Here is a 138610-nt window from a genome sequence, read left to right on the forward strand (position 1 = left end):
AGAACCGGGATGTTCTGCGAAGCAGTCACCCAGTTTATGCTTCATGCTACATTGGGGAAACGACACTGTGAGCAGCGAATGCAGTGGACTAGGTTGTGACAAAAGTGCTGCTTCACCTGGCAGGTATGTTTGAGCCCTTGGATATTCAGGAGGGAGCAGGTAAATGGGCAGGTGTTACACATTCGGCGGTTGCAGGGGAAAGTGCCTTGTCACGATGGGAGGTGGGTGTGGGGTGTTGCGAGTGAAGGAAGAGTGGAACCGAGGTGGAACCCCTGGCACAACGGGTGCGTGTTGGGACCATAACCCAGCGGAGAAAGCATTCTCTCCTATTCACTCAATGTCGTCTTTAGCAGCTTTCCGGTATAACAGCGCTCTGTTCTGCACCTCGCCTTCTAATATGCTTCCGAAAAAAGCTTGGACATAAATATTTCCTAGCGATATACTGGCCCAATGTTGAATTATCTGCCAGTGGAGAGAGCCCGGTTCCTGGGGACGGGACAAACAGCAGCAGGGAGACTGAATGAGAAGCAGTTGTTCAGGAAACTCTTTGCCGCTTGCAATTCTCAGAGCAATCTCAAATGTATTTCATACTGAGCAAGTCTAAGGTCGCGCAAGCGGTGTGGGGCGATAGCAGCGTGCCGGCTCTTTGGCTCGTTGGTCTAGGCATATGTTTCTCGCTTAGGGTCCTTTACTATGCCGAATTGCGAGAGGTCCCGGGTTCAAATCGCGGGCGAGTCCGCGTTTTTTAACTTGACTTGTGCAAAACTGCCTGATTAATTTTCTCAAAAAACGCCTTCGTGAAACGAGGTTGGGCTGTCTGGAGTACGAATGAGGCGGAAAACAGGGAAGTGAAATGGTTGGAGATAGTGTTCAACAGGTTGACGTGAGTGGTGCAGTGTTTGAGGAATGTCAGCAATCAAGGTAGATTGGAAAATTGGGACAGGTCTCCTCGGAGAACCGAACTTTTCCAAGTCATGAGGGACCCAGAAACAGGAAATAATGTTGTGAAAATGCTCCCACACCTGAAAGGATCCTCAACGATTCGGCAAGTGGAAAATGAGGTGTTGTTCTTTCATCTGGAGCTAGAACACTGCTCCAAGCCTGAAACAGAGATGTTGGCCAGGGAACAGGGTGATGTATAAAAGTGTCAGGCAACCGCATGGTCAGGGCCTTTTTAGTGAAACTGACACCTCTTACCCAAGTGATTCAGAGAGAGGGAGACAGCAGAAGAGCAGGTGATTGGAGACAGCGCTGAACAGGTTGTCGTGAATTGTGCCGTGTATGAGGAATGTCAATAATGAAGGCAGATTGGAAAGTTGGGACAGCTCTCCTTGGAGACAGAAGTTTGAAATCTGGCCCAGTTGACGTTTTACAAGACATGAGGGGTTTAGACAGAGAAAATAATATAGTGAAAATGGTACCACGCCTGAAAGGATCGCTAACAGTTAGGCAGAGTCTCGAGGAGAGGAAGTAAAAATAACATTTTGAAGAACGTTTTCGTGCAGAGAGTAGTTAGGGTCAGATTTACACAGTTGCGCTGGCACCATGTGGAGCTCTGAGTTGTCTTGTCCTGTTCTGTCGGTGTGATCTGATCTCAAGTGTGAAACCTCTTCCCTCAGATGGTGAAGTCGAAACACATGACTTGCTTTTCTTTGTCCATTTCCTGCGGTAAAGAAACAGACGCCCGTGTAACAAAATACTTTCTGCAGGATTGCTGTGTCAAGGCAAATTCTGAACACCAAACAGGCTGCACAAGCAGGCACTCATATCAATTTACCTGAGGGAAGAGTCTCCGGTGTCCGTTTCTGTCTGTCCCGATAGCACATCACCTTGCCATTTCTTCGATAACAGACCTTTGGAACAAGTTCAAAGTTGCCATTTGATGCATTCGTGTCAATGACGTCTCCTACCCCAAGTGATAGTGAGAGAGAGCAGAAGAGCGAATGGGCTCTGCCTTCCACCAGCACAGCTTGCAAATAGAAACAAAATGGTTCAATTATCCGCGAGTGGAGCGAGCCCGGTCCCTGGGGAAGGGACAAACAGCAGTGTTCAGGGAGCAGGAGACAGACTGAGAAGCAGATGTTCTTGAAACTCGTTGCGGCTTGAAATTCTGGGAGCAATGTACAATGTATTTCGTACTGAGCAAGTCTCAGCGGCTTCTGGAGCTGGTTGCGCCCATGGCATGTGGCTCGTTGGTCTCAGGTTATGAACAGGTTGACGTGAATGGTGCCGTGCCTGAGGAGTGTCAGTTCTGAAGGTAGATTGGAAAGTTTGGACAGATCTCCTTGGACCTGTAGTTGCTGTGGAGGAGGATCATAAGACACAGAATATAGAATAAAAGATTATAGTGTCATGTAACATAAATGATATATTGAAGAAACCTAGATTGTTGTTGAGTCTTTCATCTTTTAAAACGGGTTGTAGATTTCAGTTCATTAATCTGTAAATCCCAGAACTTTTTAAAAATCACATTCTCCAGGTAATTTAAGGTTCTATAAAAGGAGGTGACACCTCAGGTCAGACAATGCATGAAAGCTGTGAGGGTAGGGTCTATCTGTATCCTAATCTTGAGTGAGACTGGTTCTATTTCCAAATATATAATCCTGCAAACGCAGATTCACCCCAAAGACTTCTGTATGTGAGTGCATGCATGAGAGAGAGCGTGTGTGTGCGTGTGCATGCTGGGTACAGTGTGTGTGTGTGTGTGTGTGTGTGTGAGAGAGAGAGAGAGAGAGAGAGAGAGAGAGATGGAATATAAGCATGTGAGATGGTGTGTGCGTAGGTTTGAGTGTGGGGATGTATTACTGTGTGTCTGAGAGAGAGCATGTCTATCAGAGAGGATCTGCACGAGCGTGTGAGTATGTAAGAGAGTGTGCTTGTGTGTGTGAGAGTGTATTGTGTTGCTGGGTCTCCTGTAGTGTGATGTGAACCCAGGGTCTCGGCTGAGGCCATCCTCATGTGTTCTAAACTCGGCTATCAGCCTCTGCTCGGCCACTAGATCAAAGAGGGCTGAGGCACAAGAAAGGACGGGCGGGGGCACTGGTGGTGGTGAAGAAGGGAGAGATATGGAGAGGAGACAGAGGTTGGGGAGTAGAGAATGACTGGGGTTCAGAGGGTTGGGGAGAGAATCGGGGTGCAGTGTGAAGAAGGGAGAAAGGGCGGGGCAGTGGGTGGGGAGAAAATGGACAAGGGGCAGAATGGGAAGCGAGAGACAGCACAAATCCCACCTTCCCCAGGACTGGTGTCAGTGTCCCACGAACTGGAACCCACTCATCCCACAGCAGATTTGGGGTAACCATTTCTCAATATAAGCATGGCTAAGGCATATCATCCCGCAGGCCATTCACACCGACCTTCCCAGCAGCATCCCACCCAGTCCCACCCAGACGCTGCAGCCATGCAGTTCCCCATGGCTATTTTCTGATGAAGGGTTTTGCCCAAAACTTCGATTCTCCTGCTCCTCAGATGCTGCCTGACCTGCTGTGCTTTTCCAGCACACACTCTCGACCCTAATATCCAGCATCTGCAGTCCTCACTTTCGCCCTGTAAGGGGTGAATATTATATTCCGAGTCTTTTAAATCTTTTAAAATCTTTTCCCCCCTCACCCTAAACCTATACCCTGTAGTTTTGCAATACCTCTACCCTGGGGAAACGACAGGGTAGAGCCAGACAAAATGCAAAAGGAATAACATGTCTGGGCACAGGGGAAAAAGATTTCGACAAAATTTGCTTTGGTATTTTTCTCTCGTATTCGCATTTGGACACTTAAAATTTGTCATGATGTGGAGGTGCCCGTGTTGGACTGGGGTGTACAAAGTTAAAAATCACACAACACCAGGTTACAGTCCAATCGGCTTGTTTGGAAGCACTAGCTTTCGGAGCGCCGCTCCTTCATCAGGCGGTTGTGGAGTATACGATCATAAATTCTGTGTCTTACGATCTTATACTCCACAACCACCCGATGAAGGAGCAGCGCTGTGAAAGCTAGTGCTTCCAAACAAGCAGATTGGACTGTAACCTGGTGTTGTGTGATTTTTAACTTTAAAATTTGTAACAAATTCCTGCACACTGAGCATGCTCCGCGGTGTCAGCAAGTACTGCGCATGACGGCCAGTGTCAGCAAAGCACTGCGCATATTCCTTGGTGTCCGCAGAAACTGCGTGTCAGCTCCTTTCCATGGACCAATGGAGAACCTTGGAGGACCGGAAGGAGACTGGTCCTCCAGCCAACCAGAGCCGGCCATTGTCGAAATGTGGAGGTTGGACCGTGAGCTCTGAAGCTGCTGCTGCTCCTTTCTCTGTGAACTTCACCCCAGACTGTAACTTCCTTCCTCTGTCTAACTTTCGTGAGTACAACAGTCTGTTTCTCACCACTTTTTCCATTTTTTGTTTCATTCTGGGGTTCAATTGTTAACTTGCAGCAACTGAAAGGAAAGAGTGAATCGGGGGGCGGCGGGGGGACAGACTCTGGAAAAGTTGATCCAGGTCTGTGTCTCCGTTTGCAAACACATGGCAAATGCAGTGACACAATCTATAGCCTTTGATGTTTAAAAAAAAAACGCAGAGAGGAGGCGCATTGTTTAAATGGTGATATGTTGAGATGTGATGAAAGTGAGATGATGGAGATCAGAGTTGAATATTGTGGAGCTGAAAAAGCACAGCAGGTTAGGCAGCAACTGAGGAGGAGGAGAGTCAATGTTTTGGGCACGAGCCCTTCATCAGGAATGATGTGTGGATAGACAAAGGGGCCTCAGCGTCCTTCTACACCAGTCACTGCCAGTTGTCAGACAGGAGCAGCAAGCAATCAGCAAGGCAAGTGGTATATTAGCAAGAGAAGCTTCGAAATCCTCATTTCCCTTTCCCCCACCTCATCCTAGTTTCTAACCTCCAGCAACACTGTCCCCTTGACTTGTCCAGACTTGTCCGACCTGCCTAGCTCCTTTTCCACCTATCCACTCCACCCTCTCCTCCCTGACCTATCACTTTCATCTCCTCCCCCATTGACCTATTGTACTCTATGCTACTCTATCCCCACCCCCACCCTCCTCTCGCTTATCTCTCCACGCTTCAGGCTCTCTGCCTTTATTCCTGATGAAGGGCCTTTGCCCGAAATGTCGATTTCGAAGCTCCTCGGATGCTGCCTGAATTGCTGTGCTCTTCCAGCACCACTGATCCAGAATCTGGTTTCCAGCATCTGCAGTCATTGTTTTTATCCTATTAGCAAGAGAAGTTGAGTTCAGAAGTGGGGATGTCTTCCTGCAGTTAGGTCAATCATTGAATGTATTCAAGGCTGAGTTCATTTGACTTTGAAGAACAAAGAAGTGGGGGAAGGTAAGAAAATGGTTTTAAGACCAGTATAGAACAGTTACAGTCATACAGCACAGAAACAGACCGTTAAGTCCAAGTAGTCCATGCTGACTGTGTTCTGAAACTAAACTAGTCCCACCTGCCAGTGTTTGGCCCAGACTCTCTGAACCTTTCCTATTACAATTGGAACATTTAAGAGGCATTTGGATGGGTATATGAATAGGAAGGGTTTGGAGGGATATGGGCCGGGTGCTGGCAGGTGGGACTAGATTGGTTTGGGATATCTGGTCAGCATGGACGGGTTGGACCGAAGGGTCTATTTCCATGCTCTACATTTCTATTACTTATCCAAATGTCTTTTAAACACTGTAACTGTACCTGCATCCATCACCTCCTCTTGACATTAATACCACATGAGAACTATTCTCTGTCTTAAAATAAAAAGGTGCCCCTCATGTCTTTTTAAAATATTTCTCCTCTCATCTTCAAAGTTTGCTCCCTAACCTTGAAACACCCATCCCAGGGAAAGAATGCCTGCTATTCACCTCATCGATACCCCTGAAGATTTTATAATCCTCTCTAAGGTCATCTCTCAACCTCCGATGCTGCAGTGAAAAAAATCCCACCCTGTCCACCTAGATGCCGGTATATTTATATCCAGTTATGAACTGTTCAATGCTGGTGCTGACTGGAAAGACTAAATGACCTATTCCTGCTCCCAATTCTCTCACCCTGTGTCCAGGACAGCAAGAGACCATATGACATAGGTGCAGAAATTAGGCCATTCAGCCCATCAGATCTACTCCACCATTCAATCACAACTGATACGTTTCTCAACCCCATTTTGAAATTTTGATTTTGGAAAGGCAGATCAGGAAAGGGTCTGCGAAGTTAATGGGGAGTGTTGTTGACCAAAGATACCTTGGAGTGCCGGTTCATAGTTTCTTGAAAGTGGAGTCACAGGTAGACAGGATAGTGAAGGAGGTGTTTGGTATGCTTGCCTTTATAGGTCAGTGCATTTCAGTACAGATTTTGGGAGGTCATGTTGCCCCTGTACTGGACATTGATTCAGCCACTTTTGGAATACTGCATTCAGTTCTTGTTACCCTGCTACAGGAAAAGTGTTGTGAACCTTTAAAAGGGTTTGGCAAAGATTAACAAGGTTGGAGGTTTGATCTATAGGGAGAGGCTGAATAGGCCGGGGCTGTTTTCCCTGGAGCATTGAAGGCTGAGGGGTGACTTTATAGAAGTTCATATGGAACATGGATAGGGTGAATAGCCAAAAACATTTCCACATAGTAGGGAAGTCCAAAACTAGAGGGCATAGATTTGAGGTGAGAGGGGAAAGATTTAAATGGAACCATATGGACAACTTTCTCACACAGAGAGTGATGCGAGCATGGAATGAGCTGCCAGAGGACGTGGTGGAGGCTGGTATAATTACAGCATTTTAAATGGCATCTGGTAACAGGGTGAATTGAGAGGGATATAGGCTAAGTGCTGACAAATGTGACTATGTTAATTTGGGATATCTGGTCAGCACAGACAATTTGGACTGAAGGAAAGCAGAAGTATTGTTGTGAAGACTGGACTTTCAAAGCAGCTTCCAAAGATATTTTGTCCTGACGCTGGGAGTAGAACTACAATGAAATCTTTCATTTGAGAGACGGCAACTGAGTAAGTGAGGATATCCAGGATTTTGACGGAATGTGGGAATTTGTTGCAATGTGGGGTTGAAGTGTTTTAAGTAAAGTGTCCTGAGTGGGAAGCCTAGTGAAGTGTTTCGGTGGATTTTTGTTTTAAACTGCTCATTTCTTTCAGCCCCCAACAATGTACTTCCAATGCTGTGCATCAGAAGGAGCGGTGAATCAGTAACTGGTATCATCAGAAGCCTTACGGTTTTCAGTACTGCAGGTATTGCATTGTTGCATCAGCATTGTAAAGGTTATCGGCAGCAGTGGGAGGTGTGGGCTGTATTCACTGAAAGCGATGAAGCAGTTAGATAACACACATATGAGAGGGCAGGGTGGGACTTGTCTTTCAATTTGCAGAAGTTGGGAGATTCTGGGAGTTGTGGTTCTGGGCAAACACACCTGCAGTAAATCATAGAAGCCCTACAGTGTGGAAGGAGGCCATTTTACCCATCAATCCACACTGACCCATCAAACAGCTTCCCACCCAGACTCACCCTATCTCGTCGTTTCTGCTGGTGGGTTAGACTAGGTAACAAGATTAGGGGTAGGTTTAAGGCAGAGGAGGAGGGACTACATTTCCTGGAGAGTGGTGAATCTATGGAATTCTTTGCCCAAGGAAGCAATAGAAGCAGGCATATTCAAGACACAGTTCGATGGGATTTTGGATTGTAGGTGAATTTATGGTAGTCAGGATAATGCAGGTAAGAGAAGCTGAGATGATGGATGGATCAGCCATAATCTTAAAGAATGGTGGAGTAGGCTCGATGGGCCAAATGGCCTCTTTCTGCACTGCAGGGATTTTATGAGTACTTCATATGGTGTATATCTGATATTCGCTGTTGTACAAGCTGCATGGCTATGATTTTTCACCTTCTAATATAGTAATGGAATTACATCCTGTATTTCTTGTATTCATTTTTATTTTAACAGGTCAGCAGGAAGTCTTTCAGCAACTTTACTGGCTTTCTTTCCTAAAGCAGCCTTGACATTTCATTTTCATATCCTTCATTCAGCTCCATTCCCAGCACCTTTGTAGGAAGGTTGTTCCAGGTCATTGTCACCTAAATGAAGTTTTCCTCTTTATATACTTAATGCTATCTGGCTGAATGAGGGTTTTCAGGTTTCTGTGTCATGAATAATATATGATCAGCAAGTATCTGGCAATCTAAGGAATTGTCACCGATGTTATGTTCATTTGACTGTACTGACCGTGACTTATTTCATGGTTTTCTTTGCAGGAAGACATGGGGAAAGAAATCTGAAACCAAAAGATACATCAGCTTTTGACAGTCATTTGATTCATTGGGACTTGAATATCAGCAGCTATTCCAGTCGAGAAGAAATGTTTGCTTCTGTCTGCTTGGACACTGGTGTGGCAGGAAGAATACTGATACACCCGAATGAGGGAGATTCAGTGCGGTGACCTTGAAAAGTACAGGACTTCACACCATTTACTCAGCTTGGAGGATCAAAGAGACCGTTCACTTGCTCTCTGTGCGGGAAGGGCTTCACCCGATCCTCCCACCTGCAGAGACATCAGTGAGTTCACCTACCATCGCAGGGGCATTGAAGGAGCTTCGGCCGAGTGCCATTATCGACTGCATTAATAACCCAGTTCTGGGGACTCCCGGGTTTGAATCTCACCATAGCAGATGGCGGATTTGGAGTTCAGTCAGAAATCTGGAGTTCAGAATCTCATTATGTAACCATTTTCGGGGAACAAACACCCCAATCTGATTCACTTATGCTTTAGGGGAGGAACCTGCCGTTGTGGGAAAGGATTCACTCAGTGGTCCCAGCTGCATCCTTTCCCTGGTTTGGCCTATATGTGACTCCAGACCACAGCAGTGTGGTTGATTCTTGACAGCCCATCTGCAAATGTGCAGGGGGAATCTTACTTGCATACAGGCTATGGGTTGCAATTGCTGAGTGAAGCAATACTTCCTCCAGGCTAAGGCTGCACCAAGGATCGAATTACAAAGGGACAACTCAGCTGACCAATAGTGAAGAAAGTGGGATGCAGGGGTGTGTGTGTGTGCGTGCGTGCGTGCATGCGTATGTGTGTGTGTGTGTGTGTGTGTGTTAGTTATCTGAAGCAGCAACACAATTGGGTCCCAACAAAAGTTACCTGAACGTACCGTCGGACTCGGACATTGAAGGCTATGAGATCCAACAGGTGTTTCTTCTAAAGCTCCTACCTTCTTTCAATCTCCGGCGCAAGGTTTCCAATGTCTTATATCAGAAGGAGCAGTCAATGTGTAGCTCGTATTATTAGAATTGTACGTTTTTCAGGACTGATGGTTCATTGTTTCCTCAGCATTGTAAAGTTTACTGGCAGCAGTGGGAGAGGTGGGCTGTTTTCACTGGAAACATAGTTAAAAATCCAGTTATAGTCCAACAGGTTTATTTGGAAGAACTAGCTTTCGGAGTGTTGCTCCTTCGTCAGGTAGCTGTACAGCAGGATCATAAGACATAGAATTTGTAGCAAATTGATACATTGAACAAATCTCGACTGCTTTTAAGTGTTTCATCTTTAGAATGGGTTGCAGGTTTCAGTTCATTAGTATGTAAATCCCAAAACTTCTTTTAAGTCACAGTCTCGAGATAACTTCAGGTTTTACAAAGAGGTGCCATCTCAGCTCAGACAATGCATGAAAGATGTGAGGTTCGAGTCTGTCTTGAGCCAAAGTAGGAATTTATAAAATATTACATGGATTGACTGTCTGCAGATTGTGCACTTTTTGAGCAAAATAGAATGTATCTACAAACATAATTCTGCAAATGAAAATTCACCCCATAGTCTTATCTATGTGTGCATGCATGAGAGTGAGTGAGTGTGTGCATACACGTGAGTCTGGTGAGAGAGTGTGTGTTTGAGTGTGTGCATGCTTGGTAAAGTGAGAGTGTGCAGGGTATAAGTCTGTGAGAGGATGTGTGTGTGGGTGAGAGTGTGGGTGGGTACATGTGTGTGCATCTGAGAGAGCGCGTATATCTGAGAGAGTGGCTGCGTGAGTATTTGAGAATGTATGGCTGTGTGTGAGAGACAGAGAGACAGAATGTGTACAGTGTAGTGAGATCACCTGTAATATAACATGAACCCAAGATCCTGGTGAAGGCCATCCTCATGGGTTCCAAACTTGGCTATCAGTCTCTGTCCGGCCACTAGAAATGATTAAGCAGTTACACAATAGACACTGGAGAGGGCAGGGTGAGACTTGTCTTTCAATTTGCAAAAGGTGGAAGGCTCTGGATGATGTGATCCATGGGAAACACAACTTGGAGGACCTTCGGCTCAGAGGTGGAGCTGGAAGCCAGGCTGCTGACACGCTGGGAGGGCAAGGCGGAAAGTTAATCAGATGTTTTTTATTCCGGAAGATGGTCTTTCCCTCCATAGAGAGCCTTCCGATGGGGTCAGTGGACAGGGTCAGGAGGGTGTGAGCCCGGGTCAGGCAGGTAAAGGGGATCTGAGAGAGGGCTGGGTGGGGGGGAACTAACTGTGGGGTGGTGGGAGTAAGAACAACGTGAGGGAGGGGGAGATAAGGGACAGAATAGTGATGCGGATTGCCTCCGTTGTCTGCAGTTGGCAGCAGAAGCACAGATGGCATCAGAATCTGGTGCCAGGATTCAGGAACCGCTGTGCTCTGGGCTGGAGAAGTGGGAAAGGGAGGTGCAATGGGTGTGGTCCAACGATGTCAGCAGGAGACAGCCTCTGCTGAGGGCGCATGAGAAGGTAAAAGCTGCAAAGACAAAGCAGAACCTCAAAGCACTGGGTGGGATGGTGGCTCAGTGGTTAGCAATGCTGCTTAATAACGCCAGGAGCCTGGGTTTGATTCCACCCTTGGGTGACTGTGTGAAGTTGGCATGTTCTCTCCCCCTTGTGTCTGTGTTGGTTACCTCTGGGTGTTCTGGCTTCCTCCCACAGTCCAAAGATCTGCAACCAGTTCTTCATCCAGACACCCCCTCTGGACAAGCCCTTCGCATACATAGGATCTGTTCAGGTGAGGAGGAACACTACGCAATGTTCTTCACAGCCTGCAGCACATTATTGATGAGGATGAGCACCTCACCAAGACCTTCCCCACGCCTCCACTTACCCCCTTCAAACAACCGCCAAACTTTAAACAGATAATTGTTCGCAGTAAACTGCCTGGCCTTCAGGACAACATGATACAACTCTGTCACGGCAGATAATGAAAGACGTATCAGAATGTTGACACGATTACCACTATTACACGTGGGGACACCACCCACCATGAGTGCAGCAGGTACTCATGTGACTCAGCCAACATTGTTCATCTCATATGCTGCAGGCAATGATGCCCTGAGTCTTGGTATATTGGTGAGACCGAGCAGAGGCTACAGCAACAGATGAATGGACACTGCACAACAATCACCAGCCAGGAGTGTTTCCTCCCAGTCAGGGAACAGTACAGTGGTCTGGAACATTCAGCCTTGGACCTTCGGGTGACTATCCTTCAAAGTAGACTTCAGGATGGGCAACAACGGAAAGTGGCTGGGCAGAGGCTGATAGCCAAGTTCAATACCCTTTGAGACGGCCTCAAACGGGAACTGGGGTTCATGTCACACTACACTATACATTCTCTCTCTCTCATACACACGCGCGTGCGCATGCATTCACACACACACTCTCTCTCTCACACACACACACCCACACCCTCTCAGGCGTATTCCCCATTACACTCTCTCACACACACATGATCACTTGGTTTCTCCTGCACACACACACACACACACACACATACATAAAAGTTTGTGGGTTGAATTTGTACTTGCAGAATCGCATTTTATTTTGCTCAAAAACTCATACACGTAAGATTCTGTAATACAACGATAGAAATAGAATCCGTCTGACCTAACATTGGGACACAGACAGACTTTAACTTAACACCTTCAATGCATCATCTGATTGAGATGACACCTATTGTTAAAAGTTAGCTTGACAACGTAACCTTTGAAAAGTTTTAGGATTTACATGTGAAGGAATCGAAACTAACATGGTCATTCTAAAAAATGGTCGAGGTAAGCTAAAGTTGTTTAATATTCCATCCCATGTCACTGCAATCCTGGTGCTATAAAGTCTGTGTGTTATGATTCTGCTCCACAACCAACGATGAAGGAGCAGCGCTTCGAAAACTAGTGATTCCAAATAAACCTGTCGGGCTATAACCTGGCATTGTGTGATTTTTAACTTTGAAAATCTGCAGTAATACCAACATCTCCATACTGCGCATGCTACTCGGTGTCAGCAACGCACTGCGCATGTTCCACAGTGTCAGCAAACTATTACGCATGCTCACGCAAGAAGCGGAAACACTCCGTGACCTTGTTTTGATGGACCAATGAGAAGCTCTGGAGGACCGGATGTAGACTGGTTCTCCTGCCAATCACAGCAAACCCATCGTCTGGATGCGGAAGTAGCACCATGTGCTTCTGAGCTGGTTGTTGCTGCTCCTCTCTGAATGAAGATTGAGCTTCACCCCAGACTGCAACGTCCTTCCTCTCTCCAACATCTGTGAGTTCAACACACTCTTTTCTCACCCCCTTTTCCATTCCGGGGTTGAGCTGTTGACTTGCAGGAACTGAAGGGAAACGGAGTGAATCCAGGGAGGGGACAGAATCTGGGAAAGTTAGTCCAGGTCTTTTTTTCAATGGCAAATACAGGAGAATTGACATTTCAGGCTCGAACCTTTCATCAGCAATGATGTGTGGATGAACAAAGGGGCCTCTGCGTCCTTCTAATCCAGTCAATGCAAGTTGTCAGACAGGTGCAGCAAGTAGTGAGCAAGGCAAGTGGTATATTAGCAAGAGGAATTGAGATCAGAAGTGGGGACGCCTTCCTGCAGTTTGGGCGTCATTGAATATATCCAAGGCTGAGTTCATCTGATTTTTGAACAACAAAGAAGTGATGATGATGGGGGAGGCAAGACCAGTGCAGATCACTTACTATGCTGACTATGTTCTCAAACTAAACTGGACCCACCTGCCTGTGTTTAACCTATATCCCTCTGAACCTTTTATATTGGAGTCATAGAGATGTACAGCACAGAAACAGACCCTTTGGTCCAATTTGTCCATGCCTATCAGTTATCCTAATCTAGTCTATTTGCCGGCCCTGGGCCATATCCCTCGAACCCCTTCTATTATAGACCAATCCAAATGCCTCTTAAATTCTGTAATTATACCAGTCTCCACCACTTCCTCTGGCTGGTCATTACATATATGCACTACTGTGTGAAAAGGCTCCCCTTTGAGCTCTTTTATGTCTTTCCCCGTTCGCCCAAAACCTTTAGTTCTGCACTACCCCACCCCAGGGAGAAGACTTTGTCTATTTACCCTATCCATGCCTCTCATGACTTTATAAACCTCTAAGGTCATCCCTCAGCCTCCGACGCTCCAGGGAAATAGCCGCAGCCTATTCAGCCTCTCCCGAGAGCTATTTTTTTTCAAATCTGGCAACATGCTGGTAAATCTTTTCTGAACCCTTTCAAGTTTCACACCGTCCTTCTGATGGGCAGGAGACCAGAGTTGCATGCAATATTCCAAGCACGCAATATTCCAAATGTGGTCTCACCAATGTCCTGTAGAGCTTCAACATCACTACCTCCCAACTCCTTTACTCAGTGCTGTACCCGATAAAGGAAAGCATGCCAAATGCTGCCTTCACTATCCTCTCTACCTGGGACTCGACCTTCAAGGAACTATGAACCTGCACTCCTAGGTCTCTTTATTCAGCAACACTCCCCAGGACCTTATACACTTTATGCTAAGTCCTACTTTGATTTGCTTTCCCAAAATCCAGCACTTCACATTTATTTAAATTAAACTTCATCATTCATATACTAATCCAAATGTCTTTTAAATGTTCTAACTATCTGCATCCACCCCTTTGTCTGGAAATTCATACCACACACAAACCACTCTCTGGGGGGACGAAAATGGCGACCCTCATGTCCTTTTAAAATCTTTATCCTCTCTCTCTTTCAAAATTTGCTCCGTAATCTTGACCCCCATTTAGAGAGAGGATTTTGGCCGTTCACCTGATCTATACCCCTCACGATGTTATAATCCTCCTCTGCTCCAGTGGAAAAATTTCCAGCTTATTAACCTGAATGTAGGTATATTCATGGCAGGTCAGGCAGCATCCGAGGAGCTACCTGATCTGCTGTGCTTTTCCAGCACCACTCTAATCTAGACTCTGGTTTCCAGCATCTGCAGTCCTTGTTTTAGCCTTTTACGTCGGTATACTCAGATCTACTTATGATCTGTTCAATGCTGGTGCAAGCTCGACAGGCTAAATGCCCTATTCCTGCTCCCAATTTGCACGCTCCTAGTCCAGAACAGCAAGAGACCATAAAACACAGGAGCAGAAATTAGGCTTCTGAGCCCATCAGGGGTGCTGCACTATTAAGTTTAGCTGATAAGTTTCTCAATCCCATTCTCCCACTTTCTCCCTGTAACCCTCGATCCCCTTGATACTCAAGAACCTATCTATTTCCATCTTAAATCTACTCAGTGACCTGGCCTCCACAGCCTTCTGTAGCAATGAATTCCACATATTCACCACTCACCGGCTGAAAATGTTTCGCCTTATCTTTGTTCTAAAAGATATTCCTTTTACTCTGATGCTGTGCCCTCGGGTCCTAGACTCTCCTACCAATAGGAACATCTTCCCCATGTGCACTTTGTCCAGGCCATTCAGAATTCTGTCTCTTTCAATTAGATCTCCACTTCCCCCGAGTGTGGGTCTGTTAATCAGCATGAACCACACCCTTCAGGATGAGTTACAGCAGGAATTAGGTTCAGCAAAGTCAGAACGGGGGGAGTGTGTGTGGGATGGAGATTCTCAGCTTTTAGGGGATGAGAGAGGAAATAAAGTTCAATATAAATTAGAATTGATCGGATGGGCTGATGGGCCGAGGAATGGCAACATGAATTTAATTTAGATAAATGTGAGGTGTTACATTTTGAAAGGCAAATCAGGGCACGACTTACATAGTTAATGGGGAGTGTTGCTAAACAGTGTCCTTGCAGGTTCATAATTCCTTGAAAGTTGAATTGCAGGGAGACAGGATTGTGAAGAAGGCATTTGGTACGCTTTCCTTTATTGGTCAGAGCATTGAGTACAGGGGTTGGGAGGTCATGTTAGGCCACTTTTGGAAAACTGTGTGCAATTCCAGTTGCCCTCCTCTAGAAGAACGTTGTGAAACTTAAAATGGTTCAGAAAAGATTTACAAAGATGTAGGCAGAGTTGGAGGGTTTGAGCGATAGGAAGATGCTGAATACGCCAGGGATAATTTCCCTGTAGCATTAGAGGCTGATGGGTGACCTTGCAGAAGTTTATAAGGGATATGGATAGGTTGGATAGACAAAATCCTTTCCCCATGGTAGGCAACTTCAAACCTAGAGGGCATAGGATTCGCGTGAAAAGGGAAAGATTTAAAACGGACCTGAGGGGCAACTTTTTCACACAGAGGGTAGTGCATGTTTGGAATGAGCTGCCAGAGGAAATGGTGGAGGCTGCTACAATTACAACATTTAAAAGGCATCTGGATGGGTATGTGAATAAGAAGGATTTAGAGGGATACAGGCCAAATGCTGGCAAATGGAATTAGATGAGTTTAGGATATCTGGTCGGCATGGATGTGTTGGATCGAAGGCTCTGTTTCTGTGCTGTATGACTTTAATCATCTTGTGTGAAAGCAGAAGTGTTGTGAAGATTGGACTTTCAGAGCAGCTTTCAAAGGTGTTTTGCCTTTACTGGAAGCAGAAGAAGTGACAATGAAATATTTCATTGGTGAGATAGCAACTGAGTACATCTAGGATTTTGATGGAAATTGGGAATCATTGCACTGTGGGGGTGAAGTGCTTTAAGGCTTACCAGCAGTAAGGACGGTGTGCTGATTGGCGTGCCCAGTGAAGGGTTAGGTGGAATTTTGAGTTAAACTGCTCATTTCTGCCAGCCTCCAACATTGTATTTCCAATGTTGTCCATCAGGAGGAGCGGTGAATCAGTAACTGGTATTGTTAGAAGCCTTATGATTTTCAGTACTGCAGGAATGGCATTGTTTCATCAGCATTGTAAACGTTACTGGCAGCAGAGGGAGGTGTGGGCTGTATTTACTAGAAACAATTAAGCATTTAGATAACGTACATACGAGAGGGCAGGGTGGGATTTGTCTTTCGATTTGCAGAAGGTGGGAGATTCTGGGAGCTGTGATCTGAGGCAAACACAACTGCGGTAAATCATAGAAGCCCTGCAGTGTGGAAGCTGGCTATTCAGCCCATCAAGTCCATTCTGACCCCTCCGAAGACCATCCTGCTCATACACCCCTCGCGCCCCCACCCCTTAGGGAATCAAGAGTTTGAGATAACACAAGTAAGAAGAGCTGAGATGATGGATAGATCAGCCACGATCTTAATAAATGGTGAAGCAGGCTCAACAGGCCAAACGGCCTACTCCTACTTCTATTACTATGAAACAATAACCCTGCATTTCCCATTGGCTAACCCACCTAACCTGTACATCCCTGGGCACTATGGGCAATTTAGCATGGCTAATCCAAATCAAGGTTGGTAAGCAATGTAGTGATGTGGAAAATGGACGTAAGAGAAAAATAGAAAGGAACAAGGAGAATAAAAGTACCAGCAATTAATACTGGATTCAAAAGATTACAAACAATAAAACTAAAAGCTCAGTATCTGAATTTGTGCTTGTTATGAAAGGGTAGAGGTACTGTACCTTGAAGGGGTAGAGGTACTGTACCTTTAAGGGAGTTAGATAGCTGAGCAGAACAAAGTGTTCTAAACAAGATGAGAATGTAATATTTGGTCAACACAAATAGAGCAACTGGGTTGCCATGAGGCACAAACAAATTCAAATTTGGCCAATCAGTTTAAATTTTGCCCCAAAGTCCAATCAAGTTTGAATTAAGTATTTTGATAATATTGATACCAATAAAATGATCCGATGTTTTGGACTATAAAACCCGGCATTTTTGTGAGTTTTAATACTCTGTGTTGGACATAAAGAGTAAAGTTGTTAATTCTTACTTTAAATATTTACCTCTGGGATAGTACTTTGCCTCTCAAACTTTTACATATTACTGCGTGGGGTGAATCATTTCTGTGTTTCTGGTTTAATTTAGCAGAGGGGGTTACTCTGTGTCGTAATAGCGCTGCAACGTAACAAAAGTGAATGAATTGACTGCACACATTGAAGAGAATAATTATGATCTGGGACTCCTTACAGAGACATAGCTTCAGGATGACAAGGATTGGATCATAAATATTGAGGGGAGATGTGGCATGCAAGTCGAATGAGAAGCTAGGTAAAGGTAGCGGGTTGACGCTGCTAATCAAAGCACTGATCACAGGGCAGTCTGGTGTCAGCTCGGATTTCAGGTCCTGGTTTCTTTGTCCTCTATTGATCTCCCTGTTCCCACACAGTTGTTGTCCGTTCTCAGCTCTGCTTCATTTCTGCTGAAGCTTTAACCTCCTTTGACACCTTCCGGAACAATAAAAGTCAATCAAAGTCCAACCCACAATCTCCCAGCCTGTCAACCATCCAGACACAGAGTATCATACCAGAAAATATAACAAAAAAGGCGAAAAGTTAGAATTAAACAGGTGCTTGTGTCTGTTCATTGGCAAGTAAACTAGAAATAAGGGTCTACCAGGATTCTTATAGTGCCCTGATTGAAGAATTCTCTCTCCCTTACATCTAAGTATTAGTACCCAGCTATGATTTATAACAATATTTACATCAACAGAAATAAAGCATCAGTTATGCAATAGACATAGAGATATACAGTATGGAACTAGACTTTTACTCTCTCTCGTGTGTGCGCGCGCGTGCACACACACACCGAGGTCTATGGGGTGAATTTGTATTTGCAGATACCATCTATTTTGCTCAAAAAATGCACAATCTGCAGGCAGATAATACATGGAATATTTTATAAATTCCACTTTGGAAATAGAACCAGTCTGACTCAAAAACTGGGATACAGACAGACTCTGGCCTCACACCTTTAATGCATTGTCTGAGCTAAGTTGTCATCTTTTCTTATAAAACCTTAAGTTATCTCGAGTAGGTGTCTTATAAGAAGTTCTGGGGTTTACATATTAATGACACCAGCAATTCATTCTAAAGATGAAAGACTTTACAATCCAGGTTTCTTCAATGTATCATTTCAGTGGCATGACTCTGTAATGTTTTGCTGTAAACTCAGTGTCTTATGATCTTATACTCCACAACTACCTGATGAAGGAGCAGTGCTCCCAAAGCTAGTGCTTCCAAATAAACCTGTTGGACGGGCGTCATGTGATTTTTAGCTTTGCCAAGGTTCGGGTGGATTGGCCCTGCTAAATTACCCATGGTGCTCAGGGTTTTGCAGGTGTGGGAGAATTGTTAGAAGCGATTTGATTCCACCTTCTCATGACTGTCTGTGTGAACTTTGGTATGTTCTCCCCCTTCTGTCTGCGCGGGTTACCTCTGGGTGCTCTGGTTTCCTTCCACAGTCCAAGGATCTGCAGTTTCGGATGGATCAGCTGTGCTAAAGTGTCCAGGGATGTGCAGGTTAGAGTGGGTTAGCCATGGGGAACTGCAGGGCTGTAGAGTAAGTTGATGAGTCTGGGTGGGATGCTGTGTGGAAGGTCGGTGTGAATTTGATAGGTGAAATGGCCTGCAGGGATTATATAATTCTTCTCCTTTAGCCATATGTGGATTGAGAAATGACCTGCTGTGGGAGGAGTAGGCTCCAGTTCATGGGACACTGCCCCAGTCCTGGGGAAGGTGGGAATTGTGCTGTCTCCACCCTTTGACCCCCGAGTCTTTCCTTTCAGCCCCCACCACCCTCTGTTCCCCCCAGTCTCTCAATGGCCCCCACACTCTGTCACCCTGTCCTTTCTGTCTCTCTTCCAACTCCCACTGAACTTTCTCATGCCTCGAGCTCTCTTTGATCGCTTAGAAGAGAGAGAGAATGGTTGGTGATGAAACTGCCTGGGAGATGGGGGTGCACGAGAAATGGCTGATCTTTCAAATTGAGAATAGCTAAAATAATATATTCAGAAACAGCATTAAAGTTTGAATGCATGTTCAATTTTATATTAAGACAAAGCTGCAGCCATCTTTCTCAAACTTGCTTTGAACTATATGCAGTTGAGGACAGGCTGTTCGGGGTGAATGAGGCTTTTGCTCGAAATGTCAATTTTCCTGCTCCTCGGATGTTGCCTGACCTGCTGTGCTTTTCCAGCACCACATTCTTGACTCTAATCTCCAGCATCTGCAGTACTCACTTTCTCCTGTTAGGGGTGAATGGCCGAACCCTAGTCTTGAAAAATTGGTTCTGTTAGAAGGTGTAGAGGTGTATTCTACCTTCAAGAGAGTTGAAAAGCGAGCAGAACCACCTGACATAGCACCAAACGTTCTGAACAAGGTAACAATTTAACATTTGGTCAAACAGCTCAGTAGCTGGGTTGCCTGGAGACAAAAACATACTCAATTTTGGCCAATCGATTTAAAATCTTGCCCCAAAATACTGAATTCCAATCAAGTTTGAATTTAGTATTTTGAGAATATTGGTTAGCACTGCTGCCTCACACCACCAGGGTCGATTCCAGCCTTGGGTGACTGACTGTGTGGAGTTTGCACATTCTCCCCGTGTCTGCGTGGGTTTGCTCTGGGTGCTCCAGTTTCCTCCCACAGTCCAAAGATGTGCAGGTCAAGTGAAGTGACTATGCTATATTGCCAGTAGTGTTAGGTGCATTCGTCAGAGGGAAATGGGTCTGGGTGGGTTACTCTTTGGAGTGTCAGTGTGGACTGGTTGGGCCGAAGGGCCTGGTTCCGCACTGTAGGGAATTTAATCTAATCTAATATTAACACCAATGAAACGATTTGATGCTTTGGAGTACAAAATCAAAACAAAAAGTTGAACAGTTACAGGAGAACTGCCAAAAGACCAATAAATGTAGGCTGCTAGTGAGAACTCTGAGAGGTACCTGTCCAGAGAAGGAGTCTGCACAGAGAAAAAAACATCGACACCGACCTGGAGAGCAAATCTACAGAGGAAGGTACAAAGAGAAGATTTAACAGCTGGCTGGGTTTAAAGTTTGAATCTTTCGGTAAATCTTAATCAGGGTTTTTATTGGACTGGTATCATACAGGGGAAGGTAGAAGATAGGTTAGAGACAGGAGTTGTAAATAGTTGTTAATTAATTATTCTCCGTTAGACTTTAATAAATAAAGTTGTTGATTTTTACTTTAAATACTGACCTTTGGGAATAGTTTCTTGGTTCTTGAATTTTCACAGATTACCACATGGGTTAAACCTTCTCTATGTTGCTGGTTTAAATTAGGTAGGGGAGGTTGCACCCAGTGTTGTAAAATTTGGGGGCTTTCGTCCGAGATTTGAACTGGTTTAGACAGATTTGAATAGTTTTGGCGGTACGAAAAATCCCAGTAGATTTAAACACTTGCAAGTTAGTGTCCTAGATCATTAAATAAAACTTTAAATAGTGACTTTTAGAAACAGTTCCTTACCTCTTGAATTTTCACATTACCACATGGGGTAAATCTTTTTTGGGTTAAAATTAGTTGGGGGGGGGAGGTGCAGTCCGTGTCATAACAATTCTGACTATGTAGAAACAGTAGTGGAGCGTGGAAACAAACTTTGTTCTGTGCCAGTCGGATATCCTAAATTAATCTAGGCCCATTTGCCAGCTCCTGGCCCATATCCCTCCAAACCTTCCTGTTCATAAACCCATCCAGATGCCTTTTGAATATTGTAATTGTACCAGCCTCCACCACTTCCTCTGGGAGCTCATTCAATCCACGCACCACCTGCTGCGTAAAATAGTTGCCCTTTAGGTCCCTTTTCGTCCTTTCCCCTCTCACCCTAATATAAATCAATTGCTGCTTTTTCTGAACAGGCTCAGTGGCTGGCACTGCTGCCTTATAGCGCTAGGGACCCGGGTTTGATCCCAGTCTCGGGCAACTGTCTGAGTGGAGTTTGCACCTTCTCCCCATGTCTGCGTGGGATTCCTTTGGTGCTCCGGTTTCTTCCCACAATCCAAAGATGTGCAGGTTTGGAGAGGGCACTTGTGGGGAATTAACTTTCACACTTTTTTTCTACTCCTTAGGTCCCTTTTAAATCTTTCCCCTCTCACCTTCAACCTATACCCTCCAGTTTGGGAATCCCCTACCCTGAGGAAAAGATGAGTAGTCAAATAAAATGCAAAAGGAATAAAATTGGGGGGGGGGGGGGGAGCAGAAAGGAGATGCATTGTTTAAATGGTGATATATTGGGATGTGGAGAAAGTGAGGACCGCAAATGTTGGAGATCAGAGTCAAAAAGTGTTGTGCTCGAAAAGCACAGCAGATGAGGCAGCATCCGAGGAGCAGGAGAGTCAGCGTTACAGGCACGAGCCCTTCATCAGGAATGTGTATAAAGGGGCCTCAGCGTCCTTCCATACCAGTTAATGCCTGTTGTGAGGTAGGTGCAGCAAGCAATGAGCAAAGCAGGTGTTATCTTAGCAAGAGGAATTGAGTCCAGAAGTGGGGATGTCTTCCTGCAGTTATGGGATCATTGAATATATTCAAGGCTGAGTTCATCTGATTTTGGAACAACAACGAAGTGGATGTTTATGGGGGAAGGCAAGGGAATGGTTTTCAGACCATTGCAGAACAATTACCGAGTCAAACAGCACAGAAACAGTCCCTTCAGTCCAACTACTCCATGCTATGTTCTCAAACTAATCCCATCTGCCAGTGTTTGGCCTATGTCCCTCAGTCACAAAGCTGGTCCTTTTTACTAAAAGCTAGTCCTTTTTACGAAAAGCTGGTCCTTTTACTAAAAGCTGGTCCTTTTTACTAAAAGCTGGTCCTTTTACTAAAAGCTGGTCCTTCTTCTCAAGGATGCTGTGTCCTTGGTTTTTTTTCAGAGGGGTGGTTAAAAAAAACCCGGGCTCCGAAGTGACTGGTTTAGTACAGAGATGAAAAACAGTATTGGGAGGCATTTTTGGTTATATGTGAACAGATGAGACTTGAGGCCAAAGCTTTTATGTTTTAGAAGTGACCTGTACAATGAAAGGGGAGTGGTCAGTCCTGAAAGCTGAAGTCTTGTTTGGGTGAGTTAAGCAGTGGACTATGTGGAGAAAGGCTGCTAACACTGTCTCCTTCTGCCCTTCGAACTTCAACTGTAAGCCTCTGTTCAGTTTTACTTTGTTTAAGGGATTTGTTTTTTTTTCGTACTGTTGTGTACCAGCATTGTGAAGAGTGTTAAGAGTTTCTCCACAGCTTGTACTGTACTTAATAAAGTTTGGTTGTTCACAGAAGTTGGCGTATTGCAGTGTAAGAAGCTCAAGCAAAAGAACTCAACAAAGGAACCTAAGGGATAAGTCTTTCATGCAGAAAGTGGCGTGTTTGAGGAAAGAGCTGTCAGAGGAAGTGGTGGGTGCTGGTACAATTATGACATTAAAAGGCATCTGGATGGGTATACGATTAGGAAGGGTTTAGACGATATGGGCCAAATGCTGACAAATTGGCCGAGATTAGGTTAGGTTATCTAGTTGGCACGCATGAATTAGACCGAAGGGTCTGTTTCTGTGCTACATATCTCTATCACTCTGGCTTGCCACTAACATTTGCCACATCTATATGTACAGTTTCTCTCTGGTGTCAGTGTCAATGCCTTGATATCTCATTCTTAACTGGACTGGCAGTACTTGAAATATAATGCAGCAAAATGAGGGCAATTCACATAAAACATCCCCCTATGCACCGATAGTGGGAGCATGGGGATTCCAACCGGGGTTTACAGATGCCACTTTTAAACTCTGGAGATCCAGGGGTATCTCATATTTAGGGGATCTATTTAAAGATGAGGTCCTGATGTCTTTTGAAATTCGGATTACCTAATGGAGACCTCTTTTGATACTTCCAAATTCGAGATTATATCCAGAAGAAGACCACGTTATTAGATAGTCTTTATAAATCAGATAGAGAATGTAGTGTCCTACGACCAGTGGGGGTATCTTCCGTCAGTAATATTTATCATTTACTACATGATGAAGTATCGGGAGATATGGATAATCTGCTTAAAACATGGGATCAGGATTTGGGACTAGAAATCTCTATAGAAACGTGGAATGATATTTGGGAAAATGCTAGAAGAATTACTATTTGTAACAGAACCCAGGCTATCCAGCTGAAGATACTTCATAGGGCCCATATAGCACCGGTTCGATTGGCAAAATTTAAGGCAGGAGCATCTCCAATGTGTCCTCAATGCAAAATAGAGGTGGGCACTCTTATACATTGCCTATGGACCTGTCATAAGATCCGTAGATATTGGACTAAAGTAGCAAGTACCCTGACAGAAATTTTTGGAACGGAAATTAAAGTGGACCCTGTATCTCTCCTCTTGGGCTTTTCGAACCTTCCCTCCCTGGACACGTACGGGAAGAGACTATTTTCTATTCTTTCTTTCGTGCAAGGAAAAATATTTTGGTGAACTGGGCGGCTGAGGGCCACCCTGGACTTTCAAATTGGCACAGATTAATTATGGAATGTATTCCCCTTGACTTCCTTACAAATATGGTGCACCGAAAGACTGAATTATTTTATAAAATATGGCAGCCCTTTTTGAATTACACAAATACAGATATTTTGGCTATCCTAACAAGGGCTTTTATTTAATTGAGATTACAAACCTGGCTGGTCCGGGGCCCCTCGGGGGAGGAATCCCGCACGAATACGGGTTTTATTACATCTGATGTTAATACATTCCGAGCGTGGAAGAGACTTAAATATACACTCTGGTTAGTTGTAGGTTAGATTAGTAGATAGTTGAGTTTTGTTTGTTTTTTCTTCTTCTTTTTCGTTTTTTTTCTGTTTTTTGTTAAATTTTGACTATTGTATATTTGAGTTAATTGTATATCAATGTTTATATCTGAGAGTTTTGTTTATTTTTGTAAACTTGTTAAAATGTTAAATTTCTAATAAAAATATCTATAAAAAAAACTGGACTGGCAGTGATGACTTTTGTAATCTTTTCTTACAGACTATCTGAAGACAGAAGTTTCAAGTCAACAGATAAAGGGCTTATGTCCAAAATGTTGACTCTCCTGCTTCTCTGATGCTGCTTGCCGTGCTGCCCTTTTCCAGCGACGCAGGTTTTGACTCCGACTCTCCAGCGTCTCCAATCCTCACTTTCACATCAATGTCTGATAGTTACTCAATCCATCAGGACCGCAACAATTTTTAACTATGATTCTGTGAGAAGGAGCAAAGCTTTCTTTTTGGTTCCAGTTTGAGTACGGGGGCACTGGTTGAAAGACCCTACTATTGCAGCGCACTGAGTGTGGAGCCTGAAACAACTCTACTGCCTGGAAAGAAGAATTCATGGCAGGGTTGTACACGTGTGTGTGCAGCTGAAGCTTCGGCCATGGAGAAACCCGAGGAAACACGTCCTGTTGAGAAACCATAGAGTTGTGGTGACTGCGGGAAGGGCTTCCATGTCCCACCTGTCCTGGCGGCTCATCAGTGCAATCACACTGGGAAGAGGCCGTTCTCCTGCCCCAAGCGGGCAAAGGGCTTTACTTGCTCCTGTGTCCTGCTGGCCCACCAGCATATAAACACTAGTGAGAGGAAGTTTTACTGCTCCATGTGCGGGAAAGGATTCACTTGGGTGGACAACCTCCAGACCCACCAGCGATTCCACGCAGGGGAGAGGCTCTTTATTTGCCATGAGTGCGGGAAAGCCTTCAGCAATTCCTCCAACCTGCTGACGCACCGGCGGGTCCACACAGGGGAGAGGACATTCAGCTGCCCAGAGTGTGGGAAGGCCTTCAGCAATTCCTCCTCCCTGCTGGTCCATCAGCGGGTCCACACGGGGGAGCGGCCCTTTAGCTGCCCAGAGTGCGGGAAGGCCTTCAGCAATTCCTCCTCTCTGCTGACCCACCGGCGAATCCACACGGGGGAGAGGCCCTTCAGCTGCCCAGAGTGTGGGAAGGCCTTCAGTAAGTCCTCCAACCTGCTGGCCCATCAGCAGGTCCACACAGGGGAGAGGCCCTTCAGGTGCCCAGAGTGTGGGAAGGGCTTCAGTAAATCCTCGGACCTGCTGAGACACCGGCGAATCCACACGGGGGAGAGGCCCTTCAGCTGCCCAGAGTGTGGGAAGGCCTTCAGTAAGTCCTCCAACCTGCTGGCCCATCAGCAGGTCCACACAGGGGAGAGGCCCTTCAGCTGCCCAGAGTGTGGGAAGGCCTTCAGTAAGTCCTCCAACCTGCTGGCCCATCAGCGGGTCCACACCAGGGAAAGGCCATTCAGCTGCCCCGAGTGCGGGAAGGGGTTCACCCACTCCTCCAAACTGCTGGCCCATCAATGGGTCCACACCGGGGGGAGGCCGTTTGCCTGCCCCGACTGCGGGCGGAGGTTCACATTGTCCTGCAACTTGCGGAGGCACCAGCGGGGGCACCAGTGCATCCAACAATCAGATTCCACCAGTGACGCTGCAGTGGGTCACCCCCAGGGCTGAACCTCCTGCCCATTCTGACAGTGGGTGCATTGAGCTTTTGTGTTTTGTGCTGGACTCACCCCCACCAAGCCCACCTACGTGGCTCAGGGGTGGCATGGTGACTCTGTGGTTAGTACCACTGCCTCACGATGCTGACCTGGGTTCAATTCCACCCTTGGGGAGACAGTCTGTGTGTAGCTTTCACATTGCACGCCCCACGTCTGTATGGGTTACCTCTGAGTGCTCTGGTTTCCTTCCCCTGGTCTAAAGGTGTGCAGGTTAGGATGAATTGGCCCATCTAAATTGTCCCATAGTGTTCAGGGATGTGTAGGTGTGGTGCATTAGTTGGGGTAAATGTGGAGGAATAGAGATAGGGGAATGGCTGGGTTACTCTGCGGAGGGCCAATGTGGACTTGTTGGGCGAAAGGACCTGTTTCCATACTGTAGGGAATCTCATCTTTAAAAAAAAGAATTCCTCCAAGCAATCTTGATAAAATATGCCGAGTTGGACAAAGTATCCCATCAAGTTTGAGTTGAAGAAGTCAGAAGTGACACGACACCATGTTACAGTGCAACAAGTTTATTTGAAATCACAAGCTTTAGGAGCATTGCTCTTTCATGAGTGCTGCTCCTTCATCACTTCATCTGGTGCCGTGTGACTTCTGACCTTGTCCACCCCAATTCAACACCTGCACCTCCGCATCAGAGTTGACGAATGAGATTGGATTTTATTCGGCCTGATTGTGAGGTGTTCCATTTGGAAACTCAAAACTGTCTGACCAACAAAGAGATGCAAGTCATAGAGTCCTACAGCAGGAGACAGGCCCTTCGGCCCAACATGGTCCACACCGACCAAACTGTCCATCAACACTAAGCCCATTTCCCTGCAGTTGGCCCATTTCCTACCATACCTTTCCTATCCACGTATTTGCCCAAATGCCTTTTAAATGTTGTTAATGTACCCACCTCAACCACTTCCGCTGGCATCTCATTCCATATGTGTACCACCGTCTGCGTGAAAAGAAATGTTGCCCCTCACATTCCCTTTTATTCTTTTTTTCCTCTAACCTTAAACTGATGCCCTCTAGCCCTCACTTCCCCAACCCCGTGCATTCACCCTCTCATGATCTCTTCACTTCTCTAAGGGCCTCTCTCAGACTCTTAATGCTCTAAATAAAAATATCTTAGCTTGTCCAACCTCTCCCTTTTACACAGACCCTTGAATCCTGGTAACATCCTTGAAAATGTCTTCAGCACGCTTCCAAGTTGAATAACATATTTGTTATAGACACTGCCCTGTCTACCTATTTTGTTGGAAATATAGGACCTAATCCAAACTGGATAATCTGGCTGATGGGGCAGGAAAACACTTCCTTTCTTGAGAGAGAAGTCTCCTGGAGAGAACTGGCTGGCTGACTGATCTACTGACCCTCAGTGTCCCACTGCCCTCAGTTATCTGGAGGGTGTCCACACATTTGCCTAAGGTGGTACTTGAAACCTTTATCATCTTTGGGATGGATCCTCATTCATTCCGTGCTATGGAGTCATGCAGCCTGGAAACAGACCCTTCAGACCAACCAGTCCATGATCCCCAACTAAACTAGTGCCACCCATCTGCTCCTGGCCTGTATCCAGTATGTTAATACTTTTGTTCATTTGTTCACCGTGAGAGTTGGATAAATAAATTGCTGATTGTTGATTTTAAAGTGTTGGGGATTTATTCTTATCACTAGAGCAGGTTACACCACTGTTCATGCTAATTTTACAGATTATTGGGTGACACGCTCCTCTGGGTGTTTCTGTTTGAGATAGGTGTGGCTGTCAGCCTTTGCTTTTTTAAAGTATTGACGTAATGTAGTGCTGAATGCAATGGAGTCAACATGAATCCCAGCCTCTCACTGTGGTTGTGGGTGAATCGTCTTAATTTGGCTCTTAACTCAGAAACTGCACACAATTTACTGCTGAAACAATGATTAACACTTTATTGTATGGAGCAACCAAAAATAAAACTCCTCAAGTTTTCATTGGAGAAAAGAAGGTTTAGGGGTGACTTGATAGAGGTGTACAAGATGATTAGAGGTTTAGATAGGGTTGACCATGAGAACCTTTTTCCACGTATGGAGTCAGCTATTACAAGGGGGCATAGCTTTAAATTAAGGGGTGATCGGTGTAGGACAGATGTTAGGGGTAGATTCTTTACTCAGTGAATAGTGAGTTCATGAAATGCCCTGCCAGTAGCAGTGGTGGACTCTCCCTCTTTATGGGCATTTAAGCAGGCATTGGATAGGCATATGGAGGATAGTGGGTTAGTGTAGGTTAGGTGGGCTTGGATCGGCGCAACATCGAGGGCCAAAGGGCCTGTACTGCGCTGTATTCTTCAATGTAACCAAGTTCAACCTCACTCACAACTTGGCTATCACCCAATTGATGGCAGAATTTAACTGAGTTTCCCCCAACAGTATCTGTCTCTGGAAGTGTCCAGGGATTCAGTGCAACATTCTTCTTCCAAGTACTGCTGCTACATCATTCTGGAGTTGAATTCTGGTGGAGATTCCTCGCTTTCAAATCTGTGATGTGATGCTTCTTTAGATTCTAACACCACCTCCCCACACTTCTGGAGATCTCCGGTCTGTAGCTTACCTTCTTATCCTCGAGGTTTAGTGGTTTGTTTGATACAGCGTTTCCTGCAAAAAACTCCTTTACGTCAGGGCCTTCCTTCCACAGACAAACTTAATTGTCCTTTTATCATGAGCTTATTAAACACTTCGCTCATCTGTCCCAGGAAACAGCTTGTTGTTTTGCGTCCTTCTTCCCAGGGATGGTTAACTCCCAGAAATTAGGCCATTCAGCCCATTGAGTCTGCTCCACTATTCAATCGTGGCTGATACGTTTCTCAACCCAATTCTCCCTGTAACCCTTGATACTTAAGAATGATTGATTCTGCTCCAACATTCAATGGGCTGAATGGCCTAATTTCTGCCTCCTGATGTAGCAGTTTCTCAGTGGCCCTTTTGTTTCTTGGTCCAGAAAGAGTTCCTGCTAACTCGGGGAGTTGGAAAGTTCTGCAGTTTACAGGACCACACCACATTCCCCTCTGCCTCCTCCTGAGATACTGGCAATTCCCAAGATCCCTTGGTATCCCTGAAAACAATCGAGGTGTCTGGAAATCTCTGCTGCTACTCTGGAACAGAAGGATTATGGGGAGAAAATTCAGAAATCTGATGTGCAAAGGGACTATGGAGTTCTACTCCAGGATTCTCTCAAGGTAAACTTACAGGTTGAGTCAGTAGTTGGAGAGGCAAATGCAATGATGGCATTTATTTTGATCAGACTTGAATATAAATGCAGGGATGTACTTCTGAGGCTCTGTAAGGCTCCGGTCAGCCCACAATTAGAGTACTGTATGTAGATTTGGGCCCCATATCTCAGGAAGGATGTACTGGCCCTGGAACATGTTCGGAGGAGGTTCACAAGAATGGTCCAGGAATGAAAAATTTAACATATGAAGAACATTAGAGGACTCTAGGTTTATACTTCATGGAGTTCAGAAGGATGAGCGGGAATCTAATTGAAACCTACAAAATAATGAACGGTGTGGATGTTGGGAAGGTGTTTCCATTGGTAGGAGAGACTAGAACCTGAGGGCTCAGCCTTCGCGTCAAGGGAAGACCCTTTAGAACAGAGGGAAGAGAGGCTCCTTCAGCCAGAGTGTGGTGAGTCTATGGAATTCACTGCCACAAGGCTGTGGAGGCCAGGTTACTGAATATATTTAAGACGGAGATAGATAGGTTCGTGAGGATCAAGGGTTAAGGGAGAGAATGGGGTTGAGAAACTTATCAGCCATAATTGAATGGCGAAGCAGACTCAATGGGCTGAATGGCCTAATTTCTGCTGCTATGGTCTTATGATATGCTGATGAGTGGAGGGATGAGAAGGAGAGAAAGACAGTTAAGGTGAAGCTCGATAGAGATGAAGGAAATATAAGAATTGTATGATAAATGGCAGAACACATAGGAGCACTAGCATACAGAGAGATCTTGGCATATAGATCCGTGGAAGTGGTAATGCAGGTGGGCACGGTGGTCAAAAAAGCACACAGCACACTTCCTTGAGTGTAAGAGTTACGTTACAGCTGTTTATTATGGCCACATTCAGAATATAGTGTGCAGTTCTGGTCACTGTGCTACTGGAAGGATGTGGGTGGTCTGGCAAAGGGTACAGACAAGGTTCACCAGGACATTGTCTAGTCTGGAGGGCTCTCGTTATGAGCAGAGGAGGCATAAACCTAGATTGTTTTGTTTGGAAAAACAGAGGCTGAGAGGAGACCTCGACAAAATGATGAGACACACAGATTGGCTGGACAGGGGTGGCAGGGTAGCTCAGTGGTTCGCACTGATGCCTCACAGTGCCAGGGACCTGCGTTCGATTTTAGTCTCAGGCAACTATCTGTGTGGAGTTGGCACATTGTCCCTGCACCCCACCTCCCATATCTGTGTGGGTTTGCTCCAGGTGCTCCGGCTTCCTCCTACAATCCAAACGTGTATAGGTTAGGGTGGATTACTGAAGCTAAATTACCCATAGTGTCCAAGGAGAGGCAGGTTCAGTTGGATTGTCTGTGTGTAAATTGCCCCAATTTTCTGGGATGTTTAAGTTCGGTGCATTAGTCAAGAGTAACTGTAGATCACAGGGGTAAGGGAACGGGTCTCTATATGTTAATCTTTGGAGGGCCGGTGTTGACTTGTTGGGCTGAATTGTCTGTTTCCACGCTGGAGGGATTCTATGATAGTCAGAGGCGTTTTTTCCCTCCAAAGTGGAAAGGTCAACTAAAAGAGGGGGACTGTTTGGGGGACAAGTGGTGGGGGTGGGGAATTTATACAGAGGGGTGATGGGGTTCTGGAACGCACTTCCAGTGGAGGTAGTGGAAGCAGGCACCTTAACAATGTTTAAGGTGTATCTTGATAGACACATGAAGGGGAGGTGAACAGAGGAACAGAAACCACACATGGGCAATAAATTGCAGGTCTAAGTAAGGATTAAGAATTAGTACAGGCTTGAGGGGGTGTGTGTGCCTAAACCAAGTGAGAAGGGCCTGTGACTGTGCTGTATTGTATTGATACAGCTTTCCCCCACTATTTGAAAGTAGAGTGTTCCTTTCATAAGCCGAAATGGCCTAAAGCGAAGAAGCAGTTACCATGAATTAATTTATATTATGCCTTTCTTTGTAAAAGCGACAATCCTCTTCGAATTGCTTTCGGTTTGTGAGAACAGGTATTAATGTAGGTCTTTTGTAAAAGTGAAGTAGTGTAAAGTGAACTTTCGAAAAGTGGGGGATATCTTTATGCTGATGGAGGGGAGATGGGGGAGCAATGAAGAGGGGTAGATGGAGGCTCAGATGGAGAATAAACACTGAGACACCAATTGAGCAGCCCAGCCTGGCCCTGTGCTGGAGATTCAATGGGACAGAGACAAATGTATCTATTTCAGGTATACCTGCAGTATGCTCCATCCAGGATAAAAAAAAAAATGTCCTTCATCTGCTTCAGCACACAGGGCAGATGAGCAGTTTCTCCCCAATGTGGACCAGGAGGTGATGCGACTGAATGAAGCCTTTCCTGTGCTGAATGTAGGTGAATGGCCGCTGCCCTGTGTATAAATGCTGATGAATATCGGGCAGGCGGGGAAGGAAAACTGTTCCTACACTCCCTGCATTTTCATGATTTCTCCATGGTGCAGGTGTCCTCTTATTTCTCCAGGTTCAACAATCAGTTGAAACTCGCTCACACTTACAGCATAGGTGTGGTGTTACTGGTGGACTGGTAATTGGAGGACTCTCATTCAGTCTGTAAAGCATGTTCCAGTCATTACTCTGGTGTGTGGGTATGTGAGACTCTGAGTTTCCAGTCACACTGACGTTTAAAACCTAACTAAGCAGACAGACCTTCTCCCCTTTGTTTTCAAGGCTATCAATATCCAAGTCCTGGTGAATCAAGCGACTGTCAGACTTCGATGTGATGTTTGGTCTGAGATTTCTGCCTCCAAATTCTTCTCTTGTAATATTCCTGTGGAAATAGATTGCAAAGGTCATTGCTGTCAGTCCACAATAGAAAATCAGAACACACAATTCTAGTTTCTGTGGGACATTCTTTCCTCTCTTAATACCCAAGATCTTTGTGCTGATCTATATGTAAATGTATACAGCAGGGTAATGTGTTGGATTGCATACTCCATGAAGAGTCCACTCAAGTTGCTGAATGGACATCTATCATGCGGTATTGACGTTCTTACTGAAGATATACAATATGCTTCAGTGCAATATTATGAGCCCAGAAACACTGAAAATCAGGCTTTTAGAGCCATAAACATTCCATCAAATATGTACCATATACCCCAGACTTATCTGTCTTATATTAACGCACGGTTGTCTTAGATTCCCAGAAGACTCGGATTTACGTGTGAGTTTCTGTAAAAGAAGCCGTCGTTTTGGACTCATTCCATGCCATACTGACTATTACTGGAAATACAGCCATACCACACCAGGATTCATTGATCAATGACGTGAGGTTTATCTTTACCCTCTTATAATTTTCTGTTGCATAAATGTTTCGACGAATGTCAATGCTTTTCACCAGTCATACAGTCAGAGACATAAAGCACAGAAACAGATCCTTCAATCTAACCTGTCCATGCCGACCGGATATCCAAAATTAGTCTAGTTCCATTTGCCATCACTTGGTCCATATCCATCTAAACCCTTCCTTTTCATATACCCATCCAGATGCCTCCTCCGCTTCCTCTGGCAGCTCATTCCATACACGCATCACCCTCTGCAAAAAAAGGTTGACTGCAAGGTCCTTTCAAATTTTTCCCCCCTCGCCCTAAACCTATGCCCTCTAGTTCTGCACTCCCCATATCCCAGGGAAAAGACCTTGTCTATTCACCCGATCCACACTCCTCAATTTTCATAAGCCTCTTTAAAAAACACACACTCAGCCTGCGATGCTCTAGGGAAAACAGCCCCAGCTTATTCAGCCTCTCCTTGTGGTTCAAACCCTCCTACCCTGGCAACAGCCTTGTGACTCTTCCCTGAATCCTTTCAAGTTTCACAACATCCTGCCTATAGGAGGGAGACCAGAATTGCACACGATATTCCAGAAGAAGCTGACTGAAACTGACTTTTGCAGAGTCTGATCCCTGCTTGGATTCATACTCTCTGCCTCCCGTTGCTGCAAGTGAACAGTGCTTCCCCCCTTCTCTTTCCCTCCCAGGATAAGGAATGGAAAGGGGGAGACATTGCTTCATTCCCAGAAGAGCCCCCCTATTGTCTGAATGCGCAAGTTGGACCATGAGCTTCTGAAGCTACTGCTGCTCCTCTCTTTCTCTGAATGAAGATTGAGCTTCACCCCAGACTGCAACTCCCTTTCTCTGTCCAAACATCTGTGAGCACAGCACATTTTTGTTGAAATAAGGCATCTTTCCTGAATGTTACAATTGAAGGGGGTGTCTTCCCCCTGATATTCAAAGGGATGGTAAGTCAGAGAAGGACCACGCCTTGTGTTGTGTGGCATGTGTGACAGTTGCAACAGGATGTCCCAACTTCAATGCTCAATTCAAAGTTTGTGAGAAGATTTGTAGCTCGGGTGCTCATTGTTGTGGTTCTGTTCCCCGAGCTGGGAATTTTTGTTGCAGACGTTTCATTCCCTGTCTAGGTGACATCCTCAGTGCTAGGGATCCTCTTGTGAAGCGCTTCTGTGATGTTTCCTCCAGCATTTATAGTGGTTTGTCTCTGCCACTTCCGGTTGTCAGTTCCAACTGTCTGCTGCAGTGGCTGGTATATTGGGTCCAGGTCAATGTGTTTGTTGAGAGAATCTGTGGATGAGTGCCATGCCAGAGAACAGCCAGGGAATTCCTAGAGGCATGGCCTCTAGGCATTTTTCCAGCGCCACATTTTTCAACTCTGGATCTGGAACAAGGTGTGTGGTATGGGATGGGGGGGAAATAAAGAAACTGGTGAAATTTACATTGATCCCATGTCGTTAGTGGGTCCCAAGGCAGAAGACGAGGTGTTCTTCCTACAAGTGTCAGGTAGCTAGAGCTGGAAGGGGGAGGCAGCAGAGTACTTGCGTGTCTTTGACAGATTGGGAGGGGAAGTTAAAGCGTTCAGAAACAAGGCAGTGGGGTCGTTTAGTTTTGGTGTCCCAGGGCTGTTCCCTGAAATGTTCTGCAAGTTGGTGTCCAGTCTCCCAATATGGCAGAGACCACATCGAGAGCAAGGGACGTATAAATAAATCTTATAAACAAATTGTACAAATCTTAGCCTGCCAGGGTTATTTTCTTCAATTAAGTCAAAGAAAATTTTAATTAAATTGGGTGACTACATGAAATGGTTTGTTGGTCAGACTCAAATGAGACAATGCCATGAATATCAGTGAACTGCTTTTTTTGTCAGAACCACAAGTTCTTGATTTATTTTCACAACTTACTGATATTCACATCTGCACATTCAATGTCAAACTCTAACATCAGAAATGAAATTACACCATTAATTTTTTCTTACAATAATCCAACAAACAAATTAATAACACACAGTGAATACCAAGTCTCATTAATATGAAATTAAATTTGACCAAATAAAATGTAAAATCAAATGGGAGATAACAAATGGGGGAAGGGCAGAAGGCAAGAAATGCAGCATCATAGAAGGTGCTCCTCCAGGGAGTGTATTTTACCAACTACAACTGCTCAATATAAACAAACACTCTGACATGCCCCTCCGGTTTTAATGTAAACCATAGCCCCATACAGTAGGTACCATTTAAATAAGTTAACAGATACAAGCCTTGAGCAAATCCAGCCTCCAGCCGAACCCCCCGCTTCTTGGAGCTCGGACTTTCCTCCAGCTCCGGGGGGTTGTTGAGCTCCTGGGCTCCGGCCGCCGCCGAAGAAGCCGCGGGCGCCGACTCTCTCTCCTCCACCGCCGACATTTTTAATTTGTTTTCTCGTTCACCCGGTAACCGTCACCTCCCCCTTCCCGGGCCCCGGGAATTATACACAAATAAACAATAAACCCCACCGGGGACTGTCTCCTTTTTTTCACAACTTTTGTTTGAAAAGGTCCGACTTTAATTTGAAATGTATTTTAAAGGTATTTTCTGAGGTAAACGATGCCTGTCTGCCCCCTCCCTCCGTCAGAAACCGCCCGCTGAGTCGATGAGAAAACCGCAGCCTCGCGCCGCCATCTTTGTTTTTCTTCTTCTTACCGTCTCCTCCTTCAGTGACGCTCGTCATCCGCGTCCCCTCCAATCAGAGCGCACCTTACTCCACCTGACCAATGGCAGCTGGCATTCCGTGTCGTGTTGGTCCAACCTTCTGTAATCTCTCTCTCCGATTAGTCGGTACCGACCACAAGCTTTGGGATTGGTTGGGAATTTCACAACCACATCAGTGTATCCGCCCTTTTCATTCCCGTTCATTCATTCAACAGCAGATGACCCACTTTACTGCAACGGGCTCTGGGGCTATAGCGGTAATGTCACATATTCAGGGGGAAGATGTGATTTTTAACGTTATCAACCAATTCAACTCTGGCACCTCCGCATCCATTCATTCAACCGAAGAGGGCTCAATTTAGTGTAATGGGCTCTGAGGGTATAATATTTGTATCCCATGTTGAGAAGGAATCTCTGCCCATTCATTCAATAGAAGAAGGCCTATTTGCTGCAGAGGTTTTTTTTTATGGCGCAGTGGTAGTTTCCCTATCTTCGAGCCCTGAAATCCCACAGCTATGAGGATGCATAATTACAAATTTTTTAGTCATAAGTCACATGACACCAGGTTATAGTCCAGCAGGTTTGTTTGGAGGGGATCTTACAGAAATATATTAAATTATGAAAGAAATAAAAGTAGGATGTTGCATTGGTAGGTGAGACTAAGATAAGAGCGCATGGCCTCAAGATTAGAGGAAGCAGGTTTAAAACTGAACTGAGAAGAAACTTCTTCACCCAGAGGGTTGTTAATCTATGGAATTCCTTGCCCAGGGAAGTATTTGACATTACTTCAGCAATCACTAGAATCAGTAGATACGTTTTTGAAAAATAAAAGAATTAAGGATATGGTGAAAACGCAGGTAAGTGCAGCATAGTCCACGAAAAGATTAGTCATGATCTGATTGAGTGGTGGAGCAGACTCGAAGGGCTGGAAGGCTGACTCTTGCTCCTAGTTCTTATGCTCTTATGTTGAAATCACAAGCTTTTGGAGTGTAGTCACTTCAGCAGATGAAGTCATGAAAAAACAAGTGCAGGAAAGAGAATTTAGATAAATGAAAGACAGAGCATCTCAACGGTCAATTACTTCCTCCCATTCCTACTTCTGATTATCTTACTACACAGCAAGTTGTGTTTTCCAAACATTAATTTTATTTCCATTGTTTAAAATCAAATATTTAAGATGAACAGTTTGTTTTTCGTCACTTGGACACACTGTGAATATCATAAACCCTCTCATGAGATATCATAGGAATAATTCATAAACTAGATTTGTCACTGACTCACTCAAGGAGATATAGAAAGGAGAAAAAATCCCAACATGTGCAGGATGCTAACGAAAAGTTAGCAACCTGAAATGGTAACAGGAGCAAGTGAACAGCCCCAATCAGGAAACTCATATTAGATTAGATTACTTACAGTGTGGAAACAGGCCCTTCGGCCCAACAAGTCCACACCGCCCCGCCGAAGCGCAACCCACCCATATCCCTACATCTACCCCTTACCTAACACTACGGGCAATTTAGTATGGCCAATTCACCTGACCTGCACATCTTTGGACTGTGGGAGGAAACCGGAGCACCCGGAGGAAACCCATGCAGACACGGGGAGAACGTGCAAACTCCACACAGTCAGTCGCCAGAGGCGGGAATTGAACCCGGATCTCCACTGTGCCACCGTGCCGCCCACCGTGCTAACCACTGTGCCACCGTGCCGCCCACTACAGTACCTTGTACTATTCTTCACTGAACACTGCAATTGCCTTCCTTTTCAGTTTAATGATCCATAATTGAATCTGACTCCAACACACTCTCTGGCAGACAGTTCCAGAGGTCAAAGTAATTTCAATCATTAACGAAGTTAGTTTTGGATCCATCCCAAAGACAATTCCGGTGGACGTTTGCTTCCAAACATTTACAGTAAGTTCTTGGTATGGACACATTTCCAACTTAGTAGGTTTATTCCAGTTTTATAACATATTGGGGTGGCACACTGCTTAACATTGGTACCTCACAGCATATGCGACCCAGGTTCAATTCCAGCCTCAGGTAACTGTGTGGAGTTTGCATGTTTTCCCTGTCTGCACAGGTTTCCTTCCACTGTCTAAAGAGGGGCTTCGGTACATCCGTGTGGACCTCCTCCAATTAACTGAGGGCAATGGGGCACTGTGAGGATCAACAGATCAGACAGTCAGTCAGCAACTTCTCTCCGGGAGACTTGTCTCAAGAAAGGCAGCGGTTTCTTATCTCATCCATTCTCCTACCCTCCACAAACTCCACACAGACAGTCGCCCCAAGGGTGGAATTGATCCTTGGTTCCTGGTGCCATGAGGCAGTGCTAATCACTGAGTCACAATGCCACCCCTGAGCCGTGAGGTTGCAGTCCAATGGAAAACAAATACAGTGCACCAACTCTCCCACTGCACCCACTGTCAGGAGAATCAGTCCTGGGGAAGACTCATGGCAATGTCAGCAGTGGAATCTGATTGTTGTGAGCGCTGGTGCCCCCGCTGGTGCTTCCGCAAGTTGCGGGAAAATGTAAACCTCTTCCCGCACTCGGGGCAGCTGAAGGGCCTCTCCCCGGTGTGGACTCGCTGGTGCTTCAGCAGGGCAGAGGAATCACTGAAGGCCTTCCTGCACTCGGGGCAGCTGAATGGCCTCTCCCCCGTGTGGACCCGCCGGTGGGTCAGCAGTGTGGAGGAGCGGGTAAAGCCCTTCCCGCACTCGGGGCAGGAGAACGGCTTCTCTCCAGTGTGGACGCGCTGGTGCCGAAGCAGGGCAGAGGAATTGCTGAAGGCCTTCCCGCTCTCGGGACAACTGAATGGCCTCTCCCCTGTGTGGACCCGCCGGTGGACCACGAGGTGAGAGGAAACAGCAAAACCCTTCCCGCACTCGGGGCAGGAGAACGGTCTCTCGCAGGTGTGGATCCGCTGGTGGGTCAGCAGGTTGGAGGGCTGGGTAAAGCACTTTCCGCACTGGAGGCAGGAGAAGGGCCTCTCCCCAGTGTGGACCCGCTGGTGCCTCAGCAGGTGGGAAGACCTGCTGAAGGCCATCCTGCACTCTGGGCAGCTAAAGGGCTTCTCACCCGTGTGGACCCGCAGATGGGTCAGCAGAGCAGAAGAGCGGGTGAAGCCCTTCCTGCACTCAGGGCACGAGTACGGTCTTTTCCCAGTGTGGACCCACTGGTGCCTCAGCAGGGTAGAGGAATCACTGAAGGCCTTCCCGCACTCAGGGCAGCTGAATGGCCTCTCCCCTCTGTGGACCCGTTGGTGCTTCAGCAGGTCCGAGGATTTGCTGAAGGCCTTCCCACATTCAGAGCAAGGGAAGGGCCTCTCCCCAGCGTGGACGCGCTGGTGGGCCAGCAGGTGGGAGGAGTAGGTGAAGCCCTTCCCACACTCAGGGCAGGAGAATGGCTTCTCCCCAGTGTGGACTCGGCGGTGGTCCAGCAGGCAGGAGGAGCAGGTAAAGCCTTTCCCGCACTCGGGGCAGGAGAATGGCCTTTCCCCGGTGTGACTTCGCCGATGAATCTCCAGGACAGATGGGGCATGGAAGCCTCTCCCGCAGTCGCAACACTTCCATGGTTTCTCCACGGTGTGGGATTCCTCTGGTTTCACCATGGCCGCAGCTACAGCCCCTGCCCACAGTAAATTCCTTTTTCCTGGCCGTATAACTATTTCAGGCTTTACACACAGTACGCTGTAACAGTAGAGACTCTCATCCAGTCCCACTAATGCTGAAAATGGTCTGAAACAGGAACCAAAATGTTTTGCTCCTTCTCACAGAATCATAGTTCAAAATCGTTGAGGTCCCGATGGATTGAGTGACTGTCAGACATTGATGTGAAAGTGGGGACTGTAGACGCTGGAGAGGAGTTGAAAAGTGCGGTGCTGGAACAGCACAGCAGGTCAGGCAGCATCCAAACAGCAGGAGAATCGACGATTCAGGCATAGGCCCTTCATCTGTTGATTTTTAAACTTCAGTCTTCAGATCTTCAAATACTCTGAAAAAAGAGATTACAAAAGTCATCACGGTCAGTCCAGGGTAGAAATTCAGAACAAGCTACTCCACTTTCTGCAGAACATTTTTTTCTTTTGCTGTTCCACAAAGTTGAAAGCATCCCACACTCTCTCTCTTCCTCTATTCTCACTCCCTCAAATTAATTCTACTGAAGTTGCTGATTCAGGATCTTACAGGGACAGAAAAAGCAAAAATGTCAGGACTGACACCTTCGAATTTTGGATAACACCACGTGAAAATTAATATCTTTCAGGATATTGGGATATTGCTGAGAGTGAGCAAGTCTGATTTTGGGAAGCAAAACAAGTGTAAATTCAGGTTGAACCTGCAATACAGCTTCTTGATAAAAAAAAGACATGAATTGGTTATCGTCCCTGTGGTGGGTGGGGGTGGTGGTGGTGGTGGTATGTGGTGGGTGGAATGTGACATTAAGGCATTGACACAGACAACCCGAGAGAAACTAAACATACAGACAAGGCAAATGTTAGTGGCAAGCCAGAGTCAGATCTACAGCACAGAAACAGCCCCTTCGGGCCAACCAGATATCCCAGCCTAATCTAGTCCCATTTACCAGCACTTGGCCCATATCCCTCTAAATCTTTCCTATTCATATACCTATCCAGATGCCTTTTAAATGTCATAGCTGTATCAACATCCACCACTTCCTCTGGCAGCTCATTCCTTACACACACCACCCTCTGCATGAAAAGGTTACTCCTTAGGACCCTTTTCAATCTTGCCCTCCTCCACCCTAAACCTTTTACCCTCTAGTTCTGGACTCTCTCACCCAGGGTAATGTCCTTGTCTATTTACCCTATCCATGCCTCTCATGATTTTATTATTGACTCTCAGTCACCCCTCAGCCTCTGATGCACGAGGAAAAACAGCCCAGCCCATTCAGCTCAAACCCTGGCAACATCCTTTTAAATGCGTTCTGAACCCTTTCAAGTTTCACAACATCATTCTGATAGGAGCGAGACCAGAATTGCACACAATATTCCAAAAGTGGAATATTGTACAGCCACAACACAACTTCCCAACTCTTATCCTCAGTCAGAGGATTGGGAAAGTTTTCAAAACCCACAAAAGACAGCCAGGAAAGAATGCAGGGACAAACCAAATTTGAGGGTTAGCTTGGAAGCATCAATGAGAAATCGGCGGACTGGGTTTATTGGGTATCCGTTCTTGAGTACGTATACATATTTCTCTTCTGCTCTTCGCAGTTCCTCTGTGCTGCAATGTGTGGTGGCTCGTTGAAATAATCTCCTGATGCAGCTTCGTTTGTGGGCGTTGGGATGATTGCTTCTGTAGTTAGGTATTTGGTCCGTGTGTATTGTTTCTTGTAGACGCTAGTGTGAAGTTCCCCATTGACTGTTCGCTCTACTGTGACAGCTAGGAAATGGCACTTTGTTGTTGTTCTCCTCCTCTTCAAACTAGGAGCCCCCCGCCCGCCTCAGGCCCATAGTCTCACTACCCGGAACACCACCAATATACAGACTAGTCAAAGACCTCCAGTGAAGACTAAAACACCAAGTCGAAGATTCATGCCACTCCATTCACTCCACCCAAGAATTCCTGAACACCAAAGACACCAAGATAGAAGAGGATGAAATTATGCTGTCCTTTGACATAACAGCCCCGTTCACATCCATTAACATCAATGTGGCCAAAGAAACACTGACTACACTACAAGAACCATCAAAGACACAAACACCAAACAGCACCAACTTCATCAGCAAAGATAACATTGTCAAGCTTGTGGACCCGTATCTTATTACCCACTTCACATTCAATAACAAGACCTACAAACAAATCAACAGAACACCCATGAGACCACCAATATCAAGGTTCCTAGCAGAAGCAATAATGCAGAGACTCGAACAAACAGCCCTCCCAATGCTCCAACCCAAATTTTGGGTCCTCCACAGTGATGACACCTTTGTCATCAGAAAATGAAACAAATTAGAGGAAACCTACAACACCATCAACAATATCCTTACTGGCATAAAATTCACAAAAGAGGAGAACAACAACAAAGTGCCATTCCTAGATGTCAGTAGAGCGAACAGTCAATAGGGAACTTCAGACTAACGTCTACAGGAAAACAACATACACAGACTCAAGTACCTAATGCAGAAGCAAATCATCCCAAACGAATCTGCATCAGAACACTATTTCAACGAGCCACTGCACACTGCACCACCCAGGAACTACGAAGAGCAGAAGATAAATATTTATACAGCATATTCAAGAAGAACGGTACCCAATAAACCCTGTCCGCTGATTTCTCAACAACAAACTCAAACAAGCAGACACATGCGCAGAAACCCTAGCCACATTACCTTACATCAAAGACATCTGTGAAATGATGTCCAGACAACTCAAACCTCTCCGCATCATGGTAGCCCACAAATCTACCAACACACTTAAGCAGCAGCTAATGAACCTGAAAAAACAAATGTTATTTACAAATTACCATGCAAGGAAGTATAGACATGGATTCTGCCCCCATAGTTCTCGGTGGCAAGAAATGCTGGGATGAGATAAGGAAGATTTTTTTCAGTCAGAAAGAGCTGACTCTGTGGAACTCATTGCCACTGAAATGAGGAAAGTAACTGAGTGCTTTTAAAACAGATACAGATAGGCTCTTGATTAGTAAGGAAATCAAGGGTTACAGGGGGGAGGCAGGAGAATGGAGTTGAGAAACATTGGCCATGATCGAATGGTGGAGCAGACTCAACAAGTCGAATGGACTGATTCTGCTTCTGTATCTTATGGATCCGTAACCACAAAGATCTGACTTAATTTTCACTACTTTTACTGTGTTCCTGTCGTATTTATGGCAAGCATGTGGCAATACGTTGTAGATTTCTCAAGCTAGATCTTCTAATTTCATATCAAATATTGATAATTGGAGCTAATATTAGAGAGAGTAAAGGTGCTTATTTCTTGGATAAATAAACCTGTCATGCATTTTAAGCTTAAACCTTGCATACTTGCGAAATTAGAGTTGCCATTTTGCCCGCTGTCATCAAATCTCCAATAATACTTCCCTTTTACTTGACACCCCTTTTTGGGAAATAATGAACATAACTGAGGTGTTTTATGCAAGCGCTTTAAGCTTTTGATATAATGATTTTAAGCCATCTACACAGAGTGTGATTGAATTTCTAAACTTAAGTAACAGCCTTAAAGTATTGTTATTTGTGTCACTCACATAACTGTAATTAATGTAAATATTGAATTAAACTTATTGAAAAGAACATACTTGCTGAATTAGAGTCAGCATTGTTTTCATTGCTTTGTCCATTATTCCCTTTCACCTCATTACCTATTTTAGAGAAAGAAAAATATTGCATATGTTGAACATTTACTTTTTTTTGGCAATATTTTAAAATGAATAAAGCAGTTCAGTCAACTTCAATCTTCATCCGGTCACTTTTTAGAAAAGGTTTTGAGCACAGTTATAAAATAATAATGCAAGGTTACCTAATTTGCAGCATTGCTGGAGACAGATTTAATAGTACAAGAAGTTATGATCTCCATTCAGTAATGTCTCGATTTGAACATAGTTTAAGTTAAGCTAAGGGTGTTGCAGGAATTGAAGTCATTGTGAAAATGTTACCAGGGAAAACATTGGATAAAAAAAAATTCTGGTTTGAGTTTCTTCTTTGGGTATAAACAGATCCTGGATCCAAGTGTCCTCCCAATCTTCTTAAAATATCCCACAAAATAAACACAATGCAACCTAAATAAATCAGGCCCAAAAGAAATTCAGAACCCACACTAATATATGGCAAGGAGGAAAGTTTTACACTACAGGGCAATAAAGATGGGTTGGTCAGATGGGCAGAACAATGACAGATAGAGTTCAATCCTGAAAAGATTGAGATGGTACATTTCAGGAGGATCAACAGGCAAGGGAGTACATGATGAATCACAAGAACTTAGAATGTACTGAAGATCAGAGAAAGGTATATGTGTTCATAGATTCTTGAAGGCAACAGGACATGTGGATGAAATGGTTAAGGCGGCAGATGAAATACTTGCCCTCAATAGTTAAGGCATTGAACATGAGAGCCAGGAGATCATGATGGAACTGTACAAGACATTCGTTGGGCCACAGCTGGAGTACTGGATCTGGTCGTCACATTATTAGAAGGATGTGATGGCACTAGAAAGGATGCAGAAAGGAATACTAACCCAGGGTGGTGCATGTTGGTGGGTTTCAGCTATGAGAGTGATTAGATCGGCTGAGGGTATTTTCCTTAGAGCAGAGAAGGATGGGTGAGGACCTGTTTGTACAGATAAGACACTTAGGGTCTAGATAGGAAGAAACTTTTCCCCTTGGTGGACGGCTTCAGCAGTTAGGGGGCATAGATTTAAGGAAAGAGATAGGACATTTTAATGGAATTTAAGGAACAATATCACCTAGAATGTGCTGGAGATGGATGAATTTACTTATGGAAGAATTGGTTTGTTTGAAGGGATGGATATAATGAAATAAAACTTGTTCAGAAGATCATTATAATGTGCTAAGAAAAAGAACTGGAGGTAGACCTCCAATAGTGGAAACAATCTAAAGAAGTTTCACTGTCCCATCTGAGAAAAACAATTCTGCTAAACTTCTCAAACGAACCTGAACATGTGTCAGAACTTGTTTGTTTAAAATTAATTGAATCTATTCCAAGTATTTAGGAAAATGAGAATCATCTTTAATATTGGCCCTATTGGCTGCAACCAAAAGTGATAGGAAGCTTTTTCAGTTTCATTGAAATGGAGCTATCAGAGATATTGGCTCATGAGAAGAACAGAAGAGGGTTGTTTGAGCTTATTGAGCAGTTTGTAGACTCAAACAAGGATCCAGAAAACAATTTTCTGTGGCACAGAAGCAAGGACAATTAACAAGGATTGATGTTGGTACTGTGTGTCCAAGTGTCTCAGTCTTCAAAGTTCTAGATAAGTTAAGCTTCTGAAAAATTGAAGGTGTCAAAGGAAGATCAGTGGGGAATCAAGGGTTTTGGGGAAAAGGCAGGAAAATGGAATTGAGGGTTATCAGATCAGACATGATCTCACTAAATGGTGGAGCAGAATGGCCAATACTGCTATTTCTTGCGGTAAATCGATCTGGGTGTTGATAAATGCTTTTGTGTGATTTTTCTTTGTAGTCAGCAACATTTTGTATTTGGAAGAAATTGGCTTTTGTGTTGGATCTCAAATAACGCTTGAGGCTCCACTGAGGGTTGTTTAGCAACTGAGGTTACATATCATCAAGTTAAATCAAAATAAGCAGCAAAATATATGGTAAAAATGTAGGTGTGACTGCTGAAGGCCAAATAAAACATTTTCAGTCGCAAAAATGTCTTTACTCCATAATGTTTCGTTTTACATGCAGTCAGCGACAACCAATCAAGGTGTCGCAGAGTAAAGTTAGGTCTCACCAAGACAGCTGACATGTCCGTACAATACTGTTGTAGCGCTCTTTAACCACAGGGTATATACTAGTGATTCATTTATTTTGCACTTTCCCCAACATCCCAAATTAGGTTGAGGTTTGTGACAGCATCCTGATGGGAAGCCCGATGTAACGTGCTCAGATTCTGCTGCAGTAGTGTGATGTGTTAAATTCCCAATGATTTTCAAAAAAAAGAGTGAAAGGCAGTGGTTGCATGTGTTGACACCACAGGTATTATTTATATTGGCTTTGAGATAGGGAACAACCATCACCTCTCAAATTGTGTTTTGTTTGCACAGCAACTTTGAGTATGAAAAGCATTCTATTTTTACACAGCCTAAATGCATACATCGTTTCTTATCAGCGTACCTTAAAATCAACATTAAAAAGCACAAACAATTCATTTTCACTGTAAATTACATATTTTAAAATCAAATATTGCAAGATGTACAAACACATCAAGAAGTTAAAATTTGTGAAGAAAGCACATCTTTGACAGTTCAGACAGGGAAAAACTTTGTTCTTGTGGTGGTCACTGGAGGCTTACTCGATCAAATATTAACTACCAGTGTATCTCACATAGATGCTGTATAAATCAAGATCTTATTGATCACTGTTGACAAAATTAAACCTATTGACCTGACTCTTTACAAAATAAGAACAGATTTTAGTACATAACATTTTCCCATAATACAGACATTTGCAGTAGTGCAGTTATGTGAAAAGAAACCTGAGTTGTTAATTTAGTTTGTTGCTCCAATTCATAAATGTTGTTTTTATTTATTTTGAAAAATCAACCCTTCCACTCTTTCTAAAAGTACATGACACTTTAATTTTCTTTTCTTTGCCAATTTTCTTTCACAATAAAAGCATTCACTTTTTTGGCATTGGGTGGGGGAGCTCTGCCAGCTGCCAATTTCTTTCTGAAATTGTTTCACTTGACATGAGTCTTGCCAATAAATGACAGCAACAGCAGCAGCTAATACTGATGATAACATTTCAACAAAGGTATACCAAGGTGCTTCACATTATGTATCACCCAAGCTGGAGAAATGTGAGGATCTCCTTCTCGGCCTTTCCCCTCAGCTGAGGTGTGGTGACCCTCAAGATAAACCACCACCAGCCATCTCTAATGAGAGAGAACAGTCTAATCCTCTGGGAAGACTGTGATGAATGTGTTTAAAGTTGAAAGACTGTTGAAATACAAGTGGTTAGCACTGCTGCCTCACAGCACCAGGGACCCGGGTTCAATCCCATCCTGGGGCGACTGTCTGTGTGGAATGTGCACAATCTCCCAGTGTCTGTGTTGGTTTCCTCCGGATGCTCCGGTTTCCTCCCACAATCCAAAGATATGCAGGCGAAGTGAATTGGACATGCTAAAATTACCCATAGTGGTACATAAGTCAGGGGTAATTGTACAGGAATGGGCTTGGCTGGCATACTCTCTACAGGGTCGGTATGGAGCTGTTGGGCCGAAGGGCATATTCCCACACATAGGGATTCTATGACTGTAACAAACACTACATCTGACAAACAGGAATAAAACTAGCCACCAGGATATATGAACATCAACTAGCCACAAAAACACATGCTCCACTATCACTAGTATCTTTACATACAGACAAAGGAGGACACCATGTTGACTGGGACCATACATCCATCCTATGACAAGCCACCATCCAATAAGCCAACCAGAAACACACACAAGAATTCCTTGGAACATGTCATTCCAATCTGGAAATCGATTGATTTGGACCCCATCTACCATGCTCTGAGAAAAATAACGGAAATGATATCACCCATCCTAAAACCAAAAGACATAAATAGAAACCAGTGCTTAACTCGACTCACTGATGTTGTTACCAAGTATGGTGATGAAACATCTGAAAATGATGTTCCAGCTCAGCGAGCAAACTTACATCCAGAATGAGAAAATCCTAGTTGACACAAAGGCTGCCACAAAGTTGGAATTCTCTCCCAGAAATGACAGTTGATGGTGCCCACACCAACATGAATGCTCGCGCTCCCCGCCCCAAGACAACATGCGTCTTACCCTCACAAATATGGCGACCAGTTGCCCCCAGAGGTCCTTCCCCAAGCAAAGTAAACACTGGGCCTGTGGAGCTTTTATTCGCAGCCTCAGGCCTCCCCTAGGACTTTATAAATCCCCAGTCTCCCTCCTCCCGCAGTTCCCAATCCTCCCCTGTCTCACTGTCTCCTCTCGGTAAAAATAATGACTGCAGATGCTGGAAATCAGAGTCTCGGTTAGAATGGTGCTGGAAAAACACAGCAGTTCAGGCTGCATCCGAGGAGCAGTAAAATCGACATTTCGGGCAAAAGCCCTTCATCAGGAATACAGGCAGAGATCCTGAAGGGTGGAGAGATAAATGAGAGTAGGGTGGGGGTGGGGAGAAAGTAACAGAGTACAATAGGTGAGTGGGGGTGGGAAGAAGGTGATAGGTATGGGGGAGGGGGTGGTGGAGTGGATAGGTGGAAAAGAAGATAGGCAGGTAGGACAAGTCATGGGGACAGTGCTAAGCTGGAAGTTTGGAAGTGGGGTGAGGTGGAGGAAGGGGAAATGAGGAAATTGTTGAAGTCCACATTGATGCCCTGGGGTTGAAGTGTTCCAAGGCTGAAGATGAGGTGTTCTTCCTCCAGGCATCTGGTGGTGAAGGAGCAGTGGTGAAGGAGGCCCAGGACCTCCATGTCCTCGGCAGAGTGTGAGTGGGAGTTGAAATGTTGGGCCACAGGGCGGTGTGGTTGATTGGTGCGGGTGTCCCGGAGGTGTTCCCTAATGGCTCTGCTAGGAGGCGTCCAGTCTCCACATCTGGAGCAACGGATACAATAAATGATATTGGTGGATGTGCAGGCAAAACTTTGACGGATGTGGAAGGCTCCTTTAGGAGGGAGGTGGTGAGGGAGGTGGTGTGGACGCAGGCTTTGCAATTCCTGCTGTGGCAGGAGAAGGTGCCAGGATGGGAGGGTGGGTTGTAGGGGGGCATGGACCTGACCAGGTAGTCACAGAGGGAACGGTCTTTGCGGAAGGTGGAAAGGGATGGGGAGGGAAATATATCCCTGGTGGTGGGGTCTGTTTGGAGGTGGCGGAAATGTCGGCGGATGATTTGGTTTAAGCGAAGGTTGGTAGGGTGGAAGGTGAGCACCAGGGGCGTTCTATCCTTGTTACGGTTTGAGGGGTGGGGTCTGAGGGCGGAGGTGCGGGATGTGGACAAGATGCTTTGGAGGGCATCTTTAACCATGTGGGAAGGGAAATTGCAGTATCTTAAGGAGGAGGCCATCTGGTGTGTTCTGTGGTAGAACTGGTCCTCCTGGGAGCAGATACGGCGGAGGTAAAGGAATAGGAAATACGGGATGGCATTTTTGTAGGAGGTAGGGTGGGAAGAGATGTAATCCAGGTAGCTGTGGGAGTCGGTGGGTTTATAAAACGCCGGTGTCAAGTCGGTCGTTATTAATGGAGATGTAGAGATCCAGTAAGGGGAGGGAGGTGTCAGATGGTCGAGGTAAATTTAAGGTCAGGATGGAATGTGTCAGTGAAGTTTGCTCAACCTCCTCGCGGGTGCATGAGATGGCGCCAATGCAGTCATGAATGTAGCGGAGAAAGAGGTGGGGAGTGGTGCCGGTTTAATTACGGAAGATGGACTGTTCTACGTAGCCAACAAAGAGACAGGCATAGCTGGGGCCCATACGGGTGCCCATGGCTGTCCCTTTGGTATGGAGGAAGTGGGAGGATTCGAAGGAGAAAATGTTAAGGGTGAGGACCAGTTCAGCCAGATGAATGAGAGAGTTGGGGACGTCGGGAGAGGCAGAAACTGAGGGCTTGGAGGCCCTGGTCATGGCGGATGGAGGTGTAGAGGGATTGGGTATCCATGGTGAAGATGAGGCGTTGGGGGCTGGGGAAACGGAAGTCTTGGAGGAGGTGGAGGGCGTGGGTGGTGTCTCGAACGGATGTGGGGAGTTCCTGGACTCGGGGGGAATAGGACAGTGTCGAGGTAGGTACTCACTGTCCCCTCTCCCCGGGCGCTCAGGCCTGGTGACCTCTCCGGGATGTTTCCGAAACCTGTTTCTGTTCTGGAGGAGGATCACTGGACCCGTGACGTTCCCTCGGATTCTCTTGACACATGCAGCCAGGGCTGCTCAGTTTTCCCAGCGGGTCCTGTTCTTGTTCCTTAAGCCACCGGCGCCATTCCTCTCCCACACTCAGTTCCACTGCCTTTGTCTCGCTACATGACCTACACTGCACATGCGCCAACTCACAAGGGGCTGGGTGGCCAGACCGTGACGTCACCCCGCGTGTAGTGGGCGCGGTTCGACGAGGCATCCAACCAATCGGAGACAATGGGGGCGGGGCCAATGTGTTCCCTGCTCCCCTCGCCAGCCACCTGAAAGGTGGGTTTGTCTTTAAGTTTTAACGTTGTTTTAAACATTTTCAGTCTTTTCCGAAATGTTATTCCAGACCTCGAAGGCTGAAACATTGGAAAACTTGCAAACATAAAACGAAGGGATACTAAGAAAAATGAATAAAGATAAATTACCAAAGAAACCTTGCGCAAAATATCAAAAAGAATAGCAAAAGCTTCTGTTGGCATGCTAAAGGGAACAGAGTCGCTATGGTCCCTTGGAAAATGAAACCAGTGAGTTAATAGGAGGAACACTGAAATGGCAGAGATGCTAAGTCAATCCTTTTCCTCAGTTTTCAAGCTGGAGGACAATAGTACCATTCCTATTGGAACGGGCAAGTCAGAGGTGATAGAAAGGATAGAACTTAAACAATCAACGTTGAGAGGGAAAAGGTACACAGCAAACTATTAGGATTGAGGGCAGACAAGTCCCCTGGGCCTGACGGCCTACATGCCAGGGTTCTAGATAGACTTTAGTAAGGCGTTTGACAAGATTCCCCAAGGGAGACAGATTCACAAGGTTAGATATCATGGAATACAGGGAGAACTAGCCATTTGGATACAGAACCAGCTCACACGTAGGAAGACAGAGGGTGGTGGTGGAGAGTTGCTTTTCAGACTGGAGGCCTGTGACCAGTAGTATACCACAAGGATGGGTGCTGGGTCCACTACTTTTCATCATTTATATAAATGCTGTGGATGTCAATATACGAGGTATAGTTACTAAGTTTGCAGATGACACCAAAATTAGAGGTGTAGTGGACAGTGAAGATGCTTAGCTCAGAGGATAACAGGGTGGAGTTTAATTTAGATACATATGCGGCACTGCATTTTGGAAAAGCATATCAGAGGAGGACTTATACACTTAATGGTAAGATCCAAGGGACTGTTGCTGAACAAAGAGACCTTGGCGTGCAGGTTCATAGCTCCTTGAAAGTGGAGTCACAGGCAGATAGGATAACGAAGGTGGCGTTTGGAATGCTTTCCTTTATTGGTCAGAGTATCAAGTATTGAAGTTGGGAGATGATGTTGCAGCTGTACAGGGCATTGGTTAGACCACTTTTGGAATATTGTGTGCAGTTCTGGTCTCCTTCCTGTCAGAAGTTTGTTGTGAAACTTGAAAGGGTTCAGAAAAGATTTAGAAGGACATTGAGCTATTGGGAGAAGCTGAATAGGTTGGTGCTGTTTTCCCTGGAGCGTCGGAGGCTGAGAGGCGACCTTATGCCCGAAACGTCGATTCTCCTGTTCCCTGGATGCTGCCTGACCTGCTGCGCTTTTCCAGCAACACATTTTCAGCTCTGATCTCCAGCATCTGCAGTCCTCACTTTCTCCTCAAAGACTTCAACCTACTGCAAATCCTCTTACAAGGATGCCTTCCTTGAAGAAGCTCTCTTCCTCCCTCTACAAAGATTTCAGTGAGTCCCTCTCTCACTGCACCCCCCAGGTCATCTCCACTTCAAGTGCCCTGGCAGGTTACTCTGATATACTGCTACAAAGTGGTTTCCTTTACACAAAGGTTTACAAAAACATTGCATGTTCTTAATTCGTAAGGAAGAAAAGTTAATTGACAGGTCCCTGTACGCTTGACTAATCACTCCTACAGGCCCTAAGCCATTCATCAGGTGAGAAAAACATATCCAGCCGAGTTAGGTGCCTGCTAGCGAGATAAACTCCCATCATAAAGAGGTACCAGTCTGAGCTAATTGGAGAGTTCCTAACCTTGCACAGGTCACAAGTCAGATACACTTATTTTCCAAAACGGCTTCTTAGCAGGAGGGCAAACTTTTGACCATAAAATGGCTTCCTGACACATTGTGCCTGAATCTCTTCAATGTTAGGCTGAGAATAATTTCTAAGCTAGGAGTAAACTCCTGCTTTTTAGGCACTGAATCATACTGTACCTGAAGCTGAGATGTTACCAAAAGGTTGCATTTAAACTGATTCATTAGTCTTCGAATTAAACATGTTCTCTTTTCAGGGTTGTGATTCAAATAAGACATAAGATCTGATTAGTTGGAATTGACAGTGGGGTAGTCTGAAAGGTCTGTAGAGTGGTCTGCAAGAACAGCAAGTAAGTTAAAGCTTCGTCAATGTTACCTTTTACAGAGTTCATATTTAATAACCGGTAATGGCTACTCAATACCATCATAAAGTCTCAAAAATACAATTACGTTCAATCCAAAGCAGGTAATTTTTTAATGGCTTCGGGAGCCCCAGCGCTACAATGGTTTCTCTCTCTTGTCCTTTTGAACTCTCAAGTCAGGGACTTTTAACAGCAAAGGTGTTTTTCCCTCTGTTTGCCTAGCTTGCAAAGGGTAATAGGAATCTATTATAATTAACAGGACCTGACTGTCAATTACAAGGTTTTTGACAGTACCAAGTTTCATTTCGGGGTCAGAATCAAACGCTGTCATTAATTTCACAAGGGAACAGCCATGAATGTTATCACTCTGTGTCCTATTTACACAGATTCACTGTTAAGGCAAATGTACTTAATTGCCTTAGGGTATCCTGTTATCATTTGGTTATCTTCTGCATACCTTGAGTTCTCCCCTTTTACCAAGCCTCCCTGCCTGTCTATTTTCTAGTGTGCAGCAAATGTGCTCTATAATTCAACATTATATTTTCGTTTAAATGTTTAAAAACAAGTTTTATGCTATAGACTTTCTTATTCCCTTCTTTTGTTATTTCATGACAACTACTTGGCTTATAACAATAATTAGTCCATTCAGTCAATTTGTATTTTCAAATAAGTCAAGTGCCTTCTCTGCCAGGTCATCGTCCAGAGAAGCAGAGTCTGAAAGATACTGGATTTCAGCATGGAAGTTCAGGCATAGAGGTAGAGGGTTAGACAAGGGTCAATTAAGCAGACTCTTCTTTGGCTTAGGTGAAAAACAATGTACAGTCCATTTCATGCATAAGCGGACGACAGTGTATGTTCCTAGGATGAGACCAAGGACTATCAGTACAATCCATCCACACAGCGATCATAGCCAGCAAGTAAACTTCCATCCATATGAATCAGACAACAGTTGGGCAAGTATCTTCCCTGCATCTTGACCAGTTTTGTTGATCACATCTGTGTTGTCCGTAAGATCAGGACATGGTTTAGTAACAAGTTCATTTATGAGAACACAATCATGGGGAGGATCAGGCAGTTCAAGCGGTTCTTCGTGCAGGAATGTAGAGGGTTAATGTTAGAGCAGGATTTAAAGGAGAGAAACGGATTCAGAAGTAATGAAACCTCACAGCGACTGAGACGAACCTTAACGAGGTGTTGAGTATGTTTAGAAATCAGCAAGGATACTGCAGAATGCGAGGTACAGACTTCTACATTTTGATGTAAAGTTTTATTAGAGGCAGCCACTACCATAGTATGGATGGCAGAGAGAATCTGGGTGCAGGAAGGCATACCTTGAGCAATGGGGTCAAGTTGAGTAGAAAAATAGGCAATAGGGCGCCAAGAGGAGCCATGCTGCTGGGTGAGAACAGCTGAAGCACAGGTATCAAGGATGGCAACATAAAGATGAAAGTGGCAGACATACAAACGTCGGCCTAGCGTGAGTGCTGAAGAGAGGGCAATTTTAAGCTCCATAAAGACTTGTAGTTGTTATGGGGTGAGTTCATACCATTAAGGCTCATTAGACGAGGACAGGGGAGATAATGTTTGGGTCAGAAGGGCACAATTAGGAATCCATTGTCGGCAATAATTGATGAGGTTGAGAAACTACCTTATGTTTAGGAGTGGTTGGAGGGGCAATACAAAGAATAGGATCAATACGTTCAGGTGTCAAACACCAATCGAATTCAGAAATGAGAGTACCTAGGAATTTAACTTCTTTCTGATTAGTCTTAACTTTGCTGGGGGGTACAAGAGAGCCACATTGATGTGGATGGTTGAGAAAGGTAGTGGAGTCAGTGTGATTGGACACTTTGTCAGGGTTAGCGAGGAGGTCATCGATGTATTGAACTAGGGTAGCGTCTCCAGAAAATTCAAATAATTCAAGCTGGGCATGAAGAGTCTCTGAAAAGAGTGTCAGCGACTGAATAAACCCTTGAGGTAGGCAAGTCCACATATATTGGTGGCCCTTAAAAGGAGACAAAAATGTATTGGGCTATCTGGATGCAAAGGAAGACAAAAGAATGCATGTTGGAGGTCAACGATAGTGAAGAGCTTGGCATCAACTGGAACTTGGCTGAGGATAGTAGCAGGATTAGCAACTGGAGGATTATGAGCCTCAATGATTTTATTTACTTCACGAAGGTCGTGAACGACATTCAGGACATCCCGGTGTAGGGATCGGAAAGATAGGTGTATTGACAGAAGAATGGCATGGGACTAGAAGGCCTTGCTGTAGAAATAAAGCAATGACAGGTTGAATGCCAGCTTCACCTTCTGGTTTCAGGGGGTATTGAGATATAGACAGGAGGACAGAATTAGATTTGATCAGAACAATGATGGGTGGGACCTTAGCAAGGCCCACTTGTGTTTTAGAGTCCATCCAGACTCCAGGATATACTGCGTCCTGCGGGTGATGGTGGGCATGATGATGATGCAGGCTGCCATGAATCGACTAAGGTTGTGCATAAAATAGGATTGATCCTTGAGTGAGCGGCTGAATTTCACGGCAAGTTTGATCAGCATGGTCAAAAAGAGTCTTAGTTTCAAAACCTACTTCTTAGGTTTATGTTCTGGGTTCAAGTGAGTGGTGACACAGGGGAAAATGAGAGGGACAGTTTTCCAGCTATGAAGAGGAACTGACACCAGCTGATCTGATCTCACCAATCACCCAAGCGTGCTGAGTCGTGCCCAGTAAGGGATTATAGTATCTGTTCAAACCTGAGATCATTCCCGGATGAGTCATAAGCTAAAATAATGTGGGGGTGAGGGACGTTATGTAAAATAGGATCAAAAGCATAAGGATCCAAATCAAATGACCACCGAGGAGGCTTTGGTTTGGTATTGATGCATTGAACAAAATGAGGTGGATCCTGAATCAGGATACCATCATCATGACATTCAATAGTAATATTTAGAGGACAGAGGAGATCTCTAGCGAGTAGAGGGATACGTAATCCATTAGTAACAACAAAGCAAAAAGGGAGCGTGGCACAAGTTTTCCACACCACTGTCAGAGGGACAGCGTATGCATGTTTATTAGAAGAACCATCAAAACATTGCAGGATTTCATCATCGTCCGAGATTTGAAAATCAAAAGCATTAGAAAGATGGACGGGAAGTGATGAAACAGTGGCTCCTGTGTCAAACATAAATTCAATATCGTGGCCATTATGGTTAAGAATTAGCATAGGTCCATCTTCTGGGCTAGCGGTAAGTATGGGAAAATTCAAAGCAGGAAGCTGCTCTATATCCGGGAGTCAGTTTTGAAAAGGGTTTTGTGCAGTAAAAGGGGCAACCTGCTGAGGTCACTGGGGAGGGAGACCAGGAGATTGTCTGTTGTTTTTACTGCGGTGATGAACCAGGGACTGCTACGGAAAGGGCAGTTCTTGGACCAATGTCCTGGTTCACTGCAATTGAAACAAAGGTGTAGTTGTTGGGGGACTCTAGGGGGTGGGGGAGGAAGTGAAGAGTAATGAGAGGGTGTATAGGGGCATCATGGACTGTTGGGGAAGGATACATAGGAGGACCGCAAGGTCCATTGGGATGTTGTGAATACACAGTACCATTTCTACTGTCGTGCCATACTGGACGATAGTATGAGGGTTTCATTTGCTAGCTTGACTGACCTTGCAGACGTAAAGGTCTTCTTTGAATACTGGGTTTAAGGTTAGCCACTGTAGTTTGGGCAAGTTCTGTCTTGACCGTGCCGATGGTAGCCTTACTCTTGGGATCCTTTAGTTCTCAGAAGTAACAAACCTCTCGGCTGAATTGTGCATCCTCAGCATCTTGCCGGTGGTTATTGTGGGTTTTAATAGCTTTCTGTACCTGATCAGGTAAGAATCATACATAGGGCATTAAATTGGGATGATCATTCTTGTAGGTAGTTAGTGTCACCAGAGGAAGCGCCATAGCATTCCTTAAAACAGGTAAGGAACTCCTCAGCCTCTTCGCCTGAGCTGGGTTTACATGTTAAGATTTTACCCACATCAACTACACGATGCACTGCTTGATGGAGACAGGTAATAATCCAATCTGATAGTTTCCGCCGGGTGCCAGACTACAAGCTGGGTATGATTATTACCTTGTAAAATTTCTCAGAACTCGCCCATTTTTCAGGCAAAAAGCTGCATTCTGAGGTGAATTAGGTCTTGGGAGGCAGCATTATAAATGGTCTTAGTCCTATTAATGTAATTAACAGATCCCTCAGGATTCCTTCCATAATCTGCAGCCTTATTGATAATGCTTGAGAGTCATGAGGTTTCCATGGTTGATAAAGATCCATAAATTGGGCTTGTCCCGGATTCAGAGCCTGTGGGTTAGGGGCCTCTTCTATTCGGGAAATTTCTTTTTGGCCCTCCCACATCAGGGTGAGTGCAAGGTCTGATATTAAGGTCCTGAGACTTTGATTGCAAATCATCAGTGTCTTCGGGACTTATTAGTTTTAGTTTAGGGGCAGTGGAAATCAAAAGGAGTCTCTTCAGTGTTTCTTCCAGGTTTTAATTTTAATTGACTCCTAGTACAGTAGGCACCGGGTTTGTGGTAAGCCGAATTCTTATTCGGCAGGACAGCTGGGGGGAGGTCATGAGCCTTGGCACGTTCGTCATCAGAGTAAGGGGGGAGGGTTCAGGCAGGGAACCGGAGGTGGTCAGCTGACAGGATTAGAAGCATAAAATATTTCCTCCTCCGAATCAATATCTCCCCCACCATCTACAAACGGATCAGGATTCTTTTGTAATGGGTCTATGGAAGAGGGGAGGGTGGGGTATAAGGAACAGTCCTTGTCAGCTTCGTCCTGCGCAGCTGCAATTGCAGTCTGTTGTTTGTTCATCAGTTTCCTTTTTCTTTGGTGCCCTTGACGTTTCAACGTAGATTCTGAATCTTCGCGTTTTTTAAATTTTCTCCCTTGCCTATCCCAATTCTGCTTCTAAATCATGTGCTTCACATTTATGTTTTAGTTCTGTCCAATTTAGTTCACATCCTTCCTCAGTTAATGGACTAACTCCTCTTTTAATACAGTTTTGTCTCCATGATGATTGCATGGATTTTTCCCATTTTTCCCCGACCTACCCTTTTCCACTCTGATAAGACTTCTTTCTGCTTACTTCCCTTTCTTTTTTCCCAAATCCCTTGTTCAATTTTAGTGAATAGAGTTAAATCATGTGCGCCTCCTAGAGACCAATCCTTATTCTGTTGAGCAGCTGCAGCTGATATTCTCCTTAATTGTTTCTCATAATTAAGGATACAGACTTGTTATTTCTGTTAGGGGACAATTGTCTTCCATCTTATCTAGGGGCACACTCGTAGTTATCCGACCTACTTTAAATCTTCACAAAACTACTGATCAACAAGGGCTCCAACCCCACAAAGTACAAACGCAAACATTCATTCATCAACAAGCAAATGTGCATCCAAACCAAATCTCACAGGATTAAACTTTCTGCAAGCTGCAGGGAATCAGTGCTGAGTCTCTGTCTGTCTCACATGCGCAATCTCTCGTACATACACATGAACATTTTAAGAGAAATGAGGCACTCACATTCCAGATTTCTCATAAATCCTGGATGTGGCACATAGTTGCTTAACCAAGTATGCAAGAATTGTATCACTGGCCAGCTTTTTTTTGATATAAATGACAAAAGCAGCAGCCACCCTCTATTTCATAAATGAGGAACACCCAACAGAACAAAACTATAACTAACAAACAACACAAACAGCAAAGCAAGACAAGCCAAGATGAATAGATACAACAGAGAAGATAATCTCGACTTAAAACGTTCACTAATCAACAACCCGACAATGAACAACAAGACTAATGATTTCTGCAAAACATTCTCAACATTGTAAAATCCTGACAGTTTCTGTTTTTAGTCCTATTTAAACGATCTCATTTAGGGTTCCGTCAGGGTACCGAGAGAGTGAAATGGGGGAAACACCACACAGATGTAGACAGAGAGTAATTAAGGTATAATTTTACCTTTGGGCCCATTGGTCTTGAGTCCAACCCTTCGATGGAACTCCTCTTTTCCAGTTTCACTCAAATGTAGCCCTTGTTGGAACCCTGCTTGCAGCGCCAAATTGAGACAGCCCAGGGAGTCCCTTGTGGACTCAGACCTGTCAGCCTATCTTGGTTCATCCTGGAGATCGTACTCTTTGGAAGTCTGGAATAAAAATAAAACTCTTACTGACAGTTTAGTTTAATTTTAAATTATCCCCTTCATTAATACCATCACCGTTACAGCATAACACTGATACCTATAAGACAAGCTAACTGGATTCTATTAACCCAGAAGAGGAGCAATCACTCTTCTTCCAAGAGCCCTGGCGGGCTACTCTGTATACCATCTTTATACACAAGTTTTTTTACAAAGGCGGTGCTGTGACAAACACGCTTTCTTTATATGAATTTTTTTTTACAAAAGCACTGCATGTTCTGAACTAGACAGATAACAGTGAAAGGGCTGAAAATGTGTTGCTGGAAAAGCGCAGCAGGTCAGGCAGCATCCAGGGAACAGGAGAATCGACGTTTCGGGCATAAGCCCTTCTTCAGGAATGAGGAAAGTGTGTCCAGCAGGCTAAGATAAAAGGTAGGCAGGAGGGACTTGGGGGAGGGGCGTCAGAAATGCGATAGGTGGAAAGAGGTCAAGGTGAGGGTGATAGGTCAGACTGGGGTGGGGGCAGAGAGGTCAGGAAGAAGATTGCAGAAGAAGATTAGGAAGGCGGTGCTGAGTTCGATGGATTTGACTGAGACAAGGGGGGGGGGAGAGGGGAAATGAGGAAACTGGTGAAATCCGAGTTCATCCCTTGTGGTTGGAGGGTTCCTAGGCGGAAGATGAGGCACTCTTCCTCCAACCGTCGTGTTGTTGTGGTCTGGCGATGGAGGAGTCCAAAGACCTGCACATCCTTGGTGGAGTGGGAGAGGGAGTTGAAGTGTTGAGCCACAGGGTGGTTGGGTTGGTTGGTCCAGGTGTCCCAGAGGTGTTCTCTGAAACGCTCCGCAAGTAGGCGGCCTGTCTCCCCAATATAGAGGAGGCCACATCAGGTGCAGAGGATGCAATAGTTGATGTGTGTGGAGGTGCAGGTGAATTTGTGGCGGATATGGAAGTTTCCTTTGGGGCCTTGGAGGGAGGTGAGGGGGGAGGTGTGGACGCAAGTCTTGCACCTCCTGCGGTCGCAGGGGAAGTTGCCGGGAGTGGAGGTTGGGTTGGTGGGGGGATGTGGATCTGACGAGGGAGTGGTCTTTATGGAATGCTGATAGGGGAGGGGAGGGAAATATATCCTTGGTGGTGGGGTCCGTTTGGAGGTGGTGGAAATGACGGCGGATGATGCGCTGTACATGGAGATTGGTGGGGTGGTAGGTGAGGACCAGTGGGGTTCTGTCCTGGTGGAGGTTGGAGGGGCGGGGCTCAAGGGCGTAGGAGCGGGAAGTGGAAGAGATGCGGTGGAGGGCATCGTCGACCACGTCGGGGGGGAGATTGCGGTCCTTGAAGAAGGAGGCCATCTGGGTTGTACGTTTTTGGAAGTGGTCCTCCTGGGAGCAGATGCGGCGGAGACGAAGGAATTGGGAGAATGGGATGGCGATTTTACAGGGGGCAGGGTGGGAGGAGTGAAAGGCAATAATTCGGGAGAGAAGTAATTGATACCGAGTTTCATTTCGAGGTCAGAATCAAACACTTATTCATTTCACAAAGGAACTGCCGTGAATGTGATCACTCAATATCCTGTTTATACAAATTCACTGATGTTAAGGCAAATGTTCTTATATGCCTTACCCTCCCTGCCTGTCTATTTTCTAGTGTGGAGCAAATGTGTTCTATAATTCAACATTACATTTTAGTCTAAATGCTGAAGGACAAGTTTTCCTTACAAACATTCTCACGACCCCTTTCAAAGTTTCATAAGTTCTTTCCTATATCAGGGGGAGCAGAACTTAACGTAGTTTCCAAAAATGCCCTAACCAATGTACAGCCACAATATGACCTCACAATTCCTTTATTCAATGCTCTGACCAATAAAGGAAATCATACCAAACGCCTTCTTCACTAGCCTATCGACCTGCAACTCAAAGATCTCTTTGTTTAGCAACACTCCCCTTAACTGTCAGTCCTGCCTGGATTGCTCAACCAAAATGCAATACCTCATTTCTCTGAATTAAACTCTATCTGACACTCCTCAGCCTGTTGCCCACCCCAAAAATTCTAACTTATAGCAAACTCTCTTTGCTCTCTTCTACCCTAGAAGCTGAAAGTCTCCATACCACACAGGCCCCCTCTGTTTTCACTTTGCTGAACCGAATCCCTACTCTGAAGGGTCAAAATACTGACCAGCCGGGACAGAGTGGACGTTGGGAAGATGCTTCCATTGGTAGGAGAGACAAGGAGCGGAGGGCACAGCCTTAGATAAAGGGAAGATGTTTTAGAAAGAGAGAAGGAGAAACGTCTTCAGCCAGACAGGGGTGAACCTATGGAATTCATTGCCATAGACAGCTGTGGAGGCCAGGTCACTGAGGATAGGCAGCAAATTTTGAAGGTGAGAGGAGAAAGATTTTAAAAAGACTTGAGGGGCAGCATTTTTTTAAAAAAAGAGAGTGGTTTGTATGTGGAATGAATGTCCAGACATTTTCTCACCTTCCCCACCCCCCCCCCCCATAAACATCCACTTCTTTGTTGCTCAAAAATCACATGAACTCAGCCTTGAATATATTCAATGACCCCTTAACTGCAGGAAGAAATCCCACTTCTGAACTCAATTCCTCTTGCTAATGTACCACTTGCACTACTCATTGCTCGCTGCACCTGACAACTGGCATTGTCTGGTGAGGAAGGACACTGAGGCCTGAAAATGTGTTGCTGGAAAAGCGCAGCAGGTCAGGCAGCATCCAAGGAGTAGGAGAATCGACGTTTCGGGCATGAGCCCTTCTTCAGGAAACTCATGCCCGAAACGTCGATTCTCCTGCTCCTTGGATGCTGTCTGACTTGCTGCGCTTTTCCAGCAACACATTTTCAGCTCTGATCTCCAGCATCTGCAGTCCTCACTTTCTCCGAAAGGATGCCGAGGCCCCTTTGTACATCCACACGTCATTCCTGATAAAGGGTTCATGCCCAAAATGTCAATTCTCCTGCTCCTGGAATGCTGTTTGAGCTGCTGTGCTTTTCCAGCACCACACGTTTCTACTCTGATCTCCAGCAACTGCTGTCCTCACTTTCTCCATATCCCAAAACAGTATATCAACATTTAAACAAAGCACCTCCTTTCTGCTTTTTTTTTTTACACAGCAAAAGCTCTAACTTCACATTGGCCACGTGTTTGCCAGTTGTGGTCTTCTCTACACTGGGGAAACTGAGCATAAACTTGGGGACCAGTCCGCAGAGGCTGACCAGACCTCCCAGTCGCCACCCATTTTAATTCCCCTTCCCACTCCATTTCTGATATGACCATCTTTGGCCTCCTCCATTGCCACAACGAACCAAACCGCAAATTGGAGGAACAACACATCTTCCACCTGGGCAGCCTACAGCCTGGTGGACTCAACATGGAGTTCACCAATTTATTTACCTCCCTCGCCACCCCTTGAATTCCTTCCTAGCCCCTCCCTGCCGCCACCAACCAGATTCCTTCCTACCACTGACCTACCAGGTTGTACCCTCTACCTGTCCCCGCCTATCCCCAATTCACCACCCTGCCCCCAGCACATCATCGTTCTGCAGCTCTCCCTACACCCATCCCCAGTCCTCAACAAGGGTGACACCCAAAACATCGACTTGGCCTCCTGATGCTGCCTGGCTTGCTACGTTCTTCCAGCCTCCTGCATGTCTATTTTGCCAATTAAGTCACAGACCTGGCCCAACTTTTCCCAAGTCTGTCCCCTCCCTGGATTCACTCCCTTTCCTTTCAGTTGCAGCAAGTCAACAATTGAACATCACAATGGAAAATAAATGGAAAAGGGGATGAGAAATGAGTGTGTCGTACTCTTGGTCAATCAAAAGAAGGTCTCACACCTTTCTTGTTAACCATCCCTGGGAAGAAGGAGGCAACACAATAAGTTGTTTCTTGGGACAGGTAAGATAATGTTATTTTACAATGGTGTGACAAAAGGACAATTAATTCTGCCTGTGGAAGGAAAGCCCTTAAAATGAATGGGGTGCCATTCGTTTTAAGATCAGGTGAACTTAAGAGGCACAGCATTGGCTTAGAAATGAGAGATTCTTGACACACACACAGCCAAAATCATCACTGTCATTATTATCAAATTAGAATTTAGGCTGGATAGGCTGGGATGTTTTTCCACTGGAGCAGAGGAAGTTGAGAGGCAATATTTTCAAACCATGAGGGGTAGATTTGGGTTAATGGTAGCTGTGCAATGTTTTGGTGACACCGGTGAACATGGCCGTGCTTGTTAACACAGGAACGCACACAATATGCTCAGTGGCGCTGCTGGTATTATTGACAGATTTTAAGTGTTCAAATGCCAATAGGAGAAAAAAAAAGGGTAGAACCATAATTGTTTTCCCCATACAGCACAACATTTTATTGCTTTTCCATCTTGTCTGGCTGCTCAACGTTTTTGACTTTTCCCCAGTGTCGGGGTGAAGTTCAGAACGAGAGGGCATAGGTTTAGGGTGAGCGCGGAAATATATAAAAGGTATACATAAGGGGCAACTTTTCCATGCAGAGGGTGGGGTGGTGTGTGTATGGAATGAGCTGCCAGAGGAAGTGGTGGTGGCTGGTACAATTACAGCACTTAAGAGGCATCTGGATGGGTATATAAATGGGAAGGGTTGAGAGGGATATGAGCCAAGTGCTGGCTAATGGGACGAGATTAATTTAGGATATCTGGTCGGCATGGAGGGGTTGGACCAAAGATGTCTGTTTCCGTGCTGTACAACTCTGACGACTCTAAATAATACAAAGTATAATTTGACAAATAACAAGCTATATCCATGTTAACCAGGCTTAGCACACCACATGCTTTACTAACCATTCTCCACAGGTCCTGCCCCTTCAATGACTGAGGAACATATGCTGGTGCATAATCTCCTTCACTAGTATTTACACACTAGTCTAAGGAATTGCACAAGTAACAGTGAGGGTAAACAGCACAAGCGCCAGTAAAAGCAGATGGAAAGTGAGTGTAAAATGTCACTATGACAGGACAGGCCCCACATTCCTTCCCCTCCGTCCCCCCCACAACCTGCCTCACCTTTCACCTCCCGGGCCCAGTACCTTCCAGGTGGCCCCATAGTTGACACAGGGGCCGCCCCACGACCAGTAGAACTCCACCACCCAGGCGGCCGACGAGTTCCCAAGCAGGCCCTTAACCCCATCCGCCTCCAGAATGCTCACCGGCTCCTGCCTGCTGTACAGCCGGCCGGTGTGGCCGTGACACAGCAACTGCGCCAGGAAGGCGGCGGTGCCCAGTGACGGGTGTCTGCCCCGGGCCGCACGGCGCCATTTTCCTAACGGCCGCCCTCCCGCCGCTTCCCCGCTCGAGCGACTTCTCCTCCCAACCGCCTTCGCCCCCGCGTGACGTCTGCACGGGGGATGGGCGGGGCCGGGGGAGCCTCACCGTCACCAAGCAACAGCCACCTCGCGCTACAACTGCTCATTCACAAAAACAAACTCTCCTGTCTCGCTCTGCAGCTGCAGGGGGGACACTGCCACGTTTCCAGGAGCCCTGTCTACATTGGGAAAGCTCACGGCTCAATTTAAACAGATATTCCCACATCTAACGGAACGGTGTCATATCTAAAGGGGGCAATCTGCATTTTAAAAGGCATGGACATTTTAACGGGCTATTTCTGCAAATAAAGAGATTTAAATGGACAAGATTATATTTCAAACGGATGCGTGCACATTAAAAGGAATATCTTAATATGTAAAGTGACGCAGTCATATCTAAATGAATCTACATTTCGAGGAGACGTTGCCCTATTTATAAGCAGAAATATCCCTTTAAGAGACAATAGGTGTGAATTCTGTCTGAGTCCCAATGTTGTCAGACTGACATTTTTCTTAGAAAAGTTCTGCATTTAAATTACATTCTCGAGAAGGTAATTTATAGATAAGGGTGTAGGTTAGGGTGGATTGGTTGTACTATATTGCCCATAGTGCCCAGGGATGTGCCAGTTAGGGTGGACTGGCCATGGGAAATATGGAGTAATGGGATGGGCATGGGTGGGATGCTCTTCGGAGGGCCAGTTTGGAATAGATGGGCTGAATGGCCTGCTTCCACATTGTCGGGATTCTATGACTCCTTCCACAATGGAGCATTTTATCTGCATCTATCCTGTCAAGCCCCTTTCAGAATTCTATTGGTTTCAATAAGATCACTTCTTTGGTTCAGAGACATATAGCACAAAAACAGACCCCGTCCAACTCATCCATGCCGACCAGGATTCCCAAACTAAACTCGTCCCACTTGCCTGCAATTGACCCATATCCCTCTTAAACCTTTGACAAAGGGTCAGTTAGACTCGAAACGTCAGTTCTTTTCTCTCCTTACAGATGCTGCCAGACCTGCTGAGATTTTCCAGCATTTTCTCTTTTGATTTCAGATTCCAGCATCTGCAGTAATTTGCTTTCATCCCTCTTAAACCTTTCTATTCATGTACCCATCCAAATATCATTTAAACGTTGTAACTGCCCCTACATCTACCACTTCCTCAGCAAGTTCATTCCACATGCAAACCACCCTCTGTCAAAACATTGCCCCTCAGGTTCCTTTTAAATCTCTCTCCTCTCATCTTGAAAAAAATGCCCCTAGTTTTGAGCTCCCTCTTTGCTGTTCACCTTACCTCCACTCCTCATGATTTTATAAATCTCAATAAGGTCACCCCTCATCCTCCTGTGCTCCAATGAAAAAAGTCCCAGCCTCTCCTTATAGCTCAAACCCTCCAGTCCTGGGAACATCCTGGTAGATCTTTACCGAACCCTCTTAATAGAATTCTTCCTGTTACAGAGCCACCAGAAATGCTCTCCGTACCTGGAACGTGTCCTCACCAACATCCTGCACAACCTCAACATGATGTCCCATCTCCTATCCTCAATGGTGAAACAGTGAAGGGAATGGTGCTAAATGACTTCTTAACCGCCATGTCTACCAGTGATGCAACTTTCAAAGAACTATGCACCTGAACTTCTCACTGTTTTGCAATACAACCCAAGGTCCTACCATTAATTGTACAAGTCTTGCACTTCCTTGTTTTAGCAAAATGCAACCCCTCGCTTTTATTCACACCTCTCTCATACACACACACACACATACAACCCCCCAACACTCTCACAGGCTTATATTCCATCACACTCACAATTTACCAAGCATGCAAACACTCTTACACACACTCTCACGCACAAACTCTCATGCACACAATCACACACATATAACTCTATGGGGTGAATTTGTATTGGCAGAATTACATTTGCAGATACTTTCAATTTTGCTCAAAATGTGCACAGTCTGCAGGCAGCCAATCCATGTAATATTTTATAAAGTTCCTACTTTGGAAATAGAACCAGTCTAATTCAAGATTGGGATACTGACAGACTCAAACCCTACACCGTTCACGCATTTTCTGAGCTATCACTTTTTTTAATGAAATCTTAAGTCATCTTGAGAACGTGACAGAAAGGATGTTCTGGGATTTACATATTAATGAACTGAAACTTGCAACCCATTCTAAAAGGTGAATGACTTAACAGCAATCCAGGTTTGTTCAATATATCCTATCAGTTGCATGACACTGAACTTTGGCTACAAAATCTGTGCCTTTTGATCCTGCTTCACAGCTACCCGATGAAGGAGCACTGCTCCAAAAGTTAGTGCTTCCACATAAACCTGTTGGATTATAACCTGGTGTTGTGTGATTTTTAACTTTGTCCTTCCCAGTCGAACACTGGCTCCTCCATATCATTTCTAGTGAACGCAGCCCACACCTTGGTGCTGCCAGTAAACTTTACAATGCCGATGAAACGATGCACTCTGCGCTCCTGAAAAATTTACAATTTCTAATGATACCAGCTACTCATTCACTGCTCCACCTGATACACGACATTGGAAAGAAATGAGCAGCTTTAAAACAAAAACTCTTGGAGCTCAAAGCTTTCATTGAGAGTCTGAGCCTGGCCGTAAGTTCAGGTAACCTTTATTGTGACCCAACTTTGTTACAGCTTCCGATCTCCCCAGCAAAAAAGGTGTAGAAAAAGTAGCTACTTTTTAAACAGCTCGAGGTCAAAGCGCACGCACTCCCCTCCGCTCCCCCCCATGCCACCTCACTTCTTTTACTATTGGTCCAGTCAATAATGGCACTCAGCCATTGTTCCTTCACTACCCTTGCGATGGCACATGAACTCGCTGGTGGCTCTGTCGGTGGGAGGTGCGGGTGATGCCCTTTGCACACAGAGTGGGTGATTGGCCTCTCCCCATTGTGAATCTGCTGGTGCTTCAGCAGGGTGGAAGAATTGCTGAACACGTTCCCACACTTGGGGCACGAGAACGGCCTCTCCCCAGTGTGGACCCACTGGTGCTTCAACAGGGCAGAGGAATTGCTGAAGGCGTTCCCACACTCAGGGCATTTGAATGGCCTCTTCCCCATGTGGACCTGCTGGTGCTTCAGCAGGGCAGAGGAATTGCTGAAGGCCTTCCAGCACTCGGGGCAGGAGAATGGACTCTTCCCAATGTGGACCTGCCAATGCCTCAGCAGGTTGGAAGAATTGCTGAAGGCCTTTCCGCATTCGTGGCAACTGAAAGGCCTCTCCCTGTGTGCAACCGCTGGTGCTTCAGCAGGGCGGAGGAATCGCTGAAGGCCTTCCGGCACTCGGTGCAGGAGAACGGCCCCTCCCTCGTGTGGACCCATCAGTGGGTCAGCAGGTTGGAGGAATTGTTGAAGGCCTTCCAGCACTCAGGCAGCTGAAGGGCCTCTTCCCAGTGTGGACCCGCCGGTGCTTCAGCAGGGAAGAGGAATTGCTGAAGGCCTTCCTGCACTTGGGGGAGATGCCTTTCTGCTGCCCCAACTGCGGGAAAGTCTTCAGCAATTCCTCCACCCTGCTGAAGCACTGGCGGGTCCACATGAGGGAGAGGCCTTTCAGCTGTCCTGTCAGGGCCCGCCAGTGCTTCAGCAGGGTGGAGGAATCGCTGAAGACTTTCCCGCTGACAGGGCAGGAGAACAGCCTCTCCCCAGTGTGGCTGCGCCAATGAGACTCCAGGACAGATGGGACATGAAAGCCTTTTCCACGGTTGCCACACTTCCATGGTTTCTCCAAAGGGCAGGATTCCTCTGGTTTCTCCATGGCCGAAGCTTGCGCTGCACACAAATGCGTGTACAGTCCCTCTCTGCCGTGAATTCCTCTTTCCAGACCTTATCGCTGTTTCATGATCCACATTCAGTGCGCTGCACCAACAGGATTTCTCATCCAGTCCCACTGACGCTGAAAATGTACCGAAACAGGAACCAAAAAGCTTTGCTCCTTCTCACAGAATTATAGTTGAAAATTGGTGCGGTCCCGATGGATTGAGTGACTGTCAGACATTGACGTCAAAGTGAGGACTGCAGACGCTGGAGAGTCAGTGTTGAAAAGTGCGGCACTGGAAAAGCACAGCAAGTCAGGCAGCATCCGAGGAGCAGGAGAGTCAATGTTTTGGGCAGGCGGCCTTCTCTGTTGATTTTGAAACTTCTGTCTTCAGATCTTCAAATACTCTGCAAAAAGAGATTACAAAAGTCATTATTACCATTGCAGGGTAGAAATTCAGAACAAGCAATTCTACTTTCTGCAGAATATTCTTTTCTTTTGTTGTTCCACAAAAAGGAAAACACCATCCCACTCTCTCTCTCTCCCTCTGCTCTAACTAATCCTCCTGAAGCTGCTGATTGAGGATCTTACAGGGGCAGAAAAGCGAAAACATCAAGACTGACACCTCTCTGAATTTTGGGTAACTCCACCTGAAAGTTAATATCTTTCACAACATTGGGCTCCTGCTGACAGTGAACAAGTCTGATTTTGGAAAGCAAAACAAAAGTTTGTCAATTCAGGGTGAACCTGCAATTCAGCTTCTTGATGAACAACCAGACATGAAATGGTTAACATCCCCAGAAAGGTGGGAACAAAATGAGACATCAAGGCATTAACACCGACACACTTCAGTCAAATTCTTCTGTTCCCAGTAAGAGCAAAACATCCTTGAAAGCTGCTTTGAAAGTCCAGTCTTCACAACGACCCTTTTGCTTTCACCGCCGACGATTAAACTCATATAGCACGGAAACAGACCCTTCGATTCAACTAGTCTGTGCCAAACAGATATCCTAAATTAATCTTGTCCAATTTGCCTGCATGTGGTCCATATCCCTCTAAACCCTTCATATTCATGTACCCATCTAGATGCCTTTTAAAATTCCCCTCTCACCTCAAACTTATGCCTTCTAGTTTTGGACTCCCCTACCCTGGGCAAAAGACCTTGGGTATTCACCCTATCCATGCCCCTTATGAACGTCTATAAGGTCACCCCTCAGCCTCCAATGTTTCAGGGAAAATATCCCCAGCTTATTCAGCTTCTTCTTGTATCTCAAACCCTCCAACTCTGGCAACTCTGTAAATCTTTTCCGATCCTATTCAAAGTTTCGCAATAGCTTTCCTATAACAGGGAAACCAGAAATGAACGCAGTCTTCCAAATGTGGCCGAACCAATGTCCTGTACAGTCACAACATGACCTCCCAACTCCTATACTCAATGCTCTAGCCAATAAAGGAAAACTTACCAAATTCCTTCTTCACTGTCCTGTCTACCTGAGACTCCACTTTCAAGGAACTATGAACCCGCACTCCGAAGTCTCTTTGTTCTGCAACACTCCCCTTAACTGTGTCAGTCCTGCCTGGATTACTTGACCAAAATGCAAACCACACACTTCATTAAATTAAACACCATCTGCCACTCCTTGGCCCATCAGCCCATCTGATCAAATCTAAAATATAGTGAACTCTCTTTCCTCTCTTATTCCTTTGAAGCTGAAAATCTCTATCCCACACACACTCCCTCCATTCTCACTTTGTTGAACCTAATCCCTGCTGTATCTCATCCTGAAAGGTGTGGTTCATGCTGATTAACAGGGCCACACTCAGGGGGGTTCCAATTCAAACATTCAGTATCCTGACCAGCTTGGACAGAGTGGACGTTGGGAAGATGTTTCCATTGGTTCTAGTCTCTCCAACTAGTGGGCACAGCCTCAGTGTAAAGGGAAGACCTTTAAGAACGGAGATAAGAAGAAACTTCTTCAGCCAGACAGTCGTGAATCTATGGAATTCACTGCCACAGAAGGCTGTGGTGGACAGGTCATTGAGGATATTGAAGACTGAGATAGATAGGTTCTAGAGTATCAAGGAGATCGAGGATTACGGAGACAAAGTGGAAGAATGGAGCTGAGAAACCTATCAGCCATGATTGAATGGCAGAGCAGACCCGATGGGCTGAATGACCCAACTCTGCTCCTATGTCTTATGGTCTCCTGCCGTCCTGGACACAGACTGTGAGAATTGGAAGCAAGAGTCAGCCATTGGGCCTTTGAAGCCTGCACCAGCATTCAACAGATCCTAACTCGACATGAATCTACTAACATCTAGGTGAATAGGCTGGGAAGTTTTCACTGGAGCATAGTTTGAGAGGTGATCTTACAGAGGTTTATAATATCATGAGTGGCATAGATGAGATGACTGCTGGGTATCCTTTCCCGAGGGCGAGGTTTCAAGATTACGCAGCAAATTTGAAGGTGAGAGGAGAAAGATTTTAAAAAGGCATGAGGGGCACTTTGTTTTGTTTACACAGAATGGTTTGTGTGTGGAATGAAGATCCAGAGGAAGTGGTGGATACAGGTACAGTAACAACATTTAAAAGACATTTGAGTAAGTACATATATTGGAAAGATTTGGAGGGATATGGGCCAAACACTGGCAGGTGGGACTAGTTTAGTTTGTGTGAATATAGTCAGCATGGACTAGTCCGAATGTAGGGTCTGTTTCTGTGCTGTATGACTATGTAACTGTTCTGTACCGGTGTTAAAACCATTTTCTTGCCTTTCCCCATAAACATACACTTCTTTGCTGTTCAAAAATCATTGAACTCAGTCTTGAATATATTCAATGACCCCCTAACTGCAGGAAGACATTCGGATTTCTCAACTCAATTTCTCTTGCTAACATACCACTTGCCTTACTGATTGCTTGCTGCACCTGTCTGACAACTGGCATTGACTGGTGTGGAAGCATGCTGCGGTCCCTTTGTACATCCACACATCATTCTGATGAAGGGCTCATGCCTAAAACTTCAGCTGTCCTGCTCCTCGGATACTGCTTGACTTGCTGTGCTTTTCCAGCCCACACTTTTCAACTCTGATCTCCAGCATCTGCAGTTCTCACTTTCTCCACGTCTCAATATATCATCATTGAAACAATAAACCTCCTTTCTGTATTTTTTCACAGAAAAGGCTCTAACTTCACATTGAGGTCCTGAATTTGCCACATGTTTGCCAATTGTGGTCTTCTCTACATCGGGAAGACTGAGTGTAAACTTGGGGAATGGTTCGCCAAGCATCGCAGCCGGGTCCGCCGAGGCAAACCGGACCTCCCAGTCACTGGCCATTTCAATTCCCCTTCCACTCCCTTTCTGACATGACTATCTTTGGCCTCCTCCATTGCCACAATGAACCTAACTGCAAATTGGAGGAACAACACCTCATCTTCTGCCTGGGCAGCCTACAGCTCCCAGAACTCAACACTGAGCTCTCCAATTTCAGGTAACCTCCCTTACCATTCCCCAACTCCCTTCCATTCCTCCATGCCACCAACCAGATTCCTTCCACAAATTAACCAACCTGGTTGGACCCTCTCCCCACTTCACCTATTCCCACTTCACCACGCTGACCCCAGCACACCCTTATTCTGCAGTTCCCCCTATACTCACCCCCAGTCCTGAAGAAGAGTTGCACCTGAAACTTCAACTTCTCCACCTCCTGATGCTGCCTGGCTTGCTACGTTCTTCCAGCCTCCTGCCTGAATATTTACCAATTGAGACACAGACCTGGACCAACATTTCCTGAGTTGTCCTTTGGATTCACTCCCGTTCCTTTCAGTTGCTACAAGTCAATAGTTTATAGAATCCCTGCAGTCCAACAAATCCACACTGACCCTCCGAAGAGCAACTCACCCAGACCCATTCTCCTACCGTATTACTCTACATTTACTACTCAATAATGCACCTAACCTACACATCCCTGATGACTATAGGCAATTTAGCATGGTCAAAACCCACGCCCTTTGATCCCAGAATGAAAAAGGGGGTGAGAAAAAAAGAGTGCCATACTCACAGATGTTGGACAGAGGAAGGAAGTTGCAGTCTGAGGAAGGAGCTCGATCATCTTTCAGATAGTGGAGCAGTAGTAGGTTCAGAAGCTCATGGTCCACCTTCCGCATTCAGACAATAGAGTAGCTCTGAGTGGCAGGAGCACCATTCTTCTTCCGGTCCTCCTTGACTTTCTATTGATTCGTCAAAAGTTAGTCGCACGCCTCTTCAGCGAACAGCGAGGAACATGCGCAGTGATTTGCTGACACTGCCAAACATGAGTAGTGCCTGACTGACATCGAGGATCACACGCAGTATGATCTGTGGAGATGTCGCTGTTACTGACAGTTTTTAAGTGTTCAAATGCAGATAGGAGAAAAAAAGGGTGGAGCCATTTATTTTTCCCCTGTGGTTCAACTTTTAATTCCTTTTGCATTCTGTCTGGCTGCTCAACTTTTGTATGCCTTCTCCCCAGGGTAGTCGGAGCGAGTCTAGGACTACAGGGTATAGATTTATGGAGGGAACTAAGGGGCAAATCTTTCACACAGAGTATGTTGTGCGTTTGGAATGAGCTGCGAGAGGAATTGGTGATGACTGCTACGATTACAACATTTAAAAGACATCTGGATTGGTATATGAATATGAAGAGTTTAGAAGGAGATGGGCCAAATGCTGGCAAATGGGTCATTAGATTAAATTGGGATATCTGGTCAGCCTTGCCTGAAAGGCTTTATATCCGTGCTCTACAACTCTATTTCTACATAGTTGGAACCAATTACACAAGACTAGGAATTGTCCATTCACCCCTTACAGCCAGTCCAGAGCTGTAGCCTAACTGCGCATATTTCAATGCAAGTTTCAGAAAGATTTCAGCAGGTATTTCAAAAAAAAAGAATGTATGTACTTTCAGACTTTAACGATGTTTCTGAATATATCATTTTAGCTATTGTCAATTGTAAAGATCAGCCATTTCTCATCTTTCCCTTCTCCCAGGTAGAGTCATCACCACCCATTCTCTCTGTCTCTCTCCTAAGAAGGGCTTGATACAACGATCAAAGAGGGCTCAAGACACGAGAAAGACCGGAGTGAGGGGGAAGCTGGGGAGAAGAGAGACAGATTCGGGGGGGGGGGGGGGCAGTAGAGAGAGAGAGAAAATGGACAGGGGGCAGAGGGTAGAGCGTAGAGAAAGACTGGGGGTGACAGAGAATGAGAGAGGGGCAAAAGAGAGAGAAAATGGGGGAGGGGATGCAGAGTGCTGGGGAGGAGTGATACAGAATGGGGTGAGGAGAGAGCGAATTTGATATGCAGAGTGTTGGGAGAGAAAGAAACAGAGAGAATGCACAGGGGCACTGGGTGGGTAGAGAATGGATGGGGATGGAAGGTGGGGGGAAGAGGGAATGGGCTGTGTGGCAGAGGGCGGGGGAAGTGATGGAAAATGAATGGCGACAGAGGGTGAGGGAGAGATAATGGATGGAGGGGAGAGAGTGCGAAGAGAAACAACAGTGGTGCAGAGGGTGGCGTGAGAGACAACAGACAGGGTGTTAGAAGTAGAGAGGGAGAATGGACAGGGGGCGCTGTGTGGGGAGAAATTGACAGGGGGCGCTGTGTGTGCCGGCTAAATGGACAGGGGTGCTGTGGGTGGCAGGGGGAATGGACAGTGAGGGTGATGGGAGCCATGGGTGAATGGACAGAGGGTACTATGAGTTGCGGGGTAGTGGAATGGACAGGGGGTGCTTAGGGTGGGAGGGGAATGGACGGGGGTGCTGTGGGTGGCGGGGGAAATGGATAGGGCACTGTGGATGGTGGGGCGGGCAGAATGAACAGGGGGCGTTGTGGGTGGCAGGGGTACATGCAGGGGGCACTGTGGGTGACGGGGGTGAATGAATGGGGGCGATATGTGTGGCAGGGGAATGGACAAGGGGTGCTGTGGGTGATGGGGGGTTAGATCGAGGGATGTAAGGGACCATCTTTTTATGCTGATGGTTATGTGTGTGTGGAAAAAGCTGCTAAAGGAAGTTGTACAGTTGAGTACGATTACATCCTTTAAAAGGTGTCTGGATGAATCATTTGGATTTAGAGGGATATGGGCCAAATGCTGGAAATTAGGATTGGGTCAGTCTCGGACAATTGGTCAGCGTGGATGTGTTGAACTGAAGTTTGTTTCAGTGCAGTGTGACTCTATAAGTCAATAACACTTAGAGTCATAGAGATGTACAGCATGGAAACAGACCCCTCGGTACAACCCGTCCACGCTGACCAGATATCCCAACCCAAACTAGTCCCACCTGCCAGCACCCGGCCCATATCCCTCCAAACCCTTCCTATTCATATACCCATTTAAGTGCCTCGTAAATGTTGCAATTGTACCAGCCTCCACCACTTCCTCTGGCAGCTCATTCCGTACCCGTACCACCCTCTGTGTGAAAAAGTTGCCCCTTAAGTCTCTTTTATATCTTTCCCCTCTCACCCAAAACCTATGCCTTCTAGTTCTGGACTCCCTGACCCCAGGGAAAAGACTTTGCCTATTTACCCTATCCATGCCCCTCATAATTTTGTAAACCTTTTATGAGCGAAACTTGACCTTTTTAGTGATAATCTTCCCACTGGATTTGTTTTAATGCACCCAGTGTCCGGAGCTTTTTGGTGGGTAAAAGTGGCACAAATCCACGAGATCTTGTGGAAGCAGTGCATTTGTCAAATACTTTCATCTGTCCATCTTCTACAAGGCACAATTTAGCAGTGAAGTGGAATACTCTCCCACCAGCTTAGATGAGTGCAGCTTCAACATCACTGAAAAAAACTTGATACCATCCAGGACAAAGTAACCTGATAGATTGGCACCATATCCACATACATGCACTCCCTCTGCTCCACTGTTCAGAACCAGTAGTGTGTACTATCTACAAGACGCACCACAGAAATTCAGCAAAGAACCTGAGAAAATACCTTCCAAACTAACAACCACTTCCAGCTAGAAGGACCAGGACAAAAGCTACTTGGGAACACAATCTCTTGCAAGTACCCCTCCAAGCCACTCATCATATTGACTTGGAAATATATTGCTGTTCCTTCAGTGTTGCTGGGTCTAAATCCTGGAATTCCCTCCCTAAGGACATTGTGGGTCATCGTGAAGCGTGTGGACCACAGCAGTTCAAAACGGCAGCCCATCACCACCTTCTCAAGGGGAACAAAATGCTGGCCAGCCAGCAACTATCATGTACCACGAATAACTTTTAACAAATGATTGAAACAGAGTGTTGGAATGTGCAAACAAAAAACAAAATCAACGTTCAGGAGTGACAGGTGGAGGGTATTGACTCGGTCCTTATTTGAGGACAGATACAGAGCAACATACTGACACTGAACTGGAAATAGAGTTTAGAGGTAAACACCTGGAGTCTTTCATTCAGTGTATACATTTAAAATCGATTAAAGGTTGGTTCCTGAGATGTACTACAACAACACACGAGTAGGACAGTTAAGGAAGCATATGAGACACTTGATTTAATCTCTTTAATGGCAGCTATATCTCCCACACTCCCATGCGATGGAGAAACCCCTCTTCTGATGGCGGACAGTGCACGTGCGCTGAGAGGGAGGTGCTGTTGCGCATGTGTCAGATAGGCATGGGGCACCGCCCCTCATCGTTCTGGTCGATGGCTGACCAATCTTTGGGAAACCCTGGAGGACCGGAAGGAGTCATCCGGCCAATCAGAGCGCCCCGTATTGTCTGAATGCGGAAGGTGGACCATGAGCTTCTAAAGCTGCTGCTGCTCCTGCTCCTCTCTCTGAATGAAGGTTGAGCTTTAACTCAGACGGCAACTTCCTTCCTCTGTCCAACACCATCCAAATGGTCCAATTTGAAATCTAAATGTTGACCTTGCTTTTGTGCACCCCTTGTGCAGCCGTAACCCTGCACGCCTCGCTCGGTCTAAGCGCCGTATGACCTGCATGTCCTTGTTTGCTCGGATCTGACTGTACTGCTCACAAATCCGAAACTTTTGACATAGAACACAGAACAGTACAGGCACTTTATCCTACTCTCAGATGAGGCATACCCTTCATTGTACTAACTTCCATGTGCCTATCGCTTAAATGTTGCTAATATATCGGACTCTACTACCACTGCTGGCAGTGGATTCCATGCACCCACCACTCTGCGTGAAGAACCTACTCTGACATCTCCCCCAAACCTTCCTCCAATTACCTTAAAATTATGCCGACTTGTAACAATCATTTCTTCCAATGCTATCTACTCTATCTATGCCTCTCAACATCTTGTATACCTCTATTAAGACATCTCTCATCCTTTTTCACTCCAATGTCCATTTCATACCTTGTGCTAATATTTTTTGAAGGACTTCTTCAGAAGGATAATATATTACAAGGGGCAAAGACAGTGTACATACATAATATGATGTCTTTAAACTTGGTTACATTTTAATTAACAGAAGAGCTTATTTATTGTAAAATGGGTAAACTGAACATGCATTTTGAAGGGTGAGAGTGTGGAATATTTCGAGGTGCGTGGTAAAACAGAACTGAATTGGCATGGCTTTGACAAGAGGAGGTCATGTCTGACAAATGTATTAGGATTCTTTGAGCAGCGAATGAGTAAGTTAGACAAAGGGAGAGCCAGTGGATGTGAGTGATTTGGATTTCCAGAAGGCCTTTGACAAGGTGCAGTGCAGGAGGCTGTGAAATAAGATGAGTCCCAGGTGTTAGGGGCAAGGTTAGATTAGATTAGATTAGACTACAGTGTGGAAACAGGCCCTTCGGCCCAACAAGTCCACACCAACCCGCCGAAGCGAAACCCACCCATACCCCTACATTTACCCCTTACCTAACACTACGGGCAATTTAGTATGGCCAACTCACCTGGCCCTGCACATCTTTGGACTGTGGGAGGAAACCGGAGCACCCGGAGGAAACCCACGCAGACACGGGGAGAACACCACACAGTCAGTCGCCTGAGGCGGGAATTGAACCCGGGTCTCTGGCGCTGTGAGGCAGCAGTGCTAACCACTGTGCCACCGTGCCGCCATGGATTGAGGATTGGCTGGCAGAAGGCAAAGTGGTGGTATAAAGGGACATTTTTCAGGAGGGGGCAAGTGGAGTTCCAGAAAGGGTCCATGCTGGAAACACAAAGAGACTTAGGAGTTCCCAGCTCAGGATTCTCAGGGGAGAATTGTACCATTCTGGGGGGAATGGGTAACTGAGAAGGATCCTACTATTCATGGGTTGTGGTGGGGGGGTGGAAGGATTGTACCATTCACATGGGAAGGGGACAATTATACAATTCAGACAGCAAGTGTCATACCATTCATGTCAGATGTGGGTAGGGGAGGACTGTACCCTGAATGGGTGTGGGGGCGGAAAGGATTGTAATTGTTCATTGGAGAGGTAGCAGTGGGGAGGATTGTACCATTCACAGGGAGAACTATTTATTTTTATTTTCCAGAATTTCCATGATACAGGACAGATGCCAATTTTACCCACCAGAAATCTCCTGAAATTGGGTGCTCTAAAAAAAAAAATCCAGCAGGAAGATTATCAGTGAAGAGGTCTGGTTTTGGTCAGAGGATAGATATAGAGTCACACTACACGGAAACAGACCCTTCGGTTCAACTCATCCATGCCGACCAGATGTCTCAATCTGGCCCAGACCCAAGTTCCACATTTAGCCCACATCTCTCTAAACCTGAACCCTTCATCCAGATACGTTTTAAAATGTGCAATTGTACCCACTTCCTCTGACAGCTCATTCCATCCAAACATCACCTTCTGCATGAAAATGTTTCCCATTAGGTCCTTTGTAAATATTTCCCCCTCTCACCTTAAACCTATGCCCTCTAGTTTTGAACCTTCCCCCCCACCCCCTCCCCTCCCCGAGAAAAAAAGAGCTTGGCTATTCACTCTCTCCATGCCCCTCATGATTTTATAAATCAGTATAAGGTCACCCCTCAGGCTCTAACGCTCCAGGGTAAAAAAAGGCCCCAGCCTCTCCCTATAACTCAAAACCTCCAGTCCCAGTAACATCCCTGTAAATCTTGTCTGCAGCCTCACAAGTTTAACAGGGTCCTTCCAAATGAATGGCGACCAGACTTCTATGCCGTGTTATAAAAGTGGTCTCACCAATGTCCTGTACAACCACATGACGTCCCAACTCATTTAATCAATGCTGTGACCCATGAAAGCAAGCACTTTCTTCATCACTCTGTCTACCCGCAACTCCACTTTCAAGGATTAACGTCTGCACTCCTGGAGCTATTCATTCAGCAACAATCCCCAGGGGTCTACCATTCACTGTATCAGTCTACCCTGCTTAGTCCTCTCCAATTTTGTTCCATTTGCTCACACAGGCATGTCTTGTTGACTTTGTTCTGAGCAGTGTGGATGCTTTCTCCCTTTCACACTTCCATTAACACCCATATGATACCTCAATCTCACCTTCACCATCATTAGCAATCTATCTCTTTGGCTCGGGGTACTTCTCACCAGATGTTCCCCTCGGTCTTACTCCCCCCTCTGTCTATGCCATAAAAACAAGCATTTTCCAGCCCCTTTCAGTTCTGAATGAGAGTGAGATCAGACACGAGACATTAACCAATTCTCTCTCCACATACGTTCCCTGATCTGAAGACTTCCCCCAGCCCCCACAAGGATAGAAATGTCAGCACCTATTTCTCCAAATGTCATGTTTGATCTACTCATGACACATTCCTTGGATTTGGAGTGTTCTGATGTAGCGTTTAATAGGGATCCATCAAAATCAACATCCAGTCTTGTCTGAGAGCAGAACCAACTCAACTGACCGAACAAGCTGCACAACTCTTCTGTCGGATCTGTAGATGTGACATCCTCTCTCTCTCGTTAACACAACAGGATGAGAGGGGCTTGGAGTACCATTCTCTCTAAACACGATTCCTAATCCACTGTTATTCCAGACTTATATGCATAACATCTAAACCTAAACAGTTAAAGCTCCTCAGCCTGATCTCCCACCAACAACAGAATGGTTTCAGCGCAGAAAGAACGTGCTCTAATGGAATGATGTCTGTTCTTAAATTCCACGTTAAAGTTATTATTGCATTAATCTGTTATAAATGGTGTCCGATTCAGAGAGCATTCCTTTTTGTGGAACTCTACAGGAGTTTTCTGATCACAGAATCATACAGTACAGAAAAGGCCCTTTGGCCCATCAAATGTGTACCACCAATATGTTATCACTTACACTAGATTCATAGAGCTGTACAGCATGGAATCAGACCCTTTGGTGTCCATAACTAGAGGGCATAGGTTTAAGGTAGATGGGGAAGGGGATCTAAGGGGCAACCTTTTCACACAGAAGTTGATGCATGTATGGAATGAGCTACCAGAGGGAGTGGTGGGATTGGTACAATTACAACATTTCAAAGTCATCTGGATGGATAGATTAATTGAGACAGATATGGGTCAAGTGTTGGCAAATGGGATGAGATTAACTTCAGATATCTGGTCAGCATGGCCAAGTTGGATGGAAAGGTCAGTTTCCATGCTGTCCAGCACTATGGTGGGGACATAACCCATGTCCACATTCCCCACTCTACCCTGCCACTTGTTGTGTGGCCCAGACCCTGACAATTTCCACACAGCTCCGGGCATTTCTCACAAACGCCACTCGGATTGTCAGCCACTGTCAGAAACTTTAGTTTTCCTTTTTGTCCAACCTTCAGCACTGGGCGAGCATTCTCTGTTCCTGTTGTGGGATCGTGTTCAAATAGCCTCTTTATTCAGCAACCGCAAGTTGCACAAGCTTGAGGTGGAGATGGAATCCCAAAATACCGTCCTTACAGCAGCCTCTTTACACACAGTTCTTACAGAGATTAACACCCCGTCACTATGGTGTCCCATTGTTTTATCTATTGTACATAAACGCTGGCTACTACTCCTGATAGGATTGAGATTGTCTGTGTGGTCTGCTTGCAGAATTAAGAGGTGTTAGTCCTTTCGTCTTTTAAGTCAGCAAATGTTAGTAAAACTACTCGGCCTATATGCTCTAAATAAGTTAGACATTGTACCTGCACTGAATAAAATAATAAAGGATATTAAACTGTTTATCACTGCTGGATTGTGAGATATGTTTAGTATTTGCCAGCATGAGTTTCATTCATTCCTGCAATTTCATAGAAGCACAGTCTCGATAGTCAGCTTCTTAAAGGGGACAGTGGCTGCGAGTCAGGAAAACTACTTGATGTATTTATGTATTGATGTATTTATTCAGGTCCCGATAGACAGTTGGCAAGTGCTGATTAATATTCCATTCTTTCATGGTGATAAGATGGCAGGGAGGTATTGTTCTGAAAACATTACTATGTTGACAGTTATTCAGAGGTAGCTTTTGATGCAGAAATAGGCCTAAAACACTGCTAGTAGCAAGGGCTGGTAAGGGATGAAGGTGTGAAAAAGCAGGAATGAGTCAAAAGAGGTGTTTTAACTTATTCTATTTTGTAATAGTAAAATATACTACAAAACTGCAATTTTATGAATGAACGAATAAAGCTATGTTATAGGAAAGAGTTATGAGTGAATGAAATGGGAATGCAGTATTATTAGATATAGGGCTCCTGTGAGCAGCTTAGAAAAGAGTTATGAATGACTAAATAGAAAGCGTTTGAGAGTGGGTTAGTAAAGAGACCTATAACACAATATGTCACATCATCATGGCGGGGTTGGAGAAACTGGAGCCAGATTTCTTCGGAGTCAAACATGACAGATACACACCTCCTGACTTCAGTACATGCTCCAAATCAGTAAGTGTGTCTTAATAGGTGCTCAACTCACCAGGGAATATAATGCCCTCTTGAATATTAAGGGAAAAAGTGAGGACTGCAGATGCTGGAGATCAGAGCTGAAAATGTGTTGCTGGAAAAGCACAGCAGGTCAGGCAGCATCCAAGGAGCAGGAGAATCGACATTTCGGGCATGAGCCCTTCTTCAGGAATCCTGAAGGGCTCATGCCCGAAATGTCGATTCTCCTGCTCCTTGGATGCTGCCTGACCTGCTGCGCTTTTCCAGCAACACATTTTCAGCTCTTGAATATTAAGACAAGTAACACCCAAAAAGCATCCAAATGTTCACTACTCAGTGTGACTGGATTGGTGTCTGAGCAGATGGCATGACTGACTGAATCCCTTCCCGCACTCGGAGCAGGTGAACGGTCTCTCCCCAGTGTGGATAGGCTGGTGTCTCCGCAGGGAAGACCAATCAATGAAGCCCTCCCCGCATATGGAGCAGGTGAATGGTCTCTCCCTGGTGTGGACCCACCGGTGTCGCCGCAGGGGGGATGAATCGCTGAAGTGCTTACCGCACACAGAGCAGGTGAACGGCCTCTCCCCGGTGTGGACCCGCTGGTGGTTCATCAAGGCAGAGGACCGTGTGAATACCTGCCCGCACACTGAGCAGGAGAAAGGCCTCTCCCCGGTGTGGACTCGCTGGTGGGTCAGCAAGGCAGAAGACTGGGTGAACGCCTTCCCGCACATGGAGCAGGTGAACGGCCTCTCCCCAGTGTGAATCCGCCGGTGGGTCACCAGGGTGGATAACTGAATGAACGCCTTCCCGCAGACAGAGCAGGTGTTCGGCCTCTCCCCGGTGTGGACCCGCTGGTGACTCTGGAGGTTGGAAGACTGGTTGAACGCCTTCCCACACACAGAGCAGGTGAAAGGCTTCTCCCTAGAGTGGAACCGGTGGTGACTATGCAGGGAGGATAACTGAACAAACGCCTTCCCACACACATTGCATGTGAAAGGCCTCTCCCCCGTATGGACCCGCTGGTGAGTCACTAGGGCGGATGAATGGGTAAACCCCTTCCCACACACGGAGCAGGTGAACGGCCTCTCCCCAGTGTGACGGCGGCGATGGCTTTCAAGCAAGCATGGGAATTTGAATTCCTTCCCGCAGTCTCCACATTTCCACGGTTTCTCCATCACGTGGGAATCCCCACCGCCTTCTAGTGTTGACAATCAGTTGAAGGACCATTCACAAATGGAAGGTGTTCTATGTCTTGCTGCTGTGAACGGGATGTTGCTATTTCAGACTTTGTACCCGCTTAAAGCTCTTCCCACAGTCAGTTCACTGGTACATGCTCACTGAGGTCTGTGTACTTCAGTCTCACTGAAGTTTGAAACATTTCAAAGCAGACAAGACAGAAGAGAAATAAAATTTCCAGTGAGATTCAAAAGACTGATAACATTCCTATGCCAGTGAATCGATTGTCTCGATCAGATCTTGTTTTGAGATTTATGGCTGCAATTCCATCCATTCTCATATCCTGTAAAATAGAGAATACAGAAGACATCACTATCTACAAAGGATAGAAATTCCAAACAGACAATTCTGGTTCCTGTGGAACATTCTTTCTTCTCAATGCCACAGTGTCCCTCCATTCTCACTAGGTATTATTGCCCCATGCTCCACATTCTCCTAAAAATGCTGAAGAATGTTGACTGATGGATCTATGCTCACCTCTTCCTGCCCTGGACACAGGTTGTCACAGATTGAACCAGGAGTGAGCCATTCAGCTTCTGGGGTTTGCTCTGCTGTTCCATAAAATCATATCTGTGCTGCTTTGGCCTTCACTCCATTTCCTGCTGTTCTCCATAACCTTTCATATCCCTGTCATTTAAAATTATCTTCAATTAAGCCTTGAATACATTCCATCAGCCAGTCTCCATTACCCTCTGTGGGGGAACATTCCATAAACTAACAAGAAAAGAATAAATTCCTCATTTCTCCCTGAAATGGGAGACCACTTCCAGGCAGGTGGAAACTAGCTAGTTTAGAATCATGTTCAGCATGGACTGGATGGAATAAAGAGTCAGAAACTGAGCAGTTTAACCCCAGAATAGAAAGGTGGGTGAGAAAAGAAAGTGCCGTACTCACAGATAGTGAACAGAGAAAGGAAGTTGCAGTCTGAGGTGAAGCTCAATCTTCATTCAGGGAGAGAGGAGCAGCATCAGCTTCAGAAGCTCATTGTCAAACTTCCGCATTCAGTCAATACGGCGGTTCTGATTGGCCGGCGGACCAGTCTCCTTCCGGTCATCCAGGGATTCCAATTGGCTCACAGTTTACCTGTGTGATGTCATAACACGTGGTCAATAGAAGAGAATCATCTTGGAACACGGGATCGTCATCGGCCGGCTCCCTCCGGACGTCCCGCCCCGCCCCGTATGAGGACGTCACAACGCGGAAGTAGTGCGATCAGTTTCAGACTGAGACCTCCCCAACTCTGGGCAATATCTGAGAGCAAAGCAATATCTCCCCCTTTCTATTCCTCATCCTGGGAGGGAGAGAGAAGAGGGAAGGCACTGAACACTTGTACCAACTGGCGGCGTAGAGTGTGAATGCAAGCGAAGAGGTTTCAGATTCGCTCTCTCTTAAGGCTTTCTGATCCTCATGGCATTTATCAGAACTGGAACGTGAAAAGGGTCAGAGATTTGTCTAGTGTTATTGAGTTGTTAAACATTCAACGTGCTCTTCGTGGTTTTCTCACGTTCGATTATAATTAATTGTTGTAATTATGTGTTGTAGCTATGTCATATACTTCCAATTATGCTGTTGTTGAAGGGGACGGTAAGTGAGCATTGGACAGAGTCATAGAGATGTCCAGCGTGGGAACAGACCCCTCAGTCTAACTCGTTCATGCTGACCAGTTAATCTGGATAAATCTAGTCCCATTTATCAACACTTGGTCCATATCCCTGTGAACCTTTCTTAATTCATTCACCCATCCAGATGCCTTTTAAATATTGTAATTGTGCCAGCCTCCACCACTTTCTCTGCAGATCATTCCATTTGTACAAAGAGAGTCCATTCATCAGTCTAACAATGGCAGGGAAGAAGCTCTTTCTGAATCTGTTGGTGCATGTGTTTCCAGATTCTGTATCTTCTGCCTGACTAAAGAAGTTGTGAGAGAGCATTAGGGGGTTGGATGAGATGTTGGCAGCATTTCTGCGGCAAAGAGAAGTGTAGGTGGAGACCATGGATGGTAGGTTGACTTCTATGATGGTCTGCGATGTGCATAAAACCATCTGGGTATCTTATCATTCTGGACAAAGCAGTAGCCAGACGAGGTTGTTACACATCCAGATAGAACACTTTCTATAGTGCATCTGTAAAAGTTAGTGAGGGTCATTATTGACGTACTGTATTTCATAAGTCTCCTGAGGAAGAAGTGTTGTTGTGCTATCCTGACTGAGATTGCCCCTTCATTTTTCCAGATGGTGAGAACAACCCACCGTGGAGTTTGCATTGCTGACAGAAAGCAGTTTGTGTTCAGCAGCAGCTTAGTCATTCACGCACTAGGTGCTGTGAGATTAAAAGTACGGACAGCCATGAGGAACCAGAGGTATTTCCAACCAACATTCAAACTGATCAATCTAAACCTTGAAGTCTCAAACGAAATCTAGAAGTTCACTTAGCCAAAAGCTAATGGAGGCATCCTCATAAAATTACCAGATATACTTGGAATCCTGAGAAGAATTCAAGTGAATCCTAGAAAGATATTGCATGTCTTGGACTATTCCCAGTAAGTGAATGAACTATCAAGATTCATATAAAGATTTGTGGGAACTATGGCAGGGAAGGAAAGAAAACTAGATTTACAATTTAATGCCATACATACTATTCTGCAAAGTTACTCCTGTTGATTAGGTTTTCACATTTTTAAACAAAAAAAAGTTGTTCTTCCAGTTAATGACTGGGTTTTCAAACTTCTCTTCAAAATGAATAATTTTTCTCTTCAAACTGAATGATTGTAACAAAACTGCATCTCATTGTTGAATTTTGAATCTGTAGTATGTGCTTGGTAAAGTTTGAATGAACAATATTTCAAAGTGAATTTTATCATGTTCAGTACCAAGACGTTCTGGAGAGGAAAGACTTGTCCTTGTGTGTTTTGCAACACTTAATCAAGGTCAGTTCAATAGAAGAAGCAGACAGGTTAATGCTCGAGTTGACAGCTCGGGCAAAACAGCTGAAATAATGCAGGAGTAGCACAGCAATTAGGGTTCGAAAGTTAGCCAAAAATATGAAAACAGGTTGGAAAGTTTCTTCAGCTTTCTTTAAAAAAGTTAACAAAATTAGTGTTGGTTCTATAGAAAATGAGTCTGGAGATTCAATAACGGAGTATAAAGAGATGGTAGATGAATTGAAAAGAGCTTGAATCTGTCTTCACTCGAGAGGATACAAGTAACACCCTGGAACTAGCTGTAAATCAGGAATTGAAAAGAAGGGAGGAACTGAAGAAAATTACAATTACCAGGGAAACTGACTAAACTGTTGGAACTATGAGTTGACAAGTTCTGGGTACCTGAAGGATTTCATCCAAGACTCTTAAAGAAACACTAACCAGTGAAATAGTTTAAAACATTGGTTTTAATTTTCCAAACGCCATTAGTTTCAGGGAAGGTTTCTTTAAATTGGTAAACAATTTTTTTTTTCGAGGAGGGAGACAGAGAATGGGAAACTGCAGACCATTTACCTTAACATATGTCATAGGGAAAATGTCGAAAGGTATAATTAAAGATGTTATGACAAGGCACTTGTATAAGTTCAAGGTAATCAGGCAGCGTGAATGTATTTTTGTCAATGGGAAATAATGTTGTAGTAATGTTTTGAAGAACTGCCTCTTCCCAATGCGACTGAGCTGATGAATCTCCAGTGCTGACAGGGAATGGTATCCCTTCCCCCAGTCCCCACATTCCCACGACTTCTCCGCAGTTCTGGTGTCCTTTTGGCTCTCTGTTTCTGATGAACAAGTGAAACTGTGATCACACTCAGGAAACGTGTACAGTCACTCCCTCCTGCGAATAGTGTAATAGTTCTTCAGTCTGTGTAACTGGTTAAAGATCCTTCCCACAGTCAGCTCACTGGGGGACACTGTCTGTCTGTCTCTCTCTCTCTCTCAACAAGGGGAAAAGATGTACAAAGGTTGAGCAGCGAGACAAAATGCAAAAGCAATAAAACAATTGTGGATGTACCCTTTTTTTCCCTTTTGGCACTTGGACATTTAAATGTATTAATAACACCATCTCCAAAAAACGTATTACGCATGCCTGCCGGTGTCAGCAAAACACTGGGCATTGTCATCGCTGTCTGGAAAAAACAGCGCGCGACCTTCTCTTGATGGACCAATAGGACGCCCAGGAGGACCGGAAAGAGACTGGTCTTCCTGCCAATCAGAGCCATCCCATTGACTGAATGCGGAAATTGGACCATGAGGTGCTGAAGCTGCTGTTCTTCCTCTCTCTCTCTGCATGAAGATTGAGCTTTAACCAGAATGCAAATTCTTTCCTCTGTCCAATATCTGTGAATGCGGTACTCTCTTTTTGCATCCGCTTTTCCATTTCTTTTTCGTTCTGGGGTTCAATTGTTGACTTGCAACAACTGAAAGGAAAGGGAGTGAATCCGGGAGGGGACAGACTCTGGAAACGTTGGTCCAGGTCTGTGTCGTAATGGGCAAAATAGACAGGCAGCAGGCTGCAAGAACACAGCAAGCCAGGCAACATCAGGAGGTGGAGGAGTCGATATCTTGGTGTAACCTTTGTTCAGGACTGGAATTGGGTACAGGGAGTGATACAGAGAAAAGGGGTGCTTGGGACACGATGGTGAAGTGGGGATAGGTGAAGACAGGTGGAGGGTGCGACCTGATTGGTCAATGGGAGGAAGGAATCTGGTTGGTGGCAGAGAGGAGTGCAAAGGAGGGGTCGAGGCTGAGAAAGGAATCGCGGGATGGGAAGTGAAGTTATTTGAAATTGGGGAACTCTGTGTTGAGTCCTCTGGGCTGTAGGCTGCACAGGTGGAAGATGGGGTGTTGTTCCTCCAAGTTGTGGTTTAGTTTGTTGTGGCAATGGAGGAGGCCAAAGATGTTCATGTCAGAAATGGAGTGGGAAGGGGAATTAAAATGGGTGGTGACGGGGAGGTCTGGTCAGCCTCTGCGGACCCGGCTGCAATGCTCGGTGAACCATTCCCAAGTTTACGCTCGGTCTCCCCGATGTAGAGAATACCACAATTTGCAAATGGATACCGTAATGTGAAGTTATAGCCTTTGTTGTGAAAAAAAGCAGAAAGGAGGTGTATTGTTTAAACATTAATGTATTGGGTTGTGGAGAAAAGGAGAACTGCAGATGCCGGAGATTCGAGTCAAAATGTGGCACTGGGAAAACACAGTAGGTCAGGCAGCATCCAAGGAGCAGGGGAGTCGACGTTTCGGACCCGACCCCTTCATTGTGAATGCTGTATGGATGTACAAAGGGGCCTCAGCGTCCTTCGACACCAGTCAATGCCAGTTGTCAGACAGGCGCAGCAAGCAATCAGCATGGCAAATGGTATTTTGCCAAGAGGAATTCTGTTGTAAAGTGCAGATGCTTTCCTCCAGTTAGGTGGTCGTTGAATATATCCAAGGCTGCATTCATCTGATTTTTGAACATCAAATAAGTGAACGCAAGAAAATGATTTTACAGAGTTACATTTAGAGTCATACATCCAACTAGTCCGTGCTGACTATATTCACAAACAAAACTAGTCCCATCTGCCTGCGTTTGGCCCATGCCCCTCCCAACCTTTCCTATTCATGTATTTATTCAAATGTCTTTTCAATGTTGTTACTGTACCTGCACCCACCACTTCTTCTGGACATTCATTACACACACAAACCACTGTATGCCAAAAAAAGTTACCCTTCATGCCTTTTTAAAGTCTTTCTCCTCACCCCTTCAAATTTGCTGCCTAATCTTGAAACCCCCACCCGAGGGAAAGGATACACGGCGGTCACCTCATCTATGTCCCTCATGATTTTATAAACTTCGGTAAGGTCACCTCTTACCCTCCTATGCTCCAGTGAAAATGTCCCAGCCTATCCACGTAGATGTTGGCAGATTCATATCCAGTTATGATCTGTTGAATGCTGGTGCAGGCTTGAAAGACCAAATAGCTTACTCCTGATTCCAGTTCTCACACTCTGTGTCCAGGACAGCAAGAGACCATAGGACATAGGAGCAGAAATTAGGCCATTCAGCCCATCGGGTCTGCAACGCCATTTAATAATGGCTGATGGATTTCTCAACCCCATTCTCTCACTTTGTCCCCGTAACCCTCTATCCCCTGGATATTCAAAGTCTCCATCTCAGTCCTAAATATCCACAATGACAGGCCTCCACAGCCTTCTGTGGTAGTGAATTCCATAGATTCACCACTCACCACCATACCACTCTAAGGCTGTGCCCACTGGTTCTAGTCTCTCCAACCAATGGAAACATCTTCCCAATGTCCACTCTATTCAGGCCGTTCAGGATTCAGTATTGTTTTTGTTTCAATTAGAACCCCCCTCCCCCCAAGTGTGGGCCTGTTAACCAGCATGAACCAGACCCTGCAGGTTGTGGTACAGCAGGGATTAGGTTGAGCAAACTGAGAATGGAGGGAGAGTATGTGGGATTGAGATTTTCAAATTCTAGGGAATGAGAGAGGAAAAAAGAGTTCACTATAAATTAGAATTGATTGGATGGGCTGAAGGGCCAAGGAGTGGCAGATGAAAATGCGTGGTTTGCATTTTGGTCAAGCAATGCAGGCAGGACTGACACACTTCAGAGGGGTGTTGTAGAACAAAGAGACCTTGGAGTGCAGGTTCATAGTTCGTTGAAGGTGGAGTCGCTGTAGACAGGATAGTGAAGAAAGCATTTGGTATGCTTTCCTTTATTGGTCAGAGCATTGAGTATAGGAGTTAGGAGGTCACGTTGCAGCTGTACAGGCCATGTTTGGAAGACTGCATTTGTTTCTGGTCTCCCTGTTATTGGAAAGATATTGTGTAACTTTGAAAGGGGTGAGAAAATATTGACAAGGCTGTTGCCAGAGTTGGAGGGTTTAAACTACAGGGAGAGCCTGAATACACTGGGGATATTTTCCCTGGAGCATCGGAGGCTGAGGGGTGACCATGTTGACATTCATACGCGGCATGGCTAGGGTGAATACCCAAGGTCTTTACCCCATGGTAGAGGAGTCCAAAACTAGAGGGACATATGTTTGAGGTGAGAGGGGAATTTTAAAATTCTTCTGGTTGGGTACATGAATAGAAAGGATTTGGAGGGATATGGACCACATGCAGGCAAATTGGACTAGATTAATTTAGGATACCTGTTTGGCACAGACAAGTTGGACCGAAGGGTCTGTTTCCGTGCTGTATGACTTTAATCGTCTTCTGTGAAAGCAGAAATCTGATGGTGAAGACTGGAGTTTCAGGATGTTTTGCCCTTACTGGGAGCAGAGATGTTTGACTGAAATGTGTTGGTGTTAATGTCTTGATGTTCCATTTTGCTCCCACCTTCCTGGGGACGTTAACCATTTCGTATCTGGTTGTTCATCAAGAAGCTGCATTGCACCCTGAATTGACAATTTTCTTTTGCTGAGTGAGGCAATACTTCCTTCGAGTTACGCTGTACCAAGGATCCATTTACAAAGGGACAGCTTGGTGGTGACAAACAGTAAAGAAGGTGAGGTGGGATGGGTGGAGAGTGTGTGCTTTGAACTGTTTAAAAAGTAGTTCATTTTTCTACGCTTTTTTGCCGGGGGGCTTCTGAAGCTGTAACAAAGCTGGGTCACAATAAAGGTTACCCGAACTTACTGCCGGGCTCAGATTCTCATTGAAAGCTTTGAGCTCCAAGAGTTTTAATTTTTAAAGCTGCTCATTTCTTTCAGCCTGCTGCACTAAGTTTCCAATGTCGCATATCAAATGGAGCAGTGAATGAGAAGCTAGTATCTTGAGAAATTGGGAATTTTTCAGACGTGCAGAGTAAGTCATTTCATTGGCATTGTAAAGTATAATAGCAGCACCGGGAGGTGTGGGCTGTGTTCACGAGATACGATATGGAGGGGCTGGTATTGGAGTGGGGTGGATAGAGTTAAATATCTCACAGCACCAGGTTATAGTCCAACAGGTTTATTTGGAAGCACTCGCTTTGGAGTGCTGCTCCTTCATCGGGTAGCTGTGGAGCAGGGTAATAAGACAGAGATTTTATAGCAAAAGATCACAGTGTCATGCAACTGATAGGATATATTGAACAAGCCTAGATTGCTGTTACCTCTTTCATCTTTTAGAATGGGTTGCAGGTTTTGGTTCATTAATATAAATCTTTTAAATCACATTCTCGAGATGACTTAAGGTTTTATAAAAAATAGGTGACATCTCAGTTCAGACAATGCTTTAAAGGTGTGAGGTTCGAGTCGATCAGTATCCCAATCTTGAATCAGACTGGTCCTATTTCCAAAGTAGGAATTTATAAAATATTACATGGATTGACTGCCTGCAGTTTGCGTGCTCTTTGAGCAAAATTGAATGTATCTGCAAGAATAATCCTGCCAATACAAATTCACCCCCTTACTCCATATTTCCCATGGACCATCCACCCTAATTTGCACATCCCTGGGTACTATAGGTAATTTAGCACAGCCAATCCACCCTAATTTGCACCCTAATCTATAAATTACCTTCTCAAGAGTGTAATTTAAATGCAGAGCTTATCTCAGAAAAATGTCAGTCTGACTCAACATTGGGACCCAGACAGAATTCACACCTGTTATTAGAAAAACTCTGCATTTAAATAACATTCTTGAGAAGGTAATTAAAAATAAATTCAGGGATTAAGAGCAGAAACCCATTCTAAAAGATGGAAGATTTAATCTAAAATTGTTTAATGTATCACATTTTCATGACACTGGACTCTTTTGCTACAAATTCCGGGATCACGATCTAATTCTCCACAACCACCTGATGAAGGATCAGCGCTCCGAAAGCTAGTGCTTCCAAATAAACCTGTTGGATTCCAATCTGATGTTGTGTGATTTTTAACTTTGTCCATAGGAAACTCATGAGTTGTGGGACTGGTAACAGTTGTTATTTTGTGATCCATTCCAAGTGAAAATTATCCTCTGCGCAGACATGGGTGAACAGTCTGTTTTTGTGCATTGTGCGGGATCAGGCGAGCAGCTTTTAAATCCTTATGTTCAGCAGCAGAAGCAAACTGTAGATCAACAATCGTATTCTGAGAGTGGTACTTCCAGCCCTGGTTAATCCCATTGGGTCAACAGAGAGAGAGGGAGAGGATGTCACATCTAAAGTTCATACAGAATAGTTGTTTCGGTTGTTCAGTCAGTTGAGTTGGTTCTGCACTCAGATGAGACTGGATATTGCTTTTTAATGGATCATAATTGAAACAACAATGGAACACCTTAAATTCAATGAATTTTGATGGGCAAATCGAACCTTGAAGAGATAATGTTCTTCCATTAATAACGTTGGGTGACCCAAATTAGACATTTTTAGTGATAGCTCCACAATCATATTCCTGCTGGATTTTTTTTCTGGGCAAACAATTTCAGATGAGAGCAATTCTGTATCCTGGGAAGGCAGTGAAATTAAAAAACGGTTGTTTAAAGCATTTTAACTGTGGACCCACGAGCTCTTGTCCATTAAATCTCTTTATTTGCAGAAATAGCCCTTGAAAATGTTCACGTCCCTTTAAAATGCAGATTGCCCCCTTTAGATATGACGCCGTTCCGTTAGATGTGGGAATATCTGTTTAAATTGAGCCGTGAGCTTTCCCAATGTAGACAGGGCTCCTGGAAACGTGGCAGTGTCCCCCCTGCAGCTGCAGAGCGAGACAGGAGAGTTTGTTTTTGTGAATGAGCAGTTGCAGCGCGAGGTGGCTGTTGCTTGGTGACGGTGAGCCTCCTCCGGCCCCGCCCATCCCCCCCGTGCAGACGTCACGCGGGGGCGAAGGCGGTTGGGAGGAGAAGTCGCTCGAGCGGGGAAGCGGCGGGAGGGCGGCCGTTAGGAAAATGGCGCCGTGCGGCCCGGGGCAGACACCCGTCACTGGGCACCGCCGCCTTCCTGGCGCAGCTGCTGTGTCACGGCCACACCGGCCGGCTGTACAGCAGGCAGGAGCCGGTGAGCATTCTGGAGGCGGATGGGGTTAAGGGCCTGCTTGGGAACTCGTCGGCCGCCTGGGTGGTGGAGTTCTACTGGTCGTGGGGCGGCCCCTGTGTCAACTATGGGGCCACCTGGAAGGTACTGGGCCCGGGAGGTGAAAGGTGAGGCGGGTTGGGGGGGAAGGAATGTGCGTCCCGTCCCGTCCCGTCCCGTCCCTACACTCCCGTTCCATCTGCTTTTACTGGGGCTTGTGATTTTTACCCTCACTCTTTTAATCCTTGTGCTGTTTATCCTCCCTTTTTAAAAATCCTTGTGCTGTTTGCTCTTTGCTATTACTTGTGCAATTCCCTAGGGTAGTGTGTAAATACTAGTGAAGGAGATTATGCACCAGCATGTATATGTTCCTCAGTCATTGAAGGGGTAGGATCCTGTTGAGAATGGTTAGTAAAGCATGTGGTGTACTAAGCCTTGTTAACAAGGACATACACTAGTTTGTAATTTGTCAAGGTATGCTTCTCAGAGTTGTACAGACCCTTTGGTCCAACCTGTCCATGCTGACCAGATATCCAAAATTAGTGTTGACAGTATAGTGCTGGATAAACACAGCAGCTCAGGCAGCATCCAAGGAGCAGGAGAATCGATGTTTCGGGCATAAGCCCTTCATCATAATGAAGTGCTTATGCCGGAAACGTCAATTCTCCTGCTCCTCAGGTGCTGCCTGACCTGCTGTGCTTTTACAGCACTACACTCTCTCTCCTCTGATCTCCAGCATCTGCAGTCCTCACTTTCTCCTAGTTGATTTCAACATTACTGCGAAGTCTCTTCCATGGATGCCTCCCTGGAAGAGGTTCTACTCCTCTGTCTATAAAGATCTGAGAGTCCCTCTCTCACTGTAACCACCCCCCCCCCCCAAGTCCTCTCCTCTGCCCAGAATTTCTTCAGCCATGTCCTCAAACAATTTGACTACCACAGCCATATCTCCTTTCTCATTGCTTAGCTATGTAACCATCTGATCCCACATGGACTCCAGACCACATTCAGACCAACCCAATTTGGACCTGAACAGGATACCCCAGTACACACTACAAATCCAAAACCTTCACCAACGATTCTCTTTTTGGATCCTCCACTGCACACTATCAGCCATCTACTTTACCTGCAGTCAGTCCTGCCCAAGCTCAGAGCCTCACTTTTCCCAGAACTGCAACCCAGATTCTACATCCTCAGAAAAGATTCCTGTTGAAGGGCTTATGCCCAAAATGTCAATTCTCCTGCTCCTCTGATGCTGCCTGACCTGCTGTGCTTTTCCAACACTCTCAACTCTGATCTCCAGCATCTGCAGTCCTCACTTTCTCCGAGATATCCTAAATTAATCTAGTCCCATTTGCCAGCACTTGGCTCATATCCCTCTAAACTCTTCCTATTCATATACCCATCCAGATACCTTTTTAAATGTTGTAATTGAACCAGCCTCCACAACTTCCTCCGGCAGCTCCTTCCATACACGCACCACACTCTGCATGGAAACGTTGCCCCTTAGGTACCTTTTATATCTTTCCGCTCTCAACCTAAACCTATGCCCTCTAGTTCTGAACTTTACCACTACACTGGGGAAAACACAAAGAGATTGAGCAGCCAGACAAAATGCCAAAACAATAAAATGTCAAGCCATGTGGGAAAGAAAAATTGTGGCTCTACCCTTTTTTCTCCTCTTGGTATTTGGACACTTAATATCTGTCAGTAACACTAGTATCGCCACAGAGCATATTGCAGGGCGCGTGTTCAGTGGTGTCACCAAAATATTTGGCATGTTCCTTGCTGTCGGCAGAAAAGGCGCAAGATCTTCTTTTGATGGACCGATAAGGAACACTGGAGAACCTGAAGGTGACTTGTCCTCTTGCCAATCAGAGCTCCCCTACTGTCTGAAAGCAGAAGCTGGACCATGACCTTCTGAAGCTGCTGCTGCTCCACTCTCTCAGAATGAAGATTGAGCTTCAGCCCAGACTGCACCTTCCTTCCTCTGTGAGTACAACACTCTTGTCTCACCCCTTTTTCTATTTATTTTTCATTCTGGGGTTTAATTGTTGAGATGCAGCAACTGAAAGGAGAGGGAACAAATCCAGGGAGGGGGCAGACTCGGGAAATGTTGGTCCAGGTCTGTGTCTCAATTGGCAAAATAGACCGGCAGGAGGCTGGAAGAATGCAGCAAGCCAGGTAGCATCAGGAGGTGGAGAAGTTGACGTTTCGGGTGTAACCCTTGTTCCAGACTGGGGATGGGTGTAGGGGAGGATGCAGAACAAGGGTGTGCTGGGGACAGGGTGGTGAAGTGGAGATAGCTGGAGAGAGGTAGAGGGTACAACCTGGTTGATAAGTGGGTGGAAGGAATCTGGTTGGTGGTAAGGAAGAGTGGAATGGGAAGGACTGGGAAGGGAGTCGGTGATGGAAAGGGAGGTTATTTGAAATTGGAAAACGCGGTGTTGAGGCCTCCGGGCTGTTGGCTGCCCAGGCGGAAGATGAGGTGTTCCTTTAATTTACAGTTTGGTTCGTTGTGGAAATGCAGGAGGCCTAAAGTGATGATGTCGGGAAGGGGAATTAAAATGGGTGGTGACTGGGAGGTCCATTCGGACTCTGCGGCTTCAGCTGTGGACCATTCCCCAAGTTTACGTTTGGTCTCCCCGATGTCGAGAAGACCACATTTGGCAAACACATGGCAAATACAGTACCGCAATTTGAAGTTATTGCCTTTGCTGTGAAAAAAAAAACAGAAAGGAGGTGCATTGTTTAAATGGTGATATATTGGGATGTGGAGAAGATGAGGTCTGCAGATACTGGAGATCAGAGTTGAAAAGTGTGGTGCTGGAAAAGCACAGCAGGTTAGGCAGAATCCGAGGAGTAGGACAATCCACGTTTTGGGCATGAGCCCTTCATCAGGAATGATGTATGGATGTACAAAGGGGGTTCAGTGTCAAGCGAACGCCAGTTGTCAGACAGGTGCAGCAATCAATGAGCAAAGCAAGTGGTATATTAGCAAGAGGAACTGAGTTCAGAATTGGGGATGTCTTCCTGCAGTTAGTGGCTCATTGAATATATTCAAGGCTAGGTTCACTTGATCTTTGAACAACAAAGAAGTGGATGTTTATGGGGGGAAAGCAGAAAATGGTTTTAAGATCAGTACAGAACAGTTAGTCATACAACACAGAAACAGACCCTTCAGTCCAACTACTCCATGCTGACTATGTACTGAAACTAAACTAGTCTCACCTAGATTGGCCCATATCCCTCAGAACCTTTCCTATTCATGTACTTATCCAAATGCCTTTTAAACATTGTAACTGTACCTGCATCCACCACTTCCTCTGGACATTCATTCCACACAAACCACTCTGTTTAAAAAAAAAAAATCATGGATCTCATGACTTTTTAAACCTTTGTCCTCTCTCCTTCAAAATTGCTCTCTAATCTTGAAACCCCCACCCAGGGAAAGGCCCCTGCCTTTCATCTCATCTATCCCCTTCATGATTTTGTAAACCTCTATAAGGTCACTTCTCAATCTCCTGTGGTCCAGTGAAAACGAGTGTGGTGCTGGAAAAATACAGCTGGTCAGGCAACATCCGAGCAGCAGGAAAATCTACGTTTTGGGCATAAGCTCTGATGAAGGACATATGCCTGAACCGTCGATTTTCCTGCTTTTCAGATGCTGCCTGACCTGTAACTTTCTAGCACCGCACTCTGGACTCTGATCTCCAGCATCTGCAGCCCTCACTTACTTCCAGTGAAAACGTCTCAGCCTATCCACCGAAATGGAAGTAGATTCATATCCAGTTATGATCTGTTCAATGCAGGTCCAAGCTCGAAAGACCAAATGGCCTACTCCTGCTCCCAATTCTGACACTGTGTCCAGGACATCAACAGACCACAAGACATAGGAGCAGAAATAATGCTAATCTGCCCATCAGCTCTGCTCCATCATTTTATCATGGCTGATGAGTTTTGTCAAACCCATTCTTCCACTTTCTCCCTGTAACGCTCAATCCCCTTGATACTCAAGAACCGATCTGTCTCCGTCTTAAATTTTCTCAGTGACTTGTCCTCCACAGCCTTCTGTGGCAATGAATTCCATAGATTCACTGCTCTCTGGCTGATGAAGTTTCTCCTTGCCTCTATTCTGAAAGGTTTTCCCTTTACTCGAAGGCTGTGCCATCGAGTCCTAGTCTCTCCTACCGGGGAAACATCTTCCCAATGTCCACTTTGGCCAGGCTGTTCAGTATTCTGTATGTTTCAGTTAGATCCCCCTGAGTGTGGACCTGTTCATCGGAATGATCCAGACCCTTCAGGATGAGGTTCAGCAAAGTAAAAATGGAGGGAGAGTGTGTGGGATGGAGATTTTCAGCTTCTCAGGAATAAGAGAGGAAAGAGAGTTCATTATGAATTATAATTTATCAGATAGGCCAATGGGCCGAGGAATGGTAGATGGAGTTTAATTTAGAGAAATGTGAGGTGTTGCATTTTGGAAAGGCAAATTGGGACAGGACTTATACACTTATACACTAAATGGTCAGGTCCTGGGGAGTGTTCCTGAACCAAGAGACAGGGAGTGTAGGTTCCTTTCCTTGAAAGTGGAGTCACAAGTAGAAATGGTAGTGAAGAAAGTGTTTGGTATGCTTTCCTTTATTGGTCAGTGGATTGAGTATAGGAGTTGGGAGGTTATGTTGAGGCAGTACAGGAGATCTGGAATACTGTATACAGTTCTGGTCTCTCTACTATAGGAAAGATGTTGTGAAACTTTGAAAGGGTTTTGAAAAGAGTTACAAGGCTGTTGCCAGAGTTGGTGAGTTTGAGCTACAGGGAGAGGCTGAGTAGGCCAGCAATGTTTTCCCTGGAGTATTCAAGGCTGAGGTGACCTTAGAAGTTTCTAAGGGGCATGGATAGGGTGAATAGGGTTTGTTCCCAGGGTAGGGGAGTCCAGAACAAGAGTGGCATAGGTTTAAGGTGGGTGAGGAAAGGGACCTGAGAGGCATTTTTTTCATGCAGAGGGTGGTGTATGTATGGAACAAACTAACAGAGGAAGTGGAGGAGGCTGGTACAATTACAACATTTTAAAAGGCATCTGGCTGAGTACATGAATAGGAAGGGTTTAGAGGGATGTGGCCTAAATGCTAGCAAATGAGACGAGATTAATTAGGATATCTGGTCGGTACGGACGGGTTGGACGGAAGGGTCTGATTCCATGCTATATGATTCTAATCGTCTTCGGTGAAAGCAGAAATGTGGTTATGAAGAATGGACTTTTTTGCCCTTAGTGGGAGCAGAAGAAGTTACAGTAAAATCTTTCAATTGTGAGACTGCAACTGAGTACATCCGGGATTTTGGTGGGAGATGGGAATTCATTGCACTGTGGAATGCAGCCCTACCCTATCCACACATTTCTGCTGGTGGATGAGACCAGGTCTCAAGATTAGGGGGAGTAGATTTAGGACAGACATTAAGAGGAACCACTATTCCCAGAGAGTCATGAATCTATGGAATTCTTTGCCTGTGGAAGCAGTAGAGGCAGCTTCATTAAGTATATTGAAGACACGGTTGGATGGGTTTTGCATGGTCAGGGACTTAAGGGTAGTTGGTACAATGCAGGGAGGAGGAGCTGAGACGATGGATAAATCAGCCATGATCTTAATAAATGGCGGAGTGGACTGGGTGAGCCAAATGGCCTACTCTTGCTTCTATTACTATGAAACTATAACCCTGCATTTCCCATGGTTCACCATGGCATGTTGGAACCGGCGGTCAATGAGTTGAGCATCCCTGAATATTTCTAAGTGCCCGTCACGTTCCTCCTCATCTGAACAGATCCTGTGTATGCGTAGGGCTTGTCCATAAGGGGATGGCTGTTTTGGGTGGAAGCTGGAGAAGTGTAGCATCGTGAGGTTATGTGTGGGTTTGAGGTTGTGTGTGGTGCTGAGTTGCTGCCCATCCTTGATGGAGATGCAGGTGTCCAAGAATGAGACAGATAGTAGAGAATAGTCCAAAATGAGTTTGATGGTGGGATGGAACATGTTGATATCACTGTATAGCTTTTTCCGTGACTCCTCTCCATGCGTCCAGAAGAAGAAAGTGTCGTCAATGTACCTGGTGTATAGTGTTGGTTGGAGGTCCTGCGTAGAGAAGTCGTCTTGTTCGAACCTGTGCGTAAAAATGTTGGCATATTGGGGTGCAAATTTGGTCCCATGGCTGTTCCATGTGTCTGAAGAACTGGTTGTCAAAGGTGAAGATGTTGTGATCGAGGATAAAGTGGATGAGTTGTAGGACGGTGGTCAGAGATTGGCATTGAGTAATGAGGCTGTTGCCGTGATGCCGACATTATGAGAGTACTGGTCCATGGGTGCTGAGTTTCTGTAAGAAATCTGTAGTGTCGTGACAAAAGCTAGGGGTTCCCTGAATGATGGGTTTCAATGCCTTCGACATTGTGTGAGAACCTCTCCAGCTGAGTCCTGTTGCCAGGGATGTGCAAGTTAGGATGGATTAGCCATGGGAAATACGGAGTAAGGGGGTAGGTATGGGTGGGATGCAATATAGAGGGCCAGAATGGAATAGATGGGCCGAATGACCTGCTTCCACGTTGTCAGGATTCCATGACGCCCCCAACAAAGGAGAATTTTATCTGCATCTATCCTGTCAAGCCCCTTTCAGAATTCTACTGGTTTGAATAAGATCACTTCTGGTTCATAGAGGTATATAGCACGGTCCAACCCCTTCATACCGACCAGGATTCCCAAATTAAACTAGTCCCATTTGCCTGCATTTGCCCATATCCCTCTCAACCTTTCTCTTCATGTACCCATCTAAATGTCGTTTAAATGTTGTAGCTGTACCTGCATCTACCACATCCTCAGCAAGTTCATTCCACATGCAAACAACACTCAGTCAAAACGTTGCCCTTCAGGTTCCTTTTAAATCTCTCTCCCTCTCTCATTAGAACAATATGCGCCCCCACCCCACCGTTTTGAGCACCCCGATGCTAAGGAACAGCCCTTTGCTATAATCCTTACCTCCACTCCTCAGATTTTATAAATCTCAATGAGGTCACCCCTCAACCTCCTGTGCTCCACCCTCTCCTTATAACTCAAACCCTCCAGTCCTGGTGACGTTCTGGTAAATCTTTACCAAACCCCCTCTAATAGAGTTCTTCCTATTACAGGGTCACCAGAACTGTACTCAGTACTGTAAAATGGCCTCACCAACATTCTGTATAACCTCAACATGATGTCTCAACTCAGAAACTCAACAGCATGAACAATGAAGGCATTTGTGCTAAATGCCTTCTTAACCACCCTACCTACCAGTGATGCAACTTTCAAAGAACTGTGTACCTGAACTCCTACTCCCCCATGTCTCTCTGTTTTACAACATGACCCAAAACCCTACCATTAACTGTACAAGTCCTGCCTGCCCTTGTTTTAGCAAAACACAATCCCTCGCTTTTATTCATAGCACACACACACACACACACACCCCAACACTCCACCACACACACTTTACCAAGCATGCGCACATGCTTACATGCACTCTCCACACAAACCCACATGCACACAATCAGACTCTCTCATGCATGCATGGACACACACACTTAACTCTGAGATTACTTTGTATTGGCAGAGTTATATTTGCAGATTCATTCAATTTGGCTCAAACAGCACACAATTTGCAGGCAGTCAATCCATGTAACATTTTATAAATTCCTATTTTGGAAAAAGAACCAGTCTGATTCAAGACTGGGATACTGACAGACTCGAACATCACACTTTTCATGCATTGTTTGAGCTGAGATGCCACCCTTTCTTTTTAAAATAAAACCTTAAGTCATCTCGAGAACGTGACTTAAAAAAGAAGCGAGTCAAACAGTCAGGGCAGGCAGGGACAAGGTAGGACTAATAAGTTAAACTGCATTTATTTCAATTCAAGGGGCCTAACAGGGAACGCAGATGAACTCAGGGCATGGTTAGGAACATGGGACTGGAATATCATAGCAATTACAGAAACGTGCCTCAGGGATGGGCAGGACCAGCAGCTTCATGTTCCAGGGTACAAGTGCTACAGGAAGAATAGAAAGGGAGGCAAGAGAGGAGGGGGTGGGGTGGGATTTTTGATAAGGGATAGCATTACAGCTGTGCTGAGGGAGGATATTACCGGAAATACATCTAGGGAAGTTATTTGGGTGGAACTGAGAAATAAGAAAGGGATGATAACCTTATTGGGATTGTATCATAGACCCCCTAATAGTCAGAGGGAAATTGAGAAACAAACTTGTAAGGGGATTTCTGCTATCTGGAAGAAAAATAGGGTGGTAATGATAGGGGATTTTAACTTTCCAAACATAGACTGGGACTGCCATAGTGTTAAATGTTTAGATGGAGAGGAATTTGTCAAGTGTGTACAAGACAATTTTCTGATTCGGTATGCGGATGTACCAACTAGAGAAGGTGCAAACCTTAACTTACTCTTGGGAAATAAGGCAGGGCAGGTGACTGGGGTGTCAGTGGGGGAGCACTTTGGAGCCAGCGACCATAATTCTATTAGATTTAAAATAATGATGGAAAAGGATTGACCAGATTGTAAATTGGAGAAAGGCCAATTGTGACGGTATTCGGCAAGAACTTTTGAAAGCTGATTGGGGACAGATGTTCGCAGGTAAAGGGACGGCTGGAAAATGGGAAGCCTTCAGAAATGAGATAATGAGAATCCAGAGAGAGTATATTCCTGTTAGGGTAAAAGGAAAGGCTGGTAGGTATAAGGAATGCTGGATGACGAAAGAAATTGAGGGTTTGGTTAAGAAAAAGGAAGCATATGTTATGTATAGTGAATCCTTAGAGTATAAAAGAAGTAGAAGTATACTTAAGAGGGAAATCAGGAGGGCAAAAAGTGGACATGAGATAGCTTTGGCAAGTAAAATTAAGGAGAATCCAAAGAGTTTTTACATATATATATAAAGGACAAAAGGGTAACTAGGGAGAGAATAGGGCCCCTCAAAGATCAGCATGGCGGTCTTTGTGTGGAGCCGCAGAAAATGGGGGAGATACTAAATTAGTATTTTGCATCAGTATTTACTGTGGAAAAGGATATGGAAGATATAGATTGTAGGGAAATAGATGGTGACATCTTGCAAAATGTCCATATTACAGAGGAGGAAATGCTGCATGTCTTGAAACCACCTAAAAGTGGATAAATTCCCAGGACCTGATCAGGTGTACCCTAGAACTCTGTGAGAAGCTAGAGAAGTGATTGTTGGGCCTCTTGCTGAGATATTTGTATCATTGATCGTCAACAGGTGAGGTGCCGGAAGACTGGAGATTGGGTAACGTGTTGCCACTGTTTAAGAAGGGTGGTAAGGACAAGCCAGCAAACTAGAGACCAGTGAGCCGAAGTTGTTGGAGGGAATCCTGAGGGACAGTATGTACATGTATTTGGAAAGGCAACGACTGATTAGGGATAGTCAGATTGAGTTTTTTGAGGAAGTAACAAAGAGGATTGATGAGGGAAGAGTGGTAGATGTGATGTATATGGACTTCAGTAAGGCGTTCGACAAGGTTGCCCATGGGAGACTGATTAGCAAGGTTCGATCTCACGGAATACAGGTAGAACTAGCCATTTGGAAACAGAACTGGCTCCAAAGGTAGAAGACGGAGGGTGGTGGTGGAGGATTGTTTTTCAGGCTGGAGGCCTGTGACCAGTGGAGTGTCACAAGGATCAGTGCTGGGTCCTCTACTTTTTGTCATTTACCTAAATGATTTTGGATGTAAGCATAAGAGGAACAGTTAGTAAGTTTGCAGATGACACCAAAGTTGGAGGGGTAGTGAACAGCGAAGAGAGTTACCTCAGATTACAACAGGATCTTGACCACATGGGCCAATGGGCTGAGAAGTGGCAGATGTAGTTTAATTCAGATAAAAGTGAGGTGCTGCATTTTGGGAAAGCAAATCTTAGCAGGATTTTTTCACTTCATGGTAAGGATCAACGAGGCAAAATGAGGACTGCAGATGCTGGAAACCAGAGTTTCGATCAGTGGTGCTGGAAAAGCACAGCAAGTCAGGCTGCATCCGAGGTGCAGGAAAATTGATGTTTCAGACAAAAGCCCTTCGTCAGGAATAAAGCTCTATTCCTGATGAACGGATTTTGCCCGAAATGTTGATTTACCTGTTCCTCGGATGCTACCTGACCTGCTGTGCTTTTCCAGTGCCACTCTGATTTAAACTCTTAATGGTAAGGTCCTAGGGAGTGTTGTTAAACAAAGAGACCTCGGAGTGCAGGTTCATAGCTCCTTGAAAGTGGAGTTGCAGGTAGATAGGATAGTGAAGAGGGTGTTTGGTATGCTTTCTTTTATTGGTCAGAGTATTCAGTACAAGAGTTGGGGGGTCATGTTGTGGCTGTACAGGACATTGGTAGGGCATTTAAGAGGCATTTGGATGGGTATATGAATAGGAAGGGTTTGGTGGGATATGGGCCAGGTGCTGGCACGTGGGACTAGATTGGGTTAGGATATCTGGTTGGCATGGACAAGTTGGACCGAAGGGTCAGTTTTCATGCTGTACATCTCTGTGACTCTGTTCTGGGATTTACATATTAATGAACTGAAACCTGCAACCCGTTCTAAAAGAGGAAAGACTGAATAGCAACCTAGGGTTGTTCAATATATCCTATCAGTTGCATGACACTGATCTTTTTCTATAAAATCTCAGTCTTATGATCATGCACCACAACTCCCCGATGAAGGAGCAGCGCTCCAAAAGCTAGTGCTTCCAAATAAACCTGTTGGACTGTAACCTGGTGTTGTGTGATTTTTAACTTTACCCACCGCAGTCCAATACCGGCACCTCCACCACAATTCTAGTGAACACAGCCCACACCTCCTGGTGCTGCCAGGAAACGTTACAATGCTGATGAAGCGAAGCACTCTGCACTCCTGAAAAACTTACAATTTCAAACAAAACTAGATACTCATTCACTGCTCCTGCTGATACATGACATTGGAAATTCAGTGCAGGAGGCTGAAAGAAAGGATCAGCTTTAAAACAAAACCTCTTGGAGTTCAAAGCTTTCAATGAGAGTCTGAGCCCGGCGATAAGTTCAGGTCACCTTCAATGCGACCCAACTTTGTTACAGCTTCAGATCTCCTCAACAAAAAGACACATAAAAGATAGCTCAAGGTCAAAGCTCACACACTCCACACTCCACTTTCTTTACTATTGGTCACCACCGAGTTGTCCCTTTGTAATTGCATCCTTGGTACAGCCATAACCCGGAGGAGGTATTGCCTCACCCAGCAATTTCATCCCATACACTGCATCCAAGTCAGTTTCTCCCCACACATTTGCCCGGCTGGGGCAGTGTTGAGTCAACCATATTGCTGTGGGTCGGCAGGGCACAGGCATGGGTAAAGCTCTTACTGCACTCTGGGCAGCTGAAGGCCTCTCCCTGGCATGGACCCACTGGTGCCTCAGCAGAATGAATAACTTGTATAGGCCTTCCTGCACTCTGTGCAGAGGAACAGCCTTTCCCGGAGTTGCCACACTTCCATGGTTTCTTCATGGGGCAGGATTCCTCAGGTTTCTCCATGGCCAAAGCTTCAGCTACAAGTGAGTGACTGTATAGCAACTTCATGCCGTGAATTCCTCTTTCCAGGCTGTTTCAGGTTCCAAACTCCAAGGTCATGTTGCGGCTGTATAGGACATTGGTTAGGCCATTGTTGGTATATTGCGTGCAATTCTGGTCTCCTTCCTATCGGGAAGATGTTGTGAAACTTGAAAGGGTTCAGAAAAGATTTACAAGCATGTTGCCAAAGTTGGAGGATTTGAGCTATGGGAGAGGCTGAACAGGTTGGGGCTGTTTTCCCTGGAGCGTCAGAGATTGAGGGGTGACCTTATAGAGGTTTACAAAATTATGAGGGGCATGGATAGGGTAAATAGACTAAGTCTTTTCCCTGGGGTCGGGGAGTCCAGAACTAGAGGGCATATGTTTAGGGTGAGAGGGGAAAGATATAAAAGAGACCTAAGGGGCAACTTTTTCACACAGAGGGTGGTACGTGTATGAAATGAACTGCCAGAGAATGCGGTGGAGGCTGATATAATTGTAACATTTAAAAGGCATTTGGATGAATAGGAAGGGTTTGGAGGGATATGGGCTGGGTGCTGGTAGGTGGGACTCTATTGTGTTGAGATATCTGGACGGGTTGGACTGAAGGGTCTGTTTCCATGCTGTACATCTCTATAACTCTTATGATAATTGGTAAACGAGTTAAGTCATAAAGGTTAGGTCATCTTTATCTTGAGAGTGTGGTTAGTACTTTCTCATTGGTCTACTTCTGCATTCTAGTGGTTTTAGTAGTTAGTTGTTTATACAGCTATAGACACAAGCAGCAGCTCATCACGTAGCAATGCAGAAGCCATCTTGTGCAGCTCCTTCAGCCATTTTATCCTACCTTCCAGAGGCCCCATATCCTCTCTCACTGCCTCCATTCTCACTTTGTTGAACCTAATCGCTGCTGTACCTCCTCCTGAAGTGTCTGGTTCTTGCTGATTAACAGGTGTCACAAAGCTAGTACCTTTTTTTCCTAAAAGATGTTCCTTGGCTCATGGAGACTGTGTCTTTGACTTTTTTTTCCCAGAGGGGTAATAAACTGGGTCAATCTCCGAGCAGTCTGGTTTGGTACAGAGATGAAAAGGATTTTAAGAGGTCTTTTGTTTATATGTAAACTGATGAGATTTCAGGCCAACGTGGTCATATTTTAGAAGTGACCTGTATAAAAAAGGGACGTAGTCAGCTCTCGAACTGGTTGGAAGTTCAGGGAGCTGTGTGGAAACTCTGTCTCTCTTTTCTGCCTCTCAACTTCAATCTGTAAGTATGTGTTCTATTTATACTGGTTTTCAAATTGAGTTTGCTTATTGGGACTGTTGTATATATTCGAACAGCATAATTAAGTCTAGTTGGATAGGCTGAGTTCTGTAGGGGTTCTTTATTCTGATCTTTGTGTTTTAATTGTGTAATTTTGTGAATAATTGTTGTCTGTTTTAAAATCTAGTAATCAACCAAGCTAACTTACTCCAGGTAATTTTTACTGTACACTTACTGAAACAAATTGCAAAGTTATAGTGTGGGGCTGCCTGCTTAAGAATGTTTTGCATGGTCTGGTTTAGTCCATAACACAGGCCCCCACACAGGGGAGATCTAATTGAAACATACCGAACACTGAACGGCCTGGGCAGAGTGGATGTTGGGAAGATGTTTCCACTGACAGAAGAGACTAGAAACCGAGGCCACAGCCTTTGAGTAAAGGGAAGACCTTTTAGAACCGAGATAAGGAGGAACCTTTCAACCAGAGAGTGGCGAATCTATTGAATTCATTGCCACAGAAGGCTGTGCAGGCCAGGTCGCTGAGGATATTTAAGACTGAGATAGATAGGCTCTTGAGTATCAAGGGGATCGAGAGTTACGGGGAGAAAGCGGGAGAATGGGATTGAGAAACTTATCCGCCACGATTGAATGGTATGAAGATACCTGATGGGCTGAATAGCCTAATTTTGTGCTCCAATGTTTTATGGTCTCTTGCTGTCCTTAGACTCATGAGGGTGAGAATTGGGAGCAGGAGTAGGCCATTTGGTCTTTCGGGCCTGCACCAGCATTGAACAGATCATAACTGGATATGAATATACCTCCATCGAGGTGGATATGCTGGGACACTTTTCACTGCAGCACAAGAGGTTGAGAGGTGACCTTAGTTTATAAAGTCAAGAAGGGATATTGATGTGCATGGCAGATGCTGTTTCCTTCGGGTGGGGGTTTCAAGATTAGGGAGTACATTTTTAAGGTGAGAGGAGAAAGATTAAAAAAAAAGACATGAAGAGCACCTTTTTCTTTTGGTTTACGTGTGGAATCACTCTTTCAATGTCCTGAGGAAATGGTGGATGCAGGAACTGTCAACATTTAAGACATTTGGATAAGTACATTAATAGGAAAGGTTTGGAGGGATATAGGTCAAACTAGATGGGACTAGTTTAGTTTGTGAATATAGTCAGCATGGACTAGTTGGACTGAAGGGTCTGTTTCTGTGCTGTATTACTTTGTAACTATTCTGTACTGGTCTTAAAAACATTTTTTTTAATTTCCCCATCACCATCCACTTTGTTCAAAAATCAGATGAATTCAGCCTTGAATATATTCAATGACCCTTCACAACTGCAGGAAGACATCCTCACTTCTGAACTCAATTCCTCTTGCTAATATATCACTTGCCTTGCTGATTGCTTGTTTCACCTGTCTGACAATTGGCATTGACTAGTGTAGAAGGACGCTGAGCTGAAAATGTGTTGCTGGAAAAGCGCAGCAGGTCAGGTAGCATCCTAGGAACAGGAGAATCGCTGTTTCGGGCATGAGCCCTTCTTCAGGAATGAGGAGAGTGTGCCAAGCAGGCTAAGATAAAAGGTCGGGAGGAGGGACTTGGAGGAGGGGCATTGGAAATGCGATAGGTGGAAGGAGGTTAAGGTGAGGGTGATAGGCCGGAGTGGGGGTGGGGGTGGAGAGGTCAGGAAGAAGATTGCAGGTTAGGAAGGTGGTGCGGAGTTCGAGGGTTGGGACTGAGACAAGGTGGAGGGAGGGGAAATGAGGAAACTGGAGAAATCGGAGGTCATCCCTTGTGGTTGGAGGGTTCCTAGGTGGAAGATGAGGCGCTCTTCCTCCAGCTGTCGTGTTGCAATGGTTTGGCGATGGAGGAGTCCAAGGACCTGCATGTCCTTGGTGGAGTGGGAGGGGGAGTTGAAGTGTTGAGTCACAGGGTGGTTGGGTTGGTTGGTCCGGGTGTCCCAGAGGTGTTCTCTGAAACGTTCCGTAAGTTGGCGGCCTGTAGAAGGCCCTTTGTACATCCACACATCATTCCTGATGAAGGGCTCATGTTGGAAATGTTGACTCTCCTGTTCCTCGGATACTGTCTGACCTGCTGTGCTTTTCCAGCGCCACACTTTGACTCTTAACCTCTAGCATCTGCATCCCAATGTGTCACTTTTGACATTGCAACTCCTTTCTGCTTTTTATTCCACAGTAAAGGCTATATTACCACATTGTGGTAATGCAATTGCCATGTGTTTGCCAACTGAGAACAGATCTGGACCAACGTTTCCGTAGTCCGTCCTCTCCCTGGATTCACTCCCTTTCCTTTCACTTGCTGTAAGTCAACAATTGAAGCCCAGAATGCAAAACCAGAAACGGAAAAAAGAGTGCTGGACCTCACAGATGTTGGACAGAGGAATGAAGTTGCAGTCTGGGGTGAAGCTCAACCATCATTCAGGGAGAGATTAGCAGCTTCCAAAGCTCATTGTCCAACTTCCGCATTCAGAGAATGAGGAGCTCTGAATGGCAGGATGTCCAGTCTCTTTCCGATTCTCCAGGGCTCTCTATTGGACCATCAAAAGAAGGTCGCAAACCGTTTGTGCGGAAATCTAGGAGAATGCGCAGATTTTTGCTGACACCGAAGAGCATAAGCAGTCCTTTGCTGACTCTGTGACTCTTGTTCTACACAGTTGGAACCTATATCACAAGACTAGGAATATGCCATTCACCCATTACAGCCTGTATTCAACTGTGGCCTAACTGCGCATATTTCAATGCAGGTTCAGAAAGGTGTCTGCAGCTTTTTAATAAAATTGAAGATGCTTTAATGATGTTTCTGAATATATAATTTTAGCTATTCTTCATTTTAAAGATCAGCCATTTCTCATACACCCCCATCTCTCATATAGACTCATCAACATCCATTCTCTCTCTTTTGTGAGAAAGTCTTGATACAGCAATCAAAGAAGTCTTGAGGCACAAGAAATAACAGGTGCTGGGGGGAAAAAGGGAAAGAGAATGGCTGGGGGTCGAGAGAGAGAAAATGGACAGGGGTTGGGGGGACAGGGAGAGAATGGACAGCGGGCAGCGACACCACAAATCCCACCTTTCCCAGGACCACAGCAGTCACTTCTCAATATACATGTGGTCATGGCAGCAGAATCATATAATCCCTGCAGGCTATTTGGCCCATTTAATTCACACCAAACTTCCAAACAGCTTCCCACCAGACCAACTCACCTACCATATAGCTCTGCAGCTTCCCCTGGCTTATTACCCTAAACTGCAGATTGTTGGACTGTGGGTAGAAACCGCAGCACCCAGAGGTAAACCATGCACAAAGTCCACACAGACAGTCCTCAGAGGCTGGAATCAAACCCAGGTCCCTGGCAATGTGAGGCAGCAGCACTAGCCACAGAGTCACTGTGCTGCCCATAGCTTTGGGGTTCTGCTTTGTCTTTGTAGTTTCTGACTGGCTGTCGTCTCCTGACATTGTTGGACCACACCCACTGCAGCCTCCCTTTCCCACTTCTCCAGCCCTGAGCACATTGGTTCCTGAATCCTGCTGCCAACTGCAGAGAACAGAGACGATCTCTGTCACTATTGTCCCTTACCACCACCACCTTCTCCTCCCCGCCCCCCCCAAACTTTGTTCTTCCTCCCACCACCCAGCCAGTTAGCTCCTCCCCCCTGCACCCCTCTCTCAGATCCTCTTTACCTGCGTGATTCACACTCATACCCACCTGATCCTGTCCACTGACCCAATGAGAAGGCTCTGTCTGGAGATGAATGACCATTACCCGGAATAAAAAGCTGGTTAAGTTTTCCCCTGATGTGTATGCAGCCTGGCTTCCAGCTCCAACTCTGAGCTGAAGGTCTTCCAGCATGTGTTTGCTCTCATCCAGAGCCTCCCACCTTCTGCAAAGCAAAAGATAAGTTCCACCCAGGACGCTCCAATGCATGTTGTATAACTGCTCAATTGTTTTTAGTGGCCAAGCAGAGGCTGATAGCCAAGTTCGGAACCCATGAGGATGGTCTCAACAGGGACCTTGGGTCACTCCACTACATTATACACTCACACGCTCTCTTACATACACATGGTCTCTCAGACACACACATACAAACACACCCCACACACGCCTTCTCAGAGGCTTATACTCCATCACACAAACGTTACCAAGCATGCACACTTGCAAACACATACACATGGGTCTATGTGGTGAATTTGCATTTGCAGATACATTCGATGTGCGCTTTGAGCAGAAATCGGCAGGTAGTCAATCCATGTATTATTTTATAAATTCCTACTTTGATAATAGAACCATTCTGATTCAAGATTTGGATACAGACACACTCAAACTTCACACCTTTCATACATTGTGAGAGCTGAGATGTCACCTATTTTTATAAAACCTTAAGTCATCTCGAGACTGACTTAAAAAATATTCTGGGATTTATACATTAATGAAGCAAAACCTGCAACCCATTCTAAAAGATGAAAGACTTAACAGCAATCCAGGTTTTTTTCAATATATCATTTCTGTTGCATGACACTGTGATCTTTTGCTTTAAATTCTGTCTCTTATGATCCTGCTCCACAGCTACCTGATGAAGGAGCAGTGCTCTGAAAGCTAGTGCATCCAAATAAACCTGTTGGACTATAACCTGGTGCTTTTTAACTTTACCCACCCCAGTTCAACACCGGCCCCTCCACATCGTTTCTAGTGAACTCGGCCCACACCCTTTACTGCTGCCAGTAAACTTTACAATGCTGATGAAATGGTGCAGTACCTGCACTCCTGAAAAATTTACAATTTCTAACGATAGTAGCTACTCATTCACTACTCCATCTGATACACGACATTGGAAACTTAGTGCAGGAGGCTGAAAGAAATGAGCAGCTTTAAAACAAAAACCATTTGGAGCTCAAAGCTTTCAATGAGAGCCTGAACCCGACGTTAAGTTCAGGTAAACTTTACTGTGACCAACTTTGTTACAGCTTCAGATTCCCCCCAGCAAAAAGGCATAGAAAAAGTAGTTCTTTTTAAAAAACAGCTCAAGGTCAAAGCACACACACTCTCCACACCCAACACCACCACCAACCCGTTGCTCCTTCAATCCTCCTGCAATGGCGCGTGAACTCGCTGGTGGCTCCGCAGGTTGAAGAAGCGTGTGAAACCCTTCCCACACTGAGAGCAGGTGAAGGGCTTCTCGCCCGTGTGGACCCGCTGGTGGTTCAGCAGGTTGGAGGAATTGCTAAAAGCCTTCCCGCACACGGTGCAGGGGAACGGCCTCTCCCCCGTGTGGACCCGCTGATGGGTCAGCAGGTGGGAGGAACTGTTGAAGGCCTTCTCGCACTCTGGACAGCTGAAGGGTCTCTCCCCTGTGTGGACACGCCGGTGGGTCAGTAGGTTGGAGGAATTGCTGAAGGCTTTCCCGCACTCTAAGCAGCTGAAAGGCCTTTCACCCGTGTGGACCCGTTGGTGGTTCAGCCTGTAGGAGGAACTGCTGAAGGCCTTCCCACACTCGGGGCAGCTGAAGGGCCTTTCCCCGGTGTGGACCCGCCGGTGGGCCAGCAAGACGGAGGAATAGCTGAAGGCCTTCCCACACTCGGGACAGGAGAACGGCCTCTCCCCCGTGTGGACCCGCTGGTGCTTCAGCAGGTCAGAGGATTTGCTGAAGGCCTTCCCGCAGTTGGGACAGCTGAAGGGCCTTTCCCCTGTGTGGACCCGCCGGTGGGTCAGCAGGGCAGAGGAATCACCGAAGGCCTGTCCGCAGTCAGGGCAGGAGAATGGCCTCTCCCCTGTGTGGACCCGCTGGTGCTTCAGGAGGTCGGAGGAATTGCTGAAGGCCTTCCTACACTCGGAGCAGCTGAAGGGCCTCTCCCCCGCCTGGACCCGCTTGTGGGTCAGCAGGGTGGTGGAACTGCTGAATGCCTTGCCGCACTCGGGGCAGCTGAATGGCCTCTCCCCTCTGTGGATCTGGTGGTGCTTTAGCAGGTCAGAGGATTTGCTGAAGGCCTTCCTACAGACTGGGCAGGAGAATGGCCTTTCCCCGGTGTGGCTGCGCTGATAAGTCTCTGGGGCAGACGGGGCATGAAAGCCTTTCCCACAGTTACCACACTTCCATGGTTTCTCCACAGGGCGGGATTCCTCCAGTTTCTCCATGGCTGAAGCTTCAGCTGTACGCAAACACTTGTACAGCCCCTCCCCACTGTGAATTCCTGTTTTCAGGCCGTATAGCTGTTACACGCTCCACGCTCAGTGCGCTGCAACAGTAGGGTCTCTCATCTAGTCCCATTGATGCTGAAAAAGTACTCAAACAAGAACCAAAAAGTTTGTTTCCTTCTCACAGAATCATAGTTGAAAATTGTTGCGGTCCTGATGAATTGGGTGACTGTCAGACATTGATGTCAAAGTGAGGACTTCAGTCGCTGGAGAGTCAGAGACAAAAAGCGCAGCACTGGAAAAGCACAGCAGGTCAGGCAGCATCCGAGGTGCAGGAGAGTCAATGTTTCCGGCATAACGCTTATACCTGTTCATTTTGAAACTTCTGTCTTCAGATCTTCAAATACGCTGCAAAAAGAAATTATAAGATTCATCACTGTCAGTGCAGGGTAGAAATTCAGAACAAGCAATTCTACTTTCTGCAGAATATTCTTTTCTTATTTCACAAAATTGAAAACACCATCCCACTCTCTCCCCCTCTGTTCTCACTCTGCTCTAATCAATTCTTACGGGGCAACCAACAAGGTGACTTTGTCACTGTATAAGTTCAAAATTAATATGAAAGAAGTCTTCGATAAGCTGTTGGCACTTAGAAGTTGACAAGGCACTGGGACTTGATGAAATATATCCAAGGATCTTGAAGAAAGGGACGACAGAAATTGTGGGAGCATTTGACATAATTCAACAGTCTTCCATGGAATTGGAGGAAGTGACTGGAAAACTGCAAACACTTTAGCCTTGTTTAAGAAAGGTTGTAAAGATATACTCAGCAATTAGAGGGCAGCCAGTTTAAATTTGGTGGAAAAGCAGAAATAGTTATTCTGGTCAAAATTTGTAGTCACATGGAGAAAGGTGGATTAAGAAGAGCCAGCGTGGGATTGCTGAAGGGGACATTGCATTTAACTAACTTGATGGTGTTTTTTGCAGAAGTTACAGGCTTGACGAGGATAACACCTCAGCTCTCCTCTTTGTTATCCATCCTGGCTGTCCTAGGGAGTCTGGTACACCTACAGCCTTGACGTAATGCTGAATTTGAGGGGATTAAAGCACTAAAGTGTGACTTCAAATTACTTGGCTTCACGGGTTTTGCTATCATATCTCTCCCATAAACGCTGACAGAACAGGCTGTGTGCAGGAGTCTGCTGGGCACCATCTTCATTAATCAAAAGGGAAAGAGCTATTGATTCAGCACCTCAGTAAATCTTGAGGCAGTCTTAGCTCCTATGCACATGTTGGGATACATGTAAGGAGATGTTTATATTTTGCTTCTGTACTTAGAATTCAGAAATTGAAGCCAGTGTACATTTTAAAAATATTCAAGATTAAAAGTACAGAGGAGATCAATATTATACAACAATCCAACAACCCCGTCCCAAGACAACAGGCGCCTGACCCTCACAAAGCTGGCGGCCGGTTGCCCGGGCAACCCGAGAGCTTCTTCGCCGGTGAAGCAAACACTGAGCCTGTGGGGCTTCTATTGGAGGCCTGAGCCTCCCCCGAGGGGTTTATAAACTCCCCAGTCTCCCTCCTCCCGCGGGTCCCAATCCTACTCTGTCTCACTGTCTCCTCTCCCCGGGGGCAGGAGCCAGGTCTTGGCGCTCGGGCCTGGCGACCTCCCCGGGATGTTCCTGAAACCTGGTCCTGTTCTGAAGGAGGATCCCCGGACCCGAAACACCTCCTCACATTCCTCCCGACACGAGCTGCCGGACCTGCTCAGCTTTTCCAGCGGCTCCTGTTCTTGTTCCTTCAGCCGCCGGCGCCATTCCTCTCCCACACTCAGTCACACTGTCTTTGTCCCATTGCACATGCGCCAACTCAGGGGGCGGGTCCCTCCTGGTGACGTCATCACCGCCGAAGTGGCGCGGTCGGAGGAGTCCTCCAAGAATTCGGTGACAATGGGGGCGGGGCGATCGCTTTCCCCGCCCCCAGCCACTTGAAAGGTGAGTTTCTTTTAAGTTTGAACGTATTTTCTTTCAATTTTCAGAAATGTTATTCCAGACCTCTGGAAGGCTGAAGCATTGAGAAACTTTCAGACATAAACAAACGGATATGAATAAATTTCATAAAAATAGGTAAGGTAAATTGCGAAATAAACCCAGCACAAAATATCAAAAAGAATAGCAAGAGCTTGTATTGGAATGCTGAAGGGAACAGAATCGCTGAAGTAAATGTTGGTCCCTTGGAAGATGAAACCGCTGAGTTAATGGGGGAACACTGAAATAGCAAAGCTGCTAAATCAAAACTTTCCTCAGCTTTCACATTGGAGGACAGCAATACTATCCCTATTGGAACAGGCAAGTCAGAGGCTGTAGAAAGGGTAGAGCTTAAACAATCAACGTCGATAGGTACACTATCGGGATTGAGGGCGGACAGGTCCCCTGGGCCTAATGGCCCACATTCTAATGTACTAAAGGCAGTGGATACGTTAGTTACAATATTCCAAAATTCCTTGGACACAAGAAAGATTTATTGAGTTTATTTAAGACTGAGATAGGTAGATTCTTGATTGTCAAGGTGATCAAAGGTTACGAAGAGAAAGCGCCAGAAAGGAGTTGACTTCAGCCATGATTGGGTGACGGAGCAGACTTGCTGGGCTGAATGGCCTCTGATATCTTATGAATCCACTGGAGTGGAAAAATACTAATGTAACACCTGTATTCAAAAAGGGAGAGAAGCAATACGTGAGAAATTGCAGACCAGTTAGTTCAACAGCTGTTAATGGGAAGTTGTTAGAATCAATTATCAAGGAAGCAATATCAGGATGTTTGGAAAGTCAAAACTCTTTAGATAGCTCCTTTCAAACTACTACCGTTAAGAAGGTCAAGAGCAGCAGTTACATGGGAGACCATTACCTGCAAGTTCTGTTCAAAGACACTCACTACTGGAGCAGCACACTCATCTCAACATACAGAGATTACAAAGATAAAGATGGGAGAAACCATTGGAGAGATTTGAAGACTAAAATGAGAATTTTAAAATTTGGTTGTTGCTTGAATGGGCACCAGCACAGGTCAGTGGACACATGAGCCACAGAGGAATGAGAATTGTTGCCATGATACAAGAGCAAAGTCTTAGATGATTTCAAGTTTACAGAAGGGCAAATGCGTAAAATTATTGATTGCAGCAGTGAAGTAGTCAAGCCTGGAGGTAAGGAAGGGACCAAAGATGATTCCGGCAGCAGCAGCTACTTTGGGAATGGGACAGGCTCGAATGAGATGACAGAGGCGGATACAGGAGGCTTTGTGCTGGCACAGGTCAGAAGCTCCTCTCAGAATCCAATGCAGCAAGTTATGAACAGCCTGGCTGAATCTGAGAGTTATAAGGGAGAGAATGGAGGCTGAGGAATGAAGATGGATGCAAAAACTGGAAACCAGTGGCTTCATTCTTCCCAGTGTTTAATTGGAGTGGATCCATCAATATGAAGAATTTCAGCAACCAGATTGGACCATGAAACTGGTGAGTTTTGAGAAGGTTTGGAGCTCAGGGTGAGGTTCTGGATGTAGGTTTGCTCGCTGAGCTGAAAGGTTCATTTTCCATCACTATACTAGGTAACATCTGCAGTGAGCCTCCAGATGAAGCACCAGTGGTGTAGCCCACTTTCTATTTAGATGTTTGGGTTGGTGATGTCATTTCCTGTGGTGGCATCATTTCGTATGGCAATGTCATTTCCTGTTCTTTTTCGGGGGGGGGGGGTGTAAATGGGATCCAAGTCAATGTATTTGTTGATAGAATTCTGGTTGGAATGCTATGCTTCTAGGAATTCTCATGCGTGTCTCTGTTTGGCTTGTCCTGGGGTGGATGTGTTGTGCCAGTCGAAGTGGTGTCCTTCCTCATGCATCTGTAAGGATACTAGGAATAGTGGGTGATGTCTTTTTGTGGCTAGTTGATGTTCATATATCCTAGTGGCTAGTTTTCTGCCTGTTTGTCCAATGTAGGGAACACCACATCCATCCTCGGATAAGGGTCTGTTTCTGTGTTGTCTGACTTTAACTCTTCTTTTACTGGTCATCACAACCATTTTCTTGCCTTCCCCAATACCCATCCAATTCATTGTTGTTTAAAATATCAGATGAACTCAGCCTTGAATGTATTCAGTGACCCCATACCTGCAGGAAGACATCCCCACTTCTGAACTCAGTTCCTCTTGCTAATATACCACTTGCCTTGCGCATTGCTTGCTGCACCTGTCTGACAACTGGCATTGATTGGTGTGGAAGAACATGTTGCTGGAAAAGCACAGCAGGTCAGGCAGCATCCAAGAAGCAGGAGAATCAGCCCAAAACGTCGATTCTCCTGCTCCTCTGATGCTGCCTGAACAGCTGTGCTTTTCCAGCAACACTCTCAACTCTGATCTCCAGCATCTGCAGACCTCAATTTCTCCTGGTGTGAAAAAACGCTGAGACCTCTTTGTCCATCCACACAACATTCCTGATGAAGGGCTTGTGCCTGAAACATCAACTCTCCTGCTCCACGGATGCTGTCTGACCTGCTGTGCTTCCAGTGCCACATTTTTTGACACTGATCTCCAGCTTCTGCCATCCCAATATATGATCATTTAAACAATGTTTTGTGCTGTTTTCTTTTTCCACAACACCGGCTATAACTTCACACTGAGGTAATACATTTGCCATGTGTTTGCCAATTGAGACACAGACTTGGACCAACTTTTCCAGTCTGTCCCCTCCCTGGATTCCCTCCCTTTGCTTTTAGTTGCTTCAAGTCACAAATTGAACCCCAGCATGAAAAAAAAGAGAGTAGAAGAGGGGGAGAGAAGAGAGATCGCTGTGCTCACAGATGTTGGACAGAGGAAGTTCCAGTCTGTGGTGAATCTCAATCTTCATTCATAGAGAGAAGCAGCAGCAGCTTGAGAAGCTAATGGTCCACCTTCAGACAATAGAGAGGCTGTGTTTAACAAGAACACTAGACTCCTACCGGTCCTCCAGTACTCCTCATTGGTCCATCAAAACAACATAGCGCCGTTTTTGCGGACAGCTACAAGCATGCGCGGTGTTTTTGCTGACACTGAGGAGCATGCGTAGTAGACTCTGTGGAGATGGAGTTACTGACAGTTTCTAACTATCCAAAGGCCAATGGGAGAAAAAAAAGATAGAGCCACACTGCTGTAGGTCTGGAGTCAGTCATGCATAAGCCAGACCAGGGAAACAATGCAGCTGGGACGGCTGAGTGAATCCTTTCCCCTAACAACAGTTTCCTTCCCTAAAAAGGACATGAGTCAGTCAGATGGGGGTTTTCTTTGCCCCGAAAAATGGTTTCATCGTTAAATACTGAACTCCAGGTTTCTGACCGAATTCCAATTCCGTCATCTCCCGCGGCAGGATTCGCCGGAACTGGGTTGTTAGTCCAGTTGATAATGGCACTAGGCTGTCATTCCTTCAACCCCCTGCGATGGCAAATGAACTCGCTGGTGCCTCCGCAGGAGGGAGGAGCAGGTGAAGGCCTTCCTGCACTCGAGGCAACTGAAGGGCCTCTCCCCTGTGTGGACCCGCCGGTGGGTCTGGAGATTAGAGGAATCGCTGAAGGCCTTCCCGCACTCAGGACAACTGAAGGGCCGCTCCCCCGTGTGGACCCGCCGGTGGGTCTGGAGATTGGAGGAATCGCTAAAGCCCTTCCCGCAGTCGGGGCACCCGAAAGGCCACTCCCCCGTGTGGACCAGCTGATGTCTCAGCAGGGCAGAGGAATCACTGAAAGCTTTCCAGCACTCGGGGCAGCTGAACGGCCTCTCCCCGGTGTGGAGCAGCTGGTGCTTCCGCAAGGTGCCCACTTGACTGAATCCCTTCCCACACTCGGGACAGCTGAAGGGCCTTTCCCGCGTGTGGACACGCCGGTGGGTCAGAAGGTGGGAGGAATTGCTGAAGGCCTTCCCGCATTCGGGGCAGGGGAATGGCCTCTCTCCTGTGTGGACCCGCTGGTGGGTCAGCAGGATGGAGGCCCGGGTAAAGCCCTTCCCACACTCGGGACACCTGAAGGGCCTCTCCCCTGTGTGGCGCCGCTGGTGCCTCAGCATGGAGGCGGCCTGGGTAAAGCCCTTCCTGCACTCAGGGCAGGAGAATGGCCTCTCCCCCGTGTGGACCAGCTGGTGCCTCAGCAGGGTGGAGGCCTGGGTAAAACCCTTCCTGCACTCGGTGCAGGAGAATGGCCTTTCCCTGGTGTGACTGCGCTGATGAATCTCCAGGGCAGACGGGACACGGAAGCCTTTTCCACAGTCGCCACACTTCCACGGTTTCTCCACAGGGTGAGATTCCTCAGGATTCTCCATGGCCAAAGCTTCAGCTGCACACAAACACGTGTATAGCCTCTCCCCACCGTGAATTCCTCGTTCCAGGCCGTATCACTCTTCCAGGCTCCACATTCAGTGCGGTTCAACAGTGGGTCTCTCATCCAGTCCCACTGATGCTGAAAATGTACTGAAACAGGAACCAAAAAGCTTTGCTCCTTCTCACAGAATCTAAGTTGAAAATTGCTGAGGTCCTAATAGATTGAGTGACTGTCAGATATTGATGTCAAAGCGAGGATTGCAGATGCCGTACAGTGAGTCGAGAAGTGTGCTGGAAAAGCACATCAGGTCAGGCAGCACCTGAGGAGCAGGAGAGTTGATGTTTTGGGCATAAGCCCTTCATCTGTTGATTTGAAACTTCTATCTTCAAATACTCTGTAAAAAGAGATTACAAATGTCATCACTGTCAGTCCAGAATAGAAACTCAGAACAAGCAATTCTACTTTCTGCAGAATTTTCCACAAAATTGAAAGCACCATCCCACTCTCTCTCTCTGTTCTCACTCCCTTTTAACTAATTCTCCTGAAGGTACTGATTCAGGATCTTACTGGGGCAGAAAAGCAAAAATATCAAGACTGACATCTCTCTGAAGTTTGGATAACTCCACCTGAAAGTTAATATCTTCCACGACATTGGGATGCTGCTGCTGAGAGCGAACAGGTCTAATTTTGGGAAGCAAACAAAAATGTTAATTCAGGGTGAACCTGCCATGCAGCTTCTTGAGGAACAACCAGATACAAAATGGTTAACGCCCCCAGGAAGAGGGGAACAAAATGAGACATCAAGGCGTTAACACTGACACCAGAGAGAAACTGAACATACAGATGTGGCAAACATTAGTGGAAAGCCAGAGTCATAGAGATATACAGCACAGAAAATGACCCTTCAGCCAAAGTCTTCCAGATATCCTAAATTAATCTAGTTGCATTTGCCAGCACTTGGCCCATATGCTTCTTAACCCTTTCTATTCATACACCAATCCAAATGTCTTTTACATACTGTAATTGTACCAACCTCCATCACTTCCTCTGGCAGCTCATTCCAAACATGCACCAGGCTCTGCGTGAAAAATTTGCCCCTTCTGATGCTTTTAAATGTCCACCCCACCCACCCTCACCCTAAACCTTGTTACTACCTCGTCCTGGACTCCCCTATCCCAGGTAAAAGACCTTGTCTATTTACCCGATCCACACCACTGATGATTTTATACAAGTCTATAAGGTCACCCCTCAGACACTGCCGCGCTAGGGAAAACAACCTATAGTTCCATCTTCACTCACACGGGTAATTAAGATTCATAGCGGAGTTTGTTCACTCCAGTTGCTAAAGTGAACAAATGTCCCTCCCTTCTCTCTCTCGCCCCCAGGATGAAGAGTTGCCCAGACGGAAAGAGTTTCACTCTGAAACTGACAGGGCCACTTCCGCGTTGTGACATCAATAATGATTCACAAGGGCGGACCGAGGCCAACACCCAGCCCCCGCACTGCGCCGGCTCCGGACTCCGGCGTGCGATTGACCCGCATTACGCCTGCTCCAGATGGCCGGCGTCCCACTGACCTGCATTACACGTGCTCCGGAGGGCCTGGATCCGGCTGGCCCTCGCTGCGCCCGCTCCGGACGGAAAGCGTCCGGCTGACCCTTACTGCGCCTGCTCGGATTGGATGGCGTCCGGCTGGCCCTCACTGCGCCTGCTCCGGACGGACGGCGTCTGGCTGGCCCTCACTGCGCCTGCTCCGGACGGACGGCGTCCGGCTGGCCCTCACTGCGCCTGCTCCGGACGGACGGCGTCCGGCTGACCCTCACTGCTCCTGCTCCGGACGGACGGCGTCCGGCTGGCCCTCACTGCGCCTGCTGCGGATGGCCGGCGTCCAGCTGACCCTCACTGCGCCTGCTGCGGTCGGTGTCAGACTGACCCGCATTACGTCCGCTCCGGACGGCCGGCGCTGCCCTGCACAGTTGGGAAAATCCCTTCCCTTCAACAAATCCCCATAGTGTGGAAGCAGGCAATTCGGCCCAACGAGTCCACACCGACCCTCCAAAGGGTAACCCACCCACACCCATTCCTCTACATTCACCCCCTGACTAATCCACCCGAGCCTGCACAACCCTGGCACTATGGGTAATTTAGCATTGTCCAGGTAAAGGTGGATTGGCAAAGTTAAAAATCACACAACGCCAGGTTATCATCCAACAGGTTTATTTGAAAGGAGTAGCATTTCGAGCGCTACTCCTTCAGGTGGTTGTGGAGAATAAGATCATAACGCATAGAATTTATGAAAAAACATGACAGTGCCCTGCCACTGAAATGATCTATTGAACAAAGCTGGATTGTGTAATCTTTCATCTTTTAGAATGTGTTGCAGGTATCACAAATATGTAAATCCCACAATTTCCTGCAAGGCACCTTCGAGATAACTATGGTTTTATAACAAAAGATGACATCTTTCAGTCTGGGGGGATGGGGGGATGGGGGGTTGGGGGGGAGGAGAGTGGGGGGTTTGGGGGGGAGGAGAGTGGGGGGTTGGGGGGGAGGAGAGTGGGGGGTTGGGGAGGGAGGGGGGAATGGCAGAACTAGAGGGCATATGTTTAGGGTGAGAGGGGAAAGATATAAAAGAGACCTAAGGGGCAACCTTTTCACAAAGAGGGTGGTACATGTACGGAATGAGCTGCAAGAGGAAGAGGTGGAGGCTAGTACAATTGCAACATTTGAAAGGGATCTGGATGGAATATATGAATAGCAAGGGTTTGGAGGGATATGGGGTGGGTGTGAGAAGGTAGGACTAGATGGGTTGGGATATCTAGTCGGCATGGACAAGTTGGATCGCAGGGTCTATTCTGTGCTGTACATCTCTACGACTATTTCAGCTCAGACAATGCATGAAAGGTGTGAGATCAGAGTCTGTCTGTATCCTAACCTTGAGTCAGGCTGGTTCTATTTTCAAAAGTTGAATTTACATAATACTACATGTATTGACTGCCTGGAGATTGTTCATTTTAGGAGCAAAATAGAATGTATCGGCAAATATAATGCTGCAAATACAAATTCACTGCAATGGACTTGTGTGTATACACACACACGCATGAGAGAAATAAAAAGTCTATTTCTGTGCTGCATATCACACAGACATTGAGATAACATGCTTTATTTCTGTGGTTGTAAATGTTGTTGTAAATTATAGCTGGGGACTAATAGTTAGATGTAAGGGACAGAATTCCTCAAAATAGGGCACTATAAGAATCCTGGGAGAACCCTATTCTGGTTTACTTACTAGTGAACAAACATTAAGCACGAGGATCTATTTATTTTTAATTTTGATTCGTTTTTCTTGTTTGATTCCCTGCTATGACAACACTGTATCTGAATGGTTGACAGGCTGAGAGATGGTGGGTTGGGTCTCAATTGACCCAATGTTTTATTGTTCCAAATGGTGTAAAAATGGGTGTCAAAGCTTCAGCAGAAATCCAGCAGAGCTGACAGGCCAACATCTTACTCTAAGCGAACAGGGAGATCAACAGAGGAGAGAGAAATCAGGACCTGAAATCTGAGCTGACACCAGACTACCCTATGATCAATGCTTTGATTAGCAGTGCCAACCCTCTACCTTGACCTCGCTTCCCATTTGACTACCCCCTCAATATTCAGGATCCAATCCTTGTCATCCTGAAGCTGGGTTAGCCATGGGAAATGCAGGGTTATAGTTCCATAGTAATAAAAGCAGGAGTAGGCCATTTGTCCTGTCAGGCCTACTCTGCCATTCATTAAGATCATCGCAGCTCCTCCTCCCTGCATTGTCAAAGCTACCCTTAATTCACCAACCATGCAAAAACCCATCCAACTGTGTCTTCAATATACTGAAGTGGCCTTTACTGCTTCATTGGGCAGAGAATTCCATAGATTCTCTCCTAATCGGTGTTTGAAAGCTACTCCCCCTAATCTTGAGGTCTAGTCTCACCCAACAGCAGAAATGACTGGATAGGGAAGGGCTGCATCCCCAAAGTGCAATGAATTCCCACTTCCCCCCAAAATCCCGGACGGACTCACTCACTCAGTTGTTTGCTCATAAATGAAAGATTTTACTGTTACAACTTCTGCTCCTAGTCAGGGCAAAACATCTTTGACAGCTGCTCTGAAAGTCCAATCTTCACAACCACACTTATGAATCATTCTCCTCTCACCTCAAATATGCACCGTCTAGTTTTGGACTGCACCATCCCGGGGAAAAGATCTTGGGTATTCACCCTATCCATGCCCGTTACAACGTCAATGCCCTCAGTCTCTGATGCTCCAGGGAAAATATCCCTGGCCTATTCTCCCTCTCCCAGTAGTTTAAACCCTCCACGTCTGGCAACAACCTTGTAAATCTTTTCCAACCTCTTTCAAAGTTTCACAACATCTTTTCTATATCAAGGAGACTAGAATTGAATGCAGTGTTCCAAAAGTGGCCCAACCAATTTCGTGGACAGCGGCCACATGACCTCCCAACTCCCATACTCAATGCTCTGACCAAGAAAGGAAAGCATACTGAATGCCTTCTTTACTATCGTAGCTACCTGAGACTCCACTTTCAAGGAATTATGAACCTGCACTCCAAGGTCTTTGTTCAGCAACACTCCCCTTAACTGTGTCAGTTCTGCCTGGATTGCTTGACCAAAATGCAACTCCTCACATTTGTCTAAATTAAACTCCATCTCCCACTCCTCGGCCCAATGACCCATCTGCTCAATTCCCATTTATAGCAAACTCTCTTATTCCCTAGAAGCTGAAAATCTTAATCCCACCTAATTCCTGCTGCATCTCATCCTGAAGGGTCTGGTTCATGCTGATACACAGGCCCACACTCTAATTGAAACATACAGAATACTGAATGGCATGGACAGACTGGATGTTGGGAAGATGTTTCCATTGGTAGGAGAGACAAGAACCTGAAGGCACAGCCTTAGAGTAAAGGGAAGGCCTTTTGGAACTGTGATAAGGAGAAACTCCTTCAACCAGAGAGTGGTGAATCTTTGGAATTCATTGCCACAGAAGGCTGTAAAGGACAGGTCATTGAGAATATTTAAGACGGAGGTCGACAGGTTCTTGAGTATCAAGGGGATCAAGGGTTACGGGGAGAAAGCAGGAGAATGGGCCTGAGAAACTTATCAGCTGCGATTGTGCGCTATCAGCAGACCTGATGGGCTGAATGGCCTAATCTCAGCTCCAATGTGTTATGGTCTCTTGCTGTCCTGGACACAGAGGGTGAGAATTGGGAGCAGGACTAGGACATTTGGTCTTTCGTGCCTGGACCAGTATTGCACAGATCATAACTGGATATGAATATACCTACATTTTGGTGGACAGGCTGGGACATTTTTCATTGGAGCATAGGAGGTTGAGAGGTGACCTTACTGAGGTTGATTAAATCATGACAGATCTAGCTAACGTGAATGGCAGATGTCCTTTCCCTTGGGTGGGGGTTTCAAGATTAGGGAGCAAATTTTGAAGGAGAGAGGAGAAAGATTTGAAAAACATGAGGGACATTATTTTTCATTTTACAGAGAGTGGTTCGCGTGTGGAATGAATGTCCAGAGGAAGTGGTGCAGTTATAGCATTTAAAGGACATTTGGATAAGTATCTGAATAGGAAAGATTCAGAGGATATGGACCAAATACTGGTAGGTGGGACTAGTTTAGTTAGAGAACATAGTCAGCATGGACTAGTTGGACTGAAGGGGCTGTTTCTGTGCTGTCTGACACTGTAACTGTTCTATGCTGGTCTTGAAACCATTTTCTTAATATCCCCCATAAACATCCATTTCATTGTTGTTCAAAATATCAGATGAACTCAGCAGTGAATACGTTCAATGACCCCCCTAACAGAAAGAAGACATCCCCACTTCTGAACTCAATTCCTCTTGCTAATATACCACTTGCCTTGCTGATAGCTTGCTGCACCTGTCCGACAACTGGCAGTGACTGGTGCAGAAGGACACTGAGGTCCCATTGTACATCTACACATCATTGTTGATGAAGGGCTTGTGCCCAAAACATCAACTCTCATGCTGCCTGATTAGCTGTACTTTTAGGAGAAAGTGAGGACCGCAGATGCTGGAGATCAGAGCAGAAAATATGTTGGTGGAAAAGTGCAGCAAGTCAGGCAGCATCCAAGGAGCATGAGAATCGACGTATCGGACATGAGCCCTTCTTCAGGAATGAGGAAAGTGTGGCAAGCAGGCTAAGATAAAAGGTGGGGAGGAGGGACTTGGGGGAGGGGCTTTGGAAATGCGATAGGTAGAAGGAGGTTAAGGTGAGGGTGATAGGCCGGAGTGGGGGTGGGGGCGGAGAGGTCAGGAAGAAGATTGCAGGTTAGGAAGGTGATGCTGGGTTTGAGGGTTGGGACTGAGACAAGGTGGGGGGAGGGGAAATGAGGAAACTGGAGAAATCGGAGGTCATCCCTTGTGGTTGGAGGGTTCCTAGGCGGAAGATGAGGCACTCTTCCTCCAGCTGTCATGTTGCCATGGTCTGGCGATGGAGGAGTCCAAGGACCTGCATGTCCTTGGTGGAGTGGGAGGGGGAGTTGAAGTGTTGAGCCACGGGGTGGTTGGGTTGGTTGGTCCGGGTGTCCTAGAGGTGTTCTCTGAAACGTTCTGCAAGTCGGCGGCCTGTCTCCCCAATGTAGAGGAGGCCACATCGGGTGCAGCGGATGCAGTAAATGATGTGTGTGGAGGTGCTGGTGAATTTGTGGTGGATATGGAAGGATCCCTTGGGGCCTTGGAGGGAACTAAGGGGGGGAAGGTGTGGGCTGAAAATGTGTTGCTGGAAAAGCACAGCAGGTCAGGCAGCATCCAAGGAGCAGGAGAATCGTCGTTTCGGGCATGAGCTCTTCTTCAGGAATCTGAAGGTGTGGGCGCAAGTTTTGCATTTCTTGCGGTTGCAGGGGAAGGTGCCGGGAGTGGAGGTTGGGTTGGTGGGGGCTGTGGACCTGACGAGGGAGTCACGGAGGGAGTGGTCTTTTCGGAACGCTGATAGGGGAGGGGAGGGAAACATATTCCTGGTGATGGGGTCCGTTTGGAGGTGGCAGAAATGACGACGGATGATACGATGTATATGGAGGTTGGTGGGGTGGTAGGTGAGGACCAGTGGGGTTCTGGCCTGGTGGCGATTGGAGGGACGGGGCTCAAGGGCGGAGGAGCAGGAAGTGGAGGAGATGCGGTGGAGAGCATAGTCGATCATGTCTGGGGGGAAATTGCTGTCTTTGAAGAAGGAGGCCATCTGGGTTGTTCGGTATTGGAACTGGTCCTCCTGGGAGCAGATGCAATGGAGATGAAGAAATTGGGAATATGGGTGCAACTCTGATCCTCAGCATCTGCAATCCTCACTTTCTCCACATCCCAATGTATCACATTTAAAAACGCACCACCTTTCTGTTTTTCTTGCCACGGCAAAGGCTATAGCTTCACATTGAGGTACTGCATTTGCCATGTGTTTGCCAACTGAGACACAGACCTGGTCCAACATTTCCTGAGTCTGTCTCCACCCCAGAGAATCACTCCCTTTCCTTTCAGCTGCTGCAAATCAACACTATATATGAACAGGGATATCGGCTGGGTGCTGGCAAGCGGGACTAGATTAGGTTGCAATATCTGGCCGACATGAACGAGTTGGACCGAAGGGTCTGTTTCCGTACTGTCCATCTCTATGACTATAATTGAACACCAAAATGAAAACTAAATGGAAAAGGGGGTGAGAAAAGAAAGTGCTGTACTCACAGATGTTGGACAGAAGAAGCAAGTTACAGTCTGGGCTGAAGCTCAATCTTCACAGCAGCTACAGAAGCTTATGGTCCTCCTTCTGCATTCAGACAATAGGGGTGCTCTAACTGGCAGGAGGACCAATCCCCATCCGGTCCTCCAGGCTTTACCATTGGTCCATCAAAAGGAAGTCGCGTGCCGTTCTTCGGACTTCGAGGAGCATGCATACTACTTTGCTGACACCGGTGAGCATGTGCCTTCCTCGCTGACACCTCGGAGCATGCGCAGTGTGCGCTTTGGGGACTACTGTTAATGACGGATGTAAAGAATCTAAAGGCCAAAAGGAGAAAAAACGGCTGGAGCCACAATTTTATTTTTCCCTGTAGCTCGACGTTGTATTCTTTTTGCATTTTGTCTGGCTGCTCAACTTTTGTAAGCCTTTTCACCAGGGCAGATGAAGTTGTAAACTGGAGGGCATCGGTTTAAGATGAGGGGAGAAAGATTTAAAATGGTCCGAAGAAGCAACTTTTTCGCACAGAGGGTGGTGTGTGTACGGAATGAACTGCCAGACGAAGTGGTGGAGGCTGGTGCATTTACAATGTTTAATAGGAATCTGGATGGGTATATGAATAGGAAGGGTTTAGAGGGATATGCGGCCCACCCGCATGGGCCCCAGCTATGCCTGCCTCTTCGTAGGGTATGTGGAACAATCCATCTTCCGCAACTACACTGGCCCCACCCCGCATCTTTTCCTTCGCTACATTGATGACTGTATCGGCGCTACCTCGTGCTCCCACGAGGAGGTTGAACAGTTCATCCACTACACTAACACCTTCCACCCCGACCTCAAATTCACCTGGACAGTCTCGGACTCCTCCCTCCCCTTCCTAGACCTTTCTGTTTCTATCTCAGGCGACCGAATCAACACGGACATCTACTACAAACCAACCGACTCCCACAGCTACCTGGACTACACCTCCTCCCATCCTGCCCCCTGTAAAAACGCCATCCCATTCTCCCAATTCCTTCGTCTCCGCCGCATCTGCTCCCAGGAGGACCAGTTCAAAATACGTACAACACAGATGGCCTCCTTCTTCAAGGACCGCAATTTCCCCCCCGACGTGGTCGACGGTGCCCTCCACCGCATCTCCTCCACTTCCTGCTCCTCCGCCCTTGAGCCCCGCCCCTCCAACCGCCAACAGGACAGAACCCCACTGGTCCTCACCTACCACCCCACCAATCTCCATGTACAGCGCATCATCCGCCGTCACTTCCGCCACCTCCAAACAGACCCCAGCACCAAGGATATATTTCCCTCCCCTCCCCTATCAGCTTTCCGTAGAGACCACTCCCTCCGTGACTCCCTTGTCAGATCCACACCCCCCACCGACCCAACCTCCACTCCCGGCACCTTCCCTTGCAACCGCAGGAGGTGCAACACTTGCGCCCACACCTCCCCCCTCACTTCTCTCCAAGGCCCCAAAGGAAACTTCCATATCCGCCACAGATTCACCTGCACCTCCACCCACATCATCTACTGCATCCGCTGCAGCCGGTGTGGCCTCCTCTATATTGGGGAGACAGGCCGCCTACTTGCGGAGCGATTCAGAGAGCACCTCTGGGCCACCCGGACGAACCAACCCAACCACCCTGTAGCACAGCATTTCAACTCCCCCTCCCACTCCACCGAGGATATGCAGGTCATTGGACTCATCCACCGCCAAACCACAACAACGCGACGGTCGGAGGAGGAGGGTCTTATCTTCCGACTGGGAACCCTCCAACCACAGGGGATGAACTTGGACTTCACCAGTTTCTTCATCCCCCCTCCCCCCACCTTGTCTCAGCCGAATCCCTCCAGCCCGGCACCGCCTTCCTGACCTGCAGTCTTCTTCTTGACCTCTCCGCCTCCATCCTACTCCGACCTATCACCCTCACCTTGACCTCTTTCCACCTATCACATTTCCAACACCCCTCCTCCAAGTCCCTCCTCCCTACCTTTTATCTTCTCCTGCTGAACACTCTCTGCTCATTCCTGAAGAAGGGCCTGTGCCCGAAACGTCGAATCTCCTGTTCCCTGGGTGCTGCCTGACCTGCTGTGCTGTTCCAGCAATAAAGTTTCAACTTAGAGGGATATGGTTAGGTTCGGATATGATTAGATTAGATTAGATTCCCTACAGTGTGGAAACTGGCCCTTCAGCCCAACCAATCCACACCAACCCTCCGAAGAGTAACCCACCCAGACCCATTTCTCTCTGACTAATGCACCTAACACTATGGGCAATTTAACATGGACTATTCACCTGGCCTGCACATTTTTGTACTGTGGGAGGAAACCGGAGCACCCGGAGGAAACCCACGCAGACACGGACAACATGCAAATTCCACACTGACAGTCACCAGAGCCTGGAATCGAACCTGGAACTTTGGTGCTGTGAAGCAGCAGTGCTAACTACTGAGTCACCGTGCCGTCATTCAAGTAAATGTCTCCCCGGGGGGAGGAGGGACAGTCAAGAGTCAACCATACTGCTACATGTAGGCCAGACTGGGTAAAGAATGCAGCTAGGACAACTGAGTGAATCCTTTTCCACAACGGCAATTTCCTTCCCTAAAAAGGATATGAGTGAATCAGATGTCTTTCCCCCCCTACCAATTCTGAACTCAATCCTTCTGACCGAATTCCAATTCCGCCATCTGCCGTGGCAGGATTTGAACCCATGAGTCCCCAGAACTGGGTTGATCGTCCAGTTGATAATGGCATTCAGCTGTCACTCCTTCAATTGCCCTGCGATGGCACATGAACTCACTGGTGCCTCTGCAGGTGGGAGGAACTGGTGAAGCCCTTCTTGCACTGACAGCAGGTGAATGGCCTCTCCCTGGTGTGGATTCGCTGGCGTGTCCACAGGGTTGCACATCTGACTGAATCCATTCCCACACTCCGGGCAGGTGAATGGTCTCTCCCCAGTGTGGACCTGCTGGTGCATGAGTAAGGTGGAAGAATCGACAAATCCTTCCTGCACACACAGGTGAACAGTCTCTGGTGGTTTGGTTTTGATCCCCCAAGCTGAGTAAATCATTAAAGTGCCTTTCACAGTCAGTGCCCTGAATCTTCCTCACTTGCGTATCTGTGTCTCAATGTTCTTCCTGCCACACCAGTATCCAAAATCTCTCACGCAGACAAAAACAAACATTTCTTCTCGATTGGTATGGGTGCTGATATTCTAGTCCCAATGAATCAAGTGGTTATGTCAAAAGTCGATGTATCATTTGCTTTCAGATTTCTTTCCGTATGTCTTCCTGCAAAAAAAAAACAAATTGCAAAATAAGTGATCACGGTCAGGACAGTTAAAGAAACATAACATTGGTGGCAATTCTTGTAGATTGCCAGATGCCTGATGATCACATATTATCCAGGACACAAACCTGAAAACCCTCATGCAGCCAGATAGCCCTAAGTGTATATGGAGAACTTCCTAAAGGAGCCAATAGGAGCTACGGTGACAGGTACTGATATTCCATGCTCCAAACAGCTCGTCTGTCATTGGCCAGCTGCCTGGAATCACACAAGACTATTGTTCAGGAATGTAATATTAAACAAATTTAGCTTAAATCTTTCATCTTTTCAAAAGATGAATTAGTTTTGGTTCCTTCATATGTAAATCCCAGAACTTTTTAAAAAGTTACATTCTCAAGATAGCTTTAACAATAGATGCCATCTCAGCTCAGATAATGCATTGAAAGTATGAGGTTAAAGTCTGTGACCCAATATTTCTATCCTACCCATTCCCTTCATGATTTTATAATCCCTATAAGGTCACCCCTCAGCCTCCAATGCTCCAGGGAAAACAGCTCCAGACTTTTCAGCCTCTCAATATAGCTCAAATCCTCAAATCCTTGGTTACATCCTTGTAAATCTTTTCTGAATCCTTTCAAGTTTTACAACATTCTTCCAATAGGAAGGAGACCAGAATTGCATGCAATATTCAAAAAGTGGCCTAACCAACATCCTATACAGCCGCAACACGACCTCTCAACTCCTATACTGAATGCTCTGACCAAAAATGGAAGGCATACCAAACATGTTCTTCACTATCTTATCTACCTGTTTCAAAGGGAGACTCCCTTCCTCTGGGCAACATCTGGGAACAAAGCAATGTCTCCCTCTTTCCATTCCTTATCCTGGGGGGAGGGGGGGGGGGAGGTTTGGATTCGCCCACACTGGGGAAACAGCATCAGTATTCACCCTATCCATACCACTCATGATTTTGTAACCTCTATAAAGGTCACCCCTCAACCTTTGATGCTTCAGAGAAAACCAGTCCCAGCCTATTCATCCTCTCTCTTTACCGCAAACCCTTCAACCCTGGCAACAGCCTTGTAAACTTTTTCTGAATCGTTTAAGTGTTAAATCCTTCCCAAAGCAGAGAGACTGGAGCTGAACATAGTATTCCAGAAATGGCCTCATCAATTTGGGATAGCTGGTCGGTAAGGACGTGTTGGACTGAAAGGTCTGTTTCTGTGCAGTGGAGTTTTATGGCTCTATGGTAGGGACACAACCCATGTCTACATTCCCCCCTCCATCCTGCCACTTGTTGTGTGGTTCAAACCGTGGATCTCAGTTGGTCACCAGACTCTGACAATGTCCAAATACCTTGAGGCATTTCTCACATAAGCTACCAGGATTGTAGCCGCAGTAAGAAAATTTATTTTTCCTAATTTTAATTATCCAACCTTCAGCACTGGAAGAGCTCTCTCTTTTACCCATGTAATCATCCTGACAGCCTCACTGGGAAGGGAGAAAGTGGAGCCAATCTTTACACGGGCAGATTTCGTCACAGACTCAGAGGCAAGGACTGCAGATACTAGAAAGTCAGTGTCAAAAAGTATGGCGCTGGAATTTGACGAAAGGCTTATGCTCGAAACATCAACTCTCCTGCCCCTCGGATGCTGCCTAACCTGCTGTACTTCTTATAGTGCCACACTTTCCAACTCAGATTTCTTCAAAGAGTCAAACATTTCAGGTATATACCTCCTGATGTCACTGCATGTTCCAAATCATTAACAGACTCTTAATAGATGCTCAACTGACCAGTGAATGTGTGCTATCTTGAATACTAATACAAGTCACACCTACACAAAGAATTAAAAAACTCTCTACTCAGTGTGGCTGAAGAGGTGTCTCAGTTGATGGGACAACCGACTAAAGGCCTTCCCACACACTGAGCAAGTAAATGGCCTTTCTCTGGTGTGAACACACTGGTGTATCTGCAGGGCAGAGGAATCTGTGCTCCCTGCAGGTGGAGCAGGAGAACGGCTTCTCGCTGGTGTGAATGTACTGAATTGTTAGCAGAGAAGTCGAATGGGTGAAGTCCTTCCCACAAACTGAGCAAATGAATGACTTCTCCCCGGTGTGAACCCACTGGTGAGTCACCAGGGTGGATAGGTGAACGAGTGCCTTCCCACGCACTGAGCAGGTGAATGGCCTCTCCCCGGTGTGACCACGATGATGGGAATCGAGCAGACACAGGAATTTGAATTCTTTCCTGCAATCCTCGCATTTCCACGGTTTCTCCATCACGTGGAAGTCCTGATCTCTCTCCAGGTTTGACAACCAGTTGAAAGACCACTCACACGGAATGTGTTCTGTCTCTTGCCACTGCAAATGGGATGTTGCTATTTCAGGCTGTGTATCCGCTTAGAGCTCTTCCCACAGTCAGTTCACTGGGACACTCTCACTCAGGTCTGTGTGCCTCAGTCTCACTGATGATTGAAACCTTTCGAAGCAGACAGGGCAGCAGAGAAATAATAAATCCTGAGAGATTCAAAGGCTGATTATGATTGTCTTGTTTTGATATTTCTGCCTGCAATTCCTTCCCTTTCTCATACCCTGTAAAAGGAGATTACAGGAAGCATCACCATCTGCACAGGATAGAAATTCAAAACAGACAATTCTGGTTCCTGTGGAACCCTAGGTCTGAATATCATGCAGAGGTTGAAGCATTTTATCCATATCTGCCCTGTCAAGATCCCACAGGATGTTTACAAAACCTTCAACCAAAATAATCCATTCAGCCCATTGAATCTGCTCCACCATTCATTACCATAATGTCTAATATTATAATCCACAAATCCACATTAATGCCTTATTATTGATTAAAATTCTGCCCACCATCTGCCTTGACTATACTTAGTGATAGAACTTCAATAGCCCTGTCAGTCATTACCCTCAGAGAAGATATCCACCTTATCTCCATCATAAATATGCAAACACTTAAGATTAGAGACTATTCCTTCTGGTCTGAGACTCTCCCACAAATGAACACTACCTTTTTGGCAACTAACCTTTCAGGCCCACTAAGATTCTGATATTTATTCATTAAGATCTCCTCTAATTTTTCCAAACTCAAATAAATGTGTAACTAAGCTACTCAACCTTGCACCTTTAGCAAACACGTCAATTCCCGGGATTAATTTTGTGAACGTTCTCTCACCAGCATCCAATGTTTCTGTCATCTCCTCTACTTTGAGGGACCAGAAGTACAAAACACGCAAGTTATGGCATAATAAAAGAATGATAAATAATAGACATTTTTCTAGCAGCAATTCAAAGTTATGCAAACGTTTCAGATAGAAAGAGAGTCCAATCATATAGTGTTAAGGAGTCTGATGGCTTGGGGGAAGAAACTGTTGCACAGTCTGGTCGTGAGAGACTGAATTGGGAGGTGGGTGGGGGCTTGGAGTTCCTCGCTGCCACATCATTTTGTGCCTCAAACTATGCATAAAAAGTTGTTCAACTCATCCAGCAGTGGGGAGGCACCACCAGCACAACCAGGCAATGCTGTTCGGTGGTTAGTGATGGCTTGGATGACCTTCCACACGCTCAGTTTATCACTGCTGTCCTGAAAGTGGCTGTGTATTTTCTGTGTATGCACATTTTGGCTCTTCGTGCCCGGGTCAGGTTGGCCCTCACTGTTGTTAGGCCCGCCTTATCATCTGCTATGAAGGTAGAATCACAGGTCCTCAGCACTGCACACACCTTTACAGTCATTCATAGCTTCTGGTTGGGGCAAGTAGTGATGGTCTTGGACACAATGACACCGTCAATACACTTACTAATGTAGGAAATCACCGACATCATGTACTCCTCTAAATTGATGGAATCGCTATCATTTGTCGTCTCCCTGAACACCCACCAGTCAGTGCGCTCAAAACAGTCTTGAAGAGCAGAAATGGCTCCACCTGGCCAGGTTTTCACCTGCTTCAGAACCAGTCTGATACGCCTGTATACTGGGATTAGCATAACAGAGATGTGGTCTGAGGAGCTGAGGTAGGGCAGGGATATCAGTTTAACCCCAGAACGAGAAAAGAAATTGAAAAGGATGGGAAGGGTGTAGAAAGAAAGTGCCGTACTCACAGATGTTGGACAGAGGAAGGAAGTTGCAGTCTGGGGTGAAGCTCTATCTTCATTCAGACAAGTAGTAGCAGCTTCCCGAGCTCATTTAGACAATAAGTGAGCTCTGATTGGCAGGAGGACCAGACTCCTTTCGGGTCCTCCAGGGTTTGCAATTGGTCAGTCGCCAAGATTGGTTCATGTCTTTGTGCGACGTACCAAAAGGACTTGGAACACAGCGACATCACCGGTCGGCGCTGCGATTTCTATTGGCTCCTTCACGACCCCCCGCACTCCATCGTGAACGTCACAACGCGGGACAATGCCAGTTTCAGAGGGAAACTCCCTCCATCTGGACAACATCTGGGAGCAAATCATTGTCTCCCCTTTCCATTCCTCATCCTGGGTTGGAGATGGGGAGTGAGAGGGGGAGGGGTAAAACCATTCAGTTATAGCAGCTGGAAAAAGAGGAAGTGAATCAAATGGAAAGGGTTTCAGATTCTCTCTGTCTCTCAAGGCTTTCAGGTCCGCAAGGCATTTATCAGGACTGGAACTTGAGAAGGGACAGAGATCTATCTAGTGTTATTTAATGGTTATATATTCAATATGCTAGTCTCCGAGATTCAAATACAATTATATGTTGTATTTTTGTCCTTTAGCTATGTCATATACTTCCAATAGAATTATTGAATGGAACAGTAAGTGACCATTGGACAGAGACCTCCCAATTCATATACTCAATGCTCTGACCAATATAGGGCTACTTTCTCTGGAGTGTCAGAGGGTGAGGGGTGACATTATACAGGTTTATAAAATCATGAGGAGCATGGATGGGGGAAATAGACAAGGTTTTTTTTCCTGGAGTGGGGGAGTCCAGAACTAGCAGGCATAAGGTTACGGTGAGAAAAGGGACCTAAGGGACAACTTTTTCACGCAGAGGGTGGCATGTGTATGGAATGCGCTATTAAAGGAAGTGGTGGAGGCTGCTACAGTGACAACATTCAAAAAGGCATCTGGGTGGGTATATGAATAGGAAGGGTTTGAGGGATATGGGCCAAGTGCTGGCAAATGAGACTAGTTTAGGTTTGGATGTCTGGTCAGCATGGACAATTTGGAATGAATGGTCTGTTTCCATATGTACATCTCCATGATTCTAAGACTCTATGACTCTCCCTAGAGCTCAAACCCTCCAAGCCTGGCAACATCCTTGTACATCTTTTCTGAGCCCTTTCAACTTTAACATCCTCTGATAGCAAGAAGGCCAGAATTGAACACAATATTTCAGAAGTGGCCTCACCAATTTGGGATAACTGGTCAGCATGGATGAGTTGGACGGAAAGGTTTGTTTCCATGCGGTCAGGTTCTATGACTCTATGGTAGGGATATAACCCATGTCTGCATACCCTTCTCCATCCTGCCATTTTTGGTGTGGCTCAGACTCTGGGAACATCAGTGGGTCACACAGACCATGACAATTTCAAAAATACCTCCAAAAGCCACCAGAATTGTAAGACATTATCAGAAACTCTCATTTTTCCAATTTGTCCAACCTTCAGTACTGGACAAGCATTCTCTGTTTCCCATGTCATTGTCCTGACAGCCTCCTGGGGAAGGGACAAACTGAAGCCAATCTTTCATTGGATAGGCTTTTTCACAGAATAAAACATGACAGGTATACATCTCTCGACTCCACTGCATGTTCCAAATCAGTAAGTGTGTCTTAATAGGTGCTCAACTGACCAGTGAATGTAAGCGCTCTTGAGTACTAATAGTCGAGAGTGCGTTGCTGGAAAAGGACATCAGGTCAGGCAACATCCCAGGAGCAGGAGAATCGATGTTTTGGGCATAAGCCCTTCATCAGGATCGATGTCCAGGCAGAAGCCCTTCATCAAAATCAGCTATTCCTCCGAACTGCCTATGGAACCATCTGATCTCACATGGACTCTGGACCACATTCAGCCCAACACAGTTTGAACCTGGACAGGATACCCAGTACACACTACAAATTCGAAACCTTCAGCAACAATTCTCTTTCTGGATCCTCTGCTCCATGCTATCAGCCATGCACCGCCACCTACTCTACCTGCAGTCAGTCCTGCCTCAGCAATACTACCCTTTCTCTTGAATACTAATACAAGTCACACCCACAAAGAATCCAAACGTGCTCTACTTGACTGGATTGGTGTCTGAGCAGATGGGATGACTGACTAAATCCCTTTCCGCACACGGAGCAGGTGAAAGGACTTTCCCCAGTTTGAAACCGGTGGTGTCTCTGCAGCTGGAATAATCTGTGAATCCCTTACCATACACAGACCAGGAGAACGGTCTATCCTCAGTGTGGATGCGCCTGTGCGCCAGCTGGATGGCTAAACCCTTTCCCGCAGACGAAGCAGGTGAACAGCCTCTCCCTGGTGTGAATGTGCCGGTTTGTCTGCAGGTCAGAGGAGTTAATGGATCCCTTCCCACACTCGGACCAAGTGAATGACCTCTCCCCGGTGTGAACCAGCTGGTGGGTCACCAGGGTGGATAAATGAAAAAACGCCTTCCTGCACATGGAGCAGGAGAACAGTCTCTCCCTGGTGTGAACCCGAAGGTGCATAAGCAGGGCAGACAAATTAATGAATACCTTCATGCAGACAGAGCAGGAGGATGGTCTCTTCCCTCGTATGGACCTATTGGTGGATCAGCAAGGCAAATGACTGGGTGAATCCGTTCATGCACTTAGAGCAGGCGAATGGCCTCTCTCTGGTGTGAGCCGGATGGTGGGTCACCAGGGTGATAAATAAATGAACTCCTTCCCACACAAAGGAGATGAAAGACCTCTTCCCCGTGAAACTCTGCCGGTGGATCACTATCTTAGATAAATGAATTAAGCCCTTGCTGCACATGGAGCAGGCGAACGGCCGCTCCCCGGTGTGACCGTGGCAATGATGTTCAAGCAAAGATGGAATTTTGAATTCCTTCCCACAGTCCTCACATTTCCACGGTTTCACTATGATGTGGGAATCCATGTCTCTGTCCAGCTTCAACAACTGTTTGAAGGATCACTCACACATGGAACGTGTTAAATCTCTTGCCACTGCCATTCATCAGGCTTACTTTCCAATTAAGAAGATCATGCATGTCCTGCTGTGGCCTTAACTTCATTTGCTACCTGTACTCAATAACTTTTCATTCCCTGTCTCTCAAAATTCAGTTTAATTCAGCCTTGAATACATTCAAAGAGCCAGTCTCTATTACTCTCTGTGTGGGAGCATTGCAATAAAGAAGACAGAATAAATTCCTCATTCTGCCTGATATGGGAAAGCCCTTATTTATAATCTGCGTCATCGAGTTCTAGATTCTCTGACAAGGAAGTATTTTATCGGCATCTATCCTGACATGTTCCCCCCCCCACCCCCCACCCCCTCAGAAAGTGCCGTACTCTCATGTTAGACAATGGAAGGAAGTTGCAGTCTGGAGTGAAGCTCTATCTTCATTCAATTTCAGTGTAAAACTCCCTCCTCTAGGCAACATCGAGGAGCAAAGCAATGTCTCCCCTTTTCCATTCTTCATCTTGGGAGGGAGAGATGGGGGAAAACTGTTCACTTATGGCAACTGCAGTGAACCCAGAGAGGGACAAGGTGCTCAGATGCTCTCTGTCCCTCTTAAATGTATTTTCACTTTTTTTCTTAATTTAACACATTCATTTGAATACAATTTGCATTCTAGAAATGGATTGCTTCTTTCCTCAGGTACACAATTAAAAGTGTAGTTTCTCATGGAACTGAGCAGCATTTAAGGGATTAGCACATTGATATAAAAATACATATGTGTTGCTTCATTTTGTGTATATCTAATATTATTCACTGTTGTAAAACTTTCATGGCTAATATGTTTCACCTTCTAATAACATTCTATATTTCTTGTCATCTTTTTCATTTATTAGGATAGAAGGAAGTCATTCAGCAACTTAAATGGCTTTCTTTTCTCAAGTAGCCTTGATATTTCATTTTCATGTCCTTGATTCAGCTCCATTTGCAGCATCTTTGACAGCATCTTGTTCCAGGTCATTGTGTATGGAGGAAAGCTTCACTTAGGTGATTCTTAAGGCTGGCTGCATGACAGTTTTCAGGTTTTGGTGTCCTGGATAACATGTGATCAGAAGGCATCGGGCAGTTTGCAAGAATTTGGTGTCTATGCTATTTTCATTTAACTGTACACTTACTTTGTTAATTTTTCTGAAGGATATCAAGTGGAAGACATGCAGAAATAAATCTGAAATCAAGTGTAATATCAACTTCTGACAGAGCCATTTGATTTATTAGAACTTGAATATCAGCAGTCATTTAAATCAAGAATAAATGTTTGTTTCTGTGTGCTTCAGAGATCTTGGACACTGGTGTGGCAGGAAGAACATAGCAGAATAGATACCCAAGTGAGGGAGATTCAGGGCATTGACTGAAAAGCGCTTTACCAAATTACTCAGCTTGGGGTATCAACATCACACCACTAGAGACTGTGTGCCTGTTCTGTTTGCTATTGCAGCTGGCCGGCAAACCCAGAACAACGCCAGAAGAACCCAAGCTCAAACATGAAAAACAAACTATGGAAATGTGGGGACGCTAGGAAAGGATTCCCTTCCCTTTCGGCACTTGAAATCCACAGATGCTTTCACAACGGGGAGTGGCCTTTCACCTGCTCTGTGTGCGGGTAGAGATTCATTGATTCTTCCACCCAACTGACGCACCAGGGGGTTCATACCAGAGAGAGGCTGTTCACCTGCCCCGAGTGCGGGAAAGGCTTCAGTCAGATGTGCAACCTGTGAACACTCCAGCGGGTCCACTCGGGGGGAGAGGACATTCACAGCCCTGCGTGTAGGAGGTGGTTTGCTCAGTTAGCTGCTCTGCTGATCCACCAGCAAGTCCACACTAAGGACAAGCCATTCACTTGCTTTCAGTGTGGGAAAGAGTTCATTGACTCCTCCTACCTGCGCAAGCACTGGTGAGTTCATGTGCCATCACGAAGGGATTGAAGTAGCGACAGTCTCGTGCTATTATTGGCTGGATGATTAACCCAGTTCTGGGGACTCCCGGGTTCGAATCCCGCCGTGGCACATGGTGGAATTTTAATCCGGTCAGAGGTCTGAAGCTTAGAATCTAACGATGAAATCACTTTCGGGGGGGAGGCCATCTGATTCACTAATGTCTTTTATCGGGAAGGTAAATGTCATCCTTTACCTGGTCTGCCCCACACATGACTCCAGACCCGCAGCAGTGAGTTTGACTTTTGACAGTCCTCGCTCCCGCCGGGCAAGAAATGCTGGTCTAACCAGTGACGCCCTAATCCCACAGAGTTATGGGGTTGTGCAGCACTGAAACAGATCCTTCGGTCCAACTCGTCCGGACTGACCAGATATCCTAACCCAATCAAGTCCCATTTGCGAGAATTTGGCCGCGGAAAATTTCCAAAGGACTTATGACGCATGCTCCTCGGCGTCAGCAAGCACTGCGCATGTGCATTTGTGTCGGCAATGTATTGCGCATGCGCATATCTCTCCGTGGAAGCGCCGCGCGACTAATTTTTACGGACCAATGGAGAACCCTGGAGGACCGGAAGGAGTCTGGTCCTCCTGCCAATTAGAGCCCCGCTATTGTCAAAATGTGGAAATTGGACTATGAGATTCTGAGGGTAAAAACAATGACTACAGTTGCTGGAAACCAGATGTTGGATCAGTGGTGTTGGAAGAGCACAGCAATTCAGGCAGCATCCGAGGAGCAGCAAAATCGACTTTTCGGGCAAAAGCCCTTCGTCAGGAATAAAGGCAGAGAGCCTGAAGCGTGGAGAGATAAGCCAGAGGAGGGTGGGGGTGGGGAGAAAGTAGCATAGAGTACAATAGGTGAGTGGGGGAGGGGATGAAGGTGATAGGTCGGAGGCGGGGGAGGAGGGTGGAGTGGATAAGTGGAAAAGAAAATAGGCAGGTAGGACAAGTCATGGGGACAGTGCTGAGCTGGAAGTTTGGAACTCGGGTGAGGTGGGGGAAGGGGAAATGAGGAAACTGTTGAAGTCCACATTGATGCCCTGGGATTGAAGTGTTCTGAGGCGGAAGATGAGGCGTTCTTCCTCCAGGCGACTGGTGATGAGGGAGCAGTGGTGAAGGAGGCCCAGGACCTCCATGTCCTTGGCAGAGTGGGAGGGAGAGTTGAAATGTTGGGCCACAGGGCGGTGTGGTTGATTGGTGCGGGTGTCCCGGAGATGTTCCCTAAAGTGCTCTGCTAGGAGGCGTCCAGTCTCCCCAATGTAGAGGAGACCACATTGGGAGCAACGGATGCAATAAATGATATTAGTGGATGTGCAGGTAAAACTTTGATGGATGTGGAAGGCTCCTTTAGGTCCTTGGATGGAGGTGAGGGAGGAGGTGTGGGTGTAGGTTTTGCAATTCCTGCGGTGGCAGGGGAAGGTACCAGGATGGGAGGGTGGGTTGTAGGGGAGCGTGGACCTGACCAGGTAGTCACGGAGGGAACGGTCTTTGCAGAAAGGGGTGGGGAGGGAAGTATATCCCTGGTGGTGGGGTCTTTTTGGACGTGGTGGAAATGTCGGTGGATGATTTGGTTTATGCGAAGGCTGGTAGGGTGGAAGGTGAGCACCAGGGGCGTTCTGTCCTTGTTACGGTTGGAGGGGTGGGGTCTGAGGGCGGAGGTGCGGGATTTGGACGAGATGTGTTGGAGGGCATCTTTAGCCACGTGGGAAGGGAAATTGCGGTCTCTAAAGAAGGAGGCCATCTGGTGTGCCTGGTTCTACCTCTTTCCCAAGATCCACAAGCCTGACCACCCTGGCCAACCCATTGTCTCAGCATGCTCCTGCCCCACTGAACTCATCTCTACCTACCTCAACACTGTCCTATCCCCCCTAGTCCAAGAACTCCCCACAAACGTTCGAGATACCACCCACGCCCTCCATCTCCTCCAAGACTTCCATTTCCCAGGCCCCCAACGCCTTATCTTCACCATGGATATCCAATCCCTCTACACCTTCATCTGCCATGACCAGGGCCTCCAAGCCCTCCGTTTTTTCCTCTCCCGACGTCCCCAACAGTACCATTCCACCGACACTCTTATTCGTTTGGCCGAACTGGTCCTCACCCTTAACAATTTCTCCTTTGAATCCTCCCACTTCCTCCAGACCAAAGGGGTAGCCATAGGCACACGTATGCGCCCCAGCTATGCCTGTCTCTTTGTTGGCTACATAGAACAGTCGATCTTCTGTAATTACACCGGCACCACTCCCCACCTCTTCTTCTGCTACATTGAAGATTGCATTGGCACCACCTCATGCTCCCGCGAGGAAGTTGAGCAATTCATCAACTTCACCAACACATTCGACCCTGACCTTAAATGTAACTGGATCATCTCTGACACCTCCCTCCCCGGGCCTCTCCATCTCCATTAATGACGACCGACTTGACACTGACATTTTTTACAAACCCGCCGACTCCCACAGCTACCTGGATTACACCTCTTCCCACCCTACCTCTTGCAAAAATGGCATCCAGTATTCCCAAATCCTCCACCTCCGCCATATCTGCTCCCAGGAGGACCAGTTCCACCACAGAACCACACCAGATGGCCTCCTTCTTTAGAGATCGCAATTTCCCTTCCCACATGGTTAAAGATGCTCTCCAACGCAACTCGTCCACATCCCGTACCTCTGCCCTCAGACCCCACCCCTCCAACCATAACAAGGACAGAACGCCCCTGGTCCTCACCTTCCACCCTACCAACCTTCGCATAAACCAAATCATCCGCCGACATTTCCCCACCTCCAAAAAGACCTCACCACCAGGGATATATTTCCCTCCCCACCCCTTTCCGCCTTCCGCAAAGACCGTTCCCTCCGTGACTACCTGGTGAGGTCCACACCCCCCTACGACCCACCCTCACATCCTGGCACCTTCCCCTGCCACCGCAGGAACTGCAAAACCGACGCCCACACCTCCTCCCTCACCTCCATCCAAGGATCTAAAGGAGCCTTCCACATCCAT

General features: G+C 46.1%; 5 protein-coding genes and 1 long non-coding RNA gene across 30 annotated transcripts; 2 read left to right on the forward strand and 4 right to left on the reverse strand.

Annotated features, from left to right (window-relative positions):
• The first annotated feature begins 12494 nt into the window (after positions 1–12494).
• LOC148143661 (uncharacterized) lies at positions 12495–32090 on the forward strand. Its single transcript, XM_087975256.1, has 3 exons — positions 12495–12534; positions 24082–25358; positions 31964–32090. The coding sequence occupies exons 2-3, from the start codon at positions 24685–24687 to the stop codon at positions 32088–32090; spliced, it is 801 nt and encodes a 266-aa protein (XP_087831382.1). The 5' UTR covers positions 12495–12534; positions 24082–24684.
• Positions 32091–35855: 3765 nt separating this feature from the next.
• LOC148143662 (uncharacterized) lies at positions 35856–62269 on the reverse strand. 10 transcript variants are annotated; one of them, XM_087974405.1, is made up of 4 exons: positions 62145–62269; positions 56779–56962; positions 42081–42143; positions 35856–38795 (listed from the first exon to the last, which is right to left on the reverse strand). In XM_087974405.1, the coding sequence occupies exon 4, from the start codon at positions 38410–38412 to the stop codon at positions 37237–37239; it is 1176 nt and encodes a 391-aa protein (XP_087830531.1). In that variant the 5' UTR covers positions 38413–38795; positions 42081–42143; positions 56779–56962; positions 62145–62269; the 3' UTR covers positions 35856–37236. The 10 variants fall into 10 exon arrangements, with proteins under 10 accessions (XP_087830531.1, XP_087830532.1, XP_087830533.1 ...); XM_087974406.1 differs by lacking the exon at positions 62145–62269 and adding an exon at positions 62002–62129; XM_087974407.1 differs by lacking the exon at positions 42081–42143.
• Positions 62270–66275: 4006 nt separating this feature from the next.
• LOC148143663 (uncharacterized) lies at positions 66276–81173 on the reverse strand. 2 transcript variants are annotated; one of them, XM_087974440.1, is made up of 3 exons: positions 81042–81173; positions 79468–80430; positions 66276–66493 (listed from the first exon to the last, which is right to left on the reverse strand). In XM_087974440.1, the coding sequence occupies exons 2-3, from the start codon at positions 80084–80086 to the stop codon at positions 66477–66479; spliced, it is 636 nt and encodes a 211-aa protein (XP_087830566.1). In that variant the 5' UTR covers positions 80087–80430; positions 81042–81173; the 3' UTR covers positions 66276–66476. The 2 variants fall into 2 exon arrangements, with proteins under 2 accessions (XP_087830566.1, XP_087830565.1); XM_087974439.1 differs by lacking the exon at positions 66276–66493 and having other exon boundaries at positions 79183–80430.
• Positions 81174–89971: 8798 nt separating this feature from the next.
• Positions 89972–105761, forward strand: LOC148143664 (uncharacterized). Of its 3 annotated transcripts, none has more exons than XR_015751289.1 (3): positions 89972–90096; positions 91907–92100; positions 105161–105761. It is a non-coding gene; the product is annotated as an uncharacterized LOC148143664 (long non-coding RNA). The 3 variants fall into 3 exon arrangements; XR_015751290.1 differs by having other exon boundaries at positions 90087–90216; XR_015751288.1 differs by lacking the exon at positions 89972–90096 and adding an exon at positions 90104–90239.
• A 2120-nt stretch (positions 105762–107881) lies between these two features.
• LOC148143665 (uncharacterized) lies at positions 107882–123326 on the reverse strand. Of its 13 annotated transcripts, none has more exons than XM_087974426.1 (3): positions 123219–123326; positions 110885–111827; positions 107882–109523 (listed from the first exon to the last, which is right to left on the reverse strand). In XM_087974426.1, the coding sequence occupies exon 3, from the start codon at positions 109113–109115 to the stop codon at positions 108063–108065; it is 1053 nt and encodes a 350-aa protein (XP_087830552.1). In that variant the 5' UTR covers positions 109116–109523; positions 110885–111827; positions 123219–123326; the 3' UTR covers positions 107882–108062. The 13 variants fall into 13 exon arrangements, with proteins under 13 accessions (XP_087830552.1, XP_087830551.1, XP_087830553.1 ...); XM_087974425.1 differs by lacking the exon at positions 123219–123326 and adding an exon at positions 117028–117119; XM_087974427.1 differs by lacking the exon at positions 123219–123326 and adding an exon at positions 116751–116929.
• LOC148143666 (uncharacterized) lies at positions 114332–115507 on the reverse strand. Its single transcript, XM_087974438.1, has one exon. The coding sequence runs from the start codon at positions 115450–115452 to the stop codon at positions 114553–114555; it is 900 nt and encodes a 299-aa protein (XP_087830564.1). The 5' UTR covers positions 115453–115507; the 3' UTR covers positions 114332–114552.
• Positions 123327–138610: the final 15284 nt, after the last annotated feature.

This window comes from Chiloscyllium plagiosum, unplaced genomic scaffold (genome assembly GCF_037043375.1).
Source record: "Chiloscyllium plagiosum isolate Xiang-an unplaced genomic scaffold, Cpla_swu_hap1 HiC_scaffold_27, whole genome shotgun sequence".
NCBI lineage: Eukaryota > Metazoa > Chordata > Chondrichthyes > Orectolobiformes > Hemiscylliidae > Chiloscyllium > Chiloscyllium plagiosum.

What these genes read in the sequence shown, in the direction of transcription:
- LOC148143661 (XM_087975256.1), top strand. Translation starts at nt 24,685, where the DNA reads ATGTGCGGGAAAGGATTCACTTGGGTGGACAACCTCCAGACCCACCAG. An exon ending in AGGCCATTCAGCTGCCCCGA is followed by an intron (nt 25,359 to 31,963) that starts GTGCGGGAAGGG and finishes CGGTTGTCTTAG; the next exon opens with ATTCCCAGAAGACTCGGATT.
- LOC148143662 (XM_087974407.1), bottom strand. Translation starts at nt 38,412, where the DNA reads ATGGTGAAACCAGAGGAATCCCACACCGTGGAGAAACCATGGAAGTGT.
- LOC148143663 (XM_087974439.1), bottom strand. Translation starts at nt 80,086, where the DNA reads ATGGAGAAACCGTGGAAATGTGGAGACTGCGGGAAGGAATTCAAATTC.
- LOC148143665 (XM_087974426.1), bottom strand. Translation starts at nt 109,115, where the DNA reads ATGGAGAAACTGGAGGAATCCCGCCCTGTGGAGAAACCATGGAAGTGT.
- LOC148143666 (XM_087974438.1), bottom strand. Translation starts at nt 115,452, where the DNA reads ATGGAGAATCCTGAGGAATCTCACCCTGTGGAGAAACCGTGGAAGTGT.